This window comes from Argiope bruennichi, chromosome 2, assembly GCF_947563725.1.
Source record: "Argiope bruennichi chromosome 2, qqArgBrue1.1, whole genome shotgun sequence".
NCBI classification, from domain to species: Eukaryota; Metazoa; Arthropoda; class Arachnida; order Araneae; family Araneidae; genus Argiope; species Argiope bruennichi.
This window is the reverse complement of record NC_079152.1, coordinates 34,662,605-34,806,783: the sequence shown is the minus strand read 5'-3', so window position 1 is coordinate 34,806,783 and position 144,179 is coordinate 34,662,605. Positions and strand designations below refer to the sequence as shown.

Here is a 144,179-nt window from a genome sequence, read left to right as displayed (position 1 = left end):
AAGGCATAACGAACATAAATTACATTTTATGTATTACTATAGGAAATACAGTATTGATATGAATATGTAATTCTACTTCCCTGCACTTTTAATTGCCTATCTATGAAAAAAAAATATTCTTTGCAAAAATAAGAAGAAAAAAATGTTGATTTTCTCTCATATACTTTTATAATTTTTTAAGATTATAAATCGAAAGTATCGATTATCCACCGCCTTAGTAAATCCTTAATCAAGGAATGAGGCGTAACGAGCATATGTGATATTTTATGTATTACAAGACGGAAACAAAGTATTATTATGAATCTGTAATTTTGCATCTTTGCACTTTTAATTGCCTATCTAAGAAGAAAAAAATTAATTCTATGTAAAAAAAAATTGTTGTTCTTGATTTTCTCTCATATATTTTTGTAATTTTTAAAAAATCCTAAATCGAAAGTATCGATTATCCTCAACTTTAATAAATCCTTTATCAAGGAATAAGGCGTAACGAGCATACATGATATTTTATGTATTACAAGAAGGAAACAAGGTATTATTATGAATCTGTAATTTTTCTTCCCTGCACTTTTATTTTCCTGTCTACAAAAAAATAAATAAATAAATACATTTTTGGTGATTTTTTTTCATATACTTTTGTAAAATTATAAATCGGAAGTGTCGATTATCCGCCTCCTTAATAAATCCTTTATCAAGGAATGAGGCGTAATGAGCATACGTGATATTTTATGAATGACAAGACGGAAACAAAGTATTATTACGAATCTGTAATTCTGCATCTTTGCACTTTTAATTGCCTATCTAAGAAGAAAAAAATTAATTCTATGTAAAAAAAAAAAAAAATTGTTGTTCTTGATTTTCTCTCATATATTTTTGTAATTTTTTAAAATCCTAAATCGAGAGTATCGATTATCCTCAACTTTAATAAATCCTTTATCAAGGAATGAGGCGTAACGAGCATACGTAGTATTTTATGTATTACAAGAAGGAAACCTAGTATTATTAAGAATCTGTAATACTGCTTCCTTGCACTTTTAATTGATTTTCTCTCATATACTTTTATAATTTTTTAAGATTATAAATCGAAAGTATCGATTATCCACCGCCTTAGTAAATCCTTAATCAAGGAATGAGGCGTAACGAGCATATGTGATATTTTATGTATTACAAGACGGAAACAAAGTATTGTTATGAATCTGTAATTTTGCATCTTTGCACTTTTAATTGCCTATCTAAGAAGAAAAAAATTAATTCTATGTAAAAAAAAATTGTTGTTCTTGATTTTCACTCATATATTTTTGTAATTTTTTTTAAAATCATAAATCGAAAGTATCGATTATCCTCAACTTTAATAAATCCTTTATCAAGGAATGAGGCGTAACGAGCATGCATGATATTTTATGTATTACAAGAAGGAAACAAAGTATTATTACGAATCGGTAATTCTGCATCTTTGCACTTTTAATTGCCTATCTAAGAAGAAAAAAATTAATTCTATGTAAAAAAAAATTGTTGTTCTTGATTTTCACTCATATATTTTTGTAATTTTTTTTAAAATCATAAATCGAAAGTATCGATTATCCTCAACTTTAATAAATCCTTTACAAGGAATGAGGCGTAACGAGCATGCATGATATTTTATGTATTATAAGACGGAAACAAAGTATTATTATGAATCTGTAATTCTGCATCTTTGGACTTTTAATTGCCTATCTAAGAAGAAAAAAAATCAATTCTAAGTAAAAAAAAATGTTGTTGTTGATTTTCTCTCATATTTTTTTGTAATTATTTTAAAATCCTAAATCGAAAGTATCGATTAACCTACAACTTTAATAAATCCTTTATCAAGGAATGAGGCGTAACGAGCGTACGTGAAATTTTATGTATTACAAAGCGGAAACAAAGTATTATTATGAATCTGTAATTCTGCATCTTTGCACTTTTAATTGCCTATCTAAGAAGAAAAAAATTAATTCTACGTAAAAAAAAATTTTGTTGTTAATTTTCTCTCATATAATTTTGTAATTTTTTTAAACTCCTAAATCGAAAGTATCGATTATCCTCAACTTTAATAAATCCTTTATCAAGGAATGAGGCATAACGAGCATGCGTGATATTTTATGTATTACAAGACGGAAACAAAGTATTATTATGAATATGTAATTCTGCATCTTTGGACTTTTAATTGCCTATCTAAGAAGAAAAAAATTAATTCTACGTAAAAAAAAATTTTGTTGTTGATTTTCTCTCATATAATTTTGTAATTTTTTCAAAATCGTAAATCGAAAGTATCGATTATCCTCAACTTTATTAAATCCTTTATCAAGGAATAAGGCGTAATGAGCATACGTAATATTTTATGCATTAAAATAAGGAAACACGGTATCATTTAGAATTCGAGATACTTCCCTCCCGCATAGTTAATTTCATAGTAGGGAAAATAGCATTCTGAGTATTTCAATGGATGCCCCAAGTCAATGATCCCAAACTTTGATACAGGAGATCATTTGTCTTTCACCGAATTCGGTGATGAAAACGAAGATTTTCTAAACTACAGAAATTTTGGCTGTAAGAAACCAAGATATTTTTTTTTCTAGAAATTTCATTCTACAGCTGCAGAGACTATGAAAACCTAGAGAGATAGAGCCGATAGTCGAGTGAATTCTCTCTTAGGTGTGTTGATCCCCTTCGAGTTCTCTCTGAGCGCTTTGTGCTGCAGATAACGATTTGTTGCTTGCATCTGTGTTGTTAAATTTCACTAGAGCTGTGCTTGTAAACACTTTGTCTGTATTTTATTTATTTCTGTTTTCTTATCGAATAAAGTAACGTTATTTGTTACCGATCTTGTTAAAAATTTTCCCCAGTTTCCGTAAAAGTATTTACACCGTATATACTTTTGTTGTAATTTTTTTGTTGTTGTTTTTTACGTTGTTATACATCGTAAGTATTTGTTGAAATTGAACTGCATGACTACTACCAAATTCTGTTTTGAATTTCCTGCTTCTTTCAGTACCACAGTAGATTTTCCTAGCTAAAATATCAGTACATTTATAGGCATCTGTTTGAATGAAGTAAATTTTTTTTTGATAATTCCTACATTTTTTAAATTATATATGTACATACGTTTTTCTTGTTGCATTTTTATGTATTTTTTATTATCCTAACATTGAGAGATAGAGCCGATAGTCGAGTGAATTCTCTCTTAGGTGTGTTGATCTCCTTCGAGTTCTCTCTGAGCGCTTTGTGCTGCAGATAACGATTTGTTGCTTGCATCTGTGTTGTTAAATTTCACTAGAGCTGTGCTTGTAAACACTTTGTCTGTATTTTATTTATTTCTGTTTTCTTGTCGAATAAAGTAACGTTATTTGTTACCGATCTTGTTAAAAATTTTCCCCAGTTTCCGTAAAAGTATTTACACCGTATGTACTTTTGTTGTAATTTTTTTGTTGTTGTTTTTTACGTTGTTATACACCGTAAGTATTTGTTGAAATTGTACTGCGTTACTACTACCAAATTCTGTTTTGAGTTTCCTGCTTCTTTCAGTACCACAGTAGAGTTTCCTAGCTAAAATATCAGTACATTTACAGGCATCTGTTAGAATCCAGTAAATTTTTTTTAATAATTCATTCATTTTTTTAACTATATATGTACATACGTTTTTCTTGTTGCATTTTTATGTCTTTTTTATTATCCTAACATATAGATGACAATCCACTGTAGCTGTTTATCCCATAATAAGTGCATCAAAGTTAACACCTGGTATTATGTATTCCAGTATTGTATATGTAAAAGCATGAGAGTTCTTAAAATTTTCTTAAAATGCTAATTATAATTTTGTGAGCATTTAAGCAATTTGTATATGCTGTGTGTTTGTACCTGAGAAGTTTATTAAAAATTCTCTACCCTCCTCGTCAGTTTTAGAAATAGACCGTAATAGTGTCAGTATTTGTATTATATGGGAATCAGTTAAAATGCACTTTAATGAAGGAACATTATCAAGAGTTAAAATAAATGAAATTCAACATACGTTTTTCTTGTTGCATTTTTATATCTTTTTTATTATCCTAACTTATAGACGACAATCTACTGTAGCTGTTAATCACATAATAATTATATCAAAGTTAAAACCTGGTATTATGTATTCCAATATTATATATGAGAAAGCATGAGAGTGCCTAGTAAAATGCTAATTATAATTTTGCGGGCATTTAAGCAATTTGTATATGTTGTGTGTTTGTATCTGAGAAGTCTATAAAAAATTCTCTACCGTAATAGTGTCAGTAATTATATTATATAGGAATCAGTTAAAATGCACTTTAATGAAGGAAAATTATCAAGAGATTAAATAATTGAAATTCAACAAATCTCTTGCCAAAATATTTTGAGAAGCTGAATTTAATAAGATTGAAACTTACACCGTCCTTTAGCTAGTTCCGCAAGTTGACCTGTCTGAGTCATTGTTGATGGAAAAAAAAATTTAGTAGGAGGCAGAAGGAAAAACTAAAAGGAGTACCTTTCACTAGTGAAATAAAGGACGTTGATATAATCGTTATCCTCCATTTGTGTAAGAAACTTCCTAATGGATGTTCGTGGATGTCAAAGATGAAATGAACAATGGCAGTTACAGAAAGCACCAGACGACTGATGAGAATCTATTTGTTATATTGTTTTCCCACAGATCCAAATGTCAGCAAAATCGAACAGGTAATTTAGCAAACACAGCGAGGACTCGTATATTCGAAATGAACTGTAATAGAAAAAGGAGGAATTCATAAATAAAGATTTTCCTGTCAAAGTAAATATCTTGTTTATAATTTCATACTTTTTTCCTGCATTGTTCCATTTATATGCATTGGAACTATATTAATTCGAAGCCGATGAGATTACAATGAAAATTCGAATCAAAAGATGAGAGCTGAAGGAAAAATATCAACTTTTAAGCTAAAATGGCAATAAAAGTTCATTTTAAATATTTAATAGCTTTAATATATTCTACATAATTAATAAACAAACTAAATAAACATTTAGTAATTTAAAATTACACACACACACACACATATATATATATAAACCATACTTGTCTTAAGTACTACAAAATTATTGAATTAATAATACAGATATTTTAGAAATTCATTTCTACCTGCACTTACCTTTCTAAAAAAACATATTTCATGTTTATTTTATTTCTTACAGTCATATGTTGAATATTATACTTTTCTAGGTTTAGTTTGCAGTAAAAGCTAACTTAATTTTTTGTTCTTAACTTGATGGTACCACGTTAATGAAAGTTAATTTTCCCTGCATAAGCATAAATTTCTCTTACGCTAGTTAAAAATAATTTTTAGCGAATGTTGTGCGAAATGAATTATTAGAAAATATGCTTAAAATATTATTTAAATATTGATTAAAAATAGAAATTTAATTTATATGTTAAAAATATTGATACCATTGAATATATATATATATATATATATATATATATATATATATATATATATACAAGCATTATTTTATGTGAAGCAGAATGCAGTTTCGAAGACAGTGAAGAGACTTTCTATTTCATGACGTCATTTTATTTCATTTTGGAGAAGCAGGCATTATGTACAAGCAGGAGCGACGAGCAACACACACAACACAGAAAGAAATGAGGAAAAAGCTCTTGAACACTTGTTCTTACATAACCTGAGATTTTGATAGTGAAAATATTTCTTTGCAGAGCTAATGAAAATATTTCTTTGCAGAGCTAATGAAAATATTTCTTTGCAGAGCTAATATATTAAGATTTCAATAGGGATTTTTGCTACACTTGTCGACAAGGCAGGGGAAACACAGGGATCTTTCAAAAAAGAATGTGCTTATTGGACATTTTTCTAGCCCTTCACGTGGAGTGTGGGAAAGTTAGAGTTTTAGCCGATTCAGCAATTTTACAAAGCTTCTCTTGAATTAATTAAGTAGAGAAAGTGAAATTCGATCACGAAATAAGAAAATATTTTAGAATGAAAGTATTATGGCTAAATTAAGATAAAATCATGGAAATTTATTAAATTGAAATTAGAGTTTAAAATATCATTATATATATATTTAATTTTAGGATAATGTAAAAATTATTTTTATGCTGGAATATTGGAAAAATACTAACATCTCGGCTAATTAATATAAAAATTTCAAAATAAAGTCTCCCCGAGGTGCACATTTTTACCCTTTCAAAGTATATACGTGCCGAGTTTGCTAGCATTTAATCAAACAGTCTATCATGTAGAGCGCCTACATGCACGCACAAAAAGCATTCATCTTTTGTATAAAGAAAGAAGGTCATTGCAAGCTATGAAACCTTTAAGCGAATTAAAGGTCTCAAAAAATATTCGCTAACCATCAGTGTTGGACACGATATAGATATATCTAATTAAAGGAAATAACTTAATTTTTTTTACTATTTTTAATATTGTTTGATTTAACTAAATAAATTCAAATTGCAGACGATATTTCAATATCAGGTTAATAGAAAATTCAAGCTGTAACCCCTTTACAACTTTACAAAGTACAACTAATCGAAGACGAATAGTTCTAGCATGTGCTGGGCCTCAGTGGACCTGTGGTAAGGTTTTGGGTTCGAGACCCGATTCCGTCGAAAAACCGCCATGTAAGCGAGTCTGATGCGCGTTAAATACGCCGGGAAAGAACTGCATTCCGCTGGTGTTGTGTGGAAGTTTGAAGATGATGGAGTCATCTCAGGTGTAGTCCTCGTCGTCAAACCGTCCTTGTCGTCTGACCGTGATTCAAAATGGATTGGTCCATCCCAAAATAGCCTTAGTGTTGCTTTAAAATGGGACGTTAATATTACTAAACTGAAATTACATACTTATTGGAGTTTCGCAGTATTGTTTAATTTTATGTTCACGCTATTTTACAAAGGAAAATATCTCAACAGATGCGCATGTGGGAAAACATCTGTAGACTTGGTAGAAAATTTCTGTTATATGTCTTCAAATTAGCAAAAATTCACACTAATAAGTTATTAATTTTTAAACATATTCGTACGTCATTCAAATGAATTTCGCAACAAAACAACAATAATGCAGATTTCAGCTATAATATTTTACTTTATACTTCCAAAAAAGGCTCTCAATCTCATAGACTCTTCATCCCAAGCATTTACTCTTGAATTTCTACAGGGTGCTAGAGGCAAGTTAAATTTTAAGGCATTCTTCGATCTTTTCTGACTCGATAAAGTAGTTTACTTTTCTCATATTTTCAATATTGAAATATTCCGAATAAAAGCTTTTAGGATCAGGATGTATGCGGAAAACTTCCGCTGAGGTTTACTAAATTTTTATTCAAAAAATTCGATTAATTCCTTTTTTTTTTTTGCTGAGTAATTTATGGAGAAAGTGAAATCTTTTCAAACTGTAAAGTCTGCCAGCTCTATTTAAAAGTGGAAGTGAAAGAGGCAAATTTATAAAATAACCTTTTAAGTTTTTTTTTATTATTAGTCTCACTACTGTCGATATACAGAGAAATGGAAAAAAATTCTCAACTAGTATTATATAATTAGGTTTAAAGACGATTTTCTTGCAAGAAGTGATCACAAAATTCATCTTGATGTTATCAAAACGTTAGACAATGTTTCTTGATGTTTGTGAATACCATAATTAAAAGACACAGCCATCTAGATAGATTACTTTCATTTCGCAATAGCCAAGAATTGTTATCGAGGCCTGGTGGTAAAGTCTCGGCATCGAAACCGGAGGGTTTCATGTTCGAGACCCGATTCCACTGAAGAACCGTCGTGTAAGCGGGTCTGATGCACATTAGATCTATCTGGGTTAAGCATCCTCTCGCTGATGTGGTAGTTTCGAAAGGGAATGCCAGCTCAGGCGTTGGCCTCATCATCTAACCAAGGTTCAAAATTATGAGTTCCGTCATACAATAACCCTAGTGTTGCTTTGAAATGGGACGTTAAGAAAACTAAACTAACTACGAAATGTGGACTTTTAAAAATTCTAATTTTCATTGAAATTACATAAATTCTGTTTACTTATACTTTCAAACATGTGTTGCATTTCATGCAGAATGGAAATATGCATATATTTTATTAAATTTTTGCTTTCTGTTAAGCAAAATATACAAAGAAAAAGCAATTGAAATCATCGAAAAATTCGAACTTGAGATTTTGATGAGTCTACAACATTCATACCTTCCTGAATTCGAGATACACATTTTCGGAATTATATCTGTCTGTGAGCACAATAATTCAAAACGCTTTGAACAAGATGGATGAAATTTGTTATTTCTTTTTGTTTATTCTTTTCATATTTCTATCATAATTTGGAATAAAATTCACTCAGAGCAAATCTTTCTACCCGGATGTTGGAGCACAAATGAAACGATAAATATAAAACGTAAAACGCTTGATAGATAAAATTTGTCGCAAAAATTTGGCATTTATTATGTAGATTTGTATCAAATTTGGAACGAAATTCTCCAAGGAATTGGCTATTTGTTGATCTTTATTTTCGGATACATGTAAATGTGATAGTTAAAAAACATAACAATTTAGGTAAATGAAATTTGATTTATAGTTTTAGCCTCTAAACTGAATCTGTTTCAAATTTTAAATCGAATATCTCAAAGGACTGGCCGTCTATATGTCTTCACTTTCTTACGCATATGAAAACGATAAATCAAAAACGCAGTGACCTAAATAAACTTAATTCCATTTGTAAATTTAATTTCAATTTATTTTTCCAAGAGAGGACATGGTCTGTGTACGGTGCTCAAAGGCAGTGTGGGGCCCTTCTGTTTGCATCAAAACACAACAGCGAAAAGGGGAGAATTTTTTCCATTTTTGCTTTTACTAAGAGACTTAATCTTACGCCCCATAAGATTAAATTTTTGACACCTGTCAATTCAGGAAAGGGAATCTTAGACATCTTTAAAAGCAATGCGTAGATGTTAGAGATTGTTATTTCATTGCTTGAGGAGTGAGAACTAAAGCGTCGCCAATTTTTAGAGCGTTCGTTAGAAATAATTAAATAAAAAAGTGGCATGTGAAAAAAGGAAAAATTTTAGAATAAAGTAATATGGGCATATTTATGATAAACAAAAGATATTAATGAAGAATAAATTAAACGAAGAAATACCATTACACACACGCACACACACACACATACAAACACATGCATTGCTTCGAGCGATAAACTGAGACGCAAGAATTATAAATAATTCTGGCGTATTATATTTAATTATAATTATTCTGGCGTATAATTAATTATATTTATTTTCATATAAATCACTTAGATATAACATTAAGTCAATACTTCCACTAATTGTCTGACAGTAAACCTGTTTACTTCAATTATAATAAAATTAAAATAAATAATAATAAATATTAGTCATTTTAATTGTCTTACTTTGGTTCTTTTTATTAAGTACAAGAGGCTTTTTCATAGAGATAATCGCATAACACTATAATGATGTTCAAAACATAAATATAAGGTTTATCTATTTTCTAAATGTCACAATTATTTATTACTAGCCGCCTTTGGCGACCAGCCGGTTCGCCAATCTTAATGTTCGTTAAAATTTTAATAATTAAATATTTTATGCAATTTCTACTTTAATAGCTTCTTCATCAAAATATTTTAAAACTTAAAATTTTGATTATCATATAATTCATTCATAATATTATAAAGGCCTTCAGTCATAACGTGATATGTATCTCTCTCATTTTCTGTTACCCCTCGTAGAATTTATGCTTTAAATTAAAGTGGAAAGAATTTATCTTCAATTAATATAATAATATTTTTTACAGAAACAAAGCATTTTTTTATAATCTGATTACTGAAAATAGAGTCACTCAGCGTTTAAACTTTATGGGCACTAAAGAATATCTTTTTAAATTTATGTAATATCTCAAGAGTTGGTCAACAAAATTTTCTTACATTCATTATGAGCAGATCGATTAATTACCAATGTTTAAATTTAAATGCATCAAACACTAAGAAAATAAAACGAATCGTTTAAAATAATCGGTTGAAAACAGGTTTTAAAAAAACTACTTAAAACTATAAGCATATACAAAAAATATATAACTAACATAAATGCAATTTACTTACAAAAGCATGCAACTAACCCAAAAATAATTTAAATCATCCATTGATAACGTTGTCATGGCAACAATCAGAACAGAATGCGCATGCGTGAATTTTCTTCGCCGGTTACGTAACGCAAATACGTGATTTTTTCTACGCCAGTTGGGGTAAAACTATGCGGATTAGAAATTTTTAATTTCCTTTATTCTGTTTTATTTTAATTCAAAAGTACTTCAGAATGAATCTGAAAGATTGATTCATTAACAATGTTTAATTTTAAATGCATCAAACATTAAGAAAATAAACAGAACCGATTGAAATAATCCGCCGAAAAATTTTAATCCTAGCCTCATTACTGTTGGGAGAAAAAAAAACTGAAGCCTTTCTCGTTTGGCGCTGGGGATAATGGAAGATTTATTTGGCGGAAAAGTTGGCGGTGGGGAAAATGGAAGATTTTTTTGGCGGGAAAGTTAGTTTTTAATTAATAATTAAAATTCTAATTAAAAATTCGAAAAAAGAAACCCCAGGTGCACATTCTCAACCTCCAAGGTATACATGTACCAAATTTGGTAGCTGTATGTCAAACGGTCTGGCCTGTAGAGCGCCAACACACACACACACACATTGAGCTTTATTATAAGTATAGATTACTTTCCTGTATTCATAGTATAGAGAAAGTATTGCAATCGTCAAAAATTCGAATTTGAGATTTTGACGAATCACTAAGTTTTAGATCTCCCCGACTTCGAGCAACAAATTTTTGGTCTTATATGTGTCTATCAATGACAAAGATAATTGATAAATATTTGAGCTAGACTGGTGAAATTTGGCATGTTTTTTTGCACCAAATTTTGTATAATTCTTATAAATTTAATAGGAAACCCCTTCGAAGGAAATCTATCTGTCCAGCTGTCTGAATATAAGTTAACATGATAACTGCAAAACAATGAGAACTAGACGGATGTAATTTAGTATATAAATTTAATATCAAAAGTATAGATATCCCTTAAATTTGGAACAAAATCCGACGAACGGTTTACTTTCTGTCGGTGTATACTTTCACAAGCCTGTAAACAAGATAGACACAAAAATGCAATATATGAAATTTGATATGCACTATTATGATTACAATTTAGTTTTGCGTCAAATTGCAGTTTTAGTCAATCGGGAACAACTCGCTTAAAACAAAAATTCTATTTATTGGATGTTATTGCCGGCGTCCTGGCATAGGGTGGCGCATCTTCCCCGTGATCTGGGCGTCCCGGGTTCGAATCCCAGTTCGGGCATGGTTGTTGTTCATTTGTGCTCTATCTGTGAGGAGTGTGAATGTACCCCCCTGTAAAAAGGGGTTGTGCAACCAAATGTGTGTGTGCTATCTTCATATGAGCTAGAAGTCAGACTTCTGCCCTCGGGTGCTCAGGGGTTTTTACCCTCAGAAGCTACTGCAGCCCCCTTCCGTGGTAACGCGGACACGACATTATCATTGGGTACTGCGTGCCAGGGCTTAATCGTTAAAAATGAAAGCTATTGCGTGAAATAAACAAAAATTCGCATTTTTTTTCTTTTCCTTTTATTTAAATCTTTTCTTTCAAAATTAGTTATCGAACAGATTTTTTATTCGAGTGTAATTATTGAACGACACTTCTTTAAGAGACCTGGTCTTTCGCAGTCGCTAAAGCATTTGAAGATCAATTTCATGAAGTAGCTCGCATGCCTGTTTCAAAAGACATTTCGTCTCTTGAATATTTCGCTTTTTCTCGTATGAATGATCAAAGTTGTTTTTTTTTAGACAGATATTCAATTGAGAGTAGAGAGCTTGAGTGGCTGTTGTTGTAGAAGGTTTAACCAATTTATTATTTTAGTTAAAGTTTACAGTTCACTTTGGATATTATGTAACTTAATGATTATGAATTATTGTGTTAGAGGGACGTATTCATAAAAAGTCGTTTAAATATAATCTGTTAATACTAAGCATAAATGTGTAATTCATTTAAAAAAAAACTCTGGCGGCAAAAATTTGAACCTTTTTTATTCGCTAATACTGATTTCCGTCACTTCTTTATGTCATAGGTAAAATTTCATAACTTATGAGCAATATTTACATTTGTAAGCAACGTTAAAAGAAGGTAATTTAATTATAGACACTCTGTATTTGTGTTTGTGATTAGGATTGTGTCTTTGAAAACAGAAACGCTTCTGCATTTACCTATCACATTTCCAAAATACTAAGAAAAGAGACCACTATGAGGCTGAAATACAATAATTTTAAATATAAATTATCAGTTTTACTTGAAGAAGTCACATAAATTATACTGTGAACGAAGCCACAAAATTTGCAATTAAATTTATACAAGTATCATCTCATAGATAGCGTATCATTCTCTTGTTCTAAGGTTTCAGCTTCATGGCTCCTCATTGATTTGCAAATAAATAAACAAAGCTCTCCACAGAGCACTAAAAATGCAGCTTTCAGTGCATATGCGGATCTTTTAGTTTATTGAAACTAGAGGGTAAATAACTTAAATTTTCTTCGTCAGGGAGCTTTGTGAATGGAATCTCAAATATTCTAGATATATCCTTACCCTTCCTCTTTGCTAGAGAAGCCGTCGATCTTCATTCACTCACTGATCGGTAAAAAACACATTTCAAAAAGATTCATAGGGAATAATCGTATTATATACTGTTCGTCAACGGATTCTGAGACGACCACATTTCGACGACTCCATCTCATTAAGGGGTGAGACGCGGAACGATGAGTGCATTTCCGGTATTCACTTTGACCTTGGATTTCCCCTATTAGATACTAATAAATGTAAAGATCTCCTCCTTTCATCTTTTCTTTCACCCCTATTTTGACGGAATAAACCCATCTAACGCATGCGAAAAAGCGCGGAGGGTTTTACAATCCGTTGCTGAGCAGTAGTTTGACATTACAGCGAACCAATGCATTCAATAGAATTGTACCAAAACAAAATATCCCATGCTGTTTCAATTAATAGCTGACGATTATAGGAATAAAGTCGAACAAAAGATACTATTTGCGAAAGTTTGCCAAAATAACTAAAAATGAAACTTGGAAAAGGTATATCGGTTTGTCAGTTTAGTTTGTTGCCATGTCCAAATTATGAAGTTGTCACACTAGAATCATTGGTAGAAAATTACTAAGCCTATCAATGACAATTACCTCATTTCTTTGCAATTTCTCCGCTGCAATCTCATTAACACTATTCTGGAATGATAGTCACTGCTATTCTCTGCTGTGGAAAATAAAGCTACTTTTTTGAAGAGCCATGAGGTACAAGACTTGCATTGGACGTATAAATTTTAAATTTTGGAGCAAAATACTCAAGCTGACATTATTTTTTTTCTAACAATAATATGTCAGATGGACATCGTATTAATACAATATTTCATAGAAATCCTAAATATCAGCTCCAATTGAAAATATTCACATCACAGTAATTGTATCAAAACTAAAAGCTAAGTTTTAATTCATTGGGTGTTCAGTTGTACTGCCGCGTTCTTATAGCAAAATATGGTTATGATTTTTAATGTTATATCATGGTGAAGAACTATTAATAAAGAAACCATACAGTCTTTTTTTGCTTTTATAAAATTGATTATTCAGGCTTCAGTCTCATTAAAGAGTAAAGCTCGGGTCTTTTGACCCTCACCCAGTTTTGGCCGAGATTTGCAAGGTTTGGGATGACTCACTTTCTGAAAAAAATTGTGCAAGATGATTGTTTTGATACAACTTTCAGATGCATTAGCGCCAGAATCATTATTAAGATAATGCGTATTGAGCAGCGCATGTTTCGAGCAGTGTCAACATAAAATAAAAATTCAAATTCTGCCATATATACTTTTGAAACGCAAATCCTTCTCACACTTGTTTATTCAACAGTGTATTTTTTTTATTTTGTTGAATCTGCAAAGGAAACAATTTGCGCAATTCATAAATTAAAGTTAACGTATTTTAGATAAAGTAACAGTGTTTTACTCTTCTTAAAAATTAATTAATGTTAAAAAGAATTATTTCATACAAGTTAAAATTTATTTCTTTCACTTAACATTTCATGATTCTTTCAAACCTTCTTCAATTTTTTTTCTTATTATTCTTTCATTAGAAAGATGATGTATAATTCCAAAATAGATCTCTTTGAATTTAATGGAGAAAAGGCAGAATCCAGAAAAACTTTAGACATTAAGAATACAAATCTCTTTTGTATTCCTTTCATAATTTTACTAATGCATAATTTACAGGCGAAAAAAATGTGTGCTCAAGTATTAAAAATAATCTAATCAGAAGGTGAGCTTTTTATTTCATTTATAATTTACTAATACATAATTTAACGACGAAAAGATATGTGTTCGGATTTCATCGAGCACATTAAAGTAATTCAGTTATTAAGTGTGATTCTTAAAAATAATCTATCTCAAAAGGAAATAATGAGCTTAATTCAATTAAAATTTCTAACAATATAATAAAAGAACCAATTTTCTGATCTCTAAATGTCGACTTATCCAATTTTCTCCGCATCCAAAATACAATATTACACTTCTCTTTAATTTTCTCTAAACGATCTTTCAAGCATTCGTCCGGACACCCTTCTCCCCTACACTCCGGTTATGTCCCGGGGCAGTTAGAGCGATTTCAGGTGCTGGACAGGTAAAGAGAGTCCGCAACTTTTTCACCCCCTTTCCCTCTCCCTCTCACACTATTGGTTAGGTCTCCCCAAGCATGCCCAGACGCGCCTGCCACTTGTGGAATCCGTCGTCATGACGACGGCGTCCAGACGACCCTTTCGAAAAGGAGCGACCAAACGATTTCTCGGATATCCCTTCCTTGCACAAGGTAAGACTGATCCTTTCTCACTAATATCCTGTTCTTTTCTGTTTGCATTCGTAAAATCTATGCTTTGTGCATTGCATGCGGAATGGCTATCAGGTGTGAATGACTTCCATCTGCAAAATGATTATCAGTTGCAACCACCCTTGATGCAGGCTTTTAGACAGAAGGAGCGATTTTAAAAATGCGGAAGGGGGTAGGCCGTTTTCCCGCGCTGCACACACTCACTTGAGGCAACCCGTCGGCTCCGGGGACGGAGGAAATCGGCTGCACGCTGATGGGATAGACGCTTCCTCCCCTCTCCTGTTAACTCCTCAATTCGAACAAACATCGATTCATTCGAAATTTATAATACGTTTGTTCCTCTGCCTTTTCTCCTTTAATAATCATATTCAGTTCGACTTTCTAGAGTTAATATATTTTTAACCATTCCTTATGCTATCAGCGGAAGATCAAAATCGTTTGCTCAGTGATGTTGTAAAATCGTTTGTTATTAATTGATTTATCATCATCTGTCATTCACTTATTTAATCAGTTTACATGAAAATTTATCGTGATCTAATTATTGAAATATAAAATGTTATAGAATTACTATATTTCGCAAATTAAAAAGAACTTTTTATGTCTTTATTATTAGAGTGGAAATGCTTTGTAAATTTTGAATTCTTTCACTCTTGAGACATTTTAACGGCAGAGAATATTTTGCATGCAAACGATTTTCCATTTTATCTGTTTTAATAAAAATGTTAACGGAAAATTAATCGTTATATATATGTGTGTGTATGCGTAAAATTTAATTAAAACAAAATATTTTTGAAAACCTGTTTCTATAAATATTTTACCAAATGCATATGTCTAAAAATTTATTTTAATAATATTTCTATTAGTATTATATGAAGCTCTTTTAGTTAAGTTCTCTAAATCTTAAATTTAGAGAGCTTATCTGAATTCTCAAATTTCTGCTTAACTGATTCTCTAGTTTCTGGGAAATCTTAGATTGTCTTTCAGTTAAAAATATAAAATGTCTGCATCATAAATACAAAATCTTTTTTTAGGTTTATTTTATTTGTTGTAATTCCGTTATGCTTTGAATAAAATAACAGATATCATAATCTTTTTATAAAAAAGGATTTTAAAAATCTGTTTAATGTTTCATTTTCTGATAATCTTTGGAGTATATTTTCCAACTGAAAATACAAAGTACCATAGCGTAAAATATAAATCATTTAGTAATCATTTTGTATACTTTAGCTTTTTGTTAAGACAGGAACTATCCTTATATTAAACATTTCACATGTTATTTTTCTTCTTAAAATTATTTATAAGGTGTTATTCTTAACTTATCGAATTTATGGTGTATCTCAGAATTTTTTAAGAATAAGATTAAATATCTGGGATTGTTATAAAATGAAACATTTTCTATTTCCAAAATATGTTAATGATTTTTTTTTCCTTCTGAGCGATCAAATTTTATTATGAAATGTAATACAAAGGTGAACAATTTTTTTTTGTAAAATTATAAGTATTTTTATTTAAATTATACAGTGTTTTGAAGTTCATGCTACGACATTTATAACTTACAATCTATGACGTCATTCCTAACTAACTACGTCATTCATAAAATTTCTGCGTCATGCATGACTTAATAAAATCCCGCGTTAAATTCATCCGAAAAATAAATTTTAATTGAAACTAATTCACCGAAAAGTATTCAGATGTAATTAAATTATCTGTAATTACTAATATTTATCTTGAATTATGTTATCTTGGTAATCTTTCTTTATCCTAATTGTTATTAATCAATAAAAATATTTTTTTAATTAAGAAATATTTCATTTAATATTATTCATTACATCCAAATTATATAACTGAATTAATGATGGAAATAATCAATATCATTTAATTAATTGCAATTAAGAACATGTAAAAGCAATAAATATACCGAAAAAGACTAAGCAATATTTTTCAATTATCATTTTATGTTTATATATGAATTCTTTTATATCTATAAGTAATAATATCAGTAGATAAATAATTTATTATTTCTATATCACGAATTATTAAATTTCTTTCAATTTTAAATATATTTTTAGATATAAAATATTTTTGAGACCCTTTTTCTTTTTTCAAAAATATTTCGCCACGACCCCAACTTTCGAATATAAATGACAAATAAAGCATTAATTAATTATAATTAAAAGGAAATATAATTTGAAATAATTATTTTTTAAATTTTAATGAACTATTTAAAGACTAGATAATATTCTTATTTCTTTTTTAATGCATTATTTATTTATTTATTTACTTTTTTAAAAACGATATCGGGCAGTTTCACGATTTTTAAAATTTTCCTTCGTAAATTGCTTAAAGTTCTGACTCACAAATGAAAATATTGTGAAAAGTGAATTTGAAAGTTTGGACCTGCATTGAAAATATTGAAAAAGAAATACACTACATTATCCTATGTATAAAATTTTTTATGATAAATAAAAAAAATTATTTTCAGAAAGTTTTAGCTTTGATGCCAGAGAGAGATCGAACGACGAATTATATTTCCAATTAATTTAACAGACAATTCAATGTATAGTATTTTTTAAGAAACTTGGTTTCCTGGGGTCAAGAATTATTTTAAAATACTTTATAACTAAGTAATCTTTACTTAATAATCAAATTTTGAAAGTAAGCTTTATAGTTTTAATCCGTTTTATAATCGAGTTTGACAATCGGAATAAATCAGAAAAATACAATGAAACTCTAAATAAAATCCGTAATTCTAACACTCCATCGAGTTTTTTTTTTATTAGGGATGCCTACCATTATTTGAGTTAATGTGTCTTTTGTACTATGTAAAAATATTTGTAGCATCACAAACCAAAAATTATACTTTTATTCTTTCTCTTAATTATACTTAAAGCCAGTCACGCGAAATTTCATTTTTTTCAACTACTAGGAATTTTATCATTTTTTATTAAGTAAAAACAACGATTATTTTGCAATAAAAAGCGAGAAATGCAAATATATTCAAAGAAATAAAAACAGAAGTCATCATTTGTATCGTCGCAACAAAAATCGGACATCAAGTTAGAAAACCAAGCGATTAAAAAGAAGGAAAAAAACCCGACTGAACAGTTGGAAACAAGGGAAAGAATGCAAATAATTACACTGCAAACGATTAAAGGACGGAAGAGGTTTTCTTTCTTTAAAAATAAATGAGCGCTGAGAAAGTTGTTTGCGAATTTAACCACTTGAAAATAAAACATAAAATGAAAAGAATGTTGGCGTATTTTTATACTTAAATCTCTTTTCAATAATATGCGTTTAAATATGCGGAATTTTTGAGCAGAACAAAGCTGTTTTTATCTGTCTAGATCATTAGTTCCAAGGCACAATCTGAAAATAGAGAATAAAAGAAATAATTGATGACAAATTCCTTGAATTCCTTATTGAGTTTTTATGATTATTGAATCATATCAATCCGAATATATGAATTTTATATTTTTGGTTACAGTTAGAAATTTATCTTTAATTTTGTTCAAGAAAATTTATAAAATATCACATCAGTAATTGTTTTGATAATTTATGGAATTTATTATCAAGAGGTTGATACATCCAGCAGGTTTGCAATAACAATTAATAAATATCATAATAATTGTTAATAATAAAATAATTATAACATTAATAATTAAAATATTATGAAGCCTGTTTTTTTTTTCTATATTTATTAACAAAAAAATCACTTCACATGTGAAAATGCTAAGTAGGCTAACATTACTGAACGTAATGTAATATAACTAAAATTATAATTTATCAATTTAATTATAATTTGAAGTTCTATTGGCTATTTATTATTAAATTAATTTAATAATAAATTTAATTCCTGACTATTTATTATTAAAAGTCACATGACTTTTTACTTTTATTACAAAAGAAAAAAAGAAAACTTCGTCTAAAGGGTATGATTCTAATTTTCTTCAGCGATTGTAAAAATTAGAAGCGATTTAATTTATTCATTTGTCTCTTATCATTTAACTTATTTATATGATAAGTCATTTATATGATTTATATGATATGGTACAAGTGTTACGATAAAAATGAATAAAATTTCGTTTTATTTTTTCCAATTTGTAATGTGTGTAATATTTCATTTATTCCTATCTTTTCGATTTTGCAATCGATTTTAGAGCTTCAGTTACTTTGTAGCGAAACAGAACTGAAATCAGAAATTCGATGTCATTATTTTAAGCTCAGTTCTCTTTATTTAGGTTTACAAACATGTCTATGCCATTATTTTCCCTTACATTTGAATGGACGTTTTTCTTTTGATTTCCAAATAATCAAGTAATCTAAAAAAACATATTTTGTGTCATATTAATAAAGTTTAATTGGAACATCATGACACATTCCAAGATTATAATTTCAATTCATGTTCCATTTCTTTAATTAAATGTTTCAGAACTACAAAATGTTGTCAAGAATGTAGTTTCGACTATAAATATCACATGTTTGAGAAAACGTAAAATATTAGAAAAGAAGATATCTTTCTGTTAGGGTAATAATTCACGGTTGTTGAACCATATAATTTTGTCCTGCGAAGTCTAGGGATATGTCAAATTTGACTTCAAAATCTCGAGTACTTTTTCCTGCATTGGAAGTCTTGAGGAAGTTTCTAACGAGGAAATTCGATTGAAGTGGATATATTCTGGATAGTGACAGATGCACTCAGTCGTATTTCTGCTAAGTTATTAACTAGTGATATATGAAGTCAAGCATCAGAATGGTTACATCATAGTAAACTTTATCTTGGTTCATAAGAGTTGGTTCATTGACAGAACTTACAGCATTTGGTAATCCGTCAGATTCAATGAGAGAATTACATTCCATATCCAGATATTGGAACGAAGCTTCAATGGGAAAACTCTGATATCCTTAATTATAATAATCCTTAATTATATATCCTTAATTATTATATCCTTAATTAAAGCAAATAAAAGAAAATCAGATTTCTAGTCCAAAACATTACGGTATATTTATCTGTCTTATCTTCATCTGGCTTGATTTCATTTATCATTTGTATTTCATTTATCATTTGTATAGGTATCATAAAATATACTAAAAAATAGTTTTTATAAATTTACTTAATAAATTACTGAATTAATTAATTATTAAATTATTTATAAATATCATTATATATTATTTTATAATTATTATCACACATTATTTTATAATTTATTTAATATTTTTTTAATTATAAAATTTTACACAGTATCTTATTTAATATTATTAAAAATAAAACGTTTACAAATTTTAATGCGGTGAAAAACGTTTTTTTACACTGTTTTGTTTTCAGAAGTTATCGCAGAAAACTTAAGAAAATCACTTAATTTTCAATGAAAGAATTCTCTCTAGGATGCACATTTGCCCTCTTTAAAGTACGTTTGTGCCAGATTTGTTAGCCCTGGATTATTCTAATGGTCAGCCTTGTACAGTGCTGCATTCTGCACGTAATGATTTTTACATCAAGTAATTGTACAGAAATCTTGGTTAAAGAATACTATTTCATATTCCCAATCAACGCTTACGACCTTAAATTTTGTAAATTGTTTTTACACTGTATTGTTTTCAGAAGTTATCGCAGAAAACTTAAGAATATCACTTAATTTTCAATGAAAGAATTCTCTCTAGGATGCACATTTGCCCTCTTTAAAGTACGTTTGTGCCAGATTTGTTAGCCCTGGATTATTCTAATGGTCAGCCTTGTACAGTGCTGCATTCTGCACGTAATGATTTTTACATCAAGTAATTGTACAGAAATCTTGGTTAAAGAATACTATTTCATATTCCCAATCAACGCTTACGACCTTAAATTTTGTAAATTGTTTTTACACTGTATTGTTTTCAGAAGTTATCGCAGAAAACTTAAGAATATCACTTAATTTTCAATGAAAGAATTCTCTCTAGGATGCACATTTGCCCTCTTTAAAGTACGTTTGTGCCAGATTTGTTAGCCCTGGATTATTCTAATGGTCAGCCTTGTACAGTGCTGCATTCTGCACGTAATGATTTTTACATCAAGTAATTGTACAGAAATCTTGGTTAAAGAATACTATTTCATATTCCCAATCAACGCTTACGACCTTAAATTTTGTAAATTGTTTTTACACTGTATTGTTTTCAGAAGTTATCGCAGAAAACTTAAGAATATCACTTAATTTTCAATGAAAGAATTCTCTCTGGGATGCACATTTGCCCTCTTTAAAGTACGTTTGTGCCAGATTTGTTAGCCCTGGATTATTCTAATGGTCAGCCTTGTACAGTGCTGCATTCTGCACGTAATGATTTTTACATCAAGTAATTGTACAGAAATCTTGGTTAAAGAATACTATTTCATATTCCCAATCAACGCTTACGACCTTAAATTTTGTAAATTGTTTTTACACTGTATTGTTTTCAGAAGTTATCGCAGAAAACTTAAGAATATCACTTAATTTTCAATGAAAGAATTCTCTCTGGGATGCACATTTGCCCTCTTTAAAGTACGTTTGTGCCAGATTTGTTAGCCCTGGATTATTCTAATGGTCAGCCTTGTACAGTGCTGCATTCTGCACGTAATGATTTTTACATCAAGTAATTGTACAGAAATCTTGGTTAAAGAATACTATTTCATATTCCCAATCAACGCTTACGACCTTAAATTTTGTAAATTGTTTTTACACTGTATTGTTTTCAGAAGTTATCGCAGAAAACTTAAGAATATCACTTAATTTTCAATGAAAGAATTCTCTCTGGGATGCACATTTGCCCTCTTTAAAGTACGTTTGTGCCAGATTTGTTAGCCCTGGATTATTCTAATGGTCAGCCTTGTAGAGTGCTGCATTCTGCACGTAATGATTTTTACATTAAGTAATTTTACAGAAATCTTGGTTAAAGAATGTTATTTCATATTCCCAACCAACGCTTACGACCTTAAATTTTGTAAATCAAAAAAGAAACAGTTAACAAATTAAAGAATTTTATTAACCCTTTCTCCGTTTTCTCCTGTCCCCGAAACTTTCTGTTTTTCGCTGTATTAGAACAATCAAAAATAAAAACTCAAACAAGTAAACATTTTTAAACGTTTCAAAATTTCAAAATGTAGAAGAACGCTTGAAGCGCGGCCGCTCTGCAGAAGTTTCACTTGAACACTCTAGACGCGTTACGGACGACGATGAGGTTAAAGAAAAAGATACTGACTTGCAGTTAATGTAGAATCGAGCTCACTAAGGAAAATATGGAAATGAAAGAGGAACATAATTGAACAAATTAGTTTTTCTGTCAAATGAAATAGATTGATTTATATTGCAATAGGTCTATTGTACAGATTAGAAATTAAATCATACATATAATTTACAAAAATTGCAACACTTTTTAAAAGAATAAAAAAAAAACGGTTTAACTTACTGGAATAAATTTTTGAGCGACTTTTTTCTCAACCGTATCTTTAAAGGATACATGATTTTAAAAATGTACCAAGTGAAGGCAGTAAAAATGACAAATGTTAGAATGGAAAGACAGAAGAAATGGTTGATCACTCCCGATAATACGAACTTTGGCAAAGCAGAAAAATTAAATTGGCCAATTAACTAGGAAATCCAAACGATATAAGTTTCTCTAAGACATTCGATTGTCATCTCTTCGTTTGAAGAATCTATTTCTGCATTTATCTTTTTGGAACTTGATAAGTAATTTTTCATCAGCCCTATAAAATAAAATTACTATTCGTCTTCAATATGTAGTGAAATTTTTAGTTTTGAAGTATTTTTAAGAACACTGAAACCAGTTGGCGAAAGGATAGGTCAAAGTCTATCTATCTGACGGAATTTTTCTATTGTTTTGATTACTTACAAAGTACTTTTAAGTAAAGGAGAAGTTGATTGATTGTCTCCAGTTGATCATTTTGATTACCTATAGAGCAATTTTGCATCTTAGTATTGGGCGGGGCTGCTTCATGGTAACCTGCATTGATATCCGCATAGCTGATTTCGACTAGAATGGAATAAGATTCTGGATATACAGAAAATTACTAGTCTGTTAACATTATAATATCAAAATATTAAAACCCAAAAATAAATAAAGAAATGAGGGAATATAATGCACATTGATTTAAGACTATTCACCGAAGAGATCTGCTCGACTTAGTGGTCTCAAAGACCTATTGGACTTGTAAAACTGTTTGTATTTAGATGATTTACAATTCAAATAGATTCATAATTACGAATTCTTTTTATCTAATAAATATATCGATAAAAAGTTAATACAAAAATTTATCAAAAGAAAAGAATAGATTTAATAACAAGAATTTAAAAAAATACATATGCATCTTCTATTATGATAATATTAAGTTCGGCTAATCCTAATCCATTGTAGATACACTTTTAGATTATGATTTGCAGATGTGACAATGTTTTAAAGGCATTACTTATTAAAGGAAATACAATCTATTTTAATATTTTATTTTCAACAATTTCATTTTTATATAATATAATTAGATGACATATATATTATAGTTTTGATTCCATAAAAGTGTATGAAATATTTGATATATTTAAGCATGGGATATTATTTTTGCAACGAATGTAACGATTATGAGTTACCTGATTTAAATCACAAGTTGAAAAGCCGCTTATTTGATGCATATATGAGGCATAAAACCATTTAAGGAACTGATACTACTATTTTAGTTAATTTGATCGTTTTGTTGCTGTCATTGGTAAACAGAGTCATAGTTTGGCTCATATGTACCAGATAACTGGGGAAAATGGCTAAAAGATAAAACCTACAGAAACCAAACTCTGAGTTTTTCTGCTTTTTTTAAAAACCAATAAATATTCGCATATGCATGTTTGAATAAATATTCGTATGTGCATGTTTGAATAATATATACTTCCTCTTGTTTATTGATTTGAATCATTTAAGCTGTTATTTTTTTTTTTTTTTTTGATAAATTTTATCTTTGTAGTCCACTTTTGTCCTATCGAATTGAAATTTGTGCATTTGCTGGTTCTCAATGACAATATAAAATCATTTATAACAATTTCATTTGGATAATTTCATATTTTTAATGCCTATTTCCGAATATTATTGAAATAATATTATATATATTATTTCAATATTATATTATATATATTATTTCAATATTATATTATATATATTATTTCAGTATTATTCACTATCTACTTAAGTTCTTACTTTATATTTTCAATACATTTTGTTAAATAATCGAGTTTTTAAATTTAATACTTTACGAGAAAATACTAAATTTTCCTGAATTTATTTTTTAAAGAAACTGATAGCAATATTTCTTAATGGTTTTACTTAAAAATTACGAAATGTATTAAAAGTGAAAAATAAAAAAAAAATATTACCAATAAAAAAATTGTTTTTCAAAATTTTTCTCTTTTGGTAAATAGAGAAAATGAGTAAAGTGATTATCGAAAATCTCCATGCCAAAAGAAATACATAAAATAGCGAAGTTTTGAGTAATATAATGAATAAATTACAATTTTAATCATATTTGTAGTACAATATTTATCGATATTTAATAATTAACATTTAATGGATCATGTGTACATTGTAAATTGCCTCATCTTATTTCCAGATCTTTTATTTTGATTAGTAGAATTTTAATTAAAAAATTTGTTTACTTTTTATTTTTCTAAAAAAATCAAATTAATTCATTCATTCATGATTTGATTTACAATTCGTGAATTTGAATATTTACATTCTAATTACGATACTTACGGTTCCCTGATTATGATGTTAGACAAAGAACCACTTTTGCAATAAACCTGCGATCAATAACGTAATATTTTTTTCTATTCTAGATAAACAGTGATATTCTAATTAGCTTTAATGAATGATCTTATCAACATTTTTGCGAGGGCGCTGTATCCGCCTCTCTCCTGAGCAGAAATATTTTGAATATTTGAACCTTTGTCAATTTTTTTTTTCTGCTTAGAAATTCTTTAGATAGATTCAAATTACACGAGCGTTTTATCTTGCGCCAAAACTATGTTGTTTTAGTAGAAGACAGTTTGAGGAGGAGGGGGGGGGGATGTTTTCAGATTCACGCAGCATTGGATCTGCTTGTGGACTGGATATTTTAAAAAGCAGGGAGGATGAAAGCCTGGTTTATCTTGTAATTGATTTAATCTGATCATTTAAATGCATGACGTTTTGAAAAAAAGCTTACTAATAGAGAAAAACGACCAATAGAAAATGTATCTGAGATAGCTTAATATACCATTTTGAAGTTTCACGATTACTATTTTCGGATAAGTGTTATATTTTTGAACCTTGGTCAGATGAAGAGGTCGAACCTTGAACCGGTACCGTATTTCCAATATTCCCTTCCAAGGTAATATGATGGTAGTTTTGTTTTTGACATTATGATTCCCTAATGCCTGTACCTCTTACTAAATTATAGGACTTTCGGGATCTATTGTAGACATTTCGTTGTCGAATATGCTTTTAAAAAATTGCTAAAATTTAGCAAAAATTCTCTTGATTGTCAAAGGGATATAAAACGACATCACTTCTCTATTTTAAAATGGCGTAAAATTCATTCTTGTGCAGTAATATTTTTTGAAATTATCGCGGGAAGTACCAAAATGTAGCTTACATTTGAATTAATTGAATTTTTTAAAAAATCGCTCTGAAGGTGCACATTCTTATTATCCAAGGTATATATGTTCCAAATATGGTAACAGTTGGTCAAACGATCTAGCATATACAGCGCCAATATACACATTCATTTTTATTGTATTGTTAGTAGATATAGTAATAAACTGTTAGATATTCTGGGAGATTATAGAGAAAGATTATTTTAGTAATAAAAAAGTGTCAATTCTTCCATCTATACTCGGAATCTTTATAGCATGATAATGTTTTAAGATTTATTTCATCATATAAATGAACGAATTTGGAGAATGTGTGCTAGCGTATGAACAATATCACGTTATAAAGAGAGGCTGCCATTATAAGGGATTACATAATGAACTGATCTCTGCTTACAAAATTGCCTAAAAAATAAAATACAATCAATTTTTCGAAAAATATCGAAATAAATAAATACACATGAAAATACTCTTTGGGAACTTTAGAAAAGACAAATAAAAAATTCACAACAAGCAGGAATGAACTCGTCGAAAGTTTCTCGCGAATTCTCTAATAACGGGCATAAAATTATGGATATTGAACAGGCTCACAATCACCAAGAACTCTCAGATTTTTATTTTCAGAGTCCCGCTCATGAATTTTGATATTTGATAATATAATCTCTTTGTTGACTGATCAAAATCAAAATTTGATGCAGTATTATAAATTTAGTGACAAGGACAGAAAACAAATTTCATATATTTAAATCTTTGCGTTTTGAATTATAGCATTTATATGGATGCGAAAGTACATGAACCCAGACGGTCAACTACTTGAATGATTTAGAGAAAAATTTATTACAGATCCCTAAACTGCAGACTGAAATATAGGCCTGAAATTAACTAAATTCATTAAATATGTGAACTAAATTATATTTGATCTCTCTTTAAGTTTTACAGTTATCGCGTTCCTTTATTTTGGGACAAACATATTTTCTCTAAACGGATTTTGCTCAAAATTTAATATAAATATTTAAATTTTGTACTAAAATCGCAAAACAAATTTCACCTGTCTAGCACAAAGCATTTCTGAATTATTTTGTTAAATGTTGTCAGTTTGGCAAATTTTCAAAAATTTGCTGGAGACACATGGAGATTTATTAAAATCTCGCAATGTTTGACCATTGCAATACCTTCTATGTGCATGGTTTGTATATAAGAAAATAAAAATATCTTGTAGTAAACAAACATTAAATAAAAATAATACAGCTAGCAACGCGCTCCAAGTTCAACGTTTTAATATTTTCACTATTATTCAGCTTGTTACATACTAGCTACCGTTAACATTAAGTGCAGACATTTTTTTTATATGAATTATAGAAAAGATTCTAGTTAGAAAGCATCATCAAATTACAATTATTTTTTGGTAGAATTAATTTGGCTGATAACAGAATCCAATTTAATTAAAAAAGCCTTTCATACATTTTGGACCATTATCATTTTATAAGTACTTATTTTCAATTGTATGGATGTAATAAAAAATTAAAATCACTCCTTTTTCTCTTATTCTTTAATCCTTTTAAAAAAATTTATTCAATCAAATGTAAAAAAAAAATATTAATGCCGTTTTTAGAAAAAAGAAATTCAGTTTTTTATTCGTTAAATTTTTTAATTCGTCATTCATTTTTTATTATGTTTTTAGATTATGCCACGTCTTTTTTTGCTGTTATTTATTTTTTTTGTTTTGAATAATTATTTATACTCATTTTGGATGCATTTAATTTCTTAAAGCTTAACTCTTACATCAAGAAGTTTTTTTTTTGAATTAATTACAATCCTAAGGCAACTGTTTACTTTTTGATAATTAAATATTTAGGAGGAATCGAAGGGTTAACTCTTTCATGTTTAGTGGTATATTTTTATACCATAATGATATGTGTAACAAGAAAATAAATGATATATCACCATTTAATATAATAATGACGGCAAACCATTATGAATATTGTATCGATGTTTTATAATTTTGTTACTTTTGCCATAGACTAAGCCGCTGTTTATGCTTCTAATGCTAATTTGTGTTTCAATGTTCAATCTGGTTTTAAACATATTTTACATACAATGGAGTTCCGTCACTGGAATTCACTGGAAGATAAATAAAAATAATCACTCGTGTTCACTAGCCATTAAATACCTAATGTAGTAACAATTTTTTTTTTATAATTATCATGTATTTTTTAGATAAATTTTCAAGTTTTAAGTTACAACTGAAGTTTGCTATATATCAGAAATATTTTTTTTATTTCATATTAATTTGTAATAATTCGATACAAATATGTGGAATTCAGTACTATATGAGAATATTAATGATTTTGGATTAATCAGTAAACACTCTTTGAAACGAACAGAACAATATCTTTTTTAACGTAACATAGAAAACAGCTTAGCTAAGGAATTCACATGTTTTAAAATTGCATAGAATCCAATGCACTTCATTAATCATTTGAGTGCAAGATCAGTCCTACTAGAAGAGTATCTTTCTTCAAAGGATGTTACTAATTAATAATTATAATTTTACTTATTAAACGAAATTAGCAAGACTGACTAATTAGTAAGTAATAACTAATTAATAAGACTTGATCCGAGAGTTACTCAAGTTTCAAAGTTTCCATTTCTTGTCTGTTGGCTTGAACTTGCTGTGCAAACATTATTCGTTAATATATAACTTGTCCGCACACATTAGAACCATGAGTCATCAACTTTTACTTACTATGCTGAAAATTATTAATTGGTTCAAGTTATTTTAAAATTTGTTTTTTATTCGGTAACTATAATTATTTAAAAGCAAATGCAGATACAGTTATTCCAAAAACAAATGCAAGAAACATTTATATTATAGGATCAATCGTTTTTTATTCTTGCAAAATTCCTATCCGATTCCAAAATTAAACAAGTGCCGCGAATTTTGATGAATCATGCAAGCATGGGTCAATTTCATTGAAAAAATGTTTTTGATCGATCCATGAATAAACTGACCATGAAAAATTAGATAATTGGATAATATTAGAAAAATTTTTATCCAATATTTATTCAAGTTTCGTCTATCATATACTGAGAATTGATTGAGAATTGACTGAGAATTTTGATTTGAGATGTGCGAAAGTCATTATTTAATAACTTGCCGAATTCGGCGACCAGCTAATTTGTCTGAATTAATGCTGAATAAATATTCAATTAAATGTATTATGTAATTTGTCTCTTAATAGCTTTTTCAGCAAAATATTTTTAAGGCTCAAATTTTGAAAGTTACATAAATTTTACAATTATTAAAGCCTTACACCGTTTTGTTCATTATACTATGTATCTCCTTAATTTTCTGACAGCTCCCGTAAATTTTAAATTAAAAAGAAACGATTAAACTTCAATCAACAAAAGAAAATTGTTTTTGCTGCAATCTAACAAGTTTTTTAAAAACATGAGTACAAAAAACAGAATCATGCAGCATTGAAAGCTTATGTGTACTACAGAATATCTAAAAAATTATTCCATAAAAGTTTATCTGATTCATCATAAATTTCCGATTTTTTTTAAATATTTTTTAATATTTTCTTTCAAATAGCAAATCTATTTTTCAAAAAATTACGAAGTCTAAATTTTATGCACTCCTCTGGTCCTAAGGAATCACATTCTGTAAAATATTTTTGGCACTTTTAATACAAAACCATGTTTCTATCTTCTGTAACAAAACTGACCGAATCATGAAGTTTTGAGTATCACCATTTTAGAACAATCCACAATTTCATAATTTTTAGATTAATCAGCTTCAGGGGAATTGATTAGTGCATGCATTTTATAAGATAGTAATATCCACATTTTCATAGTTCAAAGAAGTCTCAATAGAATAGGCCTTTCTATTTAAAATGTTAGTTTCTCTGGTTAATAAATATGAATCATAGGGACGAGGATTGATGAATAATGAATTAAAAAAATATATAATTCATTATTCATCACAATATTTAATGATTAAAACTGCATTAAAATAGTATTCGTCATTTCATTTATCAATTTTTTATTATCTGTATATGCCCAATAATGAAATTATGTGCTGTGACTCATTAGAGTGGACATTCTATGTATAAACCACAGTTTCCTTAAATAATACCAAATTATTGAATTGATTATATAAATACTTTAAAAGTTCAGAAGAATCGTTTTCTCGCACTTCTCTTTCAAAATTATATCAAGTTTCAGATTTATTTCCTGCAGACACGTGCTGAAAATTACACTTTTTTATGTTTAGTTTGTAGCAAAAATCAACTTGATTTTTTTTTAAATTTCAGTTTTTGTCAGTTTGTTGGCAACGTTTTGATGAAAACTATTTATTTTTTCCAAACGTAAAATTTTCATAAATACCTGTGCATGTTAAATTTTATTTTTATTTTGTATGAAATAGATTGTTGCAAAATATGCCCAAACTATTTTTTGAAAATTGATTTAATAAAAGTAGAAACTTAATTTATATGTTAAAAAAGTGTTATAAATAAAAGATAATTTTTTTAATCTTACGGTGATGCAAAAGACATTTTTCTACTGTAATAATTTTGGATATTATTTTAGAAGAACGCCAAAATTTCGCTTAATTTTTAATTAAGTGAAATTATATTAAAATTTCAAAGAAAAAAATCGTGCAGAGATACACGTTTCCATCCTTTAATGTATGCCAAGTTCAGTAGCTCAGACGCTCTAGCCTGTAAAGCGCCAGTATACAAAACAATCATTATTTATTATAAGTAGATTGTCAATTTCTCTGTGTGCAAATCAAAGCATGATCAATCAAATTTTGCTAACCTGCTGCAAAAGATCTTGTGACATTTTCTTTGTCTCTAATATATTCGGCACTCGATCTGAAATTTTTATCCGAAGCGGTACCATATTTTTATTTAAAAAAATTCTAGTTAAAATTTCAAAGAAAAAATAGAGCAGAGATACACATTTCCTCCTAAGTATGCCAAGTTCAGTAGCTCAGACGGTCTAGCCTGTAAAGCGCCAGTATACAAATAAACAATCATTCTTTATTATAAGTAGATTGCCAATTTCTCTGGGTGCAAATCAAAGCATGATCAATCAGATTTTGCTAATCTGCTGCAAAAGATCGTGTGGCATTTTCTCTGTCTCTAATATATTCGGCACTCGATCTGAAATCTTTATCCGAAGCGGCAGCTGTCATTGATTTCTCCTTCCCTTCATGCCTTCCGATGGACAGAAATCGATAGTTCCCTGATTGATTTTTCGTCTGCAATTACAATTTCTGTCAAATCAAACCCCCGGGAATTTGGGAACAGGCTCTATCCCGCCGGACGATGATTAGACGACGGATTATTGCCAACGCCCGCATAATGCATGGCTTACCGTAATGAAGGGGACTTTAATTCTTCGACTTTTGAATCAGATGGCATTTTAAAATGCATCTACCTCTAGTAATAAATATATTGAGTTATATAAATTTCTAAGTTTAAAAAATACTTTAAGTGGTCGCCTTGCTGTATCGAAAACTTCCATGTGAGAATGTCATTTGCACCGAATGTACAAAATTTACTTCACTTAGGTATTATGCAATCAAACCTTCAAGTAAAAAAATCATAAAAAGCAAATAAAAGGGCCTTTTCCACTGTTATTTCAAATGGTGATTTTTGATTTTGCAACGGTGGTAATGACTGTAGCTACTAAAATTTAAAATCCTTTTTCTTTCCAAAGTTTACGGTTTTGTTTTTATATTGCAGTTCTTTTAGCTTCTTATCAGGATCTATAAAAATAAATTATTCGCAGATGCGAATAATTTAATATAAATTTAAGTATAAATTTTTTCGTTTCTTTTCGATTTTATAGCACTGTTCATTTTTTTCCAGTAACTACATCTACTTAAAAATTATTTTTAGCTTTTCAGATGGTGTAATAGTTAAAAAATTATGTAATGTTTACTTCAAACATAAAATAGGACGTTCGGGTTATTACAATAATTAAAGATGTGTATACTGTTGCTTTATACATTGTAAATTATAATGTGTTTCTAGAATCTAACGTCATAAATATGGCCATAATTTGGTTAAATTTATAGCGATGGCGTAATTATACGGAAGGAGAATTGGTAAAGTGCAGGTATCTTCTTTCTTAATAGTGACATATGGCCCAGTTATGCATTGTTTCACAGCTCAGTTATAAAATATCTGTTCCTCTTATCTTATTATTAATATATTTATTATAGATTTATAGATTTACAGTTATCTATCTTACTTCAGATATTCATTTTGTTTGTTTGCAAGCGAGCGTGTCTGCTTTAAGCATTCGTAAAAAAAAAAAAAAAAAAAAAAAAAAAACAGGCGTGGAGTTTTGTTGAAACTTATTCTTTACGATTTAACAAAATAATTCGATTGTTTTCTGTTATGGATATTTCTTTTTAAAAGGCATAACAAACACGCTACAGTATATCGAATAGTAAATAGAGATTTTTAGAAAGTACTCTAAACTCATACAATTTTGAAAAGGAATTTGCTGACAAGTATTTTGATCCTGTGCGAAAATAGTAACTAGCACCATGGAATTGAGTGATTAGTTTGGAAGAGTTAAATATATATATATAAGCATTATTTTATCTTTTGATTTCGTGACGTCGTTTTCGTTCATTTTGAAGAAGCAGGCATATGTACAAGCGATGAGCGCACAGAACGACACAGAAAAGGAATGAGGAAAAAGCTCTTGAACATTTTATCCCTGATCTTATATAACCTGAGATTTTGGAAGGGAAAATATTTCTTCACAGTGCTAATATATTATTAAGTTTTCAATAGGGATTTTCGTTACACGCGTTGAAGAGGTAGGGGAAACACAGGGAGATTTTAAAAAAGAATATGTCTCATCAGCGGTATTTGTCTCTTCACGCGGAGTGAGGGAAAGTTAGGCTTTTAGCCGATTCAGCAATTTACAAAGCTACTATTGAATTAATTAAGTAGAGAAAGTGGAATTGGATCACGAAATAAGAGAATATTTTAGAATGAAGTTACTATGGGCTAAATTAAGATAAAATGTCGGAAATTAATTAAATTGAAATTAGAATCAAAATATCATTACGTATATATATATATATATATATATATATATATATATATATATATATATATATATATATATATATATATACTGACAGCTTGACAAGAAGACTTATTTCCAGAAATGACTAATTCAGAGAGGTTTAAAATGAGAGATCTTCTCCATCAAATTCCATCAAAAGAGTCCACATTTCATGACTCTTGTGATGGAGTTATTTATTATGGAATTATTTATTTTCTTAATATTTTTTCCTTCTTTATTTTGCAAGTAATAAAATAAAAGTCAGAAGAAGGATACGCGTTCATATGTATCTCAATGGCATTAAAAGATACCGACTGTCATGGATATTATGTTTTTTTCTAACACTAATGCGTCTAAAAACATTTCCAGATGTTGTGCCTTCAGATGGCAGGTGCATCGCATCAAAGCGAGAGTCACCGTTATCCGGGAAAAACCTTAATCCTGTTTCTCCGGGATACGAGCAAAGCCGGATTATCGATTGCATCGGCTGAATGTTTCTCAGTTGTTATTTCGATATTTTGCAAAGTGGTTGATTTGTGAAGTAATCAACATTGAAGCAAGCCGGATTAAATTGTGTTCGAAAAAGGCGGATCAATGAAAGTTGAACATATTTTTTCAGACATCAGACTTTGAGATAGAAGTTTCATTTATTTCATGTTAAAATAAACTGTAGTATGGAAGCTGTGAAATGTCAAGTTTACGGAAGTAGAAATATTTACATTACGAAAGGGAGATAACCTAATTTTAAATCGCAAATTATTTTTCTATGCAAAGAGTCTACAAATTGCAGCTGAAGAGCTACGAATGATTTTTAATGTCGGAGGTTCACATCCTGTAGGTCACGACATTCTGGCAAATTGAGAGTCAATATTTGGTGAGTCAGTGCAAAATTTTGAATGTATATGTATTTTCACACAATTTGAAAAACGCGAGCTTAAAATTTTCATGGTAACAATACGACAAATAAAGGAGTAATACGTAAACAAGAGACTTGTGCCAGCTGAAACAAAGCTGCTTAATCGGAAATTTCTCTTTGAACATTCAATTTAATATGCGTACGAATTCATTTTCACCGTTTTGTTATTATTTGTGTTAACATTCGTCGTTTTTAATAATAAACGTTTGTTAACAACAACAACAAAAAAAATTGGGATAATAGAACTTCTTTCGAAAAGAACGTGTGTTGTTTATCTAAAAAAAATCATTGGACCGAATATCAAGTGGTTTGCTATAAATATGGATTATAATAAGTGAATCACAATATTTTAAAGTTTGGAAGTCTTAAGTTATAAAAAACTGTTAAGGGTAAAAAATTGAAAATGTAAATAAAATTAATATGATTTCATTTTGAAAATTTTTTTCATATGATGGCAGTTTAATTTTTTTATGAGCTACATATAATTTCAAGACATTAAAATTTATATTAGCATGTGCACGGAAATTCGCATTTCACAAAAGAATGACTGAAATGATTCCTGATGACTCACTTGCAATGTTTGCATGACAAAGCTCATGCGTTTGAATTTGCATGACAAAACTTTTGGAGTATTTTCTTATTACTGTCGTCTTAGAAACTGTGGAATTTCTATATATCGAACACCCATTTATTGTAAATCTTGGATTTGCAATAGAAAAACATTTTTTGTAGATCTAATAATTTTTCCTATATTAAACAAAAACATTGAACAAAGCATTCATTGAAAGAAATAAAAGTAATAATTTTTTTTAAAAATGCAACGATTTGTATTGCAATAGAAATTTTCAGCTGCAAGTAATTGTCGGTGAGTCATATATTATTCTAAACTTATTCTCTGAATTCCGTTTGTAACAACGGTAATTTTTACTTCAACATAGCTTTCGATTTCTTACAGCTTCTTAATCCCGCTATAGAAATCTTTAAATGTAAAAGCGACGTTCAGTTAATTCAATCTATAGAAAAATAAAAAAAACGTTGCAAAATAATATAAAATTTAATAAAAAAAGGTTAATTTTAATTTTGAAATACTATTATTCTCTGTAAATTTTTAAAATTAATTTCTTTGTTGGTTTAAGTCTGTTACGTTCTCTTTAACTTTTACAGGTTGGCACAATTTACTTATGTTATAAGACTTTCTGGAAACGAAATAATTTATATACATATATAACTTCAGACCTGAAATTATGAAATTTCGTATTCGATCCCTATATTAAAACCGTAAATTTGAATCCAAATTAGGCCAAAATAATGAAAAAGGCAATTTAAATTTCTATATCTATAAAAATATTTTAGATTTTGTACACTACCTCGTATTCAAGGAGATATTAAATACATTTTTAATTACCTTCACATTGTTGTTCATATTCATTCAAAATGCTAAGCATCTTTTTAATTACTGCGTTTAATTGCATATGGTTTACTAACTACACCCAGAGCAAATATTAATTTAATCGCTCTACAAAACTAATTAAAGTACATTCATTTCTTCTTCACAATTAAATTTTTTTCTTTACAGTGTGTCTGTGTGGTTTTCTTTATAATTGTTTAGTCTTTATATTGCTTACTCTTACTGTGGTTGTTCTTTAGTTTACAATGCATATTTTTATTTGTTGCTACAAAAGTTTTTAAAATTAGATGACAAAATAGAAAAATTAATAGGTTTTTACGCAAAGAGAAAATAATATGAGTAAGTGTTTTATGCATACTGTTGAAAAATTTGTCTAATTTTTTTAACATGGATTAGATTGTCTAATTTTTTTAACATAATCCATGTTTCAGATTCATTCTGAAGTACTTTTGAATTAAAATAACACAGAATAAAGGAAATTAAAAATGTATAATCTGCATAGCGTTACCCCAACTGGAGTAGAAAATTTCACGCATTTGCGTTACCTAACTGGCGAAGAAAATTCACGCATGCGCCTTGTTTCTGATTGTTGTCATGACAATCACTATCAAAGGATGATTTAAATTATTTTTAGGTTAGTTGCATGCTTTTGTAAGTAAATTGTATTTATGTTAGTTATATATTTTTTGTATATGCTTATAGTTTTAAGTACACCGTTTTTTAAGTAGTTTTTTTTAACCTGTTTTCAATCATTTAAATTATTTTTAGGTTAGTTGCATGCTTTTGTAATTAAATTGTATTTATGTTAGTTATATATTTTTTTGTATATGCTTATAGTTTTAAGTACATCGTTTTTTAAGTAGTTTTTTTTAAACCTGTTTTAGACCGATTATTTTAAACGATTAATTTTATTTTCTTAGTGTTTGATGCATTTAAAATGAAACATTGTTAATGAATCGATCTGTTCATGATGAATCTGAGAAATTTTGTTGACAAATTCTTAGGATATTACATAAATTAAGAAAGATATTCTTTAGTGCCCATAAAGTTTAAACGCTCAGTGTCTCTATTATCAGTAATCATATTATTAAAAAAAATGCTTTGTTTCAGTAAAAAATATTATTATATTAATTGCAGATTAATCATTTACACTTTAATTTAAAGCATAAATTCTGCGAGGGGTAACAGAAAATTAGAGAGATACATATCACGTTATGACTGAAGGCTTTTATAATATTATGAGTGAATTATATGGCTATCAAAATTTGAAGTTTTAAAATATTTTGCTGAAGAATCTATTAAAGTTGGAATTGCATGAAGTATTTAATTATTAAAATTTTAACGAACATCAAGATTGGTGAACCGGCTGGTCGCCAAAGGCGGCTAGTATATATATATATATTTGAAGACAGTGAAGATACTTTTGATTTCGTGACGTCGTTATATTTCATTTTGAAGAAGCAAGCATATGTACAAGCGATGAGCACAGAGCGACACAGAAAAGAAGGAGGAAAAAGCCCTTGGACATTTTATCCCTGATCTTATATAACCTGAGATTTTGATAGGGAAAATATTTCTTTACAGTGCTAATATATTATTAAGATTTCTATAGGGATTTTCGTTACACATGTCGAAGAGGTATGGGAAACACAGGGAGATTTTAAAAAAGAATTTGTCTCATCAACGGTATTTTGTCTCGGTATATATATGTAATGATATTTTAACTCTAATTTCAATTTAATTAATTTTCAAGATTTTATCTTAATTTAGCCCATAGTAACTTTATTCTAAAATATTCTCTTCTTTCGTGATCCAATTCCACTGTCTCTACTTAATTAATTCAAGAGAAGCTTTGTTAAATTGCTGAATCAGCTAAAATCTAACTTTCCCACACTACGCGTGAAGAGATAACATACCGCTGACCAAGCAAATTCTTTTTTAAAATCTCCCTGTGTTTCCCCTACCTTGTCCACCCGTATAACGAAAATCCCTATCGAAATCTCATAATACATTAGCACTGTAAAGAAGTATTTTCCCTATCAAAATCATAGGTTATATAAGACCAGGGATAAAATGTCCAAGAGCTCTTCCCTCATTCCTTTCTGTGTCGCTCTGTGTGCTCATCGCTTGTACATATGCCTGCTTCTTCAAAATGAAATAAAACGACGTCACAAAATTAAAAGTATCTTCATTGTCTTCAAACTGCATCATGCTTCACAAAAAATAATATTATATATATATAGTGTTATAATAAATTCTTGATGTTTCCTTTTCAGAACTGATTTAATCGTCTGAAATCGCTCATCGCTTTTTACTGTTACGACTGATATGACTGAATTTATGATTGAATTTAAATTTAATCTACTGATGTAATTGAGCTTGAATATAAAATATCATTTCTTTTATTCTTATTATTATTCGTTCTGCGTAGTTTTAAAGTAATTTTTATTAATTATTTATTTAAATAAATTTCTAAATTTCATTTTATAATAATTAATTTCATGAAATGAAATTAACTCCAGTTTGAAGGAAATTTGAAACTTCTCTAAAAATTGCCTTGCTTTAGAAATTTCGAAACGTTGCAGTACAGAATAAATGCTGTAAAATTTTGGGGAACATTAAATGTAGGAAAATGCTATATTTGCTACCTACCTACCTCCACCCTACCTTATATTTTCATAAAACATAAGCACTTTTATCGCTGTTGTATCGTGTGGGAATAGGTTATTTAACTTAATTTAACTTTTGAAAGAATTTCCAATATTTTCAAAAAGTTCACCATCATTCTATTTTCTCTAGGACTAATAAAAAAAATGGAAGATGATAAATTATTAAATGTTGAATTATCTATTTCGAAAATTAATTTTTTAAATACTTTATCTACCACTTTGAATCTAAGAAAAAATATTTGAAGCATATGGTATTACTTTTAATAAAAGATAAAGTACTAATCCATTTTACAATGGATTCATAACAATACTATTTTCTGTAAAAATATAACGATTTTTCCATTTCCCATGTTTTTCAAAAAATATTTTCAACTAGTAAATAAGTAATGTAAGATCTCAGAGTTTTCATTTCAAAACTTTCTTCACTTACTTTGTAACTGATATAATTTTATTAAATAGCAAACAATTATAATAAATATTTCACTACAAGCATCGATTCATTCTATTTTTGGAACGGGTAAAAAAAGATTAAAATGCTCTGGTCTTTTATGAAAAATTTAAAGGAGCTTTAAAGGTCAAAATAAAATCTATTTTATGCCACTAGAGTGCTTTCTATTTATTAAACTTTAATTGAAAAGCTACATTTTTAATATATATAAAATGTTTACTTATTACGTCTTTGAAGTAGGTATTGTCATTTACATGCTGCAAAAATGTTAACAATAATAAGCACAATTTTTTTAAAAGAAAATTTTTTGCACACATATAACGTAAACGAATTTGTAATTCCATAATAATAGAGGAAAAAAAATTAATACATTTCTTTTTTCCGAAATTATTTTCTCGATAAATTAAAAATCACACTTAATTCAACATCCATCAAAATGTGCTAATATACTAATACTTCCTTGACGATTTTTTGCTAATCTTGCTTCCTTACAAAGACCCAAGAGCTCGGATAGCTGCATTAGTTTCAGCTATAACGTCCGCAGCATGATCGGAAATCCTGAAATCGGGTTACAAGAAAAAAAGTCTTGCCCGGGAAACTGGGGTCATGTTATGTGACCGGAGAGAAGGAGAGTAAAGTTCGATTGATACTAGACATCTCTGTCATGGCGCCATCTAGTGGTTACTACGCAACTCATCCAGTCTTTAATCCAGAACTCAGTGCTGATTAAATAAATAATTTTAATACTTGTAATAAATAATTTATATATTTTTTTTAATTTTGAAAGAGTTTATTGCACATTGAGATTAGAACAATTTTATACATTTGGGCATGTTGAAAAACAATTTTGATTATATAAAACTTTTTTCTTGAGAAAAACCTTCAAGATATGCAAACCCGAGAAGCCGAATTAATTAACGAATCCAATTAACCGAAGTCTAATTATCCAAACTTCAATTATTTTTATTGTAATTTTAGAAATAACTAACAATTTTAGTAAATCTGTCAATATATATAATGAACCTTTATACAAAATTTAATATTTCTTTTCTTACCAAAATTTCTGTGCTTATAAACTTTTTGCCCTCAAATTTGTTAACTTATAGAATTAATGATAAATTTTCTGGTTCCGATGTCTTTTTAAAAAAAATTAATTTCAAAGCTGCATTCAGTCATCAAATTAGCGCAAATATGAATCGGATAATTGTTCTACATTAGCACTCTTTCACAATTTAGGAAGGAAATTATGTAATATTTTCCTAAGATAATTCTGGTTTATTAATGACAAATAGACTTTGACATACTTCTCAATAAAAGCGCTATTTCTTTTTTTTTTTCAGAATAAAAAAAATTAGTTAATTGTCTTATAAAGTAAAAATGATTTCTTTGAACTTCTTTTTGTAAAATGTAATAAATTTTTATAACGATATTTTGTTTGGTTTAGTTTTTGTTCTTGTCGTTTCAAATATGTAAAATTAAAAATCGACAGAAGTATATTATTCAATATTTTTGGAATGAAAGTCTTTTTTTAAAAAAATGTTAATTTGAAGGGATTTTTTCCCCCTGCACTTGATTGCTATAGTTAAACAATTCCTAAGATAAATGCAAAATTACCTTTGAATATTAAAATCGTTGAGTTGTCGTATTTGAATTTGTTATTTTGATCGGGTTTATTTTTGGCGATAATTTCGAAAACTTTAAGCCAAGAAAATGGCTTTTATATCATCATAAAATTAAAAAGCTTTAAGGTTACAATTTGGTTATTGCATTTCCTATTCCCAATATATATATATATGTAATGATATTTTAACTCTAATTTCAATTTAAATAATTTTCAAGATTTTATCTTAATTTAGCCCATAGTAACTTCATTCTAAAATATTCTCTTCTTTCGTGATCCAATTCCACTGTCTCTACTTAATTAATTCAAGAGAAGCTTTGTTAAATTGTTGAATCAGCTAAAATCTAACTTTCCCACACTGCGCGTGAAGAGATAAAATACCGCTCATCAGGCAAATTCTTTTTTAAAATCTCCCTGTGTTTCCCCTACCTTGTCCACGCGTGTAACGAAAATCCCTATTGAAATCTCATAATACATTAGCACTGTAAAGAAATATTTTTCCTATCAAACTCATAGGTTATATAAGACCAGGGATAAAATGTCCAAGAGCTTTTTCCTCATTCCTTTTTTGTGTCGTTCTGTGTGCTCATCGCTTGTACATATGCTTGATTCTTCAAAATGAAATAAAACGACGTCACGAAATTAAAAGTATCTTCACTGTCTTCCAACTGCATCATGCTTCACAACAAATAATGTTATATATATATATATATATATATATAAAATTAAAAAAACGTTTTGTTTTATTTTATTTTTTTACTGGGCAAATTGGCGATATGCATGTTAATAAATGTAAAAAAAAAGTAAAAATAAATACATTTCCATTAAATAATACAATCATTTTATTAAATAACGGATGATGAGTTAAACTGCTCGCTGAATTAATAATTCAATGCATCATTTGTTTCTTTTTTGAAAAAAAAAATATTCTATCAATGCACATTTGAATTGTTACCAAGTTCGGATAACCAATTGAGGTAACCGAGTTCTAATTAATATTTTAATACTATTTTGAACCTTAATGCAAGAAATTGAATTACATTTTGTCAATTTATCGTAATATTTTATATCATAATACTGAAAACAGTATTTACACTTCCTTTTGTCCAACTTCAGTTGATAATCTACATTCTTCAACTAAAATTAGAAAAAAAGGTAAGTTAGAATTCGCTGAGATAGTAGTGGATGCATTTATTAACTCATGAATGTACTACAGAAAATAATTTCAGAAATTAAAGTTGTAAGCTCTCCCTCATTTCCTTACTAAAAACAGTGAATTAGATCATTATATTTACTTTTGTTTCCTTGTTTCTATAACAAATGCATTTACAGTGACAATGGCATACTAAGAAATAATAAATGAAGTTCAGTGGCAAATACAGTTTTGCCACCACCAATCTTCATCTGTGTTTTAGCAAGGATAGGAGGCGTAGTGTGTAAGAAGTGGTTGTTCCACCCCTTTCATTACATTTGACTTTAAAAAACGGCAAACTAATGACTCTCGAAGCTATCCTGTAAGAAATGCGTCGAGGGCATCTATGCCATCATCCTGCTTTTCCCCAGACATTACACCTCTGCATAGATTGGACATTTTTTTTGTAATGTTATTTGTGTACACAATAAAAAATACGGGAAGAAATGAAGTACTGAAAACTCATGGAAATAATTATTGCTATTTACCCCATAAGATAATAGACATTTTGAATTTAAATTATCTATTCCCTCCAGTAATATTTTATGATTTGAACGTATTGTCGGAGATAAAATGTTCCATCATCGCAGTTAAATATAAATATTAGACTCATATTAAAATTGCATTTATTTTTACATGTTTTCTTACATTTAGAAATGAATGAAGTATGCTTTTTAGATAAATATAAAACTTAACTATCTATAATAAATATAATAAACTATTTGCAAATTAAACTGTTAATTTTGAAGAAAAATGCTAATAGGGTTACTGAAGTTGGGGAGTATATATTATATTAACATTTTTAATGGATTTAAATTTATTTCAATTTATTTTAAAGAAAACTTTTAATGTGTTAACAAAGATGTGTTCTTTCCTCCACATCAAATATTATGTAAGAAAAATGATTATTAAATCCTATTTGCTGTCCTTATTTGAAAAATTATTGTTATTATTTTAAATATGTGGTGTTAACTCTTTTGGAATTTGATTAGCTAATATAATAATGACATTAATTTTAAAGAAATAAACTAATTCATTATTTAAATTCATAGTTGCTATTTTAACTACTTCATGTTTGAAATGGATTTATTTTATTATATTATGAAATAATTATATATTTAAAACTGAAATTCATTTATCATATATAATATAACTGATTTTCAGTTTTCTGATATGAAGTTATTTTTTAACAACAGCTTATATTAAAGACGGCTTCCGTGCATTTGGTGTAATTTTTGCAGCATATTCTCATAAATGAAGATAAAAGTTTTTTTCCAGTTACACCAACTTCCTGAGATAGCTAATTATAAATTTACAAAAACAAACTTAAAGAAAATATTTATTATTCTATATATAATATTCATTATTTAATTATCTTTGATTGTCTTCAATTTTTAATGAATTTTTATCAATGATATGGCAATTTAAAATAATTTTTCTTTGCGAATTTCCTGTTAAGTGATCTCATACTTACAAAAATCAATAATTTAATTAATAGTTTTTCTGTTAAAAAGTTATGTTTAGAAATTATTAAAATAATGTTATCAAAAAAGTAAAAATGCACATTCCAGATAAGTATATCAGAAAATGAATGCCATATTGATTAAAAAATTTCCGCTTTGCAAATATTAAAATAAATCGCGTTAAATGAAACTGTTTAAAAACATATTTTGCTTTTAAAGCAGTTCTCCATGAAGTTAATATAAAACAATTTCAAAAACCCTCGAATGCTAGCATAGCATTTTATAATAATCTTTGATTTAATTGTAATTTTAAAATTAACTGAATTTTATTAGGTTTGTCAGTTGAACAAAATTTCCCAGATACAGTATAAGCAAAAATAATAGAAAAGAACTTTATGCCGAATTTATGTATTACATTTGAATTGCTCAGTTTCTTTTAGAAGTATATTAAAATGATGTCTTCGTCCTGTTCTGATTAATAAATTATGCTTATTTTTAAAAACAGGCATTGGTTTTTTAAAAAATTGCATTCAACTGAATTTTGTTCATTTTTTTTTTTATTTTTTAGATTGTTAAAAACTAAACCACTTCAATGATGGATTTAAGCTCAGTCGGTAAGTAAAATTCTTTGCATTTTCAAATTATTTTCTTTAAATTGGAATCAATGCATATCCTCATGCAATACTTGCGCCCTATTGATTACGCCGAACCATTTCAATTTTGGATTCCATATTGTATATGTATTTGAAAATTACAACACTGCATCGTCATGGCACAACGCAAGTCAACCTGCAGTTGTGCTGATTATGTGACCATGACGTCACACGAATTTATCCCATTATATTTTTATTAATTGAACAATTTGTAAACTAAGTTAAACGTCATGCATTATACATGAATCGATTCAAGTCATTTAAATCGTTAATGTCATTAATTGATCGTTTGCAGGATAGACTGTGAAAACTTGAGTGTGACATCTTCTATAATTGTTGGAAATTGTTCTATAATTGTTCTTCTTGTTGGAAATGAGTTTTTTTCCAACATTTTAATCGAATTTTGAATACAAAAAATTCTATTTATTTTAATTAAAATTGAGAAAATTAAATTTTAGTGATACCAGTTTTAATGGATACTATTGTTCTTTAATTTTAATAAATTATGTCCTCATTGCCTGAATGCTTTTCATTGCTGTTTATTACATCCGTACACACGTACGTTTCGATGATATTTGTTCTATTTTGTACTTTCTTGTACACATAGTACAAAGAAAATATTGTAATCTTCAAAAAATACGAATTCGAATTTTTACTATATGATCTAAAATATGTGTATATATACTACAATATTTCATGGAATGTGTACATATACTACAATATTTCATGGAAATAGATTTCTGTTAACCAATATTTCTACAAAATTTGTTTTATTAGTTGAATGTTTCCCGTTATCCTTTTATTATAATTCCACACCTCTCTGTTGAATAATTATGGTTTTAATCAGCCCTGAAATGCAAACATATAATGCTCACATTTAGCATTTGGCCATTCAGTATGCTTGAACAACTTGCCTCGACGAATGCACTAATATCAAAAATATCCTTTAGTGGATATTTTTGAATAAAATAATCCACTAATCAAAAAATTACATTTTACTCACTCACATTTAGCATTTGGCCATTCAGTATGCTTGAACAACTTGCCTCGACGAATGCACTAATATCAAAAATGTCCTATAGTGGATATTTTTGAATAAAATAATCCACTAATCAAAAAATTACATTTTACTCACTCACATTTAGCATTTGATTATTCAGTATGCTTGAGCAACTTGCCTCTACGAACGCACTAAGATCAAAAATATCCATTAGTGGATATTTTAAAATAAAATAATTCACTAATCAAAAATTTCCATTTTACTCAGTAACTTCTTAAATAACTTCTCCATATTTCAGACGTCCTTTGAAGAAGCAGGGAGTTCTAAAAAGGGATATTTTAACTATGAATAACTTGCTTCTTAGGTATGAATATTCTGGGGTGTGAAATGATGAGGATCTAAGCATTTTCAAAAATTTTGTAGGCAACAAAAAAAATTATTTTTCATTTTTCCTTTCCTATTTATCTAATACTTAAACTGTGCAATTTCTATGGAATATTTTTGTGCTACTCATTTTTTGATAGACGTTATGAAATTACATCCAGCCAGCTAACAGATGGCGCTGAAGCCTTAAAATCTTTTTTTTTTTTTTTCCTTGGTCTTTTCGAATGAGATTAGAATTACTGTTAAATTGGAATATGTTTTTAAGCATTTTATGTATTTACAATTTAGTTTTTGATCTCCATATTGTTACAAATCCGTAATGTTGCTTTCTAGGTCAGTTAATTCCCTTGTAGGAAAGATAGGTTTACGGTCAGCTTTGCTGGATGCTGATCGGATACTAGTTCATAAATCCCCGGTCTTAGCAACAAACTTTTCAACTACGTAGCAACTGAGCGATGAATTTGGCGACTTTGGCGTCAAAATGGATGATATTAGAATCTTCTGGAATTTTGGTGATAAGACCAATAGGTGGCGAATTTTGCTTTTCGTGAACCTTCTGTTCCCTGCTCTGGAAGCTGTAAAAGGCCGGCTATCCAAGCCGAAGCCAGTCGTATAGTTAATCTGCGATGAATTGGTTTTATCAGTACAGCTAAGTGTAATCGTAGAGTATGCTAAATGATTGCGCCAAGAGAATGTCAGTTGAGTAAATCGACAGGTGTTATGGACCGGTTTTGTTAAAGACAACAGTCGGCCGCAAGAAGTCTTGTCGATAGTGTTTCGTTCAGTGGTGGAGGGGCTGTCAACTGTACACAAGAAGAAGAAGCAGATTGAGCCGTATGCCAAGTCTTGGAGACGAGTATTGAAACAACATGGAGTCGTGTAATAGTGAGTATAATAGTGAGTCGGCAGTTGGGTACAGCTAAAGCGTGAATAGAATTCGGGTATAGCTACGTGGATTCTCTCTTCCTGCAGAATTCTGTCTGGCCGCTTTGTGTTCTGTTGTCGTAGTTTACTACCGATTACTACTTGTGGGCTACGGTGTATTGCTAGTGTGCGTCTCGGCTATGTATTTATCGTCTGTGTTTGCATCTTCGTGTTAATAAGCTTTGCTATTAGTTAGTGAGGCCTGCTGGCAGTGTCACCATACATCCACTACAATGAACCCGTCATTGATTTTAGAGGAATTTTTTTTCCATTACAATTTATATGTATTTTATATATTTTTATAACATTATATATTATACTTATTTTATATATTTTTATAACATTATATATTATACTTATTTTATATATATTATAACAATATAATTATATATTTTATATTAAAACTATATTTCCTAATGATTCTTATTGCATTTTTTTCCAGCCTTGGTGTCGGCGTGCATCATCGCCAGTGTGATTGGTGTCTTGTCGGTGTTCCTCATTGCATTCTTTTGCCTCTTGGAGGCAGAGGACGTGCCACATGAGCCGCAGGAAACGGAAGTTCTCACCAGGTATTGCAGACTATTCTTTTACAACAAGAATTTAAAATTCATATATTAACACAGAACTAACAGGTGAGAACTATGCTGAGATGAGTGGTGACTAAACAATATTATGTTTCAAAAATTTGATTGTTTTTTTATTAGAATAAAGCCTTCTAGATATTGCCTATATTGTAGGAAAAAAAGTAATGATTAGAAAGTAACTTTAAAGAATCAATAAGGGAATTTAAATTTTTAAATATCATTTAAAAATTATTTTGTACAATCTTATATGAATGATAATATGAAAACAATTTTTGCTACCACCCATAGCAATTGTACAAGGTGATATCTACCTATTTACCTTTGAGCATAATCTCTATTTCCCCCTAATAATAAAGGTGCATATGTATATGTGTGTTGGCACTCTACAGATCAAACCGCTTTATGAACAGCTACATAATTTGGTGTATATATACATTGGAGAATAAAAATATTCATCTTGAAGCGATTTTTTAAAAATTTTAATTAATTAAAAATAATTTGAGGCTTTCTCACGAAAACTTCCAAAAATATCCCGATTCTACAACAATAACTTTGCACCATTTTAAAATCTAAAAAATTATCTTTCCAATGATGTCAGTTTAATTAAAAAGCAAAATTTTTCAGAATTTTGGCAATTTTTAAAAAAAATACCTTTTTGTCTAATTTTCATGAACATATTGCAATGTTGCGCTGAAACTCAAATCATTTTCATAGTTTGTTTGTTTTTGTCGTGTGACTGTTTTAAGCCTAGTTTTGAGCAGTAGCTTCTGAGAGTAAAGACCTCTGAGCACCCGAGGGCAGAAGTCTGACTTCGAGCTCAAATGAAGATAGCACACAAACTCACTTGCACAACCCCTTTTTGCAGAGGGGCTCGTTCACGCATCTCACAGAGAGAACACAAGGAAGAAAACAACCATGCCCGAACCAGGACTCGAACCCAGAACGCCTACATCACATAGAAGACGCTCTACCCCTAGGCCAGGACGTCGGCCTTTTCATTGTTTCATCAAATATTTAAATGCGCGAATTTCTTCCACAGTTGAAAGCTGAACAAGAAAGATTCGGTTTAATACCTATGTAGTTGACAAGGAAAAGAGCAAAATAATGAGTTCATAGAAATCCGGCTTATTCGGCTTTTTTTTTTGTTATCCGGCCTACTCTCTACCACATTAGGCCGGATACTCGGTAATGTACTGTATTTCATTGTGAAGTGAAACTGAAATCGTTTTCATTATTGCTACTAATATTTCATTATTGGTTTTTTTTTCCATTGTTAAAATCAATATTTGAAAATCTGATTTATTTTTCTATGCTGAGTGGATTTCATTATAAAGTACAGTTTTAATAAAATTTCTGAAATTTTGTTACATTTGCAATTAAGGCTTAACTTTTAGAATCAATCAATGGTGAAAATTTTCTTAAAATGCTTCCATTTTTAATTGTTTCTGACCCTTCCTGTTATTTAATTGGATGTAAGAAGATATTGATGAGAAATTAAGAAAAATTTATAGCATAAGTGAAATAGAAAGTAAAACGCTTCTAAAGCTGAAGATCTTTATGAACAACAAAATTTGGTTCAAATATATTTTTCTGAGAAGGCCACTCAGGCATATTTACGCAAAATATTTAATATGAAATTTTTAATAACCAATAATCCTAGAGAAACAACTGCTCGGCAAAGACAGCTAGAATATAATTATTGCATGGTTTTTTTCTTGGCCTGGTCTCTTTGTTTATTATTGAAAAATTCCTCTGAATCACTGTGCAAACTTGTTCCTGTAAGTTGGTCTTTTCCCTTCATGGTGACATCGAAATGAAGATGAGATGCTTCCGGCATGGTGGTTGGATCTCCCCACCCTGGAGGGTACACAAATAGGTGTGTGTGTGTGGGGGGGGGAATCTGACTCCTCCTAGCGAAGACGGGACGTACTTGCTTAGGGAAGTGTTGTACCGTGGCCGATGATGGCCCTTAGGAGTCAACCACAGTTCCCGCCAGTGTTGCTGTTGAGGGGGTCCGGTCATTCAACCTTATGGTTTAAATAATGGTTTATGGTTAAATGGCCTTCGTAGCGGGTCGGAGACTCAGTTGGTTAACTTTTCCCTTCATGGTGTGGGTGGTTACCAGAGATATTTATTATTGAATAAAAATGCTAACTTAACTGCCTCTGTGCTAATTGATGTCATGCTAATCCTGAATTATACGGATTTTTATAATGAAATCAAAAGCATTGTATCTTCCAGAAACATCTCTCCTATCCCTGGCTGCTCCACGAGTGAGTCATCTCAATTGGTCTGTACGGCCGTCTAGAAACAGAATTCGGCAGCGGAAGTTCCAGATGACAGGATGTCTCCACTCTGAAGCTCAAACCGACGTCTCATCGTCCGGTACTTCCAGGATCTATGTGTACTTCCTCGCTGTAACAGACGTCCTCTACGTACGTTTCCAGCATTTTGAACTTGCATTTATGCCAAGAAACACTACGATTTCATTTGTTTGTATGTGCATGTATATTACATTAGTTTTACTGTATCATGGAGGTCGAAAAATGTATGAAACTTAAAAGAGCTTATGATCAATTTCAAGAACCAAAAAAAAGAAAAGAAAAAAATGATTCCATATCACACATAGATCTTGTATCAAATGTATGATTATTATTTGTATTTTAAATGCTAAAGTCGGTTTGATGTTTAACGTAGGCTTCTTTTTTCTTGCGAAGAAATGCAAATTATCAAAATTGCTTCAAATCCTTTGAAGATGTTATTTTGTAAATTATTGATTTTATATATTCAGAAATATATAGGTTTCATCCATGTCAGTGCTGATAACTTCAAAATATAACAAATAAGGTATTAATTATAGCTTTAAGATGACGATGAGAAATTATTTCCAAATTAATAATTCAGATAATGCAATTCATCCTCACATATGAAGTTAGAACATGAAACAAAGTAAATGCAAAGAAAATATAAAAAAACTATTTTTAATCAGAAATATTTAAAAAATATCAATTTTAACATTTACTAGAACTGTTCAAAACAATAGCCGTCAACCATGCCACACTTTACAGTGACTGAAAATTGTGTCATTTTTTTTTGTTACTCCCTGAATATGAGTTAATATGAGTTATTTAGACTTCGGTCCCTATTTCCATATTAGAATGTTATTGATTCCAAATGAATATCATTTAAATCAATTAAAGATTATATAAAACCTTCCTCTTGAGAATATTAAAGAGAAAAATTGATTTGTTAAATGAGTTATTGGAGAAGATCAAGATAAAATATATAATATCATTCCCCATTGTTTTATTCTATACTATTGTATTATTAATGTGTTAATTATGCTGTATCATTAATGTAGAAGTATGAACGTAAAATTATTAACTTTGTAGTTGTTTGAGTTATCATTCATCTATTAATTATCTATTATAATTAACTCAAGTTAATTATCATAGATAATTAACTTGAGTTATCCTTGTTTAGTGGCTATAATAAACCCAAACTTCTTAAAGAAGATTAAATATTAATAAATAAATGTTAAGAAATTTAAATGTTAAAAAATGTTAATAAATTTAAATGGTAAAAATGTTAATAAATTTAAATGGTAAAAATGTTAATAAATTTAAATGTTAAAAAATGTTAATAAATTTAAATGTTAATAAATGTTGAATATTAATCATAAGAACTGGTTCGATGTGAAATAGATTTAAGCAAATTTTAGTAATTAATTCAGAATCAATGTATCACTCTTATTTAAAACATTTGCGTCATCTAAAAGGCAGTGCGCGTGAAATGAAAGTGACTATATGCTCTTATAAAGATATTAAATCAGAACAAATGAAGAGTTAAACTGCTTAAAGAAATCTGTCATTGTTTGAATTCCATTTTGAGTGATTAAGTTTAATTTAAATCTTAACTTAAAGGATAAAAATGAAACTGGATCCAGCAATTTGTACTCCGTATTACTTATTTCCAATTATCAGCATCACACCTGCACTGAAATTTTATTAATGATGCTGATAGATGTGAGAGCTCTTATTAAGGTCAACTGATTTTGTCGAATCTTGATATAAATTCAGATAAAACTATAATCCGAGGAACTCAATAAATATATTTCTGATTTATTGTTAAAATAATTTTTATGTGCATCCAAATAAAAGATAACCTTTCTGATAGCTCAGACATATTATATTAAAATAACTCCATGTATTGAATACAATATTCAAATAATTTTGATATATATCCAGGATGATACTGATAAAAAACAAATTTATCAAAATAATTTAAATATTTATATTCAAAAAAATACTAATATCCCACCAAAAATTAATTTACAGATATCTCGAATAGTTGAATAAATTATTTATATATATTATGAAAATAATTTTCATATACATCCGATTACTCAACAGCAACAAACATTCGATACACTATTAAGATATATACTACTAAAATAATGTGAATGTTATATCAAAATGTCGTATGCCAAGTTTGCAAAAACAATTTTTTTATGTAATATACGTATATAAGTAAGCTGCATCTGCTTTTCAATTGTTATATGTGATAAGTGTATGTATATGCAACTTATTTGTTGTCACAAAATGTCATATATCACTAGTGATTACAGCTTATACATCAAAATGCCGTATGTTTTGCTTGCGTGGTTTTATACCTACGACATTTTGATATAGTAACGAAGATGCGTCAATGGCTTGTTGATATTTTATTGCATTGTGTATGAATTGCTAATATTTATTACTGTATTACCTATGGTATGTACGTATTGCTTCTGAGATGCTATATTTGTCGTCACGCAATATGCATGGCTTATTGAATATTTCACAATATTTATATAACTTGCTGTCTCTTCTGCATGTGCTTTCAACCAGTAATCTGAGACTGACGTATACTTATGAAGTAACCAGATGATGGGTTGAAGAGATATCTTTTTATATGCACATTAAAAAGTCAAATTCGTGATATGTATTAACACTGAGAATATAAATGTTTCAAATTAATCCTACTGAAAGCTATGATTTCCAACTGGAGGCATGTGGAACCCCTGAACATCCTTTCAAGGGCATTGTTTCCTTATGGAACCACCTCTTTTCGAATTTTTCTTAAAAGATTGATAATGATTTTATGATAGTCCGTTAGTAAAAATGTATTTTCTAAGATTTAATGAATACAACAAATGACATCACATCTTTCATATTTTTTTTTCGTATAGATTTATGTAAAAAGTAGAATTGTTTTCATGAAGAAAAATAAATATGTCGTTCCCTTGAAAGGGTTAAAAAAGTGACACGATGAAAGCTATGAATCCATATTCATTTTTTACATTTATAAAAAGAAAATCAGTAAAAAATGTATATTAAAAATAATAAGCCAACTAGCTTAATATTTATTTATATTGGAGAAAAGTAATTTTTTATGCCTCTAAAAAATCATACTTTATGCATGAGAAATGATGGACCAACATGAGATGTTGAGAATATAGGGACCAATATTCTTTTTTCCCTAAATTTAGTTAGACTCTATAATGAAATATCACACTTCCGTTCAAAATTACAGAAAATTAAAGTACTCTATGTTAGATATCAATATTTATTAAATGAATTATTTTGAATACTTATAAAATATTGTGCCATGTTCAGTTCAGTTAGACAAAATCGTAGTTTGGTTCACTTTGATTCTCAATAGCTCCTATCCATGTTGTATAATTCTGTACAAGGCACTAATTATACATAACAAATTGAATTATTAAAAAAATGCATCTCTGATAACTGATAAAGAACTGATATGGATATATGAAAAGTTGAAATCATTAGCTTTTGGTAGCTAGTTTATATAATTTTGAAGGAACATTGATTTGGAAATGTTAAGTATAGTAAAATTTCGTGTTTTCAGAATTTCGTTAATTTATATATTTGGTGTTTTTGATGTCGTAGAAATAGATAAAAAGTTTTGAAATCAATATAACAGGAATGCATTTTCTTTTTTTTTTCATATTGTGATATTAATGCCAATATATTTCGCATGATGTTGGTTGAATCTGAAGTTTTATTGGCGCCAAATTAAATGATACTATTTTAAGAATTGAATATAAATGAATTTAGATTTAGTACATAACTTTGAAACTGTATTAAAATGATCATGATAAAAAGGCATTAAAAATATAGAAACGCATACTTTTATTTAATATTTAACATTGTGAATACTTAATATGTTCTCTTTGTAATGAATATAATATTGAATTTCCTCTATTCATTAAAAAAATTGCTTGTATTTTTAATTGATGCCCAATGTTTCTAATACCGTATATATATTTATACAACTGAAAACTAATTTCACGTTCTGCAAAACTCCGGTTGGCAGATTGACAAAATTGGTTCTTTCATATCAGAAAGGACGAAAATATGAAGGAGGGTATGAAAAAAAGCATTCGGAATTCACTGATTTTTTTTCTCAGATGGCAAAATGTTATAAGCCAATTTTATTTGCAATTATTTTCTAATTTAAAGTAGTTGGTAATTATTGGTATCCATTTTAAGATTCAAAATGCCACTAAAAATCATTTAAGTTACTTTTGAATGATTAAACATATTATTAATATTATTTAGACACTTTGCCATTTGCTAAGCATTGCCAGAGAGATTCAAGAATGCAAAAAAACTCTTTTTTTTAAAAAAATTGTTGTAAGCATGTATTTTTACCTTGCATCTTTAATTTTGCAGCGAAAATGTTGAGAACAAAGAATACATTCAATAAACTCTTATAATCATTAAAATTGATTTATGATTAATAATAATAAACAAATAAAATTACTGCTAACCGGAAAACAAATTATACTGTATAATGTTATTATTTGTTTTTAACTAAAATTAAATGTTCATATCACTAGAAACAGACTATTTACGGGCAAATGTTTCTCTATTTTGAGAAAATATAAAAGTATTTTAAAATTTTTGATTAATGTATTTTATTGTATTATACTAGAATACCATTGTACTAGAATCTGGCTAATTCGTACGTTTTTAATCCGAATTCTTTGGCTATTCGAATTATTTCACAAGTTCTATAAACTGACTTTTAAAATTTATTTATTCTAATTTACTTTTTAGTAACTCAATTTTTCTTTTGAATTCTTGCTTTTAAAATTACCATTTTCATAAAATGTTCATAGTTTATTTTCCTTACAATTGTTTATTTACGTGTGTCATATTATTTATAAAACTGTTATGAATAAATCTTTACGATATAATTCGAATTTTTAACGTATTTTTGCTTTCAATTAGCCAGTTTCGACTGTTATAAAATTTAGTTTTAAATCTTCAGTTTCATCATTCGAACTCAATTGTATTGAGAATTGTTTTTGTAATTATAGTTTTTAATTCCTTTTCTTAGTGTGAAATGATTTTATTTTTCAGTTGAATTTCATTATTAATTAGCACACAATAAATATTTAAAACTGATTATGTAGCAATAAACACTATAATTGAAAGTGTTATTGATTATTTTGATTCTTCTTTATTTCATCTTCATTCTTCTTTTCTAAACTCAAAGTTTTATATTAATTTGTGAACAAGCTTTCATGGGAAACTTATTCATATCTGAAAGGTGTGTTTGAAATTTTTCATTACTTACGATAAGTATATGGGCTATTTCAATCTCCCATCAAATTATTTTTTACAGGTATATGCAAGATAAGAGGTAGAATTTTGTTATTCAAACATATGCAGTATTATTTTTAATATTTCATGGCATTTCTGAGTCCAAAAAGAATTGTATCAATCAAATCATATCCTATCACATTTTACACGTAGAAAGTGGTTTCTTCGTTAGCAAATGAAATGATATTTGTATCAGTATAATATATCATCCGAAACCACGGTGAAACATGCTTAATATTTTCTTTATGTATTATTATAGCATGTTTGATAAGTGTTGTATTACTTCAGATGTGAGCAATTCATCTTCGTTTTTTACACGTAGATTTTGCATGTCGACGCATTATTTTCGTGAGTGTTTTACAATGGTTTTAATTTTTCTATTCGTAATTATATCACATATATGTATCATATAAATGTTGTGTAAAATTGGCAGTGTATGTTTAATAAAAAATGTTGCAATACTGCTGCGTGTATGATTCTTCTTTTTTTTTACAATGCAAAACAATGCTGATAAGAAAAATGATTGGAAATGAAGTGTAGTGAAAGCTTATAAGCCAGTTGACAGCTACGTTACACGAGCAATTGCTTTTTTATTGTGGTCATGTTACTGGGCTGCGAACCACAAGGTCCCAGGTTCTATCCTCGCACATTCCAATACGCTACATTGGTGGCCTCGGACGATGAACCTTCAACCTTCGTACAGCTGTTGTGGCGCCATCTACCCGTAGCAACACAAAGTCGTCAGACTCACATGACACAGCATTAGCAACAGCGACCACTCGCCCACACACGCTCGCCATAACGCTTGGCGCTTTTTAAATGGGTATAGGCACATTAGACTCAATAGCTAATACATCGCTATTCAACAGCCATATCGTTCGACTCACTGGAGGGAGAGTCTTTAGTGAAAGCTGATAAGCCAGTTAGCAGCTACGCTACGTGAGCAATTGCTTTTATATTGTGGTCATGTTACTGGACTGCGAACCACAAGGTCCCAGGTTCTATCTCGCAATCCCAATCCGCCACAGAAGTATCGTTATTCCAAACATTATAAGGAAGAAAAAGAACGAATGATAAACGCAAACAGCAACTCCTATCGGTCCGAAGGTGCACAAGAATTTTGAATGATCGAAACGTTGAGACAGTAGAGGCAGGAACTATGGTTCATTCCTAAGGGTCCTCATCGGCCACTGTAAAATCCCTCCCGTAACGGGCACTTGCGGATCCCATATCGTTTATATAATACCACCGGGTGGCAAGGATCACTCAACAAACCTGAAGCTTCTCATCTCCATATCTGAGGTTCCGCTTCGGGGGTTGATTAGAGCCGTTAGTAAAAGGAACGCGAACTCTTGACCTTGTAATGTTAAATGAATAATTCGGTTTTTAATTACAATTGTATTTAACGCAGTCCTTTTTTTTACTTTTTTTATTTTTGCAATAACAAAACAGTGTTAAAGAAAATGATTAGATTTAAAACGTTTTTATTCCAAAAATTGTAGAAAAAGAAAAGAAACAATGATAATTCAAAAATTAATTCTATCTCAGTCAAAGACCATGTGTAACACAGATGTTCCTTTTGTAAAAGGAAGACGAATTTGTGGTGGTGTAATGCTAAATAAATATCTCGTTTTTAAATTACAGATGTGTTGAACAAAACTTCGTCTTATTCTTTATGTAATACTAAACAGTGTTGAAGAAAATGGTTAGAATTAAGCATCCTTATTGCGAAAACATTGTAGTAAAAGGAAGACGAAATCGTGGTGGAGTAATGCTAAGTGAATAACGTTTTTAAATTACAGTTGTGTTGAACAAAATCTCTCTTTATTTTACAATACTAAACAGTGTTGAAGAAAATGGTTAGAATTAAGCATCCTTATTCCGAAAACATTGTAGTAAAAGGAAGACGAAATCGTGGTGGAGTAATGCTAAGTGAATAACGTTTTTAAATTACAGTTGTGTTGAACAAAATCTCTCTTTATTTTACAATACTAAACAGTGTTGAAGAAAATGGTTAGAATTAAGCATCCTTATTCCGAAAACATTGTAGTAAAAGGAAGACGAAATCGTGGTGGAGTAATGCTAAGTGAATAACGTTTTTAAATTACAGTTGTGTTGAACAAAATCTCTCTTTATTTTACAATACTAAACAGTGTTGAAGAAAATGGTTAGAATTAAGCATCCTTATTCCGAAAACATTGTAGTAAAAGGAAGACGAAATCGTGGTGGAGTAATGCTAAGTGAATAACGTTTTTAAATTACAGTTGTGTTGAACAAAATCTCTCTTTATTTTACAATACTAAACAGTGTTGAAGAAAATGGTTAGAATTAAGCATCCTTATTCCGAAAACATTGTAGTAAAAGGAAGACGAAATCGTGGTGGAGTAACGCTAAGTGAATAACGTTTTTAAATTACAGTTGTGTTGAACAAAATCTCTCTTTATTTTACAATACTAAACAGTGTTGAAGAAAATGGTTAGAATTAAGCATCCTTATTCCGAAAACATTGTAGTAAAAGGAAGACGAAATCGTGGTGGAGTAATGCTAAGTGAATAACGTTTTTAAATTACAGTTGTGTTGAACAAAATCTCTCTTTATTTTGCAATACTATACAGTATTGAAGAAAATGGTTAGAATTAAGCATCCTTATTCCGAACATTCTAGAGAAGAAAAAGAAGCAGTAATAAAAGGAACACAAAATCCTGGTGGTGCTATGCTAAATGAATAATTTCTCTTTAAATTTCAATTATGTTGAGCAGAGTCTTTTTTTTACAACAATGATGAAGAAAATGGCCAAAACTCAATTGTCCTTATTTCAAATATTGCAGAGAAGAAAATAAATTAATGGCAAAATTATAATACGAAATCTTAGGGATATAATAGTAAATGAATATTTCATTTTTAAATTATATTTGTATGAAATAGAGGCCTTATAATTAAACAATAGTTGCCCAGAAAATAACTGAGAGAAATAAAATGGCCGTAAGAAGGCCTAATTTTTTGGTATACGTCGTAGAACATGGGGAAACGAATAATGTAATAACGGATAATATTAATACAAGAAATTAATATAAGAAAAGAAACAGCTTACAAGAAGGATTCAGTTTTATTAAAAAGAACTTCTGAGTTAAATAAGATAATTGAGTTTTATTTTCGGATTGTAAGAAAAATAATTAATATGCATCAAGATTTTGATTGAATTTTGATAATACTAGTGATAGTTCTTCGACCTTCCCTTTTCATTCAATTTGCCTCATTCGTTTTTTTTATAGTAAACTCTTCATTCAGTACGTATCGCATTCCGAGACATCACAAATAAATAAAATTTAAGATGTGAAAGTTCTTTCCTGAAATTATATATGTGAAATGAATGCTCGTTTTAAAATTTTTAAAATTTAACCATAAGGCTTACGGAATTTGCAATTCATATGCTTGTAACCACTTGGTGGTAAGTCTTGAGAAAAATTATTTTCAAGATTTTATAACATTCATAACAACAAATTAAAAACTAAGGAGTAAAAAATACAACTGAATAGTTGATTATTCAATGGTTCAATTGAAACAAATTGAATAGTTTTAAATTTTAAAAAAAGTCTATTTTAGAGTTCACTAATATAAATATGTTTTTAAAAAACAATATTAATTAACAATATTAACTTTCTTTAGACACGCACATTTCGTTCATAAAATTGATAATACTAAGGCAAAATCTTCTAATAATGAAGTAAACGAATGACTTTAATTCAATCACAAGGATTCCCATTCCCGACTTTTAGTTGCGTCAAACAACTTTTTTCAACGCTTCTTTCTCGTCATTTTTTATTCTGCAGAGTAGCTTTTAGATGAAGAAAAGATCGGGAACTTCTAGAAGTTGGTTTGGTTCCAACAGAATTTAAACGAATAAAAGGTTTTCCAAGAGTCGGATGGCATACAAATAAGCTATCGCATTCAAAGTATTATGATGGAAGTCATTGTTATAGAAGCTTTACTACGGAGATGAAACTTTTCGTGAAATGTAAAGGTATTCAACGAACAGCCTGAAGAATTTAAGGAATTCAAACATAAATAATAACGGGAAATGCTCAATATGTTTTGTGTTATTATAACTTGTAGAAGAACGAGGCTCTTTATAACTTCATTATGAGGTAGATGAAAACAATCAAGAATTTCAGTAACAGTTATTTAATTATTTCCTAAGTTCCACATTTCACAAGACAAAACAAACACTAACACGAAGAGACACAACACTTACGTAGACTACAATCTAATAATGACCCCAAGAAGGATCATGGGTAATAAACAGTTCGTTTTAGTATTCTGAAACGACCACTTTTCCGCGGTTCTATCTCATTAAGGGGTGACACACGGAAGCATATGCTCCATTTCCAGAATTTACTTTATTGTTAAATGTAAACATCTCCTCCTTTCCACTTTCCTCTCACCCCCATTTTGTCGAATTAAACCCATCCTAACGAATGGGCTAAAGCGCGGAGGGTTTTAGAATCCATTGGCAAAGATTATCTTGATGTTAATAAGGTAACGCCATCTGTTGTATGAAAAGAAAAGGTAGTAGAATTATGTAACCGCTACAAATTTAATTTCATAGTGGTTAATATGAAAGAATTTTTATTCACAATGTAAAGGTATCCAAAAGAATTCCAGAAGAATTTCGCAGGTATGCATTTCAGATCAAAAGAAAAGATGGCAGGAATTAAATAATCATTATTGAAAATTAAGAACCAAATTTCAGCTCATAATTCTTTTTCTTATGTACATTGTCATTGAAGCGATGAATCACGCTTTGTGCAGATTATCTAAAGTATTCAGTGAAACAAAAATTTTAAGCAGCTATTATTAAAAATATTAACAACTTTTAACCTTAGAATTCTTTTACTTATGTATGTTGCCACCAAATATTTTTCAAACGATACAGATAATCTGAAAATTAATGAGCTATTTCAGTGAAGTAACAATTTGTATAATTTATCTTATTAATTTATGAATTAATACATTGTCTAGGAAATTTGTGCATTACCTTTTAGGAACATATTGCATTTGATATATCAACAACAAGGTTCTTATAAGTTTGAATTACTACTTAGACAACACGGAAACACAAGGTGCTTCTAATTAAAAATTGGTTTTTATTTCATATGCTTATATGAGATTTAATAATGTAATCAACAATTTAACAATAATACTTATTAGTAATTGATTGCAATAAAATTTATTTACTGAATCATATTGTATATTAACCAGTGGACTAAAAGTTAAAAAAAAAAAGACACAAGAAACATAAAAGAAATAATTAATAAAACTTATTTTGTATTCCATTTTTATTTCTTTATTTACACCTTCATCTTTAAATTTAAAATTTTGGTTACTAAATAAAGCCAGTTTATTTTTCATGCTGTCTCTTGTTTAAAAAGTTAGAAAGTATTTATTTAATGTTAATTAATATGCAAATAAATTTATTTCATGTTTTCAATAAAGGAAGCAAACTGCAGTAAATGAAAGTAGAAACTGAAAAAAAAGTCTAGAATATTTTTTAAAGATATGAAGGGAAACTAAATCATTCCAATAACGCATACTTGCAAAATAGCCATAATAATAATAAATAATCATACTCATAATAATAATTTTTGATAACTGTCTTAACATTGATAGCTCTTTCTTATATATAATTTTACAATTTTGGTCCAAAACTTTACTTTTTCTTATACGATGTAAAGAAAAAAAGAGAAAGTATATAGTTAAAATTCTTGACTTAGAGAATTTTCAACTTTTAATCTACAGGAATTCGAAAATATATATTTAGAATTATGTCTGTTTGATAAATCAAAAATGTATTGAGCTAGAGTCATGAATTTTGGCATACAGTTTTAAAAACAAAGCTTTAAAGTTTACCGAAATTTGAGTGAAATTAAATTTTAATAACAAAATTAAGAAAATATGCTATATATATATATATATATATATATATATATATATATATATATATATATATATAATTCTGGGGTGGCTTTTGTTTGTCTAAAAAGTCATTAATAAGTAAAACATACTTTGCATTTTGTAAAACTAAAATCAAAACAATAATGCATGTGAGTTTAAAATTTTAATTTGACAAAATTTTTCTAAATAAAATATGTAAATTTTCCTTAAGACTAATATTCAAATAATTTCACGCTTTTCAGATACCAAAATTTATCCGGGAGATTAACAAAATCAAAACTAAAATTATTAAAAATAAATAAAGCCTTAGTAAAGCGCAAATCAATTGAGAATTCTCTACTGTCAGATTCAATTATCATTATCGTAGGAGCCAAATCATGGGAAAATCTGCGAATCCGGGCCTCCATTCCTGTCTAATTTTGCGGCTGCCGTGTCTCCATAGAAACGACATGACGCTAACGTTCCACTCTTTGATTATGACCGTCATTTGTTAGGGAAAAGATGCAGCAATTTATTAAAGTCGGAGAACGATGTGAGAAAATCGCAGTTAAAGCTGTCGTTCCCAAATTTATCTCCGTTGGAGTGAAAATATTCAGATCCAAAGGCTGTCGTCTTTTAATTAATATGAGATTTTATGCTTTGTTTATCATAAATTTTAAGGTGGATAAGTTGTTAAGAATATTCGGCATGTTTTGTCTTTCTACAAAATATATTTATATAAATTTATTTTCTTTCCGCACCTTGCTCATTTTTTAAAAAAATGTTTCTTTACTGATTTAGGTAAAGATTAAATTTTCTAATAGATTTTGCAATCAATTCCAGCCTGTTAGAGTCTGCAAATTTTGTACATCAGAGAATTCTTGGTGACAAACCACTTACTTAATACTTTCGAAATTTAATTATTAATTAATTTAATATTTTAAATAATGTTTTTTCGAAACCAAATGATAATAAATTTGAAAAAAAAAATTATTGAAGCTTTCTCTAATATTTGTAACAATAAATTATAAAATGAAAATAAAAATGCAGGAAAAAATATTTACAAGAAATAAATTGTAACTATTGAAACATTAATAAAAGTATGTTGTTAACAAAAAAACCCCCTATTTTTTTGTTATTAGTACTTGAATTATGCACAATATGTATATCGTAAATCTTGATAAAAAATTAATTTATATATAAATGTCATCTTTTCAGTTTTTTTAAATAAAAGGTAAAATAACAGTAACATAATATTATATTAGATCAAACATTAGCTTTATGTATAGATACATATCAGGTATAAACCAATGCTAACTAGATAGGCAAAATTCAACATGAAATGCACATATTAAATTTACAGATTTGCTTTAGTTCTGTTGCAAATCTTTCTATCTGCAGAAATACTTTTCCTAAGTTCATGTCTCAATGCATGTTGCCTTTTATATCAAATTAAAATATCATTAACTAGCTATCTTTGAAAACTACTTGTTCGTCAGGAATAAAATCACGAACTATTTCAATTAAACAATTTATGTAATTTATTAACGCATTCCTCCACAAAAGATTTTAAAACTAAAAATTTTGATAGTCATATTGCTATTTTACAGGGCTTACACATTATGTTCAGTGTACTACGCATTTCTCTAATTTTTTGTCATTTCTTCTAAAATTTGAATTTGAATTTCAAATGGAAGTCATTAAACTTCAAGTAATATTAAAACCTTTTGGATAGAAACAAATATGCTTTTTATAAATATGGGGGAACAAAATGGAATAGTTTAGCATTGAAGTGTTATGTATGCTATAGAATATATATATTTATAATTTATGTTATATCTCAGTGGATGAATTAATAAGAATTTCTCCGATTCAATATAAGTACAAGATGACTGATCTAGACTTTCTAGGAGAAACACGGAATTTCAGTCGTCTTCTAGCTTCACTACTCTCCAGATATGGCTCCTTGCGACTTCTGGTTGTTTCCGAAATTGAAGATGCTATAGAAAGAATACCGTTTTGAGTAGAGAAGAGTTAATGCAGAATGCTACACCATTCCAAAAGAAGTCTGCCAAAAGTGTTTTCGGCAGTGGAAAAAACATTGGATTAAGTGTATGAAGGCGCAAGGGGTCTACTTTGAAGGGGATTAGGGTCCCAATTTCGTAATGTAAGTAATATATTTTTCTTGGACAGAGATCGGATACTTTTTAAACAGCCCTCGTATTACTGAGGAGAGCAGTAATCTTAATAAATAACGGAACTTTAAAAAATTATCTTATCTACTTGACCCTAGTTGGAAGTGCAAAAATAAATAAATAAATCTATACTTATATAAAGCTCAATGTGTGTGTGTGTGTGTGTTGGCGCTCTACAGGCCAGACCGTTTGACCTACAGGTACCAAATTTGGTACATGTATACCTTGGAGGTCGGAAATGTGTACCTGGGGTCCCTTTTTTGGAAATTTTAATTAGAATTTTAGTTATTAATTAAAAAGTAACATTCCCGCCAAAAAGTCCTTTAATTTTCCCTGCCGCAAAATGAGTAAGGCTTCAGTTTTTTTCCCCACTCTAATGAGGCTAGGCTTAAGATTTTTCGGCCGAGTTTTTCAATCGATTCTTTTTATTTTCTTAATGTTTGATGCTTTTAAAATTAAACATTGTTAACAATTTCAAACATTGTTAATAATTTCAGATTCATTCTCAAGTACTTTTGAATTAAAATAAAACAGAACAAAGGAAATTAAAAATTACTGATCTGCATAGCGTTACCCCAACTGGCGTAGAAAAATTCACGCATTTGCGTTACCGTAACTGACGTTGAAAATTCAAGCATGCGCATTATGTTCTGATTGTTGTCATGACAACCATTATCAACGGATGATTTCAATTATTTTTAGATTAGTTGCTTTTGTAATTAGATTAATGCTTTTGTAATTAAAGTGTATTTATGTTAGTTATATATTTTTTGTATATACTTATAGTTTTAAGTCCATCGATTTTTAAGTAGTTTATTTTTAAACCCGTTTTCAACCGATTATTTTAAACGATTCGTTTTATTTTCTTAGTGTTTGATACATTTAAAATTAAACATTGTTAATTAATCGATCTGGTCATGATGAATCTGAGAAAATTTTGTTGTCAAATTCATGAGATGTTACATAAATTAAGAAAGATATTCTTTAATGCCCATAAAGTTTAAACGCTCAGTGACTCTGTTTTCAGTAATCATATTACAAAAAAATACTTTGTTTCAGTAAAAAATATTATTATATTAATTGCAGATTAATTCTTTCCACTTTAATTTAAAGTATAAATTCTACGAGAGCTAACAGAAAATTAGAGAGATACATATTACGTTATGAATGAAGGCCTTTATAATATTATGAGTGAATTAATTATATGACTATCAAAATTTGAAGTTTTAAAATATTTTGATGAAGAAGCTATTAAAGTAGGAATTGCATAAAATATTTAATTATTAAAATTTTAACGAACATTAAGATTGGTGAACAGGCTGGTCGCCAAAGGCGGCTAGTATAAAATAAAATTAAATAAAATTTTATATTAAAAAACACCGTAATTGGAAACCTACTCATTATGGTAAAATAAGCCATGTTATCATACTTTCATCTTCAACAATCAAAGAAAATTTCATGATGAAATACTTGTAGAAACGAAAATAATTTAAGATTCTTTACAATAGTGAAAGATTGTTCCGAGAAATATGCTTAAAATATTTTTTTAATTAATTAAAAATAGATTATAAGTGTCTGAACTACAATTACACTAAATAATTCAAAAGATAACCTTTTGTATTTTAAGATGACACAAAAAATAATTTTTGAGCTGTAATAATTTAGGAATATAGGATGAAAAAACATGAACTTCATCAAACACCTTCTTCGTAATTACAATTCCAGAACTGGTGTACAATACACGGCGAATCAATCAAATATCACAAAAAATATAATTTTAGAAAATAATTAGGTTTGTTTTAAAAGATGAAGTGAACACAAAACAAAATACTTCACACTCTCGCTTCGATGCTAAAGATATAAATAAAATTACATTTAAAAGAACGAAAACACAAGAAGCTTTTGTAATTTTCTAAAGCTGATCTTTCTTGTATAATACTGCCAAAAAAATCTTTTTGCTTCCTTATTTGCATTAAATTAGTTTTCTTCAATTTATTAAATTTTACTTCACGTGAATTTAATTACAAAATAAGGTTCAGAAATAAGCATAGACTTAGCATATCACTTTCTAATAATTTCTATAATTGTGACGTTTTTGTTGTATATCAAGAGGAGAACGCTTTGGATATTTTATGAGACAATATATTTAGCATAAAATAAATTACATATTCTGTAGTTTAGAAATGAATTTCTGTATTCTTAAAGTGTTAAACGAAAGAAGCTAAACAATAATTTTCTGTAATATTTATTCAAGAGAAATTGTCTTATTTTCAATGAATGTTTGAGAAAAACTTTTGTTGCGGCGAATTAAAACTATTTAAGAATAAATAATTCGATGTATTCGGTTTTTTAATTTTAAATATATATATACATTTAAAAGTGCTTTAAAGTTTTTACAAATAGAAAATATTTACAGAATCGTTCCCATAATTGAAACACTATCGGTCCTTTTTGATTATATAGAATTATTTTCCAGAATATAAAAAAATTATATTTTGGATCAAGGGATTGTGGAAATATAGAAGCATACGTCGCAACATAAACAAATTATCCCATAATAATTATCCTGATTTCATAATAATTATAATTTTTTTGATAGCTGGAATTTTGAAAAATTTTAGAAATCTATTCTAAAAAATCTGATTATACAAAATGCCGATAAAATAATTTTTCTTTACATGATGTAAGTGGTATATTAATGCTGATGTTGTAGGAAAGTTGAGTTTGGAAATATTCTCGATTTTTTTTAATCTGACCATTGTGTAGAATGTTCATAATTTAAATTTCATGATTCAGATCTGCTTACGGACCAAGCCATTCTCCATAAAAGAGTAAAACTTAGTAAAGGAATTTTCTATGCTATATTCTTTTCCAACGAAAAATAGTTCTACGTATCGCTCTCAGTAAGCGTGAAGTAAGTTTTTTGAAATGACAAGAAAAAAAAATTATTATAATACTTATAAACATACGAGGAAAATGTTTCATTCCCTCTTGACATGAGATAGTAGGATACACAAAGAAACTCCTTTTAGCCGAATTCTGGTTAAATGAAATCAGAATGATCCAAAATGCTTTTGAAATCGTAAATTCAAATATATATATATATATATATATATATATATATATATATATATATATATATATATATATATATATATATATATATATAGCATTGCAATTGAATAAACTAGATTATTGTCTTGAAATCGCGAAATTATAGATTTTTTTTGAAGGACCAATTCATATACTATAAATATCAAGTGGATATTGTCACGGAAAAGGCAAAATCCGAAAATCAAAGGGCATTTGGCATTGGATGTACGGTGAAACAATCAAATAGGACCAATAAAATAATTACGCTTTATTCATATATACACAAAAACAATCCTTACATTGAAAGGCAGCATACAAGGAGAAGGTAATTAGCAACCGCAATAGCACAAAGCGCCTACAGAAAAGAGAATGCATACGACTACTCATATCTCTCGAACGTCAGCTATTTTCTATTGATTAATCCCTTGAGCTGAACTGGACCGCCGACTCTCTAATGACTGACTTAATAACAGAGGAAATTGCTCTTTACAGAGAATGAACCTTTAAACTTTCAAAGCAGCAGGTACCACATATCGCAAGTTCTTTGCGAATCTTTATAGGTTTTAGGATAAATATTACTTAAAACCAAAACTACCTCAAATAAAATGCGAATTTTTCAAGGCAATAGGTATTTAGATAACCATAATTAAGATAATTTTTTATCCTCTGCAGGGTTTGCTGAATGTTTAGTCAGTCATTTATAGAATTTTGCACTTTTCTTATGAATGGTTGAGGCTGTTGTCTAAAAGTAGCAAACAATATTGCATAATTTATAAAATAATGCTGTACAATATTCAAACAACAGAAAATATAATATTTCTATTATATCGCCTAATACTGGGTTGGGACAGTGATTGCTGTTGTTATGGTAGCTCTCAATATATGAACTTTAAATATGAATACCTTCTTGTGTATAGCCGACCACTCCGCCACCACTGAACAAAGCATTATTGACAGGATTTGTTGTGACCGACTGCTGTCTTTAGTAAAATCGGTCCATAACACTGGTCGATTCACCAAACTGATGTTGTTGTTTCTTATGGCACTTGTTATGGATAAGCCCTCTGTTACGAAGACAGCGATGGGTTAGCGGTGGGTTAGCGTCTGTTTTTTTTATAGTAGTGCCAACTAGGGCCAAGAGTACGACTCACACATCACTCAATCGCTTGCACAACCCCTTTTTACAGGAGGGCACATTCACACATAGCATAACGGAAGAACAACCATGCCGAAACCGGGACTGGAACACAGTACGCCCAGATCACGGGGAAGACGCGCTACCCCAATGTCAGGACGCCGTCACCAAATAGATATTCTGTTCAAGGCTGCTGGCCCCTTGTCACAAAGTGGCCAATCACTGACCTTTCTCCTCATCTTCTCGTTCATCTATCTTCTTGTTAAACAAGGTGCAGGCCATCACCTAAAGAAAATTTCCTAGAAATCCTCAATATTCTTCCAAATTTTCGTTCCACAACAACAGAAAAAACTGGCAAAATTGGTAAAAAACTGGCAATTTTTAATATCATGTCCTTCAGAGTTTTAAGATTATCAGGTAGCATCATTACTGTATTTAAGTCATCATTTTCAATTTTCATATTCTTTCTTAGTTCCGAGATTTCTGTGCATTCCTTTAAATAATGGTAAACAGTACCGGTTCCTCCACAGATGCATTTATTTTCCTGCATTCTACCAAATCTTTGGAAATCTGCGGGAAATCTATTACAATTTGGATTACCAGTGGATGATATCTTCTTATAAATATGAATACCTACATGCAACTGTGAAATTTTCTTACAAAATTATGAATTTTGAAATGCCGCTACAATATAGATGAAGCTGATTAAACCAAGTTACTATAGATAACATAAATTGTGTTAGTTATTATTTAAAATGAAAATTATATTATTATGCAAAATTTTGCAAATTGCATTTAGTGTCATCTTGGAATACTCCTGGTCATTGATGTTTCAAAACGTTCTGAAATATTCTTTCAATTTTTAAATTGTAATAAAAATACTATTTTTATGTTTTTTAAATTGTATTTAGAATAAAGTGGAGGAATTTAAAAAGGTGCATTTCTGTATTTCATCCAATCATAAAATGTTTTATCTTACTTTTTTTTTTAACTTTAATTTTCAGAAATAATTAACTTTTTAAAATAAACAGAATTTACCTACAATTTTAATATACTTAGTTATATTTTATATTACTTATTTTACTTTATTTTAGTGAAGGCTTACTTATGTCATTTTTTTATTGGCGTTTAAAAGAAAAGAAAATCAGCTTTCATCTAAATGTTCTTAGATAATACTTTTTTTATTGATAATTCCATGAACAGTCAATGTCCCATTTTGTAGGCAATTTCGAGAATTTTTCTAGAAAATGATGAAAATGCTCCAGATTAATTCTCTTCGGGTATTTTTAACTTCCTATGATACATTTAGTGGAGGGGTGCGTTTCTTTGCGTTGATTAAATGACACACTTTCTCTTGCGTGTAGATTGTGATGAGGTTTTGTTACTGTTCTTTTTGAGAAGTGATATCTCACTTATCTTAATTTTAACTAATCACGTAAGCCACTCCCCTTTCGGATGTGAATGGATTACAGGAAATACCAGATATTTTGGAAGGAATGGTATGAAAATGGCTGTTTGAAAATTACGGCACGAAAATGGAAACACAGAAGAAAATCGTGATGTAACAAATGGAAATACATTGAAGAGTTTATTTCAAAAATTGTTCATCTATGAATGATTTTTGCTTTCCCATATATGAAATATAGAAAAAGGAAGTACTGTAATCATCAGACCGATTTAGCCAACTAAATTGAGATTTTCTCGCCTTTGATATTAGTCCTTTACTAAAGAAGGGTAAAATGAGTATAAATAAAATAATAATAAATGGAAAGTACTGAAATATAATTTTTTAATAAAAATTGCTATAGAAACAGCATGCTAAGCTTTTATATCTGAACTTGCAATATTTTTTATTATTATTATAGCATACACTTATTTATATAATATAAATATACAGGTAAACATTTTGAAAATGAGGTAATAAAAGATGACCGGACATAATCCTGTCCACATATGTTAAATATATTACATTGCTTCTACTAACCTCATGAAAATTTTCCTTTTCTATGTTCTTTTAGGGATTTATTTTTATATTTAAATCGCATGAATTTTATAATAGAATTAAAAGAAATATGCTTTGAAGAAACACCAGAATAAATTTTTTTTAAATGAACAATTTGGAGTTTTTAAAAATATTTCGGAGTAATCTTATATTATTAAAAAGTCGATACATTTGTTTAAAAACCGATATGTATCGACACACCGATACATATCTTTAAAAAACAAAAAAATTCATGTTAGGAAATTATAAGTAGGAACCCAAAATATCTATAATTAACTAAGTCCTTAAAGAAGATATTAATAAACTGCTTCGGCATTGATTAAGCTATTTTATTTAAGTTTTTGGTATTAAATGAAGAATAATTTTACAGAAAAATGTTATACTTCTGGGGAATCAATGTATTTGCTGCCAACCTTCAAGATAAATGTCATGATTTATTCCAGTGGAATGATTGTACCACTTACATTTTTTTAATTGAGGGTCTTGGGAGGTTGTTTGTGATGCACTATTAATTTGAAGCAGCCTACTTAAAATCTGCACCGTCATGTATCGTCCATCCGAAAGAATAGCTCATACTTCTCCATTCAGTCAACAGAAATGAAGAATATGGGCAGAATATTCTGTTCCTTTCTTATCTTAGTTTGCTCTGGTAAGTAACTTTTGAATCCGACTTTCTTATCATTATAATACTAACACAAAGGATGAAATCACGCACAGTATTTGCGCGTATTTGACACTAAAATAGATGCATTCGAATGATCTCAGGTGAGCAAATAAATAATGATTTTTTTGAAGTAAATGTGAATTAACAGAGGAGAATTTTCTTTCCCTGTCTGTTTTCATACAGCTTGATATTTTAAAAACTGACGACTACTTGACATTTGATTCCTCTTTCGCTTTACGAATCTAATTCAGTTGTAAAGCATTATCTAATATACAGAAAAGAATAGAAAATATATAATTACCAATGTAAAAAATTGATTTTAAGGGAAATAAGAGCAGTATGAAACTCTTTTTGAAAATTAATAAATCAATGTGGTGAAATCTGCACCCATATAGAATAGAAAACACATTTGATAACATATGAATAGCTAAAATAAGAAGAATAACTTCATTAAACATTTTTTTAAAAATCTTTCAAATGATATATTTTTAAAAAAATCTTTTAAGATTAGATTTTTTTTAAAAATGAGTAATCCATGCTTGCTTACTCCAATTTTTTTAATATTTTATTATTTAATTCAATATTTTTATCGTGTAAAAATATATTCTGAACAAACTTACATATCATTTTTATTTTTAAAAACTAATTTTCATTGAATATATGTACTCCTGTGTACTAAACTTTTATTTAAGTTTTGCAATTTAAGATTGGAGTTGCTTATTACTTATTTAATTGAAGTCTGAACTTAAAATAAATACACAGATCTATATTGATGCACAATATGAATTCTTATTATAAATTAAATTTAAAAAATTTAAATGCTTGCAGTAATATATATATATAAAAGGAATTTAATTTTTAATAAAGTTCTATAAAATTAAAATTAAAATTTTATAGAAAATTTTGTATTTAAATTTTTTTAGATATAAAAAACCAATAAATATTAAGGTGATAATATATCAATTAATTTCAGATAAGTTAATTAAAAACTGCAAAGGATGAAAGTATGTGATATTAATAATACTTGCACAAACTTTGAATATGCAATAATTTTATCGATATTCTCAAAGGTTTCGTCTTTGGCTACCGGGCCCATCCAGCCTGGAGAACTCGTGATGTGAGAAACTGTTATTCAGACATGATGAAGGAGAATGACATCACACACTTGTTGCTGGAAACAATTAGTGCTGAAGACATCGATGCATTTTGTCGGTAAGTGATTGCTAACAATCATTTTGCTCAAAATTGAACGCAGAAGCATTAGGGAAAGTAAAAAACATTCAAAATTTCAGAATTACAAGATGATGAATGATATACAAAAATTACTTGCCAACAACGAATGAACAATTTTTATTTATCTGTATTTCACACTTGGGCAGTACGTACTAAAATATAGTTGATCAAGAACTACAATTCCGATGCGATGTTTGAAGAATTCTTGAAAATAACAAACATTATAAAATATTTATCTGAATCCCTTCATTTGCAAAGCAATGTCTTGAACGTTATCAAATTACTGACACTTTATTTATTTAAATCTGTAATCAAAGTATCAAATAATTTAAAACACAAAAATGACTTTCAGATGCTTTAATAACTGAAGAGCTCTTTATACCATTACGACTCGCCTTTGACCATCAAATGGCTCACCCGCAATTTCGGTGATACATGATTTCGGATAAATTATTATGTCCATGATTCAGCCAAGTTTTCAGACATTGAAGCCGCATTACTATAATTGTCTTACATACGTTCTATTTATTGTGTACATGAACCTTTCTAATGGAGACAAGTCCTATAACATCAAAGTGCTAGTAAAACTTTAAATACTTGATTCATCTATCTGCTAAATTTCGTGGAATTGTAAATACACGTTTTTTTTATCAGCCTTGTAGACTATAAAGATAGTAAATTGAATGCTTCTTCTTTAACTTTCAACAATAGAAGAAAATCCCACAATTAAATGTTAGACGAAGCAATGGTTGGAGTTTAAAAGACAACAATGCAATCTATTGTTGGAAATTAGACATTTTTTTTAAATTGCAAGAATTCACAAACTACTATTGAATTGGTAACATAAAAAAAACAATATGCTAAACTTTAAAATGGGGTAAAATTTATTTTTTGCTTTAAATTGTCGGAAAATATTGCGAAAAAAGACCAAAATTAATCTAATTAATTAAAATTCGAATTAAAAATTCGAAAAACTGATTTTGAAGTGCACATTCTCACGCCCCAAAGTATATATCTGCCAAACTTGATAGCTATAGATCAAACTGTCTAGCCTGTAAAGCACAAACACATACACACACACACACACACAGAGAGATACACACACACACACGCACGCACATACACAAACACAGACAGATACACACACACACACACATACACGCATACGCAAACACAGACAGATACACACACAAACACACAGATACACACACACACACACACACATACACACATACACAAACACAGACAGATACACACACACATACACACATACACAAACAGAGACAGATACACACACAAACACACAGATACACACACACACAAACACACAGATATACACACACGCGCGTGCGCATTCATTCATTCATCTTTATTATTAGTAAGGATAAAAACTGAAATAAAAATTAAATATCTTAAATATAATCCGCCATCTAATTAAGAAGTTATGTAAATCTGCTCATTCAAGGACTCAAATTCTTTTTGAAAATAACCTGCATTTTACGGACATTTGCAATGTTAAGAAATATTCTGCGACAAGATGCATTGTCGTGCATCTAGCTTTGAACTCTCCTGTCAGGAAGAAATTCATACCAAATAAATCGGGTGCTCCAATAAAAATACGATTTTCTCTAGGACATCTGGCTGTTCTTTCAGGCCACTTTTTCTTACATAATTTCGGCTTATCTTTGTGTTTCTTACATTCCCAAACAGTTCCTTCGTTGAATCTTGTATCATTTATTATATTTGTATAGCAAAGAAAACAGAAGATCAAAAATACTATATTATTTATTCTAGAAAGCATCTACAGATTTATTGAATATCCTTGGAAATATTCTTTAATTCTCTTTCAGAAGAATAACGAAACTCAAGAAATGCGTGGCCGACGGTGAGCACCAATTGTCCATCAGAGAGAACACCGATTGCTTGCAAAAAACTCGAGGCATTACTGTCTTCTATTTAAATATTTGTCCTCCTGGCTCAAATATTACTGAAAGTAAGTTCACCCTGGATTCTGTCTTTTGTGGGATTTTCAAAATGTTTCCTGTGAAAGATGCTCGATTCACGCCTCATTGTTACGAGATTAGCACTTCAATTACTTAGCCCTTAGAATGCTACGGGGGCTTATACGCCTCCAGCAAAAACCTCTGGTATGACATATGGGTATATGTTCTCCAGCGCAAGCTATTAGTTCAATCCCAAGCCATCGCTACTGCCGACCATAAGCTGCTCACGGAAAACGCTTCAAAATTAAGGAAAGAAGCTAGCAATCAAAGGGTAAAACAAATGATTCGACTAATATACATGTGTAGTTCCCATTAACTTTTTCATTGGAAGGGAAACTTAAACTGGGAACTTCGACCCACCAGAAGGCACACAGAAAAATCTAAATGAACTTACCGCCTTAACCGCAACACTGGAGAGAACTGTGGTTGAGTTTTAAGGGCCATCACTGGCCACGGTACAACCCTTCCCTTATTTTGAAAGTCCAGTCATCGATGGGAAGAGCCAAGCCCCACCTTTCTTCTGTACTCACCAGGGTAGCGAGAACCAACCGCTATACAAGGAGCTTCTCATCCTCAGTTACGAGATGCTCCCCCCCAGGTGGAGGTCATTAGAGGGGAAAAAAACATCTTAATATTTTTGTATTTTTAAAATTCGGAGTATGGGATGTTGGCCTATTTGTCATATTTAGCATCTCACGAAAGTTCAAAATTAACAGATATTAGATAATTTGACATCAAAATTATGCATTAGTTTTTCCATAACACGAAAAAAAGTAAGCACTTAAACAATTTTGGTGATAATTTGAATAAGATTTAATTATCTGAGAGAAATTAGGACTCAGATTACTCTTTAAGAATGTAATAATTCCTTTTATATAATAATAATAGTTTTTAAGATTACAAAGTATAAAGAAAATTTGAAGGTAGAACTGCCTTTTCTCCAAGATATAGTATTGGAATCCAATATGGTATGATGCATTCCTGATCCTTTTATCCATTATATTTTTAAGCGTTATACATTTTTAAATATACTAATATATTGCTGGATAACGATTTTAAATATGGTAGAAATTGTACTAATCAATATTCCAAACAATTTTATTTAGATTTTAGGAATCTTTTTTTAATTTCAAATACTTCACGAGAAAATTTGCATTTACTTTTTTATTCAAACAAAAAAAAATAATCTACACATAAACTTTTTATAAAAATAGTAACAATCATTTATTTATTTTGTATAAGAAATTATTTTAAGACCATTATACTGAATCAAAGTTTTTAACAACAGTTTTACTCCATTAATTTTCTTTCAATTTTATTTATTTATTTATTTTGCAGAATATAAGGAAAATTCCCACTGCTTCAATACTATTGAAAAACAAGTCGTGTCATGTTCTTCGTTTCTCCCTGATGCCATTGAATATAGAATGCAAAGAAACCTTAGAAAAATATGTTGGTAAATATATCTCTTTCTACTTCTTTTAACAATTTAGGGAGAATAATTGACATTTAGCAGATGCTACAATCATCTCATTTCTTGTTTTTTTTTCTTTCTTTTTCTTAAATAATATTTTTAATCTAACTACAATAATTTTTTTTTCTCATGAATGATAAATTTTTTTAAAGTAATAACCGAGAAAGATTAGGTTAGAAGGAAGGAAACAGGAACAAACAGCAAGGGATTGTAAACATACCAGTTTTTGATATCACAATATATTGTAAAAACCCCTTCCTCAGGATGGGATTTGAGTTCTGCAATCTTTACAAAGACTTAGAAATCCAATTTTCCTTTTTTGCACTTTATTTCAGCCTTCTCACAAAGAAATTAAGAACTCAAGTTTGAACTAATTTGAGTGACAGTTAAAATTTCAAATTTCACGACTTGTTTCGATTTGAGACCATATTCTGTAAAAATAGTGTATGTGTGTGTGCGTGCGTGCGCGCGTGCTTTTGAAGAAATTGTAAAGTTATTCAACAAATTTTATTCTTTGCAATTTTAATAAATTGCCCAAATTTTAGATATTATCGGGATTTTTTATTAAAAGCCATGGCAAATACAGTAAGAATAACATAACAGAAAAGAATAAAGCAGAAAAAAAGATGAGAAAGTATTCGGCGTTTACGTAGTTTTAAAAAGAATTTGCCAACTTAGCTTTTTGATTCTGTAAGAGCAATAATAGCCTGCGCATCTCAAAGTTACAGTTACAGAAGTGATTAGAAAATTATTTTTAGAGTATTTATTAATTTTTAGATATTTTTAGAACTCATAACTTACTTATTTCTTGAGCGTAGATATATTCAAAGACAAAAATAGATATGATTTAAAATTCATTTTCAAATCAGCGATTTACGATAATTGTAAATGGAAGAGATTACTTGAGCAAAAAATTCTATTAAAATATAAAATGTTTACTGTCTGACGATATTTGTAAGACATTTGCTTGAATTCAATTTCAAAAACGTATTTTTAAAAAGGTAATTTTAGAGCTTTATATCGTCAAATAGTAATCTCAGTTTTAGCCTTATAAAATAAGAGACATTTGATCAATTCTGTAAAAGTATAATATGTATAGGTCTGAAAAAATGAAAGCTCGTGAAATAATTAAAAGAAAAAATAATGGATAAGAGACCTGTGTTAAGAAAAATTATATTCTTTTCATTTTTCTCAAAATATTTTTTTTTCTTTTTTACTTTGAAAACTTCCATTGCGCTATCATAAATATATTCATAACATTATTTATGATGTAAACTATCATGCATTTTTCAGGTTTCTCAAAAGACAAGACAATGAATACTTTTTAACTTTTATTTTTTAAATAAAATTTAATGAAAGTAAGTTCACTGTAAATAATAAATTATTACTCACATATTATGCTAATTTTTAGGGGATTTTGAAAGTAATAGTTATTTCTGGATATTGAGTTTTTGATTATAAAGTTGTTGACTACTGCAAGGCAACATATTATAGATTTCATATTGATAAACAGCAAATGCTCTCAAATAATTTTATATTGTTTTTTAAAGACATATTTTTCTTATATTATTATATTTTTCATTTTGCATCATTTTTACTCGGAAAAAAAAACTCTTTTGTTTATTAGTCAAATCTTATTTACCTTTATTGTCGAGACGACCCAGTTACCTTAAAAAAAAAAAAAAAAAAAAAAAAAAAAAAAAAAATCTGCTTTTTTGTTGATTAGTCACTGCTGCCAATCCGAAATTCATAATACTAACTAAAGGGGAATAATTAAAGTTTTTTATATATGTAGTATGCTTTTAATGTTCATGATTTTCATATTTACGTTATTGAAAATACCTCATCTTTCTCAGCTATAAAATCACGTAGAGGCAAAATAAATTTTGGTAATCTCAATAAAACGTGTTTAAATACCTGTAAAATAGTAGTAGTCTAATCGGAAATATTTATCTTGTTTGCCTTCTCAACGAGGGCCTCCAAAAATGTGGGGCTCAATATAGGGTTGAACACCAAACCGGTTGGGCAACAACGCCTCACCCTAACATTTCCCACTTTTGTGAGAAATATTTCAGTTTTAATTGCAGAGATTTTATATAGATGGCGCCACGAGCTCGTAGTAATTATGAGTAGAAGGTAGACAAAGGTAGACAATCACAATAACATCCTTTTAACACGATATTTTCCGCTGCTGTTTTTGTTTTGTTTTGCTGTTTCATTTAATTTATTTTTAATTTATATTTAAAAAAATAAAAGTCATATTTTTAAAATTCTAATTCAAAACGAAGTTAATTGAATAAAAAAAGTTGAATTAGCATAAAATTAATTTTTAAATAATTATTTGTTAACATAAGTTTTGATGCTCGAATTTTAAATATTTTCTGCATGTCATCTTACAATTTATAAAAAAAATTCCATGAAATAATATAAAATATATAAATTTATGGTACTTGTACTGAAATTACAATTTATCTCTTCATCTATGTGATTGTCGTTATATTTGATCTAGAATTCTTAACGAATCTTAAAAAACCAAGGAAGAAAAAAAAATGTTTTGAAAGTATGTCTAGGCATCCGCAGAGGTGTAAATATATAAAATTGCCAGCAAGTCATATATCAGAAGAATACCTACTCCTTCTTGATTCTTATTAAGTGCAATTAATGTATTTCCCAGTGAGATTTTATGGCTAATCTTGAAATTGAATTAAGCCGGTATAATAAAATACAAAACAATTTTGAATTATTTCAATTACTTGCTAGAAGGCTTCGGTGACAAAATGGATTTTCCTTCAAATTATTAAAATTAATTTCAGAATATCATCATATATTAATATTAATTCCATAATCTGTTATTTATTGAATGCGTTTTTTTAGTACGGTGAAAGCAATAATTGTCATCAGATCTCTGAAGCATGAAGCTATTTACTATTTTGTTCCGAGAAACCTATCTTGAATTGGTTCCTTGATTGTAAGAGGAATTGTTTTCTGTAAGTTCTCAAGTACTTGAACAGAACCTACAGAAATTTTAAAACTCCTAAATAAAAGCTTTTTAAAAAAAACATGATTTTTCTCTCACATGTATCTAATTAATTCCTGAATATTGCGAGGGGGAGGGCTATTTTCACACAGGGTATTTTCTAGTGTCATCACAAGTTGATCCAAATTGGCAAACGTGGAATTCGTAGTGTAATTTTCACGATATTGTTGTCATAATATTGTACAAGATTATACAATAATTGTTCCTTGATTGTAAGAGGAATTGTTTTCTGTAAGTTCTCAAGTACTTGAACAGAACCTACAGAAATTTTAAGACTCCTAAATAAAAGCTTTTTTAAAAAAAACATGATTTTTCTCCCACATGTATCTAATTAATTCCTGAATATTGCGGGGGGGAGGGCTATTTTCACACAGGGTATTTTCTAGTGTCATCACAAGTTGATCCAAATTGGCAAACGTGGAATTCGTAGTGTAATTTTCACGATATTGTTGTCATAATATTGTACAAGATTATACAATAATTGTTCCTTGATTGAAAGAGGAATTGTTTTCTGTAAGTTCTCAAGTATTTGAACAGAACCTACAGAAATTTTAAGACTCCTAAATAAAAGCTTTTTTTAAAAAAAACATGATTTTTCTCCCACATGTATCTAATTAATTTTTGAATATTGTGGGGGGGGAGGGCTATTTTCACACAGGGTATTTTCTAGTGTCATCACAAGTTGATCCAAATTGGCAAACGTGGAATTCGTAGTGTAATTTTCACGATATTGTTGTCATAATATTGTACAAGATTATACAATAATTGTCTCTTAATTAAAAAAAATGCAAAAGAATTTTTTAAAAAATTTCTGAAATTCTGCACATTAATTGTTTTTTTTTTTTGAATGAGAATGAAATATTTTAATAATTCTAGAGCTTTTAATTTATATGTAATCTATTAATATAGTTAAAATTAATTTTACTCAAGGAGCTCTATTCGGATATCAATTTGAGAAATATTATTTTTATACTCCATAATATTGGTAATAATGAATTATGAAATATATAAGAAACTAAACTAGAAAGTAATAAAAATAAACAGTTTTAAACATCGTTTTTTTTAGAATTGTAAAAGGTACACAATAATTTTTAATCAATATCCACACAATATTTTAAAGAAATCACACACAATGTAAAAAAAAATTCTTTAATTCTCATTGAAAACATAGATGTAACAAAAATTCCAATTTATTTAGAACATTTATTTATCAAAATTTATCAGAATTCTATCAAAATTTCAAGCTTTGGCAGTTTTATTTTGACATTCACATTTTCGATAAAGAAAATTAGTCAGAAATTTAAAAATTTATAAAAATTAGAATTAAAAAAATGTTCTTGGTCTATGAATAATTTTAATGCGTATATTAAAATATTCACTATTCTATTAAAATATGAAGTATGCAGATTATGTTGTTAGAAATGTAAGATAGAAATATATTCTTTATAACGGAATTTTAGTCTATTGTTTAGAATATGGATAAAGTTGTAAAGTAAACCAACCAATATGATACACTTGTTTTCGTATGATATTTTCTAAACAGCGTAACTTCATTTGATTCAGGATAAAATTCAAATGTTTTAGGCCCTTTTAAAGTCCCAACAAAAATCATAAGAAATAAAGACAAGACTCTAAAAAAATAATGCATATTGAAAAACAAATTTAAAAAACGCCCTTATAGTAAATTATAAATGATAATTAATTTTTTTTTATCTAAGTCGAGGCAGAAATCATAATGCACTAAGTAAAGTAAAAAATAGCAGAAGGCATGGCTATAAAGTATAAAGCGACAACGAATTTGATAAGAAATAAAAATTTCCAAGCATTCTATGTATAAAAAATTATATAAATTATAAAGGTATTGCGATTACAATTAACGCCTTTCTACCCAAGTCTCACACCTTTACAAATTTTGTGTTAAATTTTAAATTTTGTTAAAAAAATATTTTTAATTCACTGATAAAAGAATTTTATTTGAATTCTTATATTTATTATTTCCATCAAACTTTATTCTGAAAAGCTCAAAATTGAAAGTATACTTAAACCTAAAAAATATGTTGTTGTTTCTGATGGCACTTGTCATAGACAAGCCCATTGACTTTAGAAGTTAGTGATTTTAAGCCAAGGGTGCGTCTCTTGTTTTACAGTAGTGCCATCTAGGGCCAAGAGTACGGCTTTGCTACACATGCGTCACAACCTTTTTTGCGGGGCGGACTTCATTCATGCATTTCATTCCCTAATTCACAGATCGTAATTTAGACCTGAATCAGAGAACGATCACCCCTGATTACACACCCAGTGGTATTACTATCGACTTGGAGGACACCAGAACCATGACAGATTTATACGTGCGCCAGGCACCACCCACACGGAGAGTCTTCGGCCGGCGGGGTTCGAACTCACAACCAAGGGATGCGAATCCAATGCCCTATCCCGGCCTCTAAATAATATTAATATACCAAATGTTTTTGAATTAATATGATTTAAATATTACAGATAACTTCATAATATGTTTTATATACGGACAGTTAATTAATCTAAAATGTATTATAAAATATTTCGTTAAAGTGTTTTAAAAACAAATCATATAAAATCCATTTGGAAGTGTTTAATAAATGCGAATGCAAAAGATTAATCAAAATAATGCTTTCTACACCCTTTACCCTTAAACACGTTGATGAACTGTACAAACTTGGTTGCAGTGCCTGCTGAAACGCTACTAAATTTCATATATTGCCAATAGGCATAGGGTCACAGAGCATAGTTATAAAATTATGCGATATGACAGAATGGATTAAGCCGTTTATGTCATAAGGCGTTCCGTCGTATCATTTTCCTGAGCTTGACGCCAGAAGGCGTACTGTCCATCAGCATGTTTAACAATATTGACGCAAACCATGAGTGCCTCGGTTTACAGCATTTTTACTTTACAGATATGTTATAATTCAACACAATATTACACCATGTAAATATTTCAGGTATTCTGTATATTCTGTATTGAATCAAAACCATAAAACATTCCTAAAATGGAAGGTATCTTCTAACAAGATAATAGAAAAAAATGAGCCAATTGAGGGATTATTTACTTTCACTTAAACAGGATTCAAATAAGGAAATATTTGCTTAAAATGTTTTATTATTATAAAAATCTGAAACAAAAATGCAAAATAAGGATAAGGATTCTCAAAAATAAGGATTGAAAAAAGTAATTTCGTTCTAATTCGACATAAAAATCAACTTGTACTTTTAAAAAAAGTTTTTTTTATGTGGTTCATAACATAGTTAATTATGTGTTTTTAAGTAAAAAAAAAATCTTCAGTTTCAGGATTTGGTGTGTAATTTTACGATAGCTATAATTTCGATCTGAACCACGTTCTTTTCTTCTAGAATGTTCCATTTCTGAATTGCCGAGTTCATAGCTTCATGAGTAGATGAATACATAAATGTAATTGCAATATATATATATATATATATATATATATATATATATATATATATATATATATATACAGTGGTGGCCAAAAGTGTGGACATTTTTTGAAAGTTTCATGTTTTTCAACTTTGCATGCTTGTAGAATATATTAATTTTCACTTAAATACAAATGTTTATATATCAAATTAAAGGTAATTTAATGTAAAATTTAATAATAAAAACAGTATTACAATATCTATATTACATAAAAAGTTACGCTCATTTTAGTAGAACAAACAAACACAAATCGTTTTGAAGAATGACGTGTTTTGTAATAAAAGCATACTAGCCAATCACAAACACTGTTCTGCGGACCCATTAAATGCCTGTAACTATAGTTTAGGTTATTTGGATGGTAAAAGAGTTATTGTTGTGGAAATATTTTGCGGAATGATGCATACTAGTACAATTAAATAGAGTATTTCTGTTTTTGAATATATTAAGTCCTTTTTTTTTAACTAAACTAATTTTAAACTATGTCAGAAACAAGAAGAACTGATTGGACATCTACAAATAGAAGCCGAATTGCCATATTGAGAGAAAGTGGCCTCTCTTATGCTGAAATTGCAAGACAAGTTGGTAGTTCAGCGACTTGTTCTGGTGTACGCAAGTTCTGTTTACGTTATGAAAAAACGAAATCAGTGGAAAATCAGGCCGAAAAAAATGCACAATTGCTACTGCCGATAGAAAAATTAAACGGCTATGCCTTCAAGATAGAAAAATTTCATCAAATGCCATTAGATGTGAAATGAATTCAACGTATTGCAGTAAGTTCAAGAACAATAAGAAGAGGGTTATCAGGATTTGGACTACAAGCTAGAATTCCAAGTAAAAAACCATATTTAAATCAAAAGTAACGCGAAAAATGAGTTAAGTGGGCAAAACAACACATTAAATGGTCAGAAAATCATTGGAAGCAAGTAATCTGGAGCGATGAGACTAAAATATCGGTCTTAGGTAGTGATGGTAGAAAATACGTGAGACGTAGAATAGGTGAAGCTCTTCATCCTGATTGTATTGAAGCAACTATAAAAACAACAACAAATGCCCTGATTTGGGCACGTATGTCTGCAGATGGTGTGGGCCGAATTCAAGTGATTGATGGCATCCTGAATGCCAAAAAATACATCGAAACTGTCCTGGAACCAAAATTTATACCTTCCATCAGGGATTCCTTCCCCAACAAAGCACCATTTATTTTTCAGCAGGATTCAGCTCCATGCCACACAGCAAAAGTATGCAAAGCATGGTTTCAAAATAAAGGCATAGATGTATTACCATGGCAAGGAAACCGCCCTGATCCCAATCCAATTGAAAATTTGTGGCGACGTTTGAAAATTCTTGTACGAAAAAAACGTCCATCCAATAAAAGACAACTTATTGAATCTATAATTGATTCTTAGCACCATGTGATTACGAAAGATGAACTTCAAACACTCGTTCACTCAATGAAAAGACGCTGTGAAGCTGTCTTAAAAAATAAGGGTTATCCTACTAAGTATTGATTGTGTAAGTATCACTTTAAAAAAATGCAAATCTAAGATAGATCTTACTAAAATGAACATAATTTTTTTTGTAATACAGATATTGTAATACTGTTTTTGTTATGAAATTCTACATGAAATTACCTTCAATTTGATATATAAACATTTGTATTTAAGTGAAAATTAATATATTCTACAAGCACACAAAGTTGAAAAACATGAAACTTTCAAAAAATGTCCACACTTTTGGCCACCACTGTATATATAGTTGAGAATTGAACTCAAATTTGAATAAGGCGTTTGCAAGTGTTTCTTTATATTTATACTTCGAGAAAGTTATGTTGGCAAAGAAAAAAAAAATGTTCGAAATGGATTTTTTTTTTTTTTTTTTACAGTAGGAGGAGATAGGGTGATCTATCAGCCTTCATGCAGCCGAAGTTTCCAAAAGTTCTAAATTTTGAAGACACTTTGATTAATAAGACTTTGAATTTTATTTCACTTAAAACTTCCAAGAAAAACAACTTCTCCAGCATCTCTGTCAGTAAAATTTTCTTGACATTAATACTCTGTGTAAATAATCTCCAGTTAAGTTTCTGCTCTTATGGACAGAATCAATATCAAGATACATTTTGAATACTGAACGAGTAAGTAACTTCTTGTGTAACTTGAGACGAGGCTGACATTTATCAGATAGATATTCAGAAGAATAAGTAGCTATTTTTCAAGGATTGAAAGAAAGAAGTAAATATTCATGTCTGACATTGAAAGAGTATGCAAAACTTCAAAATAACTTTCGAAGAGTGCATTCAAAATGTGAAGCAGAGTTTATTTCTTGAAAAAAAAATTGAGACATATTTGTCACAAAATACACACTAATATTTTTTATTCACCAAAAGAATCAGAAAGTCAGAATTTTTTTTTATTGAGATCGAATAAATTTTTTTCTTATTATTTGGCTGCAATTTTAAGTTTGAACATCATTGTTTAACTTTTTTCTGGCAAACGTTACATATATTCAGTTGGAAACTTCTTTTAATCACACTTTACAGATTGCCCCTCCTCCTGTTATGCAAAACTAAGAAATTAATGCGTCTATGGAACATATATGTTTATTGTATCGTACTAGTCATAGTTTTACTTCTTTTGCCTATTGTGTCATCCATATACAGAGAGTAGGAACATTCCCCAAGCCTATCAACACTTGGGCGAGGCCTATTGCACTACTACAAATCAAGGATAAACCCATCCAGGTTTTGAGCTTTGCAGGCTCACGAATACCCGATGGACAACGTGTCCCGTCTTTCAAGACACAATAATGAAACTATGTCGACACTCGTAACTCCGTAGTCATCAAATTGTGTCATCCATACAATATGGGAAAGTGGGGTTACACATATCCTTAATCAAACTGAAAGCAACGGACAATTATAAAAGGGCAATTTTGATTTTTAAAAAAAGTTGGGGAAAAAACATACATTACAATCTATTACTTTCCTTACAGCAAGAATAATTTGACAACCAATTGCAATTTTTAATAATGCCATAATCTGAATATCGCCATATTCAGATTGACAATCAAAATTATTATTGACTGACCAATTTATTTGCATATGCAAAAAATGTGACTGAAAATATGAAATGCTTTCTTTATCGTTGTCACTATATTATAGCGTGTGTCGGCTTGCTATAGATTAGGCTGTGTGCACGCATGGCTTGTCGATTTACACTTTAGAACTAGCAGCTGAAATCAGCAATTTCATATGGGACAGTTAAGAGTTTTCACATTTTAGAAAAATATCTCATTTCCTCAATAACTAAGTTTAATACTAAACACTATGACAAGAAAAAGAACTCCAGTTTTGGTCTAAATAGATCAGAGATTTCACATAGGAAATTATTTGAAAAAGGAAGGGTTTATATTTCTATTTTCACTAGAATTTTCGTTTTACAAAGTTGTGTTGAGATATCTCCCACCCTAACTGTAAAGGGTTAGTTCACAATATGCTCAATGATTCTCTATTATAATTTGAGACATAACGTTGATACATTCTGATTCTCAAGCATAACCATAGTTTTTCTCTATCTTGAATTTCATTACTCATTTAAAAGTCCATTTTGCATACATAATAAATTCAAGAATAAAGAAACTAATATTAGTTGAAAATTTCCAATCGACGCAGCTATCAACTACCAATTTCTGTTTCAATATTTTAACCCTTTATAAGGCCATTTCAAACAGCCTCATCAATCTTTGAAATGAAGTTATGTAAGGTAGCATATTCTAATTAATTTTTCTATAAGGCAGAAAAGTTTTAATTAATTTTATAGGCATTAATTTTTTTATAATGTTTCAGTTTCTTTCTCATACAAAATGGTGTGTCGTCACTTAATTATTAACTTGTCAAATAAATTAATTAAATAGATGAAATTTACCTGATCAATTAAATGAATCACTTTTCTTAAGCCAATCTCAACCCTAAAAATATTTTTAAATTTCATGACTAAAAAAAAAAAATGGCCTGTTAAAGGGTTAAACGTTCATAAAAGCCTACATGTTGTTAAGCAAAACTGAACCAACTAATTACTTGTGTATTACTAATTCAAATGAAGCTTTGAATTAGTTAAATGCAATAATTAATTAGTAATATCTACATTATTTGCATAGTATTTTACTAAATGATTATTTATTTTATTAAATGATTATATGACTTTCTTTTTCTATATTTCACATTAGAACAAATAGATTTTTGAAAATAAAGGTATTGCTTTGATTTTTACAGTGGTTTGAAACGTCATCGTGTCTGCTTGTCAGAAGCTGCTTACTACAGATGTGGGAAAGAGGCGGCAGACGTCACAGAGCAGATCTTGCAGCGTTACTTCCAATCCCAGTTGACGAAATGTGAAAACAATCACTTGCCACCGTGTGAGCATCTGGAATTCGAAGGCGATGTCGAACAGCATTCAGATTTGGACAAACACCACATCGAATCCGAACTTTGGAATTACCATTCGGAAGAGAGGAAGCGGCACAAATCGGAAGGCAGTTTTATACGCACATCCATTTACTCCATCATAGTTTGTTTGGGTTTTGTATTGTTTGACATTATTTTTTGAAAAATAAAGCTCATTAATTTTACACTTTAATTCGATGGATTTTCTATCACGTGTACTTTTTGCATTTAAACCTTTAAAATTTCAAGGTATGTAACTACGTTGGAGACATTTTTTTTTTTTTTTTTTTGAAAATGCAATAAATTTGAGCGTTTATAGCATTCACTGTCTAACCTAAGATTCATAATTTTATGCGCCAAAGGGGGAAGAGGATATTTATTAGAGAGTATCCCAAAAAGATTTTGGAAGATCTCCTCCCGCTGGTTTAATTTCAGCATTCATATTCACATGATCAGATTTCCCAGTAAGCCTCTGAAAAGTTGCGAAATTGATACAAAATTTGATTTGCATACAATACTAGTGATAAACACTATATGGAGACTTTCATTTATCTCTCTGTAAAATTTCCTTTTAAATTACGTTAAACGTTAAAAGTTAAGTTACGTTAAAGTTAAGTTACGTTAAAACGTTAAAAAAGATCCATCAGAATCCCGAAGTTAAAATTTTTGTTCGATTGCAAGGAAACGAGAAAATAAAATGAAAAATATTCAAGGAAAACCTGTTTTTGAAAAGAACTATCTTCCTTACGGTTGTAGAAGAGGAAGAAGGCGTTTAAAATATAACCAAAAAGCTTTATTTGAGCGGTCCATGTGTTCCGAACATTTGAAATAGATAATCTCTGCATAAAATAAAACGAACTTTTGTCCTTTATGCTGAATTAAGGAGACCCGATATTAGAAATGTCATAATTGCATAAATGGTAATTTAAAATCCCCATTAAAGACTTTTAAAAAAAGAATTTTACAGCAAATAGGTCTTTTCCCAGTTTATACTTTCTAGTATAAGAAGAAAAAATATTGTAATTGCTAAAATATTCGATTTTGATGCATTTCCACGCTCAAGACCTTCATGAGCCCGTAAAACATGTTGCAATTATGTCTCTCTGTTAATGTTCTAACAGAAGTACCTTAATTATAAATTCTTTTAATATAAATTAATAATCCTATTTATAAATTTCATGTTTTAAATTGAGAAAGGCTTCAAAAATATTTTAAAAGCAATTTGGTTTAAAAATCAAAATGGTGAAATTTTACTAATTTGATTAAATCAATAATAGAAACCAGAAGAAGTCTGAAGGGGGTTTTTTTGTCAAACAATCAAGCAATCACTTGTATTCTATTACAACTGTTCAAAATTGTAAATGTGGCCAAGAATTAAAGTTAAACAAATTTAATATGATTATTTCCACCAATAATTGAGAAGTTTCAGAAATTAGAGGAAGATAAATTTAACAAATCAAATTAAAATATACGAATCCTTTTGCTATCGTGTTTCAGAAATTTAAGATATCCTCCCCCTCAGTATACTTTATAGTATTCTTTTAAAATGATTGTTTTAATTGTTGTCCTCCGACTTCACAATTGCAAATTCCTCATTTTGAAATCAATGTCGGATGTTCAATTCATAAATGGAATGATAAGGATAACACTTGAATTGGCTAAGTGGGGTATAGATACTGAAAGCAATCAAATGGCGTAAAACTATTACAGACACACAACTTCTGAGCATCAAGATTTCACACCCTATACTAATTTAATTTGATCATTTCTCATATAGCTTTATTTTCCATGATTTCATTGAAATTTAACTTTTTTCTTTAGTCTAGTACATTTATTTTTTTTCCTCGCTTATATGGATGCTTCCCTCTTTATACAATAATAGTAAAAATGTCCGAGGCATCTAAGCAATTGAGATTTTATTCTGAAAATGAAAGTTTTTAATTAGATTGGCAGAGATGCTATTTTCCATAAGCGTAAGGATTTCTACCTAATTTAGAAGCATTCCATAAACTTTTTCGCTCTAAGCCTATTGTATCAATTTCCAGACATTGGCAATAAGAAATGACATACTAAGTGACTCCAAAAGCGTGTGAAATGAACAAACAATCTTACATTCCAATGTGTTGAAAGGTGCATGGTCATTTCTCATCTTCTCGCAATTTAAATGATAAAATAAGATTTGAAGAATAAACTTTTTAAGCATTGTTCAGATGAGTGATAAATAACACGAACACCTATGAAATAAGAGGAAAGCTTCATTAATAGGTTGGACCACCCTTTGACTTAATTATGCATTGAATGCGACGTAGGATGGAAGTATAGAGATGATGAACAAAATTCAATAAAAAATGAAGCCATTCTTCCTGAACATTCTTCCTAGCAGTCTCTAATTCGAAAACACAGACAGTGAAGGAATTCGAGTACAAAGTTTTGATTCCAAAATCCCCTCAGATTTTCAATAATGCTCAAATCGGGAGACTGAGGGAGCCAAGCAAGATGTTGCACTTCATGCTCTTCTAACCATTTTTGGCCGATTTTAGCAATACGGATAGGGGCATTGTCTACTAGATGAAGTGGACACTCACCAGAAAACAAATTGTGGAGAAAAGGATGCACCTTATCCCCCAGAATATCGACATAATGAGTGGTTTAACCTTCACATGCAGAGTAACAAGTGCCTCAAGACTACGACACGATATCACATATCATACCAGGAGGACTACCTCCATGGTTCTCGGCAAGAGGCACTTAGGAGAAAATGATTCTGTGGACATTGTCCACTTATAAAGGCGTACAGTTGTCTAAAGTATAGTGACGGTTGATTCTTCAGAACAGATGACTTATTCCCACTGTTGTGGTGTACAGTTTCTTCGTGGTTTACACCATTGGCGTCGATGAAAAACATAACATGATGTAATCAATATTTTACAAATTCAACTTATAACAACTTTTTCATAAATATACGAAGTTTGGACAGTTTTTGCTAAAATGGGGTTCCGAAGATGATTATCTTAGATAAGATAAATACTCATCTCTGGGATAAAGATTGCTCTCCGGAATAAAGATTCATCTCCAGCGATAAAGATTATTTGTGCTTTTAGGCTATTATGCGAGTTAATGTTCTTTTATCCTTCCCTCTCAGTAAGTTTTTTTTTTCGTCCACTGTCGTTTTACGCAGATGCGTACTACAGCATTTTGTGCACTCTGACTTAACGGCTGACACAGTGCCCCTCGCACGCCCCAAATAATTGGTTGTTTCCGTCTCCGAGAAACTAGTGCATCACATTCCAATGATCATGCTTTTTTCGAACTCTGACATGTCAATCATTATTGAGTTTCTCAAACAAAACAATATGTTATAACTCTTATGACTGATGTTGAACGGCTGATATTATACCAGATGAATGATTTCATATTATACCAGAACACTTATGACTGATATAAGGGCCGCGGTGGCCTGGTGGTAAGTCTCGGCTTTTGAACCGTAGAGTTTCAGGTTCGAGACCCGATTCTACCGAAGAACCGTAGTGTAAGGGGGTCTGTTGCACGTTAAATCCGTCATGCCAAACATCCTCCCGCTGGTGTGGAGAGGGGGTGCCAGCTCAGGTGTCGTACTCGTCATCTGACCATGGTTCAAAATTACGTCCCAAAATAGCCCTACTGTTTCTTTACAATGGGACGTTAACATAACTAAAACTAAATTATTACTGATAATACCAGCTGGCAGACGAGTGCAAAATGACCTGCGAGTTCTGCTTCTTTGAAATGGGCCATGCCTTTTTCATGGGTGTTCATATTATTTTGCTATCCTGTGTATATCCAATATTGAAATAAAATTCGTTTGTTAACCAGTATTCAAGTTCTGGAATATCTTTGTAACCTGAACTGCTGTGTCATCGCCATCATTCGTTTTATGCTTCATTAAACTCGAAGCTATGAGAACAAACTCATGCATAACGAAAACGTGAAAATATATATATTTTATCACAACATCATTGAATAAATTTCTGGAGATGATGAAGCATAATTTTAACACTTTGTCTGTGAAATAAGAAAAAAATAAGTACACGACAATTAACGAAAAGAAATGGCAGTGTTATTAAAGATTCAAGGTATATGATAGCACATTTAATGAGCTCTACTTTCAATCATTGCTGATTCATCTGTTTGTTTTCATAATAAAAGAAAAATATTTTACGAATTAGTTACACATCTTCCGAGTTTAAGATCTAAATGTTACTAGAATTCAAAAAGATTTACAGGAGAAGCCGTTTAATGTGATAACGATTAATTATATCTTTCCTTTTCACGTTATTGAAATACTGTTATCCCAAATTGACGTATTCAAATATAAACAAAAATATTCTTTTTATAAATATTTTATTTATATTTCCATTTTGAAATATATAATTGACAGATTCTTTATTTTAAGTCAGAATTAGATATTGACACTCATGACATTTCTCGCTTCACTTCTAAGAAAACATCTGACGGTCATATTTCCCATAGAATGAGGTTCCTATTATTTAAATCGGAATTAGGGTGGTCTGGATTGATTTAAAAAGATAACTACCATGTCAAGTGTGAATTGAAATCCAAACAGCCATAAACCAGTACTATAAACGATTGAATTGCGAAAGCAAAATGGATTAAAAAAACACAACTGATTTAAGTGTTGAATACAAAATTAAAATTCTGAACAATCAGAAATTTACTTGAAATGAAAGACATTAACGCTATGACGCAGGTTGAAATTTCACAGCCTCTATATAATATTTTGAAAAATCGCTAAGAAGCTCAAACAATATACGTTGATAAGTCAGACAAGGACAGAAGCATTGAAAAAACACTACCAACGAACATCGAAATGAATCACGCATTTGGTATTTTGAAACCTGATATCATCTTTCAGCAAATTTCAAGAAATTAATATAAGAACAGATAATTTGTTGTTGTTTCTGATGGCACTTCTCATAGACGAGCCCGTTTTTACTAAGTTAGCGAATTTAAGCCAAAATTTTTACGTCTCTTACATTTCAGTAGCGCCATCTAGGGCCAAGAGTACGATTTAGCTACTCACACGTCACAACTCCTTTTAAGGGGTGGACTTTATTCATGCAATTCATTCTTTCATTCTGTGGTTCAGACCTGAACCAGAGTACGATCACCTCTGATCCAGTACCCCCAGTGGTATTACTCTCGGCATATAGGACTTAGAGACCACGACAGATTTATATGTCAGCCAGCCACCACACACACACGGAGAGTCTTCGGCTGGCGGGATCAAACTCACAACCCAAAGGATGCGAATCCAACGCCCTATCAACCAGGTTACCCAGGCCTCACATACAATTTAAAAGTGAGCAATTAAGAAATAATTGCAGATAAGAAACAATTAGGAAATTTTTAATTGTTATTTTTGAAAAAAAATATAGAAGTCCTGTTGTAATTATTTTTTGTAATGTGATAAAAAATGTTACTGATGTTACCCAATTCGTTTATCGTTATCAATCGGTTAATGTCATCAAAATTCTAATAAAATCACATTAAGAAGTAGCTACTGTTTTTGCAATCGTGTGTTATTGTAAATGTCTTCCAGTAACTTTTACATAATGTTTTAGTCCCAAGGTCAAAACAAATGAAATGAAGCGAGTGCGTGTTGATAAGAGTTTTAAAAGAGAACACCGATTTATGAATTTTGAGTTTCAGTCACATCTGTTTATATATAGATAGTGCTTATATACTTGAAATAATAAAAATGGTGCTAAATAAAGAATAATTACTTAAGAACACGGTAGCAATAATATTCTATAACACCCATTGATTATTGAACTGTCTTGCTTAATTCTTCCAAATAAGAAAGTACGTTTTTACAGACCTCGTATATTTATAATTTTCTGCTTTTTCATCTCCTGGATAAAAATTGTTTACCTTCGATGCCTTTTTTTGGCTTTTAAAAAGTCCACCTATTTATTTAATCTGTAACCGAGGAGAAGGAAACTGGCAACAGTATATAAATCCAGGTAAATTTTAATATTCGAAATTCCTGTATTTAGCAGATGTATATTAAATTTAAGAAAAACAGGAAACAAACTAAAATCAAAACTATTGATCAAATTTTCTTCACAGATACTTTAAAACAATGGGAAAATTAAAAAAAAAAATATTTGATAATAATTTTTTAATTAATAAAAAATTAATTATTTAATTATGACACCAATGTGCAAGCAGTGTATTGTAAAAACAAAACATGCATGGATCTAAGATTTTTTAAAATTAGATTTAAAGTTTAGTTTAGTTTAGTGATATTAACGTCCCGTTTAAAGCAACACTAGGGCTATTTTGGGACGAAACTCGTAATTTTGAACCGCGGTCAGATGACGAGGAAGACACCTGATATGGCACCCCCCCCCCTCCCTCTACACCACACCAGCGGGAGGACTTTAGTCCTGACGGATTTAAGGTGCAACAGACCCCTTACACGACGGTTCTTCGGGTCACGAACCTGAAACCCTCCGGTTCCGAAGCCGAGACTTTACCACCAGGCCACTACGGCCTCCAAACTAGATTTAAAATAGACGAAAGATAGAAATCAGAAATAGTTCATTAAGATTTATTTTACATTATTGATATTAAAAGTTGTTTCTTTTAACATGAAAAATTGTTTCCAAGATTCTGTTTATTGAAAATTTGACTACTTGCTTTTTATTGTCAATGAAGTTTGAAATTCATTATTAAAAACTGGCTGCTATCATATTCCATGTATGATTTAAATTGCTATTCACAATGATTAACTACATTTTATATTATTCTCTAATAATATTTATAATTTAAGAAAGAAAAAATACTATAATTTTCCTACAAACTAGGAGATATTAAATTCCTTATAACATTTTATCATTTTTAATTAAAGCAAACTTGCAAATTATAGGAAATTTTGGATATATTTTATGCAAAATAATATTTCATATTAAAAGTTTGTATTTATATGCTGCTTAATATATGATAAATATTTAAAGCAAAAGAAAGTTATATCAACTTTTCAAATTTTATTATTGTACATAAAGGTTTAATTTTAAAATTAAATTGTTCATTTCTAAAAGTTATTTATAAGAACCATTTTAATCTGAGCAAATCTGGGTAAATCAGTTAGCGGAGAATAAAATCAGGATCTTTTTGAACAAAGTCGTAATGTAGTACTACGCATAATAAATTTTACAAAATATTCTACGTGTACAATGAGTGCTTCACTGGAAGCAATATTTCACGCCACGAGAAAGAAACTCGCAACCATAGCATCCCAGTGTTAAATATTTTAGTTTTATAGCAGATTGCGACAGAAAGCCTTGAGAGATAAGTGGAAACGCCACTCGAATTTTTTTGATTTGATCAGAATGAAATGCACCGTTTGTTTACGATTTAACATGAATCAGCGTTTCGAAGAGACGTCAAATTTGATTTTTCCTTTCAGAGATATTAGTTTAGATTAAAATGAATCATTCATCTGAAGAACTAACGGAGCTTGAAATAATGTTTAAAATTCGAAGTCATCTTTAGAAAATGTTTATTAAAACAATCTATGCGTAATTAATTTCTAGAATAGTATGTACTACAGCAAATAGCATTTCACCGTGTCTCAATTTGAAAAGATTCAATAAGTATGCATCTGAAATGCACCAATAAATGGATTCTTTAATTTTATGCATTATAAAACCTGCATTCTTCATAATGAAGTTCAAATATGCAGACCATACACAGAGAAGTAAAGGTTACACCATCTTTAACCGTAATTTATCATATTCAAGAGCGTTAATCATCGTTCTGCAACAAATTCGTAGTGAGAATTTTAATATCATAGTACATTAATCGAAGTCAACGGCTTAGAGGGAAAAAAATTAAAGTTTCAGTCTTAACACCCAAGAATTTTATGCTCAAGGTGCTATAAAATATTATTCGTATACGGAACGATTCTTCCCTCAAGAGAGATGCATATAAATGTCAGTAGCTCTTCAAATTGTGTCAAGTTAAAATATTCTTTGGCTAATACAAAATTGAGAAGTCTAAAGAATAAATCGTATACATTTCATAAAAATAACTAAAAAAAAATGAAAGTCAGATATAAATACATATACAGGGTGTTCATTAATTATTGTCGGGGTTTCCGTACCTCATAACTTTCGAATAAAAAATATTACGCAAGCTTTACACTTTAATATTAATAAAATTCTTTGAGTTGTAATTTACGAATACGTAATCGGTTTTTGCGTGATATTTTTTATTCGAAAGTTATGAGGTATGGAAACCCCGACAATAATTAATGAACACCCTGTATATTGGCATTACAAATTACTTGTATCACCAGAACAAGGAATATTTTACAATCAGTAGTATTGAAAAAATCCATGGCCCAATAACTGCCATAAAATAAAAACGTACAGATAGCGTAGCTACATGAAAAATTATGTAATAAAAAGCTATAATCTGGGCTATAAAAGTGATTTTTTCCGCTACTCTGATAAATTGTCTTCACTTCAGGGAAGCAACACCAACTATCTCTACATACACTGCAAAAGAAATTAAATATAAGTTAGAAGAAAGCCCCTTTAGATAGTGCAGTCTCAAAAAATGCACTTTTTTTTAATAGCTTAACAGTTTTATTTTCACTTTCAAATAATACTGAAACTAGTTATTCGCGGCTTGCATGTTTCACTATATAGTTTCTGTAAAACTAAATATTAGGTTTTTGTTCTATTTCGTAAACAAGTTTAAAGAATATTTTGGTTTAAAATATTGCATGGTTAACATTTTTGGATATCTAAATGTTAGTGAAAGAAAATTTCGAGAGACTAAAATTTCGAGCCATTCATGTATTAATTTTTTGACTGCTCCCTCATTTAAGAAATCAGTTACTTTTTTCACCATACATAGGTTGGTTATAATTCAAATGACCTTTCATAGATTGTACAAATTCTGGTCGATGAATTTTGCTTAAAATTTGTCATACGTTGTTGTAACCTTAGGAAAAAGGTACACAATGAGAATTTATTCAAATTTTAGCCCACAAGTGAATAAATCGGTACAGCATAAAAGAAAAAATTGAAACAAAACTCCATTTCTATTCATTCAATGTGTATTCTATTTGCGTCAGTCACATTCAATAGCAGCACGAAATGTTTCTTGCAGAGTTGCAGCCACACAGGTTGTTATTCTTGCTTTCGATTCAGAAAGGATTCTCCACAGACAAAATCTTACGCGAATCCCTCTGAACCAAAAATCGCAGGGATTCAAGTAGACCGAGGAGACCTGGTAATTAGAAAATGCCTCTAAATTAACTAGTTGTCTCAAGAATGGATACGAAGCAATTCCTTCACATGTAGAGCAATGCAGGATGGTTTGCTAGCAGAAAGTAATCCCTAATTATTCGCGATTTTGCAAGACGGAAAGCAACTACTTGCTGACGCGAAGATTTGTAGTAGCAGGCATCTACGACGAAAGCATTTTTTAGCCTTTGCGGGGTTATCTACAAAAAAAGTCTCATAAGAATGAAATAAGCAGTTTAACCACAGCAATGTAATAATTTAATCAGGATATAGGGGCTATTCATGTACAGAATTAGAAAGGTTAGTACCCTATAGGCAATAGTTCCGAGTATTCACTGCTCTGAAAAAATAAAATTACCCTCGTCTCATCTCAAAATATTCCAAGATCATGCATCGTCAACGAAATAGGCAAGTAAAATAAATGCATCGTTTTAGGTCTTGAGGGTGCAGCTTTTACAGTTCGAGCCTTTGTAGAAAGCATTTTAAAAGGGATCGTAGAATCGTTCGAGCCATAGACAAGAGCGAAACAAATACGGCGCCACTCGAGAACTATAACACAGGAAGTCCTTTCAACACGGTTATATCGACTTCACTTCCTGACAACACATCCAATTCTTCAAATTTAGCAGTCATCTTTTTCACTCTATTCTTCGATGAAGATTATTTTTCACAAATCTTTCAAATGCTGATATTCTTGAATGTGCAGCTGAAACATTACAATTCTGATGGAGCAACTTGAATAGTAGAGTTCGAGTTAAATCTTGTCGAAGAACAATTTTACTATACAACTTGGATACATTTTAAACATTTCTAATTTGCATAGCGACTATCCTACATTTCATGAAAAGCGCCATCTAGTAGTGAAAATGCGACAAGTTGTTCTCCCTCCCCTTATACTCATAACGCATACACTGAATTTCAATTAAATACGTCACTAGAATGGACAATACACATGTTCAGTTTAATTAGAAACGCCCAATATTAAGCGTTGCTTAACCAAACAATTGTGTTTGACGCAAAAGCTATCTGCAGCTCTTTAATAATTTGGAACATGGGGGATGTTCTTGCAGAATGTATTTAATGTTGAACGTCTTAGTTTTAACTGAGATTTAATTTTGAAGTACAATAAAATACCATTCGAATGGATATTAAAAATACAGCAGAGAAAATAACAAGACGTCGCGGAATTTATACAGACAAGTTCTCACTTTTGTGCAAGATTGGCACTTTAACAGTAACAATAGATAAGTTAAGGTAAAATGTACAAAGTGTAGGATTCTAAAGTTCTTTCCTGGCAGCTTCTCCCATTAATCAAGTCTGTTAAGAGTAAATTTTAGTTTAAATGTACGATTTAAAGAAATTGTACTGAAGTTATAGGAAAATTGAAATAATTACCCTACTGCATTTAAAAAAATAATGAAGGATATTTATAAAATTTGTAGCTCAATATCCACATCTCAAACGGCAGAATATACGACATGTTGCGTTACAAGAATTAGAAATATTTTCGTGATAAATAAAATGTTGATTTCAAAGATTCAATTTGTAGAACAAAAAGATTCAGCAGAATAGAAAAATAAACAATTTATTAAAAGTGGGATTAAGAGAACATACATTTACAAAAATCTAAATGTGTAAAGAGCGAGGAGCAAGATGAAAGGTAGTAGGGATGACGCCAGCATCATCCCTGAATTGGAACATTTATCAAAGACTTCTTCACAAGCCACTTCTAGACCTATGCCATTCAGGTTGACAATCTCATTTTGCATAAGTTGAGACGCTGCAATACCACAAGAAGTTTCAACAGTTTGGACGGCGCAGTTTAACAAGTTCTTGTACTCGCTAGAAAAGAAAGAAAAATCACAAAATCAGGAGAAATCACATAGATAATTTATAAGAATTCCATGAAACTAACGATAGGTCAGATCTAAAACAAATCTGCATAGAAAAAAATAGTTGCGAATACAAATAGTTTTAATTGAAATGGAAAATACGAGTCAACTAATTCGCTTCGGTGAAGCAAGCTGCATTTGTACAGCCTTATAGCTGCATACATACTTGCTCATAGCCATTGCTGATTGAGCGTTTTTGGCACAAAAGCCATTTTTATGGCAATGCTGCGCTATACTTGTGATACAGGAACATTTATAGATGAAACTTGCATTTAATCCATAAAAATTAACAGAGCATGTGCTCGGAATCTAATCTGCTATTGAAACGAAAAATTTGTGGAAGTACATTTTCTTTTGCAGGTACCATTTCTCTACATCGATACTATACATTTAATACAATGGCGTAGCGTCCAAGGTACAGCGACTTTCCATAGCTAGTCATGACGATGGGTTTTTTTTTTAATGCAAACCGTTAGAAGTATGGTATTTTTTTTTCCCCCATGAAATACGACATTAACAGAATAAAACTTGCTTCTAACCATCAATCTTTAAGAGCGTCAACACCTATAACTAACTCCTTATCTCGTTTTTGCAACTCCATAGCATCTAAGGCAATTCGGAACAGAAACCTATTTAATAAAGTTTAAATTCATATTATCTAGAAGTCGCTTGACAACAAATATAAGCGAGATGTTGCACTTATTTTGTAGATTCCACGAATAAGACTAAGAATAATTTATGAAGTTCTTGATTTCGTTGCTCATATGAAAAATCCCTTTTCAATTTCCCAAATTATTCCAGACTTTGTTTAATGCATCCAAAATAAAGACTATCCAGATCAAGTGTTTTCATGAAACAGTTTCATTAATTCTAGCTATATATGCAGCGTTGGCAAGATTACCATCTCATAACTGAACTTCATAAATGACATTTTATTCTCCAAGAACAATGTTCTCTCCGGCTGGTCATCCTTTATTATCCAGTAGTATTTGGTCCTGTTGTATTGTGGATATTGCTCCATACAAAGCATGGATATTTCATATAGTTCCTTTGCTGACTGAGAAGATAAAAATTGTTTAAAGGGAGATTTTACAACGGAGTCACCTTTTTTGCGAAATAAGAATTGAATAAAAGTAATAATGCTTGAACAAATATACAATTAAATTTTTTCCCCAAGTCTATTTTTTGGCAAGTTACACAATTTTATATTTGCATTTATATACGGTTTAATGCTTTATTGTTAAAAGCTATTTTCTCAAATTTGAATCTTTAATAGAATTTTCTTTAGAAAAAACCTCAAGATAAAATCTAATGCATATTTGTTCAAATATGGTTTAATAATTTTTTTTGATGTGCTTTGTAATTCCTGAACTAGAGAATAAGTAATTTATTCATTTAGAAATTTGTTTTAGAGCTTCGCAACCTGAAAGTTTCTCGTTATTTATCAGTAGATCCTTAATATTTAAAGAATGGATAGAAATAGAACTTTTTTTAATTCAGGAACTGGATAATTTTTAAGCTATCTGTAAAGTTTACAGAAAATCTTGATAAACATTCAAAAGAAAAAGTTTTGCTTTATATCTTTTTAACAAAAAAACCCTTTAATTTAAAAGGCTTTTTCCATTTAATTGGTATATTTTGGTTTCTTATACGTCTTTGTTTTTTTGGTGCAAATATTCAAAAATAACCATTTTCGGAGGTTTTTCCAAAAATTCATTCCGAAACATATTTAGACTTTAAGTCCTCTAAAGTCATCTAATCTTTAAATTTTTATCCGTGGCTAAAGCTACCAAGTGTACGCGATTCCTCCCCCCCCCATCACAAGACCTTGTTTTTACATAAATATTCTTTTCCATGCTATTTCTTCTATTTGAGGAACAACTTGTGCTTTAAAGAAAAAAAATACAATTCAAATAGACAAACTAGAAGCACAGTCGAAGGAAGAAAATTTGAAATCAGCATACCTAAAAAGTGATCAATATTGGTAGATTTTAAGAGCTAAAACAAATTTTGTTGTCAAGGTTGTATAGAATTGTACGCATATGCGCATTACAAGGGGGAAAAAAGTCAATAGATTTAAAGACAAAACTTCAAGTTTATCGAAGTCTTTCCAGTCTGAATTTCTTTCAAATACGAAATAACATTGAAAAAAAAAAAACTATTAGGATTGAATTGTGTGGAGCTATTTAGATACAATGTCACTTAATTTACACCACTATTTTGAAGGTCAAAGAGATTTGTTTAACAAATACTCACCAGCATTCGGCCTTCCACTTTGCTTCATCGTCATCGCCAACAGTGCCTGGGAGCAATGTTTTATTGTAACACTTTTGGAAGTCCAAAGAAGCATTCGTAAAACAATCTTCGTATTCTTCGACACCTATGGAAAAATGAACATGATATTAAACTAAAAAAAAAAAGCAAAGAATTTTTCTGAGACGCACAGCAAAAATGAAGAACAGAACAGGAATTTCTAGCTATAATGATCCAATTAAAAGTTTAATTTCAATAACATTGCAGAAAATATTCAATTCAAAGAACTTTTAATTTATTACGTTTTAGCAAAAATGCATATTTCAAGTGTCTGCTATCTTATTTTGCTGAAGTATGAGTTAAAGTATATGTTCAATTAACATTAAAACCCGCAAATGTCCCCTAAATAAAGTATATTTGTTCAAAAAATTTAGGAATAAAAATTCGGCATGTATCGGATTCAAAAGCATGACGCAGAATTTCAGTAGAATGATTCAGTTTTCAATTACAGTTTCCTTCCCACTTGTTGAAAATCTTAAATTTTGTCCTAATATATTAAAAATTCGAATAAACAAAATGAAGGAACTGGCCAGAAATGTTTGAGAATAGATCTTGTGTTCAGAGGTTTAAAGAGTTGCTAGACGATAGACAGCTTCCAATAATGAAAAAGTATTCATTAACACATGCAGATTCAGAACAGTATAGCATGGAACTTGCTGATCAATGGCGTTTCATGGTAAAATACATTTACCAAGAGTTACTTATCTTACAAGCAAAGAAATCTTACCAAGAGTTCAAAGATTTGGTTCAAATTGAAAGTACTAGATCGAAGAAATGGCGAGATTTAGGCTTACAGCCATTTTAGATATTCTGAGAAAAGTCGCAAAATTTTATATTTCTCTATTTTGAAAAAAAAAAAAAAGGCAGATTAAGAAAAGATTTAACATATCTAGAACTAATCGGAATACAAATTTTACGATAGTCAAAAATTTATTCAAATTATAAAATCTTGAATTATAATATAAAATTGAGGTAAATTCTCTCGGCAAGCAATACTCACTTTCCAAGATCTTGGAATTATTTCCACATGTTTGGCCGATGAAGACCTTTGTTTTGTTGAGATTCCCTTCCAGTTTGTCGTTCCCTCGTGCCACACAGTGGTCAGAAAAGTTTTCGATACACTCCAGTGAGCCGGAGGCAACTCTGAAAGAATATCAAATATTTACACAACATACAAAAGTTTAAAAATATGATACGAGCTTAAATTGAGTACAATGCTATCATTTTAAAGACTACATTTGATCAAAATATCAAGTTTGTATGATTTGGTTAAAATAATTCAAAAGGACGAAAACTTGGCATCAAGTAGCAATCTTTAGAATGGTAAGCAATAGTTCAATTGGAATTTACCAGTTTTTATGGGAAGTATTAAGACATTAGATGGCATACTCAAAATAAGTTGCATATACCTTACTATGCAGCTGGAACTTAAACATAGCAAAATTTGCTAAATCCAAATTATACGTTCACGATTTACGAAATAATGTCAATTTATTCAACTAAACAATAAATGTATTTTTATATACACTATATTCTCTTGTATCTTAGTCCAGATTAAAAGTGTTTTGACCAACAGAAGTCTTGGTTTCCTTGAATACCAACCAAAGTTATTCGAGAGGAGTATTGGTAGCACATGTTTTCGTTTACAGATCAGGTTGAAGGATTTATAATCGATTTAATGAATTCTACTATTCTAACTTGCGTTTCAGCTATCGCATTAACAATCTCTTAAACATTTCACTGATTCGTGGAGATCCAATATGCAGAAAATAACGTTTCCATTTAATGCCGATTTTAATATTTTGTATACAAGTAAAATAGAATCGACAGGAATCTTTTTATAGACTACTCTTTATGACCAAGAGAATAGTTTTAAAATCGAATAGCAAGAAAATAAACCGACCGATAAATTCTTTGTCAATTGAGTTTGGATTTCTATATTTAGAAATCGAAAATCAGTTATTACTGAAGCCGAGGAGTTAACAGTCGAAAGAACCGAAGAATTTTAAAATTCATTAATTTTCTTCCGACACTTCCATCATGTTAAAAGCGGTCAAATCTTCAGGACCTCGGTCCTCTACATTTAATTCTGTATGTAAAATGTTGGGTAAATGTATTGCTTGCATAAAATTTGGAACAATGACTCGACAAACACTTACTTGCATGTGTTATTTAAATTCTCTTTTGTTAGCCGGATACCAGCCGGACTGACCAATGGCAGGAACTCGGAAAGGCAACATCTCAGATCATCTACGCCACACTCTGCATGGCTTACCGCCATCAGGGCTGGAAAGACAATGTACCACATTTAAATACTTTGGCACACAAACTTTGAAAATGAAAATGTTTATTTTTTCAAATTAACCGAGTAGTTTAGTCAAGGAAATATTTTCATTCAATAACATTAACGAATAAATGTCTCCGAAAGTCGATAAAAGAATTAAAAACCACGGAACAGTTTATATAAAATTCCATGAAGATAAATAAATTCACGAATGAAGAATTCTGTGGAAGTTTCTCAACGTCTTTACCACCCCATTTCCTGCCGTAAAAACTTATATACTTAATCCATCTCTTAAGCTTGAAAAGCAGCATTGAGATATACTGTAATTAAAATATTTTCCATTATTCAAAAGCGCCTTATTTAGGTAACGAAAAAACTCTACAAAAGACTGATATGCAAGTCTTTATGCACTACTTCTGGATTTTAACTAGAAATTGGGTATCTTGCTATTGAATTACAAAATTTTACAATTGAGCGATAAGTGTGGATTAATTCTAGATGAATTTGCCACAATATATGTATACAGGTTACAAACTGCCACCTTCCTCCAATTAGAACTGCTCAGATGTAGGATTTAAAGTAAACCTAACATTTGGGGGTAATTAGAATGCATTTCTGCTGTTCGCCTTGACATTTTACATCCATTTCGAGCTTTTTGAAAGGCTTTAAAAACAGATCGCTCAAATTATTACCACCGTAACGTTTATCCAACAGTAACAGGTTATTCCAACAAGTGGCGCTTTTTAGAATCTAGGGATTTCCCTCTATCGTTTTGAAGTTTCTCTTATTGCGAAATACTCATCGCTTCCTGTAAAATCAAGTTTCCGATTCTGGTGGTTATTCAGGGAATCCGTTTATAACAGGAAGAAAAACGAAGAAATCATAACAAAGGATCGTTGAATGTAGTTTGCTCTCTAGACATCTAAAAGAGAAACGCCAATCAAAATCTAACTTGATCTTTTCTTTGTCTATATTAATACATCCTCTTAAACTTTTGGCGATGTTATTTTGTAACAAATATATTCTTCTAGAATTAAAAGCGCCATAAGCCTTAACAGAAATTCTGCTTATGTTGACATTGATTATTCACGAAAGTATCTTTTACAAGACTGATATTATAGCAGTAAAATTAACCTCTTCGTCGTCCGTAAAGCGTTTAGCGGGTTCAAGAGAAACTTCTGCAGGGCGGCCGTAACGCTCTTCAAACGTTTTCCTTCATTCTATAACTTAAAACGCTTTGTAAATGTTTAGTTGACTTTTTATTATTGTTTTAATGCGGCGAAAAATAGAGGGAAAACAAATTTTCGCCAACAGAAGAGGACGATGAGTTAAAGAAATAATTGAAAGCTCGATAAAGATAAGACTTCATTCGTCATCTTCATTTAGTTTAATATTTAAGAAAACAAATTGAAATTCAAACACATTTCATGAAATGTCTTCATAAAGCTGCAAAAATTTCACAAGATAGGTTCTAATCTGAAAAATCATTTGTGCTCATAAGAAATTTCAATTAGGCTAATTATGTAACAGTCGTCAGAATTCAAGTTAATAATGTCGTGCTGTGCAATGGGAAACATCCTCAATCTTCATTTAATTCAAATAACAATCGTAAGGCATTAAAAATTTTATATTTGTTTAGAAATAGACAACGACCATTATTTATTGTTATTTTGTGTAATGCAACTGTAGAGTGAATTATTCAATTTTATAGACTCAACCTTGAAAACATGGTGAAATTGCGAATTCATCTGCGATTGTTCTTTCAGCATACTGCAATGAAAGTATCGTTGGTTATAGAAAACTCGCAAAAAATATCAGGGGAGTCTCCCTCCTACAGTTTAAAAGTAGTTAATCTCATGCCCTATTAAAGGGCAGAAGTAGTTACTGAAAAACTAGTTAAAAACCGCCCTATAACGACTTTATAATATTCATAGTTTTAATCTTTTTTTAAAGGAAGAAATTTAAATTGCCTCCCTTCTAAAGCACAGAAATTAACATTTTAAACAAATTCTATGACAATTGACAGTAAGATGAATTTTGAAATGGCGTAGTGCTAAAAATTGACAAAGTTTTCTAAATTTCAATGTGAGAAGGTAAAAAAAAAAAAAAAAAAAAAATCGGGTAATTGGCAGATATAGCACAAAATGCAAAATATTTAAACGGGGATATTTACAATCGTTTTGTTCGCTTCCGATTTTTTAAAAATGTCAAATACTTGATTTCTTTTACTACTTTTCTTCAGGTTAAACGGTCCTCGTCATTCCTTAAGGTAACAGATTCCATATTTATCCAGCTTCTGAATAATTTTTAAATTTCTCTCCTGTAATGTTTATAGACAAGTAAAATTCGGGGCAAGCGTTTAAAATTCGAGAATGCAGGATCTCCATTTAACTTATTGACAAAGGGAGCATAAAGGTTTTCGGAGTTCTGGTGTCACTGGGCCTTAAATTAAGAAAGAACTGCTTAGCATTTCATTACAGTTATGGGAAAGTAAAATTCTAACACAATACTATTTCTTCTTAAAATATTCTTAAGTGGAGCCGATGCTACTTCAGATGCATGTCCAATACTTACCTCTTTCGCCGAGAATGGGAATGACTCATCTAGAAAAAATAGTATTCCTCTCGGCTGTTTTTCCTCTACATACGAAATAGTTCGAAGTTATGACGCACGTTCTTACCAAAATTCCCTCCCGAATTATTTTTCGGGAGAAAGGGGACGGGGGTTCGTTTAGCGTAAGGGGCGAAAGCGGGTCAAAGACCGATAAAAAGTTTTGAAAGCTTAAGACGGAGAGGAGGAAATATTTTGGCAATATTTCAAGGTATCGCAAGTGAAGGTCTCAAGAAAATGATCCCCATTTTTTTTCACTAAGAAAGGCTTTATACATCGCTTTATCTTGAAACTATTCTATCCCACTCCTTTGTTGCTTCAAGTATATACTTTTACCAGATGCTGACATTACACGCTACGCATGCGCAGAACTCGAAAGGTCTTATTTTATAAAGATCTGAAGAATTAACCCTTTGCCCTAGAGGCAATTTTTGCGCGGACGAACCAGCAACTCCAGGCGTTTTATAACGCTCTTGGTGGATTTCTAATGTCCAATCAAAAATTATAAACACAATTTAGCGTATAAAACTTATATTCACACACTTTATTAAATCTTTAAACCTACACGTGATATTTTAAACGTATCCCGTGTTTATTTACTGAGGAAATTCGATGCACGACAAATATTTCTTTAAAAAAAATAAAGTGGTGAGTGAGAGTCGCTTATCGAGTAGCGGCATTAAATCATGCGGGAGTCACCTTTCGTGGATGGAAGGTTAAAATGCCCAACAAAACAGATGGTACGAAGAAAAGGAATTGCATAGCACCGTTTCAAACTAAATAACTTGCAACAGCACTGCACCCGTGAATTTAGAATTATAAAATACATTCCCCGCCCCCCCCTGCACACACACAAGGTTTGATTGCAAGAAACTCGGGATTGTTTAGTCTGGTCAAGGTCAACTATTAACAAATAGCAGTTAATTTACATTTTGAAACGATGTATTCAAGTTTTAAAATCATTCGGAAGATTCTATTAAAGAAATTCCTCGGCCGATTTTAAAACTGAAAAATAAGGAGCATTTATTTTTCTGAGTATTCGATATTTCACCGTTTTTAAATTCTACCGATTTTACGAAAATGGATGCAAACACTTAAAAGGGAACTCTTTTCGAATTGCTTTTAAATTATTCCATTAAGAAGTTCTTCGATAACACGCAATATATGTATGAATCGAATCTATGAACAACTGAGCTGTGGTAACTGTTGGTAATACTCGATAATGACTTACGCTGGAAGTCAGTATAAAGTTAAATTTTATGTTGTAACTTTGAGAATGTTAATTGTTACCGATAGAAGTTTTGATAAATGACTTTATAAATGAATTTGTTCCTTACTGGGAGAATGTACTACAAGGGAATCAGTATTTCGAAATGCAATTTCCGCAAATTTAAGTAGTTATATACAAATAATTGCATATATAAATAGTCATTAAGAAATTTCGGTTGGAAGGTCAGTTTCTATTTGGATTGAGCATTTATAAAAGCACTTTTTTTTACTAGCATTTGTGAGCACTTCGTGGCCTTTCACTGCAATAAAATAACCGAAATAGCCGTTGTTTTTTTTAGACAGCCTAGAAAAGAATTCAAGAACCGAATCTTAAAATGGAATTATACGCTTATCAATATTTAAAATCAACTATTCCCTTTAAAAATCAACTTCCAGTTAGTGACACTTTTAACGATTCAAATTACGATCAACAGAGGAGATTCAGACATATCGAGGTTCGATTGATCCTTCGTAGATAGAGGGTCTTAATCAATATAATAACACAAAATAATCCAGAAAACCTGCAAACAGAAAGATCATGTATCCATTTGCCCCATTTGATACTCTGCCAAAACGTTTTGATAAGACTATCGTGAAACATTAAAATGCTGGCAGCTCCCTAAAATACTGTAAATAAGCCTACTTTTGGGATTATTCATATGTTGAATATTGTTCAACTGAATAAAATTAAATAGAATATTTCTCAGTTCCACTTAGTTAAATTATCCCCCTCCCTCATGCCTTTCGATTTTAGAATACTTGGAAGATCAGATAATTTGTTAGTATGTGGAATATTAAGGGCATTGCTTCAAATATTAAAACTATGACAATCTCGAATTTTGACCCTATTTCTTGCTTCAAGCCTTTCTTATTTAATTTTAGACGCACATTCATAAAAGATCTATTAAAAATTAGACCAGGCCCATTTATTTCCCTTCCTAGTCTTAATAGAGAATAAAATTTAAAAAGGTCTATGGTTTCAAATACAAATATCTTGTTAGAGCAAGAGATTAACTCTTGCATACCAGATTATTAAGCAAGAAAAACAAGCATTTGCCCACAACTTTGGAGGGACCCAAACCCTCGAAAGATTTCTTTGCAGCATTGTAATTTATTTTTGCTGTTGTAAATGTAAAAGCCGTGCAATCAAATTTATTCAAATTAAATTTAAGTACCAATTAAGTACTCGAATAAAGTTGAAAAATTAAATCATATTAATACAAAGTCATTGATAATTCTAAAGAGGTTGGATTTTAAAACAAATTGTTTGATCCTTTTAATTTTGATTATGTTAACAATCGTTTATTTTCCTTTGTTTAAAATATATACGAGATGCGCATTTTTTTTATTCTAACCAGTAGAACCAAATTTTTAAAAAGGTTTTACTTTCCATTTCAAAAATTGGAATTTAAAACTATTTGTATAAAGATTAGTTAAAAAGTTATGCGAGAAGGCAATGCGAATTTGTGGGTGGGGTTCCAAGGACCCTCCGTAGGAAACTTAATCCTATTCCGAGCACCTGATGCATGTACTACTGGTGGCTCTTTTCTAAAAGTTCGGAGGGTTAAGATTTTATTAACCCTTTGACTCCACATTTATTTGAAACGACTTTTGTATTTGAAGAGCATTTAATTTTTTTTATCATGTGAAAGCGGCAACTTTTACGTAAAAAAAGTTATTCAGAATATATGCTACTGCTGCAAGAGATTGAGACGACTTAAGCGTATTAGCATTACGGAAAAAATGGAAACAAATACGGAACGTTTTGATAAATCAAATGCACCCAAAGGGCTAACTAGCGATACTGCAAAAATTTCATTTCCGTATTTTTTTCAGAATATTTTTCCGATTTCACTAAATTAAAAGAAACTATGGTTAGAATTTGCAGTCTCAATAGAATAAGAATGTATGTGAAAGGATAGAATTAGTTCTCAATGCAAATTGAAAAGGGTGAGAAAAGTTCATTTTTTCCTGAAGAAAATGGGGAAGTTAAGAAAGTTAACATTAATGAAAAAATTCTTTGCTCCATTTCTATTCAACATTTATTACTTGATACCTTTGTGTGAATCAAATAACGGCGACTTATTGTAATGATCATTCTCTTAATCTCAATGTCGCTCAAACGTTGTTTATTGCAATTGCGAATTTTACAGTTGACGTTTCTAGTTGGTTATATCCAGATTTCCCTTAAAACAAGTATTTTACGTTCCGTTTTTCCTTTAATTGTGAATATCAAAGTTAGAAACATTTAAACAAAAAACTTAATATGCAAAGAGTTAAATTACGATGAAGACCAAAAATAGAAATTTCGCAAGTTTATTAATTTTGTATAGCATATTTTAGAAGAAATTAATTTTGGTTAACAATCGAAATATTTTATTCTTTGATTAGAACGTTCCTCGTATCATAAATGGCAACCGATTTTTATAACGGAACAATTTTTAACTCTTATTGAAAAAGGACAGCATTGCCAAATGTTGAGATTCCACAAATAATGAAAAAGTGCGAGTCAATCTATCAAGCCAATTATTCTTGGAAAACCTAACCGCTTAAACCGTTTTGACAATACAAAAAAAAAAAAGACTGACAACAGGAATTAAGATATGGCAGCGACTTTTTTTTTGGATGTATACGAAAATCTCACTTCTAGAAAAAAAATTATAGATTTATCAATAAAAAGACGATATAAAAAGTTGACAGATTATACAACAACGAGACGCGTTCAGAAATATAAATTTCAAACAGCGCGCTTTTATATGGCGATATAATTATAGTAATAAACTCCTAATTCAGTCCTTTCTTCTGAATCATTTTAATTCTAGACAACTGAAAGGCGAAAAAAAAAATTTAAAACTGTGGTAGAAAACAAGAAATGGATGGGAAGTTGCCAGCATGGGATCGGATCAATACCGTTCTACGCGTTCTTCCCTATAATTGTCAGATGCTAAGAAATTTATGAAAATTTTTCTTCGATGACAAACTACCACACCCTATGCTATGATGCTTAATAAAACATTTCAGCAAAACATTTAACACTTTAGTACAAGTGCACTTAGTTGCGATGATACCAATGCAGAGCGATTGCAGGAATGTATTAAATCTTTCAACGGATCCAAGATAAGATTTTGGTTTCGTTACTTCACAATTTTGACTTCAACAGTGGCAATCCATTCTGACAACAGAAAAAAAAAATAGTGTCTAAAATTAATTTCTTTTGAAGTCTTTTCTATTCATTTTATATCTGGCATATATTAATACTTTTAAATGCAATAGTCTAATTTGTGATAAGTTACTTTTAAATGTTGAATATGATCAGTTTAATAATAATAATAATCATTCCACGTTTTCTTCGAAACGATTTTATTACCCTCTTGAACTATGAATTAATTTAACATCTTAATTGGACAATTCATCCCATTTTGGGACATTTATTGATGTTGCAGCACCTTATAGTAACAGAAAAGACACTCGAGATATTTAATTTTTCGGAGCGATATTTGCGTTTCAAGTTTACTTAATTTCAGATTTAAAATATTAAATCATTTCATGCATGTGTCAAACGCCATAGCGCACGAGATTAATAGTTTTGTGCAATTTGAATAATAATACGATGTTGAACTAAAGCCAGCTTCTTGGATCCGTAATGTTAATATTGGATAAAGGTGACAAATATTGCGAAGTTTTAAAATCGAATAACGGAGAAGAGTAGAAATATTTCCTATTCATTACCCTAATTAAGCAATATAAATGATTACAAAGAGTTCCTGGATGCAATATTTTACGTATCCTGCGTTGCATCAGCGAAGTAAAAGTTACGAGGACCTTTCTACACTAGTCGCTTATCTGATAATTTGGTCTTGAAAATATGACCAACATATTCTAGATATAGTTTGGTAATAATCCCGATTTCTTTTTAAATATGCATTCATCTGACTATGCGAGGATGATAATCAGCTCTGAAAGGGTTTAACTAGCTGCTTTGAAACAGAAGGAGTACAAATTTAGAATAGCGCATAGAAATTCGTTTTCTTATAGTAACGCGATATTTCAAATCTACTGGACAAAGATCTTAAGATTCCGAGTAGTAGTTGGATAAATACAACACTTGAATTTGCGCAACTTTTATATCGAACTGCTTCGCAAGTAAATCAACTAATGAAGTGAAGAAATGCATGAAAATGAAGTCAACATTCAGTAGCTTAAAGGGAACCTTTCATTTTCCAAATACTCAGCTAATTTCCAAGTTTTCAATCGCCAAGGACTGAAGTGACAATTTTCGATGGAGTACTTAAAAAGCGTTTATTACAGCTCGGAAAAAAGAAATGTTGACTTCCTGGAGAAATTTGTTTCCATTCCATTCGTTTTGAAGAAAGGGAATCGCAGTTTCCTCTGTCAGATTTTAGAGTAGCCCATTTCCTAGTGCATCGAAATTGCGCTTCAATATTTTAAAATTTCAGTAAATATAATTGTCCAGCGCCGTCTGTAACTCTGGTCAGAGTTACAAAAATATCCCCTTCACTTTCATCTGCGCTATTATGGGAAGAACGATTCTATTTTTGTTTCGGCGTCACACAACTTGTAAAGGTTCTTTAAACAAAAAAAAATGAGGGGGGTTATAAGTGTGCGGACAAACAGCGAAGGTTAATGAGTTGACGCCTTCAATTTCTCCATTTATGTCAAATTGAAACAATCCTGTCAATTATTTTCCGTGACTGAACCATTATTTGGTTCAATCCGATTTCAGCGATTAGTTCCATTTAAGAGTCCGAAAACATTATGGAAGGAATAAATCATTGCAAAAGAAACCAATTTATGTGGTGCGCATTTAAATTTAATTACAAAAATTTCAGCATTTCTAGTGTGAATCATTACAATTTTGGCTAATCAATGACAATAAGATCCAGCAAGAAAAAACAGGATAAAATGTCACATGGACAGAAAAATCTTCCAATTAAAGTTAAAACTCATAGGAAATCGTTTCGTTTCTGTAATGAAGAATTCAAAGAAACATTTATGTTCCAATTTCTTTTTTATCGAAACTTAGAAAATTTGGTGGATATGACGTTTCCTCGTACATGAATTTGTAACATTCCACACTCGCTAGCTCATCACTCCAGATAAAAATAGGGTTTTAGCTTTAGCAATTGCATTTTAATTCCATGCAGAAGCGACAGAATAAACTGCTACGAGTTCTTGCCATGGAATAGCTGAAAAGTACATCAAAACGGAGTTTTTGATCAACTTTTCATAACTATCAATCTCGTATTTAAAATCAATTTTAGAGTACGTTTGACTACGAGAAACAGAATTCGACTGCAACAGTCCAAACAGGAGGTCAACGCTGACGGAGCAACAGGATGTCAAAGCTATTGAGAACTAGTAATAAAAATATTGCAAATTAGTATTTAGACGTTTTGCATTTCATTAAAATATGTTGTCAAAATGAAAGTTATCAATGCTCACGTCATTACAAGGCATTTAACATCTGCGTCAACGAAATAAATTTATGCTATTTTATTATAAATATCGACAGTATCTGTATGAGAAAAACAAAAATACAACTCAATTACAGATACTAGAAGTAATTAAGAACTATTAAAAGAAAAAGTTTCGGTTTGTCAGACAAAAGTCGGAGTTTCGAACCATGGTTACAACGAAATACAAGATGACAGCCAGCATCATTTAAGTCAAGCCAAGCCTGAAGCAATCATTGCTTTCACAGAAGTCATCAACGACTATCGATTGAAGTCAAAAATCATAGAACCGAGTCGGATGCAGAGAATGATATAAGCGATTAAGATTCAGAACAAAACCCTGCATGAAAACACCAGGACGGTCGATAGTTGTGGCAAATAAAAGTGGAACAATGGCGTCCCAAAATAGAGCGAACATTAATGGCTTTTTAGATAAATATTAGGTTTCCCTGTATATGTTACCGACAGACGAGATTATTGGCTAGAATATTCACTATATTTTAACATGACCTAATCGATAACCGACATTTTAAACAATTTAAAAAGTGCAATTTATGTACATTATTGCACAAGTTATAATTCAGTATTTTAATTACAAGCATTTAATAAATGAATCTCTAGTAGCATTTACGTAGTTTCAAAACTGAAACTAAATTGTTATGTAGATTCAATAAAAAGGTATAATTTGAAGATGATCAAGACTCAAGATTCGAGATTCATAGAGTTGGGCGAATGGTTTCTGGTGCAGATAAAATTTTTCCATATTGTATTAGACAATAGAACAAATTATATCTGCGCACAGTATCATTTTCTTACAGCGCGCATATTCACAAGATTGCCTATATATTCCGAAAATCAAAGAACGTCATTAACAATTCACAGTCTAATTTCTTATTCGATATGATGAATTAGCTCAATAACAATAATATAATTGAACAACCAGTTTTCCAATACAAGAATTCAATGGACACTAGAAGCAGCAAAAGTCTCATGCTATTTATAGCACGAAATTAAATCTAATTTTTGAATTAGAATAAAGGGACGATTCTGCAAGTACTATTTACATTCAGAATTACAATATATGCTCACTTCTGGCACAAAGCTAATCATGATCTATGCGCAGTTCGACAAGTCTAATGCAATTAAATGCATGAATTTCAGATACTGGAATCTGGAAATGCGGCATGAAATAAACTTCCAGATAGGAAATCTTCATTTGGAAAATTGGAAACAACATTGACAATATGCCAATCATTTCAAATTTTGTAATTAACGAAATGAGCACAAATTTAAAAACAAACATTTGTTAGTTTCGAAACTAATCGAATTCAAGAGAAACGTGCTCATGTAGAGGCGGAAATGAATGAAGCAGGATGAATCATTGTTGCCCCGAATGTAGTCACGGAAAAGGTCTTTACTTCAAATATGCTTCAATTATAAAACAACCGTAACTTTCAGAAAAAAATCGGACTGTGTTGATACAACAGGATGCGTTCTGAAAGAGTGTTCTAAATTGATTATTGCTCCAAGCACACCTGGAGACATAGCTGAATACACAGAATTTGCCATTTTATTGCATCAAGAAACATTTCCAAGAAGTTGCCGGGTCTTTTTGTTGAAACAAGGGCTGCTGAACAATTTGATGAGGATCGCGAGTGACTTCCAAATTAGGGTCGGAAATCAACAAAGAAACCGAATTCGGTATAAACATTTAGTAAGGGAGTTGTCGCATTGATTTTGGATGCAAAATAATCGTATAATGATTTAATATTAAACTCATGACCGAAACAACATCGATAACGTTTAGGAAGGTTCGTATAATAGCATTACCCTAGAACTGCAATACGAGTAGTCAAAAAAAGTGAAGTCATTTAATCGTTTTATGTCGAAGAATCAATAACTTAAATATTAGAACCTATTTCCCTTTTGAATGCACTTTATTGAATTTTTTGCAAGACGTTTTTGAAATGCCTAGAGCAAAATTCCTATACTCGAGTCCAGGATTACTTTGATAACCGTCCTAAAAATCATGTAGTCATGGTGGATTTCTAGCAATACCCTAGATTCGGACAGGTATATTTGTTTGGTTTGGTTTGGTTTAGTTAAAACGGAACATTATTATAACAAGTATATTCAGGTATACTCCCAGTTGAAAAAATAGTTTAAAGACGTCATACTTTTACTAAAAAATTGCGATAACTTTATCAACATCAATATAACTAGCCAGATGATCACCCGTTTCGTTAATTTCATTTAATGATGATATTTATAGACATCGAGTGTCTTCTGAGACAACGCCAATTATAAACGAAGAAGTCAAAAATATTAACAAGTTAATGACAACGTTCATTTTCACGAAGTTACCGATTCTTTGTATTGGGTTAAAATTTAGATCATTAAGTTAAAATCGCGAAACTTAACTGACTGCCAGATTTCACTGAAATTATTGAAAGATGAGCCTTAATGTGTGTTAACTAAATACATTATCGCAATTAATTTCGTATATCGCATTTCAAGAATTTTGAAAGAACGCATGCAAAGAAGCTGCATATTATTACCCTCCTACGAAGTTATGGACCTTTGTGCCAAGCCGAATCAATGTGGAAACTGCAAGAAATACAAGAATCCAGTAATGGGTCATTTAGAATGGTATGGCAAAACCATTTGAAATTGTATAGACACTTTACGTTAGCTTTCATTCGTTTCATTTTACGTTCATTTTCCAACGTTATTGACTTGTTTAAATCAAGTTGAAAATACACACTGCAACTATTCAAAATAAAATTACTGATATAATGGGAATAAAAACAATTTTGAAATCAAAAGTGTATTCAAAATTATTTTACGATTTAATTTTGCGCGATTGATTAGATTTAACGAAATACATATCGTACAATAAATAGTAGAAATATGCACCAGATAACTTTGTTTTGATTAGGCTTTATGGAGCAAGGACCAGATCTAACATCGGTGATAAATATCATTAACACGATTCTGGGCGTCATGTTAAAGAAGGTATAGATACATTACTTTTTGAGCAAGGTTATATGAAAGGCTGGTAAAAGTAATGAGCATAGGATGCATGCCAACAGCGTTACAACGGTAAAGGACTCGTTATTTAATGCAAGAAAATATCCAATAGAAAATAAAATAAGTCAAACTTGTATAAAACCAAAAGGCAGGAAAATAATGTGTCCCACTAATTATTCTTCTTCTATCCTACACCACTAGCACGACAGTCTTTAAACGGCAAGATTGAAAACCTTGTTTAAAAGAAAAACCCATTATCATGTGAAAGAGCCTTTAGTTTCAAGAACTTATGAAGCATTTCAAATCATTAATGATTCAATTTTGATATTATGTAAATATATATACTGTAAATACTTTCTATAAAATATTTAGAGTCCATTTATAATAAAATCATAACATGGAATGTCCACAAAATCCAAATGGCTAAAAGCGTAAAACTGAGTCATGAAAAAGCTCAACAATAATGCAAGTTATGGTACAGTACTTAAAAAAGGTACTGCGGTTAATGTTTATATACGATTATAAAAACCAATACTTTTTTTAAAAGACTAAATATGAGGAGTTTTGGAAAGCAACTCGCTCAAGACAATACAAGAGATGAAAAGCTAGAAAGACTAAATTACAACTAAGCAACGCGAGTTTAATAAAATAAAGTAAATCAAAAAGGAATTTTAAAGCATATAACTGCAGTTTAAAAACTATAGTCAATAGCATCAAAACAACAACGAGTTTAAGAAAAGAGACGTACTATAAAAGTATTCATTACTTTTTCCTTTACTAACTCGACGCATGGTTTATTTAACAACATGATTTTTCAATTACAGATTGTTTATCGCAGAAGATTCGAAAATTTATTGCACAACATTAGCAGTGAAAATAAACAAGGACGAACCGTCTTTTGATAACCATAAACCACACACCAAGCAGATAATTAATAAATTAAACTAAACAACAACTTACCTGCAAGTATAAACAAGGTCTTTATCACGCCCATTGGTAAGATAACTATCCAAAACAAATCGCACGTTGAACGCAGCACAAAGCGGCAGGTAAAAAAAAAAATACTCAGCTCTGATGCCGAGCGTCAGCTATTTAACCTCATTCGGAACTCGGCGGATTCTGAGGTATGACGAAGAAATAGCGCTCGTCACCTTGACAGCGCAAGAAGCCATCGTGACGTCACTTCCGTCAGATCCGCTCTATGAGTCTAAAAATGAGGAAAGGAAATGCTGCCTAGTCTGCGCATGTCAGAAGGGAAAAAGAAGCACTATAACTGAAGATTTTTTTTAACCTCACAAAGAAATTATTTTTATTTAATACGATGCATCAGAATGTCTGTAAGGTAATAAGAGTAGAATTTTGAGATTATTAGAATTCAATGAGATCTCTTGCCTTGTTTCTTAAAAATAAAATTTAAAATTACTATATTTTGATTCGAATATTTAAAAACAAAAGTTTCAATTGTAATATGTATTACATATTTTTGAAAAACAGAAGTATACTTTTTTCTATATTTTTTCTTAAACTCTCATATACGATGTCACTTAATAGTAAATAGCCAAAAATGAATTATTGCGCCTACGTCTTATACAGTCACATGCTTGGCTTGCGTCAATAAATATAATATATATATATATATATATATATATATATATATATATATATATATATATATATATATATATATATATATATATATATATATATATATATATATATTAACATTTGAATAACTGACATTTACATTGTTCCATTTGTTTTATAAATATTGGCATTAATATTAGAACTTGTAATTATTCGATGTTGATAGGTTATATCGTTATTATTTATTATTTGGTAGGTCTGGTATTTCCGGAAAATAACTACAAAATGTATCCGAGAAAAGGATTTTAAGGCTATCTAAAAATTGAAAAAAATATTGTTTTTATAAAAGTGTGGGTATATTATCGTTTCATTTTTACTTCTAATTTTCATTTTTTTAAAGAAATAATTTTTATTGTAGTTTATATAATTACTTTCTGCTAAAATTTATTCTGTTTTTAATTATATACTATAACATAAATGAAACGTGTTATTTTTATAAAAATTTTGTTGTTTATACAAACAAGTCGGGTTTGTGTTTAATTAATAATGCCTCCCAAATTTAATTGATTGAATTAGTTTTGTATTTTTGTTATATTTGCATATGGATAGAGAAGCTCACAAACAAGTTTATATAATTCAACTTTTTTACTCCATGAAACTCAATATATTGAAATTTTAGTTTTTGCAATTTTATACTTATTCTTTTTAAATATAATTCCTATACGAAAAATGTATGTTTACAATCATTCCCAGAGCAATTCGTACTGATATATTCTTCGGAATTTGGAAGATGAATTTTTTATCAACTTTCTTTATATTCGCAGGTAAGAAAATAAACATTTACTCAAAATATCCCAGAAATTTGCGCGGAAAATTCAAGGTCAAGCAAGCGTGAAAATACAATTTTTACTCTGCCAGTTTTCAACTTGATTTTTTTTTTTTTTTTTTTTTTTTTTTTGCGGAAGTGGTTAAGATAATTTCTGCCTGTTGCCTTTTTGCTTTTAACAGGTTCTTCATTTTTTTTTAATTGTTGTTTGAAACAAGACAGGTTTGGTAAGGTATGTACGTGAAAGCACCTGTTGCCATAATGCGCGGTGTATTACGGGGAAGGGAATTTATAGGGATAAAATGAGTATTATCCCTCATATGGGGATTCTTTGGTTTTCGTGTTAAAATAGCGTGCCACTGGAATGGAAAATTTGTTCGTGAGACATTATAAAAATATGATCTCTTTGAATGTGATTAACTTTTTCTTTACTTTTTGTCGCAAATTATGAATGGAAACGTATTATTTATAAGCTATTTTTATATATTATGATTTTTACCTACACTTTTAATATTGCACTATTCTCTTTTATATTGTCCACTATCTAAATTATTCAAATAGCCACAGTCATACCCTTGAAAATACCCTGGCAGTGTATTTTTATTTTGTATTATTCATTTCATGCACCCTTTTATTCTTAGAAAATAATCAAAAATCGCGTACATTCGTTTGTATGGGGGAATGATGCTTAGTTTAAATATAAAATACGAAATTAACATTATAAATAATCTCTCTATACAAATCAAAACATATTTCATTTTATTGTTGAAATACATGAAAAGTGAGATTTTACAAAAGTGTAAAAAGTACCTACAGTGGCATTTTAAGACACATTTCGTAATAAAATGTTTTTTTAAAAAACATTCTTTTTTATTATGCCCCCTGGCCCCTATGGCAGAGTGATAAGGTTCCGACTCTGGAATTGGAGTGTTCGAGATTCGGAAAAACAATGAAACTAATAAAACGTCACCATGTAAATGGTGATAATGGTAATAATGGTAAATGAATCTGGTGTACACCATTTCGAAACCAAATGCCTTCCCTCTGGTAGGGTCCGGGAGTTTGGGAAGAGGGAACCATCTCTGTTATCTTCCTCGTCACCTGCCCATGGTTCAAACTAATCCCAAAATAATCTTCGCGTTGCTTCAAATAAGAATACTAATATAACTAAAATGAACTTGAAGTGTTCCCTACTAAGGAATAAGTTTTACTAATAATTTAGATTATTATTTGTTCGTTCATATTTCTTATAGCATTACGGTGCTGACTCACTCCAATGCTGATATTTTTAAAGTGGTTATCAGAGAAACTCAAAATCTTTTTATTAATCAGATGCATATGAGAAAGATGGATTTGGATTTATTTTAGTAACAATTGGGAAAAATTAAGTCATTGTATTCGAGTTCAAAAATTTATTGTATTCTGGCTTACAATGAAATTGATTAAATATAATTAAAAGAATCATGATTAGAATAAAATAACATAATACGATTTTTAATTTTTTTGGTATTAAATCGTTTTTTTTTTTTGGTTAACAAAATTACTAAAATAAATTTTTGAAGAAATTTTTAATAATCAAAAAAAAAAAAAAGTAAAAATAAGGGGAAAAAATTGTCTAGCGATTTTATTTGAAAAATAAGAGCACCGTACTACGCATATCTTCTGTATATAACACTACATTATTTTGTAACTGAATATCTAGCACCTGTTTTTTAATGACAATTTATGTAAATCTGTTTTGAATTGCATCAGTTGACGCGTTACCATTTCATTATCATACTTATTTTTTTCACAAGGTTTAAAAATAGTTTATTCCCTAATTTATAAACTATACAAATTATACTGAATCTGGTTTTGAAAGCTTTAAATCATTGATTTGAATAGAAAATTCAAATTTATGACCTCAAAGAATAAATTACAAAATAAAGTGTAATTTTAGATTGTGTATTTTGTTTCCAATATGTACTATAAACATTATATATTTTTATAACATGTATTGTAATTATATTTAGAGATATTAAATGCATATCTTCTTTTCTTTTATGTATACTTTATATAAGCCATTAAAATAGTTTTGAAAAGTATAAGCCCAAATTATCACCTGTCTTTTAAAAACAAAACTTGAGTTCAAATCGTTGATTGTAAAGGAAATACCTTTTTCTCTGCACAATATATTTTTAAAAAATGCTTATTTTACTTTGTGTTAGGGCTTTTCTATTTTTTTTGTACGTGTTGTCAATCTATTTTTTTCATGAAAGAAAAGATTCAATGATCCCAAATTAAACAAATTTAGATAATGAATTTTTTTTAAAAAAGTATTACGTAACCATTGCTAAAAATAAATGCAACCATAAACAATTATTTAGGATAATTTAATAAAATATTTTCAGTTAGGATACTCTTAAATAATTTTGCTAATAGGTGGTGAAGAAATGTTGCCAAGAGAGAGAGTTGAGTATATCATATTAGAATGTGCTCTATGGAAAAAAGAAAGACAAAATTGGCCTGCAAACTGGCAACAGAAAGATTTTTCCCAACTAAATCAAATTTTTAGGATTAAAGACACAATGTAGAATATTATCAATGAGTTATTGTCCATGGAGCTGATATGATCTGTTTTCTTTAATTTCTTAATTTATTTATATTTTAAATAATAATTTCCAACGCAAAGGAATGAAGAAAAAAGATTTTTTGATAGTATTGTTAAAGGAGAAGGTATGGATAATTCTTGGCTTGGAGGCTGGTCTGTTGCTTGTGGCAGCTTGAGATGTGCGGGTTCAGCGGTTTGTGAGGTGAAAGGGTGATTGCTAATGTGAAAGATGTTCACCAACTTAGCAAAATTATCAGGATTAAAGATTCATTTAAGAGTATTATCACTTATTGTATATGGAGCTGTGGCGGATTGGGATGAGCGAGGATAGAACCTAGGACCTTGTGGTTCGCAGTCTAGTAACATGAACATGATACAAAAGCACTTTCTCGTGCAGCGTAGTTGTTAACTGGCTTATAAGCTATTCACTACAGACTCTCCCTGCAGTGAGTCGGAGGTGAGACGAACGATATGACTGTTGAGTGATGATGTATTAGCTGTTGAGTATATTGCGCCTGTACCCATTTGAGTAGCGCCAAGCATTATGGCGAGCATGTGTGGGTGAGTGGTTGCTGATGCTGTTGCTGTGTCAAGTGAGTCTGACGACTTTGGGTTGCTGCGGGTAGATGGCGCCACAACAGCTGTACGAAGGTTGAAGGTTCATCGCTCGAGGTCACCAATGTGGCGAGTTGTGATGCGCGAGAATAGAACCCGAGACCTTGTGGTTCGCAAGTCCAGTAATATGACCATGATACAAAAGCAATTGCTCGGGTAGCGTAGTGTTAACTGGCTTATAAGCTATTCATTACAGAGCTAACTTGATCTGATTTTTTTTATTTCTTAATTTATTTATATTCTAAATGATAATTTTAAATGTAAGGAAATATATATAAAATATTTGTTTTTAGTGTTGGTGTAGGAGAAGATCTGTGTTGCTCTTGGTGTGGTGGCTGGTTTGCTGCTTGTGACGACTTGACATGTGCGAGTTTCCCTAGGAGTTTTTGAGATAAAAATGTTGTATGCTGGTCTCTTACATATTATGGTGTATCCTGCTCCCCTTGAGGGAAGTGATTATGTTTTGAGGTCTCATTAGGTCATCCCATAATGCCTCTGATCAGGATAAAGTTTGAAATGCTTGGAATTTCGAATAGATTCAAACAAAAAGCTCTAGCACCGTCTGCCCATAAGTCCTGTTATTAATGGTATTGAGATTCATATTGGGATGTCAATAGGATTTAATTCATAAATTAAGAAATCTTTTTATTAGTAATACCTTTTAAAACAATGGAACCCTTCTGTTTCGGATTTCGAATTTGGCAGATTTGACAAGCGTCTGAGGCTACTAGTCCCAGAAGAAGCTGGTCGATTAGCAAGCAAGTCGATTAGAATGCTTTAATTTTTCTAGTTGCCAAATAAATATTTTAAAAGATTCAAATTTGCTGAATACTAAAATTTAAGCAAATATTTATAGATTATCAAATGTAACTAGTTAGATTCCTCTCCGTTTCATAACGTTCACTTAGTTATTTTAATATTTATATGTAGTGATGCCCGCTTAAATATTATTTTATATACATAATTGCTTGACTGTTTGGAGTCATAACGTATAATTAAAACAAATATATTTTCAAAACGTTATTGGAATAAAAAAGTTTAAGCTAGAATAAATCATGAATGTGTTAAGAATATATCGAAATCGGTGACTAAATTGACCAGTTTACTAAACAAAGAGGGGAGCGTCTAATACCCAAATCCGTCACTGGATTTCATTGAAAATTCGAAGATTATTTCTACAAAACTCAGCACTATTTTCTAGTTGTCCGTCCCACAATTCGCTAAGTTGGTCGCCAAACAAGATGTAGGAAAGGAAAATAATGGCGGAAGGGGGCCAATACGGACGCTAGAGAAGGCCGTGATGCAAATGTTAAAGATGGATGGTTTCATTTCTTTTTATTTGCACACATCAAATTTTGTCCCATTTTGAAAGAGAGTAAAATAAAAAAATAATATCGAGAAAGTATAGAAAGTTACTATTTCTTTTCTATGATAGTACTTGACTCATTTAAAGAACTAGTAAAGCAGAAGTAACCAAGATTTAAAATTTCTCTAAAAAGTTGAAGAAAATCGCCTACTGTAGACATTAAATTAAGAATATTACGAGAATGTTTTAATGATTTTATTGGCAGCATAAATATTCAAAAATACGTATCACCCCGAAAAATTAAAAGATACATACACGTCTATAATTTCTGTAATAAAAATTACACAATAACTCTTCAAAATACTTTTAAAAAATTCTTTTTTCATCTGGCAGAAATATATATATATATATTCATAGAAATAATCTTCACACATATTTGTTCACAAATTTATTTCGTCTCACTTTTGAATGAGAACTAACATAATTAAGAACATAATAAATCCAGCTGAGATCACGAAACTTGATGCCCCATTGCATATACGATAGTAGTGTCCACAGACAGCAAAGTGGTGGCTCCGATAAACTTCCATCAGGTGATTCTGGAATTCCGTGTAGTTCCTGGGACAAGTATTTCTCAGTTCTTCCTTCAAGCACTCTAGAGTATCTCGGTTTGAGCTGCAAAATGATAATAAAAAAGGTTTAGAATTTATTAAAAATATTAGTTTTAGTGGTAAAAATGAAAACTTTTGAAATCTTTTTGTATGAATTGATTAAGTTTCTTAATTTAGCTTTGTCATCTCATTAAAAATTAGTGGCAGTGTTTTACTCTTTTCTTTCTCTTTTACTTATATAAACAAATACGCTATGTTTTCAGTTTAATCCTTTTTTAGGAGGTGGTAAATTTCTTACCACCGCCTTAAATTATCTTGCAGACATTGTAACACAAAACTGATGAGAAACAAACAAAAGTGTCATATTCAACATGTGTGTGATATTCCATTGTGTGCAACTCTTTGTTTTATGTTATTTATTTCTCCATGTTTTATTTATTTTACCAGAATTATTAAAAATAATGCATTTGGTAATTTACATTATATTTGGTTTTTCTACCACTTATTTCATGTATATATTTAAAATTTTGAAATTCATTAAAATATTTTATTAAGGAATATTCATTATTATATTTTATTAAGGAATATTCATTATTATATTTTATTCATTAATATATTTTATTTAATATTAACTTATTCATTTATATATTTTAAATTTTGAAATAACTAATAATAAATAGTTTTACAAAATGCTTATTTATTTGGGAAATTATTTATATTTCATACGTTTTCTATTGAATAAGTCAGTAAAATGTTATTGCTTGTATTGAACGGTGGTAAATAATTTACCACCCCTGTTATAAACAAAGGTCCCAACAAAAAAATCAAAAAATACTTTTTTTGGTCTTAAATGAGCTTCTTTTCTCTAATTATATCGTAAAATGTAAATTTCGAAAGAAAACGGCTTGTGCCCGTTAAAGGGTTAACATTGTCGATGAAGAGAATACATCAAGTCTTTTACACATCTTCAGTTCAGTTTGACGTTATTAGAATTTGATCAATAATTTTTGTATAAAGTTTTATTTATTTTAATGCACCAAACTGTTATAGCCTTCGAATACGGTATCCATTATGCCATTGGGACAGCTGTCAAGGTTGTCATCAAACTATGTTTAAATAATTTTGCAATTATCCTTCGCTAGGTCCTTTCCATGATTGGCAATATGTAGCATTTTTCTTTTTTTTAAATATTTTTTTTATAATAAAAATTCAGTAAAATCAATGATGTTTGAGTTAAGTATGTATTTTTTTTAAATTTTTGTGTAGATTCCTATAGAAAGATTACTTATTACAATGGTTCTTATGACAAGACTTTGGAAAAATTTCTTTAGTTATTGTTATATTGTAAACAGAATAAATAGAGTAATTTTGTTTGGATTTTAACCGACATGAAATATATTGTTAGAAATGTAAAAGGGCTGTATCCTGGTTGGTAGGGCTTTGGACTCCCATCTCTTGGGTAGTGAGTTCGAAACCCGAGGGCCGAAGACTCACCGTGTATAAGGTGGCTGGAGTACGTAAATTTGTCGTGGCAATACCTATGGTAAGTCGAGACAATACCTCTGGGGGTACTGATTCAGAGGTTATTGTTCACTAATTCAGGTCTAAATTACGATCGGTGGATGAGTGAATTGTGTGAATGGAGTCCGCCCCGTAAAATGGGCTGTAACGCATGAGTAACTAAGGCATATTCTTGCCCCTAGATGACGCCACTGAAACAAGAGATACTAAAAATATCGGCTTAAAATCGCTGACTTGTCAGCGGGCTGATATATAACAAGTTCCATAAGAAACAAAAAAAAAAAAAAAAAAATTGTAAAAGCTTCGGACGAGTAAGTAAGCATTTAGCTTAAAGGGGGCTAGGTTGAAATTTTCATTTCGTTATAACTTCTTTAATATTGAAAATACAAAAATAACTCCAGTTAGCCAAATTAGCACCTCGTTAAGACGAACAACTTTTGCATTTAAAAGTTTTCAATGACTGCAATATCTCAGAAATTAGGGGTGAAAAAGTGATTTTCATGACCTAATTTTGATTGTTACGAGAATGACCAATTTATATTGCCAGTTAAAAAAAGTTAAATAAAACTTTAATAAAAACTTTTCTTTCAGTTCTATAGTTTGAAATTGTTTAAGTGCACATGGTGGGTCTCGGGTCGACAATTCCCACTGGTTTTTGTCTAAGGATTGAAAGGAATTTGAAAATAGCAACTTATATGAAAAGGAATCTACCTTTGCCATCCAGCTTGTCGAGATGAATTTATCTAATCTAAGAAAATACTTAACTGACTGAAATTAAAACTAAAAGGAATATTACGACTCAGGAACCAAATTTTATTCTTGGTTACTAAATTTTTGAGGTATCGCGCTCCGTGTCTATGTTTTATTCTTTTACGAATATTTAATTAATTTATAAATTTCGAATACTAACTAACTTGTAAGGCAAGTTGTGCTCCCACTGTAAATGTCGAAGTTAACAACAATAATTAAGCTGCATCCAGACTGGCTGCTTTTAAATTTGTTTCACCCCCCCCCCAAAAAAAAAATGGCAATTTAATTATGAAAGTATTCAGTGTTTTGAAGATTTATCCAGACTGGCTGTGTTCAAGTTTGCTTCAAAAACAACAACAAAAAAATGGGCAACTTAATTATGAAGGTATTAAATGTCCTGAAGGCTTTCCATAAAAACTATAAAGAATTCATTGTCCAAAATAATAATATTCCGATCTCTGAGTTTCTTTGCAAATGGCAATTATTTCTATATCTGTGCCGAGCCATTAGATGGAGCACTAGGGAAATGAAACATTCATTGTCCAAAGCAATAATAGGCCAATATGAGCCTTCCCTGCAATTGGCGATTATTTCTGTATCTCCTTGTGCCAAAGAAAGCATAACGAGTTAAAAGGGGACACAGAGAAAAAACTACATTCGGAAAGGATTTATCAAAATAGGAGGTCTGACACTAGGGGGCGTCTGAAAACAGATATATCACCATCGAATGTTGTGCAATCATACAGTGAGACATTTTTCAATTTCTAAATATTTTCACTTCGAATATTTAAATTAAATTTTTTTAAAAATTTTGAAAATAAAATGTTATAATAAAATCTTATTTATTTGAATTCCATTTGGCTTTAGATTTCTCTTTTTCATAATGTTATGAAAATGGATAACCAAAAATTGTTTTGACTTTTCTTTCGATACTACATTATCTGATTCTGGATTATAGTTATCCATTACTATTACATACTATTACTATTACAACATATCAAATTTAGAGTTTATGTCTTTGATGCAAGCTAGAAATATAAAAGTGTAGCAATTGCATTATTTTATCTTCTCTTTTGGATAATAGATGGCGAGGCCTGATTAGGTATGCATCCCATGGTGCATTGCGATTGTAATCATAAGGAGATGCTGTTCTATTCAGGTGTGCGCCTTATTGTCTTGTCTTGTCTTTCATGTTTTGTGTTTGTTGCATGTGAAATGTTGTCAATAAAGAAATGTTTCCGAAAACATGGATCATCTTGCTTGCTTCCACTGCACGGCTCATAATGATCTTCATTCCACCACAAAAGAAATTATAAAATAAAATTAAAAAATGAAAATAAGTATTATCTATTTTCAACCGAAAATGAATTACGTTTGCAATGGAAAAATAAATTTTGGTGATCCTTTAAGTAAGGAAATGTTTATACCTGCAAATTTAGTCAAGTGCTCCTTACTTAAAATAAAAACCAAACTGCGAGTAATAAAATATTCTGCATCTAATTAGTAATTTTTTTCATGATCTTATATAGCATTTATAATTTAATTATTGAATTTCTCGCATATCTAAAACAAATGGGGAATCAAAGGAAAGTCACAGGAAATCAAATTTCAAGAGAAAAAAATTCAACTTCTCACCAACAAAGAGATTTTACATCAGTTTTGGAGCCATAACTGTATTTATTTACACAGTTTTGCCGTCTGCTCAAGTTTTGATTGTAACAAATGCTAGAATTCAAAAAATCTGAAAAATAAACAGTTAAAACCAAAATAAGTACAGTTAAAACCAAAATGCCATAAAACCAAATAATTCAAGAAATCAGTTTTATTCTAAATGTAAAATAAAAAGAAATAAAAAATTTTATGAAAAAAATAAAAAAATATATGTATAGTATAGTATTTACTTTAAAATATTATTACTATAATATTTTGGTTATAATTTACAAAGAATTTTATTTTTAAAAACGAGATATTTCTTTCACTCAATTGTGCCATTTAAGTTTTGTTGTCCCCATTATTAACGATATTAGTTAATAATGGGTTAATATCATTTGAAAAGCTGTTGCATGAATAATTAACTGTTTTCAAAATTTTATACTCTATTACAACTATTCTTATCATTAATGGAATAATTAGCTAATGTACTCGTGCTTACAACGAGCAAATTCCAAGAACTGTGTAGGAAATCATAAATGAACTTATTCCCATTATTAAAACAAATAATGACTTTTATGATCATGGTTACAATGTACAAATTCCAAGAACAATATAAGAGAACATAAATAAGTCTATTCCTAATATTGAACCAATAATTAACTATTCTGCTCATGGTTACAAATTCCAAGAACTGTGTAAGAAACTATAAATAAGCCCATTCCTATTATTAGAGAAATAATGAATTATTTCGCTCATGGTTACAACGTACAAATTTCAGAAACTGTGTAAGAAAGAATAATAAACATATTCTCATAATTAAAAGAAATAATGATCATTATGCTAACGGTTACAACATACAAATTCCAAGAAAATATAAGGAAGCATAAATAAGAATATTCCTAATATTGAACCAATAATTAACTTTTCTGCTCATGGTTACAAAGTATAAATTCCAAGAACTGCGTAAGAAACAATAAATAAGCCCATTCCTATTATAAGAGAAATAATGAATTATTTTGCTCGTGGTTACAACGTACAAATTCCAGAAACTGTGTAAGAAAGAAAAAATAAACATATTGTTCTTATGAAAAGAAATAATGACTTTTATACCCATGGTTACAACGTACAAATTCCAAGAACAATATAAGGAAGCATAAATAAACCTATTCCCTATATTGAAGCAATAATTAACTTTTCTGCTCATGGTTACATCATATATATTCCGTTGTAGGAAACAATAATTGGCCTTATTCTTATTTTTAAAAGATTAATTAACTATTATGCTCATGGGTACATCATTTAAATTCCGTAATAGAAAGAATAAATAAACCTATTTCTAATTATAAAGGAATAATTAACTATTGTTCTCATGGTTACATCTCACAAATTCTAAGAACTATATAAGAGAGAAGAAATAAGCCTATTCTTGTTATTAATAAAAGGAATAAACTTATTTATGCCTTCTTATACTGAATTAATATGATGTACCCATGAGCAAAATAGTTAATTATTCTAATAATAAGAATAAGGTCATTCATTGTTCCTTACACGGAATTTGTACGATGTAACCATGAGCATAATAGTCAATTAGTCCTTTAAAGGAATAATTAACTATTGTACCCATGGTTATAATGTAAGAGCTCCAAGAACTGTGTATTAAATAAGCCTTGAAATATAAATGACACTTCAAAACGTCTGGCTATAAACTTTAATGGCTAATTGGCAGCATCTAGATGAAAACAATTGTAGATGATAAAGTAGAGAATTTTAATATAGCATTTGATATGATCAAAACTAATGAATTAAAGGAACATAATTTTAAAGTATTTTTTTAATTCATTAGTCTTCTGCTAATCATTTCCCGTCATAATCATACAGAAAATGACAGAAAAAGAATAATGAAAAATCAATTAATTTAAGGCGCTTACTCAATGAAACAGGTTTACAGAAATTTGATGTGCTGCTCAAAATAGCAAAATCCAATATTGATTCAAGATTTCCATTAAAGACTTAGTGATAACATACACTGGCTGCAACTATAGTAATTGAAATGTTGAAAATGAGATCTAAGTCTAGATCGAATGCATTGAATGATCATTTGTACTTCGATCATGCCTTAAAATTCCAGATTGGAAAATTCCTGTATGATAATATCATTACTTCAAAAATAAAAAAATAAAAACTTATTATCTATTCTGTTTTTAATCAAATCTCAAAGCTCGTTTCATCATCATTGAGTGAGCTCTATTTATTGAAAATTTCTCTTACTTGCACCTATAATATAGAAGACAAAAATGAAAAAAAAATCATTTCAACTTAAGAATTTCATTAAAAAATACTTTCTTTTAAAGAAGCGTTCCATTTCTTACTTTTGTGTTCAGTTTTGTTTTTAGTACACAGATTGTGGACTGTGTCGATGATTCTGTTAGGATTCCATCCAGAGAATGTATTACAAGCATGGGGGATGTTTGCAATGCATTGTCGTGTCTGCATCTCTGTCCTGTAAAAGAAAGAAGACATTTATGAGCTTTAATAGTCATTAACAAGACAGCATATAAGCCACTCTTCTGAAGTTTTTTGGCAATGTATACTTTATACATGGATAAAATTTAAATCCGTGCATTAATTCTTGAAAAATTAAAGTATTTTAAATCTTGGAATATACTTTAAATTCTTGGCAAACAGAAATTGTAAGCTGAAAAAATTGTAAAATGCAAGTTGATTAAATTAAAAGGTGATTTTTTTTTTCTTTCTGTGCCTTTTTATACAGGATTTTTCCTTGCTCTTGTTGTTTTATGGAATATCTCATATTGGATTACAGTAAAACTAATAATAATAATCATAATAATAATAATATAATTATAATATATTACTAATATAAGACCAATAATAATACTGCTAACTCATTTACTTTGAACCTCAAAGGGCTTCTGTAATTAATTAACTGTTATAAGGACTGCCATCGTGGAGGACCATTGGGAAATTTATGTTTGTGGGAATTTTATACAACTGTGTCGAAAAGATGGAATAAATCTTTGTTCAGTCAGTGCATGACAATTCCATTAATGACGAAGCAGGAGTTGAAACTTTCATGGGTTTTATTTTCACACATATATGGACACGGACATTTCTAAGCTACCACACAAACACATCACAACACAAAAGACGGGAGAGAGAGTATGTACATGTCGCCGCGTCGGCGTCTCGAATACATCTGGTTAGGGGAACAGAATTTCCCCTTTTCTCCACCGGAGGGAGTCAAAACTCTAACAATCTTTAATCTATTCAGTATATTCCCGAGTATTCGGTTTGCAAATAGCCGGCTTCCGTACTATCGACCTAGTTTCCTTTTTATCATAACCAAATGAGAAAAACAAGTCATTGCATTTATAAAGTTGCCAAGGCATTGGAAGCGGACGTCTGCTAAGATCCTCCCTACATGCCGAGTGCGAATACAAATTGTGAAAGAAAAAGGGCAGCGTCCTGCTCGTTGTTCATTGTTTCAAAGTGTGTAACGGACCTCAATTGTTGCCGCTGTTCCTGCTTGTTACCGCACAGCACATGCGATATTCGTTCTATTCGTTTACAGTTCGTACAATAATTATTCTTGGGTATACTTCATGTTTTTTTTTTTTTTAAGTGTACCACAGTGAAGATTTCAAAATGGGTACAATTCATCATTTTGGTATGCAACAATGGAACTGGCAATCATAGTTGGCATAACTTAGTTGACGTTCATAGCAAAATCTGAGAAATCTAGAGCTTTTTTAAAAAATTTTAAATCACTATCCGTATATTACACACATTAAAAAAAAAAAAAAAAAAAAAAAAAACCTGCTTCTATGCTTCACTGAATCGCGACTGCGTTCACATTTCTACGTGGCTTGAAATAAATGGAGGGCTTAGTAAATATGTATTATAATAATGAATTTTGGAATAATAATTTTGTCTTCTAGTATTGATGGGCAAAGAAATGAGTTCATAGGAATCCAAACTTATCCGGCTTTTTTGTTATACGATCTGCCCTTTCGCCATATTAGGTTGGATACTCGGTAGTGTACTGTATTAAAAAAATACAAACAGTATTTATCTTTAATTTCAATATATAAATAATGCTAAAATAATCTTTTACACTCTTTAAAAAATAATTTTCAATGATTTTTCAAAACAAAATGAGACTATATTAACTCTTTAATAGAGAAAGTCGAAAATTCAAAGTCAAACACCAAGTCACAGTTCCGAAAAACACACTTTTTTGTCCTTTTTTTATCATAATCCTTTTTTTTGTATTTTTATTTTATTCTTTATTGTCCTTATTTATACCTTATTTGTACCTTATTTATACCTTAATTATATACTTTATTATTACCTTATTTATCCTTTATTTTATCCTTTTATTTTGCCCTTTATCCTTTTGTCCTTTTTTTTATCATAATAACTTTTTAGTTTGCTATATTAATATAACATTTTCCTATGACCTATAAGATTTAATTTTGGTGAAACATTGTAATTTTGATTTATATTCAGATGACGACGATGCTGTCTGAATCGGAATCTTACTACCGTGAAAACATTTATTTCTCCAGAAGTATGATATAGGCATATAATCAAAGTATATTCCAAACCTTATATTCTCTGATATATAATTTAAAAATCTACCAAATTCCAGTTAACCGCATCTCTAATTGGAGAGTTAATTTTCGATATCTTTCAGGGGATTGTAAATTCTATTCGATGAAAGACTATTTAAATACTATCCTTGAATATTGAAACTGAGAATGAATTATTAAGCTATCAATGACATTGCAGTCACCTTGAAAGATCACTTAACTGCCACCTTAACAGTCACCTTAACTGATTTGAGAGAATTAATATATGTCACTCCTGAACTCAATTTTCGGTGAATTTCTGATGACTGTAAATTCTAATCGTTAAAACACGATATCTTTTCGCTAATTCTATTTAAGGTGTAATTTATTGTCTGAATTCGATTTGTAAATGAACTGCATAACTTTGCAAGATAAAATATTATATAATAGGAATTATCTGATAATGCATAAAGCAATGAAGTTTCAAGGATGAATGAGAAAAAAATTAATTGAGAACATCTGTTTTCTGAAATTAATTAAGGATGAACGATTCGATTAACAAAATACTCAACCAACAATTGGAAAATTTGTTCTTTAATGTTGCCCTACATAATAAAATCTAAAAATTGAATTTTTATTTAAAATTTGATGCATAGCCTGATTATTATCAATATCTGCAGCATTTCATATGTATTTGTTACTTTTAAAGAGAATCTTTCTTTATTTTCCATTAGTCTTTCATTTATTTCCTGTTGGGAAAAATAATCTATTGTTCTGTTTTTTAAAATCCATTCCCTTTGGGTCAGATGACCAAACAGAGAAATTTTGGTACGATTATTATAGTATAATTGAAACAAAAAGATATGGTAGCAGAGACTATATTTTTTTATTTAAGTATCAAGCTAAATCTCTTTTTATCTGAAAACCTTTAATGAAAAAGGTTTTAATCTACTTGTTTTGATTACCATATTTTACTTCTAAAGAAGAAACAAAATTAAAGTTTTATTATGTAAAAAGTATTCAGCACCAATCTTTCCAAACATTTTCTTATGATTAGCGTGGCATCATTAGCAAAGTAAAAACTATCTTTATTCCAAATCGAATTAAATACAAATTTTTATTGTAATCTAAAATAACAATGTAATAAAAATATTTATATGCACAAACTATTGAAGATTTAACAACGATAAACAATATTCTCAAATTCATTCAAGACCAGAAGAAAAGTATTTTGATGATTAATTCTACAAAAGATTTTGGCAAAAAGGTTTTTACGAGGGTAAATTAAATCATTCGGCGAAGATAATTTTTTGAAAAATGATTGTGACATTTGTGTTTAATTTGTGTTGTGTTATAATGAATGAATTGTCTGCTGCTTACTTAAGAACACACGAATCCATTTAGGTATAATACAGTTATCAGGGGCGGATTTGTGATTAGGCAAACTTGGGCGTCTGCCTAGGGCCAATGAGCTGAAAGAAGGCCGATCAGTTAAAAAATGCTATTAGTCTAGTTATCATAGAAATAAATTATTGTAATATTAATTATTATATTGAATTATTTAAATTTTTAACAAAGCATAAGTAGCTGCTTTTAAAAAATATATTAAAATATAAATATCTAACAAAGTTATTTTATTTTTTATTTGATACATTTTATAAAAATTATTTTTATTATTGCTTTTTATTAATGTTATTATTTGTAGGTAATATTTTATAATTAAATGTTTATATTTGTATAATAAGGAAATAATTAATTAATAATAATTGATAATTATTTCTTTATTATCATGTTATTTTTTCTATTTTTCCCAAGAACTTTATTGCTTTATTTTGAAATTCATAACTTAAAACTAAATAAATAAAAACACTCATTTTCTCAAGGTGGCTAAAATAAATACTAATTAAAATAAATAATTAATTTATTGATTAATTTACAAATGCACTGAGATGTGAAAATGAATATGCCTCTAATTAAAACAGGATTTTCCTGATGGGCTTTGCCTAGGGCCGCTAAACATCTAAATCTTTCCAATGGCACGTATGAGCAATTATTTTATTATTTACTAGCCACCTTTGGCGACCAGCCGGTTCGCCAGTATTACCGCTCTCTACAATTTTCAATTAAATATTTTAAGTAACTGGTCTCTTAATAGATTTTCAAACAAAACATTTTTAATCTTCAAATTTTGATAGTCATACCAAACTTATACTGTTGTTTAGATCGTTTCGTTCAATTTATTATATATATTTTGCTAATTTGTTGTCATTTCCGGTAAAACTTCAACTTTAATTTAAAGTGCAAATGATGAAATTGCAATTAATATAAAGATATTTTTTAATAAAACCAAGCGTTTTATTTTATTTATCATCTTTATTGTAATTTATTTATTATTATTATTATTGAATATGAGTATTGCTAACAGAATCGCTCGATATTTAAGTCTTATTTGAACTACAAAATATTTTTAATAATTTATGTAATATCTCAAAGAATAATTCAACAAAAATTTCTCAGATTCAGTTTTTAGTTTTTCTTTCAAAAGGATTGAAATGAAATCAATAATAATATTTTTTTCTGGCCTATAAATATATTTCAAAAATTATGAAGTCTAAATTTAATGCAGTAAGGTATCATATTCTGAGAAATATTCTGGACACACCAAATTTTAAATAAATGGATGAAATGGAAATTTTAAATGAATGGATTTTACGCGATCAACTAAGACTTATTTATGAAGTTTTGAATGTTAAAAATTTAGAAAAACTCAACTTTTTCATAATCTTAGACCAATTAATCTTGAGAAACCTGCGCGCTGATTGGCGTATTTTCTTTAAAACGATGGATGGAAAATCTAAATTTATCCTTTTTTTATTGAATAGTGATATTCAAATTTTCATAAATCAGTCAGTTTAAGTGATTGATTTAGTTGATTGTAAATTAACTCTTTTTATTTAAAATATTAGTGTTTCAAGAACATTTTCTTAATCGTGATTTCCACAGCAGAAGCTTTATGTAAAATCAAAAATTCGTTACTTATTAGAGCATTTATTGAATCAAGTTACATAAAATATAATCATTTTCCATTTAGACCATTTTAGCGGATCTGTGTCTTACTAAAGGTTTACAAATTAGCTGTGTGGCCCTGATTTGAATGGATATCCTGTTCATATTAAACAAAACTGGCCTTAAAATAAAACTTATTTATTGGATTAATAATATAGAGTGTAAAAGATCATAAAATAATTTTTCTCAAATTTATTTTTTAGAAAAAAATAATATTTCATATTTGTTTTATTTTTTACAGACACGTGCCGAAAATTATATTTTTGCAGATTTCATTTCCAAAAAGATTTAATTTATTTTTAATTGGAACTTTAATCAATGTGATGGCAACACTTTAAAAAAAGCTCATTTTTTCCCATGAATGCGAAACATGCTCGTGCAGCTTAAATTTTATTTTTATTTTGTACGAAAAAAATTGTTGAAAAATATAGTTAAAATATTTATTTAAAAATTCATTAAAAATAAAAATTTAATTTTAATGTTAAAACATTGGTATCATTTAAAAGATAAATTTTTGATCTTTAACTTCATGTAAAAATCTTTTATGTGCGGTAATATTTTCGGAAGATATAGCAGAAACACGCCAAAATTTCGCTTAATTTTTAAATAAATACAATTCTAATTAAAAATTCGAAAAATAACCCGCAGATGCACATCCCCGGCCTCCAAGGTATACACGTGCCAAATTTGGTAGCTGTAGGTTGAATGGTCTGGCCTGTAGAGCGCCAACACACACACACACACACACACACACACACACACACACACACATTGAGCTTTATTATAAGTATATAGATTAGTAGCTTACCTACAAGTAGCATTTATTTGCATTTCTGTTTCATCGTATCTGGCTGTGAAGTCGGCCCCCAAGGAAGAGATGGCCAAGTAGCATTTATCATATTCTCTGAAAACGCATTCGATAGTCTCATTTTTGAAACCTTTGGTTGCGCAAACCCCTGCAATTGAAAATAATTCCTTGATTCCAAATGAAATATTGTTCATTTAACAGAAATTCCTTTTTTTCGCCAGAATTTATTTCGCTTAACTATTTGATATTCTGCTTTAATATATATTTTGTTTTTGATCGAAAGAAATGAATATGGATTCAACCATTTGATTATTCAAATAAGCTGATTTTGTAAATAGTATAATAAAAGAATAGTTATAAAATTATAATTATCTTTTTATACAGGTATGAACAAATAATATGAAGAAAGTTTGAAAAATATTTGTATTTTATTTCATATTTTGATTTTATAACTAATTAATTATGTTTAATAATAATAGACTAGAGATATATTTAAAATTATTTTATTTCATTTATAAACTTTTGTAAGGTTAAATTTTTATATATTAAAAGTTATTAGAAAATAATCTAGATTTATTTTAGAAAAATTAACAAAAATCTAAATGGGCTTCAAATGAATTCACGTATAGATTTGTATTGTATCTAAATATTTGTTATTCACAGCTTACTATAATATAGGACACATATAAATACATATCTGTTTAAATTACAGTTTCCTAGATATTTTTTTTAACATTCATTTCATATTATGATTCAAAATATCAGTTTCTAGAAAGTTACAAAAGTAAAACACGTGCTTCGAGATATGCATTTATGTAGGTGCTGATAAGCTATCCAAATAAAGATTTTTTTTATGGTTAGAACAATAGGTTAAATAATGTCACAACTTAGATAGACATGAACTTGTATGTATGTCTATGTATTCTAAGCATTTTTTTAATATTTTTTTCATTATAATCGGATTGTAATATTTTCAGTTGGTTATTTTCTATGATCGTTTTTGAGTTCTGTCCCTTGCTAAAATCTCTAAATTAATGCAATTTATAAATAAAAATGCTTAGGTTTTTTTTTTATTTTTTTTTTTTTTTAGGCACAATAATTTAAACTGGATTAAAACTTTTCATGAAAAAGTTGAAAGGTTTTTTTTAAAAAAAAGTATAACAGCTCAATAGGACAAACCAATATTCGAAATTCAGTCCTCTACGAAGTGAAATGAAATCCAATAATTGAGACTTAATTCTTTTAAAACTCTAGTGCTCCCAAGTTGTCTCCACAAAATAAATATTTTAGTAGAATGTTTTCAGAATCGTAATAATCTTTTTCTTTCGTCTCTGCGAATATATATGTATTAATATTAATAAAAGTTATTGTGGCTATGTTTGTATGTGAATTTCACAATCTTCTCACAGATTTAACATCTATAGTGTAGACACCTGTAAAAGTGTGAGCCAAATTCAACAATGGATTTACTGACTGTCTGTACTTTTAGAAACACGTAAACGCGATTGTTCAAAGATGCACTGATAACTTAAATATATATAATTAATTTAAATTTATCAAATTTGGTACGGGATTTTGTGACTACAAATGTAATTTTGTGTCAATCGTTTGAGAAAAACGGGCCTAAAGAATAAATTCCATTTTTGCATACTCTTAACAGTATGCCAGAAATTAATCAACAAACACTTGAAGCGATAGATTCAGTAAAAACGCTTAATTCATGCCAAAAGTTAATATTTCGTAACTATTGTACTTTAATGCTATGTAAGGCGTTCTCGGGCATTACATGTTTATTAGAGAATATGTAGGAACGTTTTTGGGAGACCATACCGGTTGGTTTTAAAATGCTTTGTTTTAACACTTCTTTTCTCAATACTTTTGTTCATTGGTTTTAAAGTAGTGATTTAGTCATACTGAAAAACAAATTTAAATAAAACGTCAAGTTTTGTGAACAAATATAGCAAATATAGTACTAATATAGCAAATGTTAACAAGTTATACAGTAAATTAGTTACAATTAAAAATTGTCTGGTTTGATTCTACGTTTAATTAAAAATATTTTAAACTTTGAAATGTTTTTGTATGCTATAATATTCTAAACAAAGTAGTTTTTATATAAAAATATTATACATGAAATGGTTTTTAATTCCGTGAAGTGCAGGTTATATATCAACTAATATATAGAAAGAAATGAATATTTGTATGTTTATTTGTTTGTCTTATAAAACTACAGATTTTTACGATTTTAATTACATTTAACATGGCTTTTCAAAGTAAGAGAAAATATACTGCCTACTTTGCAAAATTCAAAAGTTAATTAATTAACATAATTGAATTAAAGCTTAAGAAATATTTCAGCTTTTGTTTCTATATTTTCCAAAGTGTTATCGTTCATAGATTATTTCTACAGCTCCTAGTTCCCCCTCCAAAATAATTAGCTTCGCAATAATACTAAATTTTGCAAGCTTTTAGCTTTAAAACTACTACTGTTATGAATGAACTTTAGAAGTTCTAAATGATAGGATCAAACTTTATGTTATTCATTTCTACTATGTAATTTGGTTATCCCATATTTATACTGACTTAACAATTTTAAGTTGTGTTTTCTGTGGTAAAGACTATTTGTCATAAATGACTTATAAATCAAGCCCATTACACACACCGCTATAATGCGTTTATAAGCGCATTTCAGTTTATATAATGAGAAAAAGATACCTCTAAACATCTTTTACATTTATAGTAAAAATAAATTCAAACTAAAAAGTTCTCTGAAGAACATTGAATTTTTCTAAAGTTTTAAAATTTTATTAATACGAGAATATGACCAATCTATTGAAACATTGCTTAATGCCATGAAAAAATATCGACGTTTAAAATAATATGTCTAGCAGGAGTTATTCTTTAAGTTCCTGTATATATATATAAGGAATAATATGTATGTATAAGAAAGAAACGAAATGAAATGAAATAAATGAAGCTTTTAAATCATATGCAGGATTTTTTGGAATTAAATATTAGATTGATGTTTCAAAATCAATGGAGTTCAGAAATGAAGGAATATTTGCCAAAAAGTGAAATTAAGCTAAATTAAAAACTAATTACTTTTTAACGCTATAAAAAAACCTTTAGAGGGGTTGATAAAATCGCCAAATTTGAAAATGAAATAAAACTTTATCTAAAAATATGATTTTGGTTGGTTGATTTCAATATAATATCTAATTTTGATTTTTTAATTTTTCCTAAGAAAAAAACTCATGAACAAATAAAATCCATAATTTACATGTAATACCACTCGATATCAACTTTAAATTATAAAATTTAAAAGTTCAAGGAAAATCCAAAGTATATTTGTCAAAAGATCAGAATAAAGTCATTACCTGATAACGTCCAAAAGAGGAAGACTAAAATTTCTGACCGTATTCTCATCCTGCTCTTAGTTTCAAATGTTTGTAACGTGGCTTTAGAGCTGTAAGCTTTAATAACTAAAGTCCGAATCTGCTATCTCTGTACGCTCACTTTTATTTGTTTTCGCTCCATCTACAGAAAACTGATATATCAACGCATATTATTGCAAATTTTCCGTCGGTGCTGTCACTTAGGCAAATACAGGTGTAAGAATTATTATCCTCAGAATGTGCTTCATTATCAGTTGCTGTCTCTTCGAAAATGTTATGACTAATGCTCCCATCGTCACGTTTTATGGATGTAAATTTAGCAACTTGGGGCTTTTAAAGATCTTTTTTTGGCGGAAAAAATTTTATTAGCATTCTATAAATTAGCTGTTTGTATGATGTGAAAAGTTGACATTAATACGTTATGGTTTATGCAATGCATACAAAGATATATTATTGTACAAGTTAAAAAATATTGGTTTTCCAAATTTTAATAGAATTTCCACATTTTAAAACCTTTAAAAATAATTTTGCTTTTTTTTTATCTGTTTGTATGCCAGCAAACACGATAGCTAAAATACATAAGGGACTAAAATGATGAACTTTTTTGTACGTAGTCTTTATATCAAAATTGTAAATTTACGAATATTTGCAACCGATATAGAAGTTGTTGATGAGGTGCAAAACTGGTCAGAGATTCAACCGAATCTTTTTTTTAACAGTATAAAAAAAACCTGTGAAACGTTGGAAAAAGTGCTTTTGAAGTCCAGAGTGGTTATGTAGAAAAATAATGTATATTTCAGTTAAGCACCTTTTCTCAAATGTCCCTTATTTTTTGCCTGTCCTTCGTACATCAACATGCGAACGAAATCCGTATGTGGCAAATTCGCATGTGTATTTCTCCATTTACAAGGAAGCCTCATAGCTAAAAAATTCGGAGAAACAGACCGTTTTCAGACCAAACAGTTTATTACTTGAATTATAAACCTGTATCATATTTTAAACAGCATTCAGTGACTGATAGCCTTCATTATCGGTCAATCACTGTACACAAATACGCGTGAATACTTTAAATGAAAAATGCAAAGATCAAGAAGAATGAAAAGTATGTGTAGATTTTTCTGACAATGTAAATTTGCATCTATTTATGGGTGAAATTTGTTTTCGGCAAATATGCAATGTTGTCTGTTCATTTACATGAGGAGAAGATTATTGAGTCAACGGAATTGATAGATGAAATTTGACATGCTTTTTTATTACTAGTAATAAAAAAATTATTTTGAACAGATTGGACAATGGGTTCATTGTCGGTCAATCTCTTTGTGAAAGCCTTTGTGAACGCAAAAGTAACAAGTAATTCAAAAAGTAACTAAAAGTAAAATATATATATATATATATATATAATTATTTATTCTAAAGCAAACATAACAAATAAGGAAAATAACGCTCAATGAGTCCGTTTTATTTTCCTGTGTTTGCACAAATTTATTGGCAATGTTAAGTATTGGAGCGAACTAGTCAAAAAGAAGCGATCAAAATAAAACTTGATGCCTTCAGCGTACGACGAAACCAAATGCGAAACGCATCGCATTTTGAAACGTCGACGAAAGCACATCCTCCCAAGTTAAAAGTTTAAAGAAAAAATATGCAATATAATGTATATTGGTTCTTTAAACTTTTAAGTTAGATAACTGTTATCAAAACTTAGGTATATATTATCTAAGTTTTGAATCTTATATAAGCAAAACCTTTATATAACCGGAACGGTGAAAATGCATATCTGAGCCATCAAAATAGACTCTGCAGGATTTTCTGGCATACTCTAAAAAATGTTTAACTCTCTTATATCCCATAAAATTAAGGGCTTCGGAGAGAACTGTGAATGTCACGAGTATTCAGAATTTTATTTTCTCAAATGAGAATTGACTGTACCATTGCAGAAACCGATACCTATAAATTAAATGAATGTTATTGGGGAACAATAGTTCAGGAATATCCAGAACCTAAGGCTTTTACCGAGTCTATTATACGATCTTAGCCATGTTTTTTTTGGTGATTAATCGTTACTTTACAGTTAATACATACAAGAAAATCGAATATTATTTTGGACTCATTTTTTGGACAGATTGAAATCAATATTTGGTGAAGAACTACTATTGAAATCACAAGATCACATACCAGATTTCATTCATAAAAGTCACTGCGTTTTTGAATTATCACGTTTATATGCTTGTGAAAGTACAGGCCAAAGATAGAATACTTTGACAGGTTTAGTTGAAAATTTAATAAGAATCTACATTTTAGATGTAGTGCGGAGTATTGCATATCCGAGGACCGAACCAGCGACATTAGGTGCCCGTAGCCGCATAACATAAACACTAGATAAAAGTGATCACTCTGGTCCTGAGGCTGTTAACTGGCTTATTGTAGCTACCACCACTACTCCCCACCAGTGAGTCGGCGGTGAGACGAACGATTTTATCGCGCCACGCGTTATGGTGAGCGCGTGTGAGTTGTTGGCTGTTGCGTCAAGTGAGTCTGACGACTTTTTGGTTGCTGCGTCAAGTGTGTCTGACGACTTTTTGCTGCATCAAGTGAGTTTGTCGACATGCGTTTGTTGCTTTTTCTTGCGGGTAGATGACACCCCGACAGCTACATGAAGATTGTCACATTGGTGAAGGTCACCAATGTGGAGATTGAATTGCCAAGGACCGAACCCGCTATGTTAGGGTCCGTAGCCGAGTAACATAACCACTAGACAAAAGTAATCACCCTAGTCCGGAGGCTGTTAATTGGCTTATGAAGTTAAAATCGCGATTCTGACCTTGGGTATGCAATATCCACAGCAGTATAACTAAAACTCTGCACTAAATTGCTTTCATCTAAGTTTTTACACTTTTTGAACTATCGTGTTGGCATGCATGTAAGGGTACAAACTGAAAGATTGTCAACCCTTTGTCGGATATGATTCCAAATTTGATGAGCATTCACATTTTAGCTATTTAACCTATTTACTAAATTTTTCCTATTTAGCTTTTTACGTTTTGTAGTTATTTTGCTTAATTATAGTTAGACAATCGAACAATCTACCTTGTAATGAGTTTCTTTCAAAATTTAAGAATTATTTGTAAATTTAGAGTTAATTCAGTATACCAAATTCCGTCCATTCTACCCAAAAAGGTTTTGGGTTATCGTGTTCTTAAATAGGCCGATCTAATTCCAAAAATGGATTCAAGAAAGCTCAAAACGTTGAAATCCATCAATATCTCGAGTATAATTTTTTTTCAAAATTAAAATACTTTCTCTTTATATATTTCAAATATGAAAAAATAAAAAGGATACGAAAATGATCTGCATATTTACATGACCAGTTCATGAAGCATTATTTTAATCATTGAAATGATTTCTTGTATTTCTATTCGATTAATTAAATAGATTTTAATACTACAAAGTAAATATTTCGTAATTTTAAATTTATTTAAATATTGTAAATAACTGTATCACTCTTGATATTTTCTTTCTACAATTTAATTTAAATAATGGCTTTTAATTCGGTTTAGACACAAGAACATTTCTGACGCGTTTAAAAAAAGTCATAAGATATTTATTCACAATATATATTAATATAAAAAACAAAATTAGGAAAAAGACAAAGCAGGTTTGTCATGATTTAATCGAAAAAAAATTCAGCTCAAAATCAGTTTTCTGCCACTATTCTGCAGTCTTTGTTTCTTATTTTCTGCTTATATATATATATATATATATATATATATATATATATATATATATATATATATATCTTGTATTCCAGAAAAGCCTTTAACGATTTGGATAAAATTTTATAGTTAGATAAGATTGTTTTTTTCAAGTTTATTTATATAGGTGTCTTTCTTGAAAAAACGAGATTTTACAAACACACACACAAATTTTTTATTACTAAATATTAGATTGAATTACATTGGACTTCCGCTACGAAACTTAGGCAATGCATTATGGTGGCCAGAACAACAAGAAAGAAACGTGTGCTGCAAATCCTCTTTTCGTGTCGCGCTTTTTGCTTTATTTTTTTACTTGGGTATTTAGATTTAATATTTTTCTTTTTAAGTTTATTTATATAGATACCTTTCCTAAAAAAAACGTTATTTTACAAGCGTAATTTTTTTATTAACTAACCATTAGATTAATTTATTAACTAACTATTTTTATTAACTATTAGAGCCTTTTATCTATCTTCCCTCATGCTTGCGCCATCTCATACCCGATTTCATCATGGTAAAACTGAATGCAAAAATATAAGTAATGATATATACACTATAAAATGTTTATTGTAATACAGGAAATTGTTTCGAATAAATGTTAAACTAAGTGCATTCCCGTTATTTTTATTTAAATGACCAGCTCATATGTACGTAATATTGAAAAATATTCTTATAATAATCAATATGTGATTCGTATCTAATCATTTTCTAAGAAAAGACACATTTTTGCGACGAAAAAACAACAACTATAGAGCGAAGTTCGGTCTTTCAGATATTTCTTTTTGAAATTAAATTTTACTAAAGTCCTGTTGAAAACAAAAGGAAGTAAAAGCATAACATATTGCTGGTTAACATACTCTCACCACACTGCTGAAAATGAGAAGCATGCTATATAGGCGTATTACACTTAATTAGGGGAATGACGGAACATTTGTAGATATATCTGAAATTCTCGGGCAATCGCCGTACTTTGCTTGGAAGGACACTTCGGAAGTTTCGGTATCTATTTTTAAAATTTAACCCAATATATATTATATCGTCCAAAATTACGGTAAAATTTATAATCTTTGAAACAAATATAAAGGAAAGTGTAAGAAATCCACTTTTATATATTCAAGAGGCCCCGCAAAACTGGTGAGAATTTTAACCAAAGACAAAGTGTATCGAAATTTTATATGGTGACTTGTGCTAGTTACTAGCTAATTCTTTTTATTAGAACAGTGTAATGTAAAAGTATTTAAAATAAAAAACAACTTTACAGAAATCTATATTTTCTTCTATACATAATTTATACTATTCGGAAAACTTTCCCCCCTATTCAAAACTTATTGAATTCCTTAGAAATGGGTGATTTATTGTTATCTGGTTCGATACTTTTATTTATTGGTTAAAAGTTCTTTCGCATAATGTTCTATGAAATAATATTGTTTTCTTAAGTTTCTCTTTTCAAATATTTCTTTTGCTGACACGTCCATAATAATAAAAAATTCAGCATTAAAGTTATTGAAATTGTTAAAGCGATCTAATACACTAGACACATAATTTCATTGATTTTATATGCAATATAAAATATTAAACGGATGTATCCAATATAAATTTTAAAAGCATAGAGTAACTTATACTTCGAATTTAAATAAATCATGAATAAATAGATTGTTATAGCTTTTGAATAATTTTTATTGGAAAGCAGGGAAAAAAATTGATAGCTGTTGTAAATATGGAAAGAGAATTTATTTTCTATTAACTTATTATAAATTTTTTACCCCTGAATTCATTTTTTACTAATGCTGAAATTTGTTATTCTCTTCTGACTTACAAATGAGCTCTTATTTAATTCAGTCTAGATTACTTTTCTTTAAAATAGGATAAATAGAGCATTGCTATATTGTTAAATATATTTCCAGACAAGCTATAACTAGTTGAAAATGGTAATTTAGACGAAACGTTTCAAACCAATAAAAGGAAAAAAGAACACCGGAATAGTATTAAACTATATAGCAAACTTAGGATGATGTAAATGGCAACGATGAAAAAAAAACGAAATACGATATGTATTTTTCAGTTAATATATTCAGAGCAGTTGAAAATGGATGGATTTTCAGCTATAATCAGTTAGAGATGAAAATTTGGCCGAAATACTTTGAAGAAAGAAAGTATTTGAATATATTATTTCTGGATAAAACGAACTAACTGTAATATCAAAAAAAAATTGGTGATATGAACGCTAATATCCTTGAGTCATCAGAAATATAAGTGAAAGAGCAATGTCAAGAAAATGCAAATTCGTGAAAATCAGTTTAAATAATTTTAAATTCATTTTTGCTTTATTACCTTTATTTGGCATAGATATTCTAGGATTACCAAAAGAAAGTAAAAAACGATGCTTGATTTACTATATAAGAAGATGTCCCGCATACTTGATGTGGATCGTTTCATGTGTGTATTTTGTCTTTCAATCAACATGGGTCATAATTTTACCAGACAAGAAGTACGAATCAAGTCTCCTTCTTCTAGCTCTGCTAATGAAAATGCTTTATTTGTCGATAAAAAGAAACCGACGATCAATGCTAAGATTGGCTATAGAAATAAACCAAATTTTAAAAATGATACCTACTTATAATTCTTCGAAAATGAAAAAAATTTCGATATTGTGTTTTGTATTTCTCCAAATGATAACAATTACTTATGGCATTATTATACTTTTAATATATCGGAAAACGAAGACAGTTCAAATTCAGCTAGTTATATTTGAAATTGATTTTACATATCAAATTTTTGCAGTAGTTTTCTTCGTTGTGCAAAGAACCGTCGTCTGCCTCTTCGTTATGTTCTATTTTCTTATCTGCAGATCTCTTTTGAGTCTATGCAAACATTTCTTATATCAATCTAACAATTATTGCACATTAAATGAACTGAGGATATTAATTGAAATTCAAACTAATATTTTAAAAATCCTTAACACTACGGAAATATATTTTTCATTTCCAGCTCTTATAGTGGTTGTTATAAATATGACTGCATTATTTTGGGAAGGCTATAAGACTTCTTTTCTTATAAATATAGATAAAGATAATTTTTTGTTACCAACACTAAATGCAATTTATCATTTAACGCTTCAGGTTCTGATAATGCAACCAACGTCACTTTTGAACGAAAAAATTGATGAAATTGAATCTTTCATGCAATGCTTGCCGTATCGTTATCGGGAATATCACAAACAAATTAAGTTTGGGATGAGAAAGAATTTTTTTCCGGAAAAGAAATTGACATTATGGAAGATATGTGAATTGAACAGAACTCTGATTTTCACCAGTCTTGGCACTCTGCTTACTTATGGAATACTTATAGGCACTCTGGGTAAAAGCCAGTAAAGTGTACACTGGAGAATCTCGAGGGTAAATCAACCACATGAAATAAAGTATACTGATGGTTATAATCTTATTTGTGGTCTAGCATATCTAGATAAGTTAATGAATCTAAAGCTCATGATGAAATGGGTGTATAGAATTTTCTGTTTTCCTAAACAATATAGAAACACTTAAGTACCTCCTGAGTAAATAGTCCTATTTAGTTTATGTGTATAGGGGTAACTTAAATTTTGCGAATTGAACATATTTTATTTTCACCAATTTTAGCATTCTGCGTACTTATTGAATACTCATAGACACTTTGGCTAAAACACTTTACTCATAGATACTTTGGCTACAATGTGGGAGGATACTGGAGAATCTCGAAGATAAATTAACTGCAGCATGTAATATCCTGTTAACTCTAATTCCATTTGTGGTTCAGAGTATTCAGATATACTCATGATAAAATGAATGTGTAGCATTTTCTGTTCTCCAAAACACTCTTGTAGCACCTAAGTATTTTCTCAGTAAGAATTTAAGAGTTCAGCTTAGATTGTGAATTGAACGCATCTCTGATTTTCACCAATTTTTGGTATTTTTCTTACTTATTGAATACTCATAGACAATTTGGCTAAAATACTTTACTCATAGATACTTTGGCTAGAATGTGGAAGGATACTGGATAATATCGAAGATAAATTAACTGCAGCATGTAATATCCTGTTAATTCTAATTCCATTTGTGGTTCAGAGTATTCAGATATACTCATGATAAAATGAATGTGTAGCATTTTCTGTTCTCCAAAACACTCTTGTAGCACCTAAGTATTTTCTCAGTAAGAATTTAAGAGTTCAGCTTAGATTGTGAATTGAACGCATTTCTGATTTTCACCAATTTTGGTATTTTTCTTACTTATTGAATACTCATAGACAATTTGGCTAAAATACTTTACTCATAGATACTTTGGCTAGAATGTGGAAGGATACTGGATAATATCGAAGATAAATTAACTGCAGCATGTAATATCCTGTTAATTCTAATTCCATTTGTGGTTCAGAGTATTTAGATATACTCATGATAAAATGAATGTGTAGCATTTTCTGTTCTCCAAAACACTCTTGTAGCACCTAAGTATTTTCTCAGTAAGAATTTAAGAGTTCAGCTTAGATTATGAATTGAACGCATCTCTGATTTTCACCAATTTTTGGTATTTTTCTTACTTATTGAATACTCATAGACACTTTGGCTAAAACACTTTACTCATTGATA

At 29.7% G+C, this 144,179-nt stretch overlaps 3 protein-coding genes across 3 annotated transcripts; 1 reads left to right on the top strand and 2 right to left on the bottom strand.

The window, feature by feature from the left end:
- The first annotated feature begins 66,129 nt into the window (after positions 1 to 66,129).
- LOC129962162 (uncharacterized) lies at positions 66,130 to 84,468 on the top strand. The gene is made up of 5 exons (XM_056075900.1): positions 66,130 to 66,250; positions 69,716 to 69,857; positions 71,729 to 71,871; positions 73,220 to 73,337; positions 84,129 to 84,468. Exons 1-5 carry the CDS (start codon positions 66,130 to 66,132, stop codon positions 84,460 to 84,462), a joined length of 858 nt encoding a protein of 285 aa, XP_055931875.1. The 3' UTR covers positions 84,463 to 84,468.
- A 10,720-nt stretch (positions 84,469 to 95,188) lies between these two features.
- Positions 95,189 to 113,624, bottom strand: LOC129959672 (uncharacterized). Its single transcript, XM_056072563.1, has 5 exons — positions 113,452 to 113,624; positions 99,984 to 100,110; positions 98,825 to 98,967; positions 97,768 to 97,891; positions 95,189 to 95,461 (listed from the first exon to the last, which is right to left on the bottom strand). The coding sequence occupies exons 1-5, from the start codon at positions 113,483 to 113,485 to the stop codon at positions 95,236 to 95,238; spliced, it is 654 nt and encodes a 217-aa protein (XP_055928538.1). The 5' UTR covers positions 113,486 to 113,624; the 3' UTR covers positions 95,189 to 95,235.
- A 6,078-nt stretch (positions 113,625 to 119,702) lies between these two features.
- Positions 119,703 to 135,987, bottom strand: LOC129961702 (uncharacterized). Its single transcript, XM_056075245.1, has 5 exons — positions 135,788 to 135,987; positions 132,411 to 132,558; positions 126,317 to 126,447; positions 123,930 to 124,035; positions 119,703 to 120,087 (listed from the first exon to the last, which is right to left on the bottom strand). The coding sequence occupies exons 1-5, from the start codon at positions 135,834 to 135,836 to the stop codon at positions 119,871 to 119,873; spliced, it is 651 nt and encodes a 216-aa protein (XP_055931220.1). The 5' UTR covers positions 135,837 to 135,987; the 3' UTR covers positions 119,703 to 119,870.
- Between the last annotated feature and the right edge of the window lie 8,192 nt (positions 135,988 to 144,179).

What these genes read in the sequence shown, in the direction of transcription:
- LOC129962162 (XM_056075900.1), top strand. Translation starts at nt 66,130, where the DNA reads ATGTCAGGACGCCGTCACCAAATAGATATTCTGTTCAAGGCTGCTGGC. An exon ending in CTATCTTCTTGTTAAACAAG is followed by an intron (nt 66,251 to 69,715) that starts GTGCAGGCCATC and finishes ATATTCTCAAAG; the next exon opens with GTTTCGTCTTTGGCTACCGG. An exon ending in GACATCGATGCATTTTGTCG is followed by an intron (nt 69,858 to 71,728) that starts GTAAGTGATTGC and finishes ATTCTCTTTCAG; the next exon opens with AAGAATAACGAAACTCAAGA.
- LOC129961702 (XM_056075245.1), bottom strand. Translation starts at nt 135,836, where the DNA reads ATGAGAATACGGTCAGAAATTTTAGTCTTCCTCTTTTGGACGTTATCA. An exon ending in AAACAAAACTGAACACAAAA is followed by an intron (nt 124,036 to 126,316) that starts GTAAGAAATGGA and finishes TTTATTTTTCAG; the next exon opens with ATTTTTTGAATTCTAGCATT. An exon ending in GATGTAAAATCTCTTTGTTG is followed by an intron (nt 120,088 to 123,929) that starts GTGAGAAGTTGA and finishes ATCATTTTGCAG; the next exon opens with CTCAAACCGAGATACTCTAG.
- LOC129959672 (XM_056072563.1), bottom strand. Translation starts at nt 113,485, where the DNA reads ATGGGCGTGATAAAGACCTTGTTTATACTTGCAG. An exon ending in TAATTCCAAGATCTTGGAAA is followed by an intron (nt 97,892 to 98,824) that starts GTGAGTATTGCT and finishes ATTTTTCCATAG; the next exon opens with GTGTCGAAGAATACGAAGAT. An exon ending in AAGTGGAAGGCCGAATGCTG is followed by an intron (nt 95,462 to 97,767) that starts GTGAGTATTTGT and finishes TTTCTTTTCTAG; the next exon opens with CGAGTACAAGAACTTGTTAA.